This window comes from Cibotium barometz, chromosome 18 (genome assembly GCF_041138505.1).
Source record: "Cibotium barometz isolate CiBa-2024 chromosome 18, ASM4113850v1, whole genome shotgun sequence".
NCBI classification, from domain to species: domain Eukaryota; kingdom Viridiplantae; phylum Streptophyta; class Polypodiopsida; order Cyatheales; family Cibotiaceae; genus Cibotium; species Cibotium barometz.
Genome location: NC_141063.1, coordinates 20,794,184 through 20,938,362, shown reverse-complemented (window position 1 = coordinate 20,938,362; position 144,179 = coordinate 20,794,184). Strand labels below are relative to the sequence as shown.

General features: G+C 42.8%; 2 protein-coding genes across 3 annotated transcripts; one reads left to right on the top strand and one right to left on the bottom strand.

Annotated features, from left to right (window-relative positions):
* Positions 1-12,388: 12,388 nt before the first annotated feature.
* LOC147629059 (uncharacterized) lies at positions 12,389-15,657 on the bottom strand. Its single transcript, XM_086812292.1, has 8 exons — positions 15,010-15,657; positions 14,706-14,910; positions 14,453-14,543; positions 14,216-14,361; positions 13,866-14,109; positions 13,670-13,774; positions 13,188-13,572; positions 12,389-13,063 (listed from the first exon to the last, which is right to left on the bottom strand). Exons 1-8 carry the CDS (start codon positions 15,272-15,274, stop codon positions 12,576-12,578), a joined length of 1,929 nt encoding a protein of 642 aa, XP_086668418.1. The 5' UTR covers positions 15,275-15,657; the 3' UTR covers positions 12,389-12,575.
* Positions 15,658-55,501: 39,844 nt separating this feature from the next.
* Positions 55,502-130,363, top strand: LOC147629058 (Calcineurin-like metallo-phosphoesterase superfamily protein). Of its 2 annotated transcripts, XM_086812290.1 has the most exons (14): positions 55,502-55,678; positions 55,914-56,143; positions 75,994-76,112; positions 76,258-76,319; positions 80,079-80,197; positions 105,732-105,849; positions 106,063-106,211; positions 119,568-119,641; positions 121,063-121,220; positions 121,311-121,421; positions 121,524-121,688; positions 129,350-129,473; positions 129,671-129,750; positions 129,903-130,363. In XM_086812290.1, exons 1-14 carry the CDS (start codon positions 55,649-55,651, stop codon positions 130,035-130,037), a joined length of 1,674 nt encoding a protein of 557 aa, XP_086668416.1. In that variant the 5' UTR covers positions 55,502-55,648; the 3' UTR covers positions 130,038-130,363. The 2 variants fall into 2 exon arrangements, with proteins under 2 accessions (XP_086668416.1, XP_086668417.1); XM_086812291.1 differs by lacking the exon at positions 55,914-56,143 and having other exon boundaries at positions 55,548-55,678.
* Positions 130,364-144,179: the final 13,816 nt, after the last annotated feature.

Below are 144,179 nucleotides of genomic sequence, written 5' to 3'. Positions count from 1 at the left end.
CTCTCTCTCTCTCTCTCTCTCTCTCTCTCTCTCTCTCTCTCTCTCTCTCCCTTTTTTCCAAGCTCTCTTCTCGTATTGTGAATACAATAGGTCTATCTCCTTCTCTCTCTCTCTCTCTTTCTCTATCTCTCTCCCTCTTCACAATAGAATAGCCCTGTTGTGAATACAATAGGACAGCCTCCTTGAGTCACTTCAGAATAGTCTCTTCCGTTTTTTGAATGGCAAAAATTTTAAATTCAACAAGAGTGTGGAAGGTAGACTTGCATATTCACATATTGAATGAATATGCACCAATCAAGAAAGAACGTCTGAATGCACATGAGAAGCATGCAAGAAGACAACTGCATTGCCTAGATAGTCCAATTGTTAAACCAAATCAAATGGGCATCCCAATCGCGTTTCACTATTTTATATCGATGAGGAGCCCCGAACAAAAGAACCATATAACCTTCTTTGATGGATATTTCCTAATGATCCTTCTTCGCATTGTCCTCCACCCTTCACTGATACTTCCTTCATTTATTCAGTTTGTTGGAGAGAGTGAGAATGGGCTGCTTGGGTATTGTAGAAGGCTAAGCATGAGCGATGCATGGAGGGTCCAATTCCTCCACTCACAAACACAAAGCTTACAAAGAACTTTGAGTAGTGTTCAATATGCACTACAAGATGCATAAAATAATATTGTAGAGCTAGAGAAAAGAGACAGAGAAAGAGGCTCACATTATGAAGCTACAAGACACAATCTCTCGCAGAAGAGCACCCCCATGGGAGTAAGAGAGCGAAAGAGGACAATCAATAACATTCAAAAACCCATAGTTGGTGGTGGTGCTTGTTGCAAGTGAAGAATCCATGCAGCAAGGTTTATTTTTTGTTCTTTGGCTATTATTGTTGCAAGTCATTTTGATTAAGGTATTTTTGGTTGTTGTGGTTGTTATAAGCAATAGATTAAGGTGTTTTTGGTAATCTTTATTGGTTTGTGACATGAAATTTTTGAAAGAAGCATGTGGTGATAATGGTCCTCAAGATTTTGGAGAAATATTACGTAGTTGTGTGAGGAGGCGTGATATTCTTTCCATCATTCGAGACCCATGCCACAAGAAGATACATCAAGTACTCGCAAATGAGATAATGGATGACATTACCAATCTTCCAAGCATTGAGGAGGTTTAAAATGCATGCGATGAGGTGGGCATTAGCACAAAAGGATATCAAGCCCTCCATCAATTGCTAAAAGATACACTTCGCAAATAAGGCATCACAAGGAATATTTTTTCTATCCCTAGAAATATAAGATTAGCAAAGATGACATGCAATGATAATGTGCAAAGCAAAATTGGAGAATACTATTGCATCAATGATACATTAACCATTGGAGCTTGGGGAAAAAAGCAAGGCACAAATGGTAAGATTATGTATCCCTACAATGAGTTCAACAATATATTTGTTGATCTACGTCTTCAAAGAGCTATGATCTTATTCTATGGACTTCCTAAACAATGTAAGTAATTTTTTACATTCTTTGCGAGCTAATAGAAAAATCTTTGAAGTACTAAAACTTATCTACTTTTATTTGTCATGCAAGGTGACAAGGTATGTTTTGTGTTGAAAGTGGATGTGTCAGATTGTGAAAGGCAAGAGGTTAGAACGAATGAGTAGAAAATGACATATGCAAAGAGTGAGATCAACACGACTGAGGAGATCAACACGACTGAGGAGACTGAGTTACCTTTGGAAGGTTCTGATGAAAACCCAGACAATCAGACGAGCAATAGGGAGAGGGTTTGCAAGTCAAGTTTTCCCTCTTTTAGTGTCTAATCTGAGAGAGAGATATGGTGGCTTGGGGAATTTAAGGTACCCAAGGAGACACATGAAGTGCTGGCTTAGATGTTTGATAGGATACCATGGATTATCAATGCCATTAAAGCACAGATTCAGGGAGAAAAATTAGAAGTGGAGGGTAAGGGCACTTATACAATAGATTGGCATTTAGGAGATGACTTGAAAACAATAAAATGCGTTCTTGGGTGTCCACAAGGTGCTAACACCCCAAATCCTTGTCCATGGTGCATGAGAATGGTGACAGAAAAGAAACATAAGAAGGCAGGAAGGAAGAGGAAGCTAGAGAATCAAGATGATGAGAATGACGCAGTGGATGATAATGCTGGCAATTGGGTTGGTGGTGTCTTGTCTGCTAACATGCTAGCTAAGCCAAATAGGAATTTGAGAGACCCCTAATGGAATCCTGTTATTCCATTCAAACTCAAGAATGTCTACTTTTGTACTTTGCATGCATTCATGCCTGTGTTTGATTGTTTGCTCAAGTGTCATGTTGATTATGCATTTACTATGCAAGGCAAGGAAAGACAACATGAAGCTCTTCAAAAAGTAGGGAAGCTACTCAACTCAATTGGATGCCATGACGGCAATGTGCAGATTACTGTTAACAAGAAGACCTCCGGCATAAATTTATGAAGTGGCCCAGTAGGTATCAATGAGTGGATATAAGGCAAGACATTTTCTAGAGAGGCCAGAAAAAGTAAAGAACTCAAAGTCCTGGGACTTGTGGAAGGATTTGTGTAAATGTACAACATTTGTCTGCACCAATCCAAGCCTTGTAGTTCTACGTGAGAAGGTTTGGTCAGATTTCAATAAGATGGTTAAATTAATGACCAAAAGCAGGATGACTATAGAGGAGCGCCAAAAAATTCAAGAAGAGCTTCAAATTTTTACAAAAGCCATGGTCGATACATGGGGTGATACCAACATTACGCATTACATGGTAAACATGAGTTTCTTTCTACTCATCAATTTGAAATGATTATGAAGTATAGCTTCTGAATTGTTCATGTTTTCTTCTGCAGCACATTTTGTATGCACATGATGGTTCATACTTCATGAATGAATATGGTTCTCTTGACATGAGGAGCACCCAAGGAATGGAAAAATCTCACTACCGAGCTAGAGGAGTATATTTCAAAAACACCCGACATGGAGGAGGAAAGACTTGTACAAATTACCTCAAAGAAATGTTCAATTGGTTCTACAGTATACTTTTGGGCGAAAACTATCAATGGAAAAGGCCCATACGAGTGATTTAGCAAAGGCATTACAAAATCAAGCCAAAATGAGGAGATCACTGAAGTGGAAAGCTGGCACAGGACCAACACGTCATGCGGCATGGAGATCATCAATAAGACGAGAAGGAAGAATTTGGATTTAGTGTAACGAAATTTTGTATGCAAAATTTATAACATTTTGAAGTGTTGTAAACATTTTTGCTTAATACAGACTTGTAATTAAAACTTAATCGCATCATTTCATTACATAAAAGATATAACAAAATATTTACAATGACAAGATAATTAATTGCTCTTGAGTCTCTTCTCTCTACTTGCTCTTCCTCTTCACTAGGCATTTTTCCTCTATAACGCAAAAACTTCGACTATAACCCCTTGAGTGCATTTAAATCTTCTAGTCCGACACCTAGAGCATAGCTATCATAACAGAGGAAGTATCCGATTTTGGAAGGCCAAAATCCTGTATCGTATCCAAAGAAACGAATAGCAGCACACTTCTCTATCAGCATGACCTTATGTGTATTGTAAGGGATAAAAGAATAGCCCGTGTATCTAGATAGTGCCTTGAGTGTGAGAAGTGGAATTTCAGCATCACTAGAATATTTGCTGTGGTAGACAATAAATATTTCTTTGTCATAGGATGTAGTGTACAAGAGCAGCATCGTGGCCAACTCTTGCACGGGCAGCACCACCACGTCCAAGGAAACCATCGGCATCATCAAGCTCAATCTGCATTAAACAAAGAATTTAGCTTTCATATAAATTCAATCAATACCATAAATCACATAAATTCACTCACTCAAGAACAAATAAATTACCTTTTGGTTCTCATCCTCTTCCAACTTGGATGCATCCCAAAGGTTGATGGAGCCTTCTTCATTTCCTTGATCAAGGGTGGGCAAGGGCTCTCTTCCCATTTCAGTAATTCCTAACTCCTCTTAAAGACTTTGAAATTCTAGCTTTGTGGGAAGAGAAGATTTAATCTCCTTGGCTTTGTCAAAGCACAATGACATGGCTCTAGGGACTTTAATGAAGTTCTCTATCACCTCAGTGTCCAACTTCAAAAACTCCTCTTTATGTTCATTTTCCACATCAAGTATACCCCTGGCAGCTTCACAACCATCTGTTATAATTGCGAGGCAATAATCCTCCCCTAAATTATAAAGCTTTTGTATGTGGGAGAGAAGAATAAAATTCTTGAAAGGAGGGCAGCCCAAGGATGACGAAGTTTGATTTTAAGTGTTCTCCATGCACAGATGATGCCTCATCAATAACAGTGGATGCCTTAAACTCTGCCACATCAAACCCTGTGCTTAGAAGGCACTCCTCACCAGAAACTAGGTCCATAACCTCATCATCAGATTCAATCTCTGTGACAAATGAAGCTTGTGAAACCTTTTTGACCCTTCTAAACTTCCAATTCATCCTTTGTGTAGTCCTCTTTGTCTGCATGAACAAATAGATAAGCAACAAATCCAAAGTAGTACTCAAGAACTTTGCACTTTTTCTTGTGCTGTAGAGGGCAGTTGTCAAGACAAGTCTTTATCCTCTTATCTTCTGAATAGGCACCCCACCTTCCTGACATGCTCTTTTTTTCAGATGAGGATAGGGAAAAGCTAGACATGTGAACATATTGTGATGATCCCTCATTTATAATTTCTGTACTAACCAATTTACTATATGCCTCCCACTCTTCCCCTAGCATAGAGCTTGCCATGTCCTTAACAATATGTTCTAAATTAAAGGGCACATTGAATATAGGCTCAACATCTGGAAGACATTCATTGTGCCCATCTCTCCTTAACAAATCAAATAGGTTTTCATTGGCACTAGGTTCATCTGTTACCCTTCAAGTGTCTCTACATCGTCCAAAGGGTCATAGTAGAGAACCACCTGCTCCATGCTCAAATTGCTGGCCACGGCGCTAGAACAAACAATTGACAAGAAGCAAAATTGCCAATCGCACGGTGAACTAAAGGTGTGAGTGAAGGGGGATGGGAGCCAAGTCACGTTCGCGAGGATGAAGAATTGACTAGAAGCAAATTTGCTTATCGCAACAACAGTGAACTGAAGGCACGAGTGAAGGAGGACCGAAACCAATCTACGGCGCGAGGAAGGGGGACCAAAATAAAAAAATTAAAATTTAAACAAGGCACGACTATATATAGATATTATTAGGGTTGACGTCATACATGTACGACAAAAGTGAAGGATTGACGTAATCGAAGTGTGCCGTTGTGCCACATGTAGGGCTGACATCATCATCGGAGAGCCATGTTTAGGGCTTACGTCATCCACGTAATGATGATATCGCATTCTATAAAAAGGAGAAAATATTCCAAAAAAAATATCGGGTACTATTCACGGTGCAATAACTTTTCACATCATTATTTCTGAACTTTTCCTTTCGCAGCATCGGCCCTCCCTCTACAACGCGATTCTGAGTTTTGTCAATAGTAGATTATCTTTATCGCTTCGTGGGTGGAATGCGACGTTTTCTTCACACCACCCAATTCCGTCAACAGCGTAAGTGCACACTTCCGTCAGGCCACTTCCGTCAGGCTTGGATCTGGCTTATTGCTCCATGGATAGCGTAGGCTTGTCACCTGATTCCTTCCATGGCACGATTGTAGTCTTCCTGTCATGCTTAAATTTGCCTTATTGCTCCATGGACAACACTCTGGATCCTCCCCTGCCTTGTCGCCCGATTCCTTCCACGACGCAAATCCAGCTCTTCTCGAAGGGTTGGATTTGCTTCATCGTTCCTTGGATTGATTCTTGGAAGCATGGCTCGTACAAAGCAAACTGTGAGGATGGTTTACCTAGATTCCTCCCTTCCTAAACAATAAGATTCAGAGCCAGAGCCTGAAACTGAAGCTGAGGCAACAACTTCTAAGCAACCATTAGAAGAAGAAACCACTAAAGGGTACAACCAATATATTTAAGGCAAGAACTTTCCTTCAGAGATAAAAGAAATTGTTTGTTGAGATAAGGCAAGCACAAGAGTCCACATCTTCTCATCCCTAGGGGACCATTCCTGAGAATTGTAAGAATAGTAAGTGATAGTATCAAAGGGCAAGGACATTATAGATGGCAGAGCAGTTTTGCCTTTTCACCAAAAGTACGCTCTAGTAATTCCCAAGCTTCCATAGCCGACTCAACATTATCAATATAATGAATAAAATCATCTTCTAAAGCAGTAATGATAATACCAAGTGCTTGCTCATCTTTTGCTTGAAGTGCAGCCGTTGTAGCTCTTGTAACTGCAGCAAAAATACCTGCTTCATCTTGAGGAAGTGGCTTGACCGTACTCCACAGATTTTTCTTCATGAGGTAACCCTTCACCTTGATTTGCCAGGTGAAACCCAGTTCCATTGAATTTGTCGGGGAATTTGAAGCTCATGATGATGCAATATGATGCTTGATGTTGATAACTTTCTCATATAGATGATTTAAGCCCAAATAATAATAATATCACCAATATAGATCAAAATAATAAGCACCATGTGGTTGGAGCAAGAGAGGCAGAAAACAAGTGATTGAAAAAATGCTCCGTACAGCAGCTCCTGTGGACCAATTACTACAAGATTTGGTATGCTGAATTCTTACATTATAGACTTGAAGCACCTAAGAGGAATTAGACAAATTCATAGAGACGGCGCCGAATGAACACGATTAGCAGAACGCTGCCTGTTTTGATGGCGACGACGATTTCGTGAAGAAGCAACCAAATCCACCTTCGAGCTTCGTTTTAGGGCTTGCGTGGGAGAAAAGCAAGAGGCCTATATCAAAATATTGAAGTATAATCTCCTCAGATACAAGCATGGAAGCAATCTATAGCATGTTGTCCAAACAGGGAAAAACAGGTTATGGTGATTAAGAGAGAGATTAGGGTTTTTGCTAATAAAATAAACCTAATTAGATCATGCTCTGATACCAAATGTTGGATATGATAATTCAACTATGAATATTGATCAAAACATACTCAAGGTGGATCAAAGCTTGTACAAAACATCATGAACATGAGGAACAAAAACTAGTATATGCAGAAATTGCTTTGAGATTAACACAAAAAGACTCTAATTATGATTAGGCATGAACCAAACTTACATAATCACTTGATCACGACTTGTACCTTATTTAGAGACCCCTCTACCCTATTTTTAGTTACATGAGTTGCATGAACCATATGCACCAACCGTTTGTAGGCTTTACACCAACCACCACCACCACTGACCACCACTAGCCTAGCCACCACACATTAAATTGGACTAAGGAGTTGGGATTACATTTATCCAACAATTCTAACATGTTTGGCGAGTTTAGGACTGAACATGGTGGTTCAAAAGTAAACTCAAGGTTTCAAGCTAATCCATAGAGATTAGAGACAAACCACACTAGATTTGTCATTAATCTAGAGTGATTACACAAATCTTGATCTTGATGCTAGTACGGAAGGCCTAGCAATTAGCTTGATCATTTTTTATACTTTGGCATGGTATTGTTGTATGCGTGCGCACTTTCCAACAATCATCGCTTTCCTCGCTAGAAAGGTGTGCTAATCCAGAGTGATTAGTTGAGGTTTCTATGATGAGAAGAAGAGTGAGCGTTGATCCAGAGCGATCAGACAAATCTCTTAGGTTATGTACTGAGACGGAGCGCTCAAGGGTGGACCCTTCATGTCCACTTCACCTGGTGTCAAACGAGGGTGATAAATTTATCGAAAGAAAGTGATAGATTCATTTAACCGATATCGGTGTTGACTTCTAACGAGCTCTAAAGTCACAAATTTTAAGTGCTTGTTATTCTAGATAAAGCCCTAACCTTGTCAATTTGGTGTTAAACCAAATTGATAAGAATGTTCAGTGTGTAGTTGAGTATGTGTGAAATTGTTTTCGTGCTATACTCAGGCATGGTAGATGGCTATGAGGTGGCACCACAAAGTTTTGAGCAACTTCTTTAGGGACTTTAATGTTTATATTCACACTGAAAGTTGACGTCTAAGGTTGCTATCACAGCCTAGTAGGACTCATGGTTAGTAGAGCTTACAGATTGACATAGTTGTTGAGTGAATGTCTCTGAATCAACAACAATTGGGTGCTAGAATGCCCCATACTTTGTGCCGTAGTGTCAAAGGTTTTGAGTTAATCTAGATAAGCACTTCACAGTAAGTGGCTCGAGCATCTTGTTAAAGATGGCTCTGTGGGATATTCTAACTCGGGAAGGGTGCATCCACTAGTACGGAGCTGCTTGTAAAGAGTATGGAGTTACGTAGCCAAATTGAGAAAGAATTTGATATTTAAGATAGACAGGATAAGTGGCGAAGTCCAACTTTACCAAAAGACATAAGAGGATTCACTTGTACAAATTTGTGTTTTGTAAGAGCGGTTATTTTTGTTGTCATCGGTTACAATTTTGTAGTATATTGCAACTTACGGGTAGGCAATGCATTGCCACTGTCATGGGGAGGCAACAAAGCTTTGTTATACACCAAACTTCATATTGCCATTGAACACAAATTGGATGTTGTGTTATTCATGTCAAAGCAGTCTCAAAGTACAAAGATTGATTTTGTTTTTCTATCAGTGTAAGGTGTATTGAAGGCATACCTAATTCACATATCGTAGCATATGTACATACATACTAAATAAGTGATAAAGAATTTCTCATTTATTGCTTTATAGTAAATCATTTATTGCTTTTCTATCAGTGTAAGGTGTATTGAAGGCATACCTAATTCACATATCGTAGCATATGTACATACATACTAAATAAGTGATAAAGAATTTCTCATTTATTGCTTTATAGTAAATCATTCCCATAATTGAAATGATATATGACATAGTAGAGGTGTCCAGTGAGACCACACTTGTAGAGGTGTGTCTAGATGGTGCTATTAACTTTTGGATGTGACCATAGATAGCCCATAAACAGTCTTTAGAGACATAGATATGTATTGCCAAGAAACCAAAGTGATTGCAGAAGTAGACATGTGGTTAGGCATGTATCTACTCGTGGGCTGGGAGTGGTACTCTTATTGGTTCACATTACTTTTGATTTTCTAGTAGTGTGTAGACACTATACATCACATACACTCTGTCTATGTGGAAATCATCTTCGTTTTGCAAGATGTTCTTGGAATAATGCAAGAACTTTTGGAGAGAGAAAAGTGTAGCTTTCCTTAAACTATGTGTAAGGTCAATTGAACTTTACCACATTATAGAACATTTTGCTAAAGACTTGTAATAGTTACGCAAACTTGTTAAATTAAAGTCCATGTGGTTTCTAACCACAAGAGGAAAACATATTTGATGTTGTAGAACATGCAAAGGAATTCCTTGAATGTTAGAGCACATTCATTATGAGGTTCTAGAGGATTTGAGAACTTCTAGCGTATACTAAAGGCATGATGTTATTCAATGCCTTAGTAGAAATTTGTGTGTTTTATCGACATCTTTCATAGTTGAAAGTAGCAACTATGGTTTGGTGTTCCAATGAAACACGAGTGTTGCATGTTTCCTTGGTCATAGTACTTAAGGAAAATATGTCTTGCTTTCCTTGTTACAGACGTAGATAACCATATGGTCTATACACAGACACTTGTTTACAACTTTCTGAACCATTTTCATGGACAAAAACTCTTCTTAAAGGGAAAAGTAAAACGGTCAATATTTGACCAACTAATAAGATGTGAAAACATCTAAGTTTGGAAGGCTCTTTATCAAACATCTCTACAAACTATATGGCTTGCCCGCAAATATAGTGCAGGGTAGAGATAGAAAGTTTGATAGTCATCTTTGAAGGAAAATCTTCAAAGGTAAAATATCACTCTAAGTAAGAGTGAAATCAACCATCCATAGATTGATGGTGGTTAAACTAAAACCGAGGTTCAAGAGCATATGCTTGTGGATAGATGAATAATCTAGTGGAGAGGAGTACCTCCCACCTTTGGAAGCTTTTTTTGTTGTTCATGACTAGATTTGCTCCATTTACATTGTTTTATGAACTCTAGTCTAGATCTCCTATGGTCGTAGAGCTATGCAAGGAGAAGAGTCAACAAGTTGGTAGCATAGCATGGTAGCGTAGTCTACAAATATTTAGTAGCATAGTCTACAAATGGTTGGTAGTGTAGTCTACAAACTTGAGTTCCTGGAGAGCTCTCAAGTACACCTAGTTTTCATGTCAGTGGCATGTCAAAACAATGTATCACCAAGACAACATAGTTTGTCTTAAAGTTGTCCTTGGAGTTACCAAACTTCCACATGAACCAGGGAGAATTCTTAAGTTTAAAGACCGGAACACAAAGTGTACTGTGTACCGATGAGAAATTGTTAAGTGAAAGGATAGGTCAGAAAACGTCTCAAGTGAGAACAACTATATATGCTTACCAATAACTTTTCCTAGTTTATTTTCGCAGACGAAAACTCTTTAGAAAGGAGGGGTTATATCACGTAGATTGTAACGACATGCGTGAGTCGCCCGTAGCGATGGCAAAGCTCGACTAGACATGGAGTCCACACGCTGGAGCGCACGTGGCAAGTGTGTCCGAGGTTTAGGGGTCAGGCGCCTAGGTCGGAGGACCGTGGGCGGTTGTGTGGGCAGGCAAGCAAGCCACTATATAAGCCTGGCAATATGAAAACTTATCCACATTCCCTCTATGGTTGGGTGGTGACTAGAGCTCAGAGCCCTCTTTGGCTATGGCGCGACTACCACGATGTAACAACAGGATATTTGGAACTCTACAAGACATATAATGCCATGAGAAAGAGTTTCCATTGGAAAGGGCTATGGAAGGATGTGCATGCATATGTGTCCAAGTGTTTACCATGACAAATGAACAAAGACCCTACCCATAAAGGGGTGTATCGCTTGGAGAACCCTTGATCTTGTATGTACCTCCAACAAGATTCCATGCATATATTCTCCACTTCAGGTGGTGGAGAGATTCGAGATTCATGTGAAACTAGAGTTGCATGAGTATCTGCAAAGAAACTCTAGTTGCATGAGTATCTATCTACAAAGGGTTGTACAACCCTTCTATGCATAAGAGATCTTGGTGATAATAGAGCTTCAAGGTTACTTTCTGGAATACTTGTGCCAAGCCTCATTTATGCTATTGTCATCATTGGGTGGGTGTTAATTTGCTATTGTCATCTTTGGGTGGGTGGCTTAACATAAAGGAGATGTCCTACCTAGCAATACATTCATCAATATAAATAGAATTGCTATTGTCATATTTGAGTGGGTGGCTTAACATGAAGGAGATGTCCTACCTAGCAATACATTCATCAACTTTATCTGAAGTGAAACAAGCATAAATGATTCTTGGCACAAGTATTCCACAAAGTAAGCTTAAAGCTCTATTATCACCAAGATCTCTTATACATAGAAGGGTTTTAAGCTCTATTATCACCAAGATCTCTTATACATAGAAGGGTTGTATAACCCCTTTTGAGACATGGAACACCCTAATAAGATACGGAACACTTGATCCCATTCTGACCTCCCTAATAAGATATGGATTACTTAATCCCATTTTGACCTCGATATGTGAAAAGCATTTCTTAACATATGTACCTGAACCTCATAACGTTTTCCTTCTTTACCTCATTGCCAATGTTGGAACTTTTCAGAGCCATCGCGTGCAATAAAAATATTTTTCAACCAATCAAAAATAAGGACAACCAATCTATCCGGTTTTTGTTTCCAAAATCTCTACAACATGCCATGTGTATATGAAAAGTATTCTTTCAAATAAGGCTACTTAAATTATCACCACAACATGCAGTTTTTATAACTAATGTATATGAAAAGTATTCTTTCACAATATGCAGTTTTTATAACTAATGTCAGCCAGTTTTTTCTTAATTCTGGCGGCAAAAATACACTAGGAATACTGTTTTGAGAAAAACTAGTTGTAAAGATCTTCAAATTATTACAGATCTTGTGCCAAATAGACATCCATAGCTTCGCCAATCATCCCAACCGATTATTCAAAAATTAAGCCGTGCAAATGCACTTTTTTTAAATAAAAAAAATCTTTTTCAACACCCTTTTTTTTTGCCACAGTAGAAAGTTACTTTAGAACTTTGTAGTGTAATTTTCTCAGCTGAAAATCAGAAATCCACTTTGCCTTTAATTTTAAGGGATAAAATTTGTACATTTTCGTTATAAATCCCGGCATTTGTATAATTTCTAGTGATTTTTATTACCTTTGATTTTAAGGGTTGAAAAAAACATTATTTTTTTTTGAGCACTGGCAAGACCACACTAGAAAGTTACAGGCTCATGACCATCCACAATCAAACAAATTTCTCATATAATAAGTAGCTGCTAAGTGAATTTCCTTAAACAAATAGGGGACTACAATACATGCAGAAGGAAGGCTCAAAATTTTTGCTCAAGAAGATGGGAGTTTTTTTTTACAAAAAATCAATTCAAGGGCAACCAAGCATTCAATATGAATATGCTGGGGGCTCATTATGATGATGGGAAAATTTAGCCTGTTTTCCCAGTTCCAGTGGTCAATCCAAAGCCATAGGAGAAGAGGGGGTCATAGTTTTCGTCACCCACATTCATAGGCAGCTGATCCACACTCTTGAACCATGTCCTTGGGGACTTCCCTTGAAAATCATAGTCCCCAAACAACACATCAGCCACCCCTTGCCCCTCTGACCCAGGCAGCCATGCTGCCACCAGGGCATTCATTACTGGTAAATACGGCTCCACCACCAACGGCCTCCCCGAAATCAACACCACTACACACTCCACTGAGCTGCACACATTCTGTATTGTGTTGATGCCCTCTAGTGGAATGGTCAAGTTGTTGCTGTCCCCAAACATCTCTGTGTATGTTGGCTCCCCCACCACCACCACGGCATACGAAAACCCGTTGCTTGCGATGAAACCCGCGTCTGGAGATTCTTGATACACCACTTGAGTAGCTGGGCTCACTGTGCTCTTAATGGCATCCAGTATAGTAGTCCCTGATGCACAAGGAAGCATAGTGAGTCAACATCAGCTGCTTCATTACATGTCCACAGTTTCTATTCGTTATAATAGAATAAGATAAATTACGATCCAAATAGGGAATGGTCTATGGGAGCTTACCAACTGTAGTATCTCCACTGCTTCCTTGCCAGCCTATGGTCCACCCTCCACATTGCAAGCCTATGTCATCTGCATGACTGCCGGCAACGAGTATCTTGGGAGCCGTCTTGCTTAGAGGCAACACTGGGCTGTTTGCATCTTTGCCATTCTTCAAAAGCACCAGAGACTTCCTGACTGCTTCCCTGGCCAAATTCCTGTGATCTTGACTGCCCACCATGCCTAGCAAGCTCCTGTCTGCCATGGGCTTCTCAAAAAGACCGGCTGCAAACTTCACTCGGAGTATTCTGCGAACCGCATCATTGATTCTGTCTTGGCTTATGAGTCCAGAGTTCACTTGGGCAGTTACAAGACTGATGAATTCTTGATAATTGAATGGAACCATCACCTACGAAACCAAAGGTAACAGGGGATACATGCAAAATAAGAAAGTATCACATGAACTGCTTGCTAGAAGACCTCGCATCACAAACAGCAATGCTTACCATGTCCAAGCCAGCATTCAGAGCCACATTGACACTATAGCTGTAGTTTGCACCTGCCGGACTTGTTATGCGTTCTAGAGCTTCCCAATCAGATATGGTGAACCCCTACATGTGATCAGCAACAATGCAGTTGGACCCCTAACTCAAAAGCCCATCAAAAAACACTCATAACACATCTTGGTACACTTACAGTTACCTGAAAACCCATCCTCTGCTTTAGCATGGTGGTTATCAAGTACTCATTTGCACTCATCTTCACACCATTCCAGCTTGAATAAGAGATCATCACCGTGGCCACACCGTTTGCAATGGCATTGTAATAGGGGAGCATGTGGATGCTGCGAAGTTCATTGTAAGACGCCACTGTGTTGCTCTCATCGATGCCATTGGTTGTACCCCCATCACCAACATAGTGCTTGGCACAAGCAACAACATTCGATCTGAAAACACATGCCCAAATATGCATCGTATGTAATCATCATGTAATCACCAATATGCAAATTGACAATTTATCACATTAATGTTAAAATGTTAAGGATTTCTTACCCTCCTCCAATATAGGGCACCCCTTTAGGATACCCTTGAGGGGGTACTCCTTGAAGCCCAAAGATGATTTGGGTCATTTGTTGCACAAGTTCGGGGTCCTCACTGTAGCTCTCATAGCAGCGGCCCCACCGCGGGTCCCGGGAGACCTGACAAATAACAATATTAGTTTAATCACTAGTGAAAATCACAAATTCATGAAATGCTTCAGACAGAAATATAGTCAGTAGGAGTACTCACTGCTATACAGGGGGCAAAAGCATAAGGTATACCCGTGCCCCGGACCTCCAGGGCGGTGGCAGCACCAATCCTTTGGACCAAGTCTGGGTCTCTGATCAGAGCAAAAGGGTTTAAAACCAAAAACAGGCAGCAATTTGAGCCTAGATTAGAAGCAGATCAAACAGTGATACAGAGCCATTGTGTAGATTAAATACTGTGTTTGTTGCTAACTGTACTGATTAACATTGTGGAATTGAAAAGCAATAAGCCATACCTGGTGGCTCCTAAACCAATGTTGTGGGGGAAGATGGTGGCCCCGTAGACATTGTTGTGGCCGTGCACAGCATCAATGCCATAGATGATGGGGATGCCCAGGCGGGTGCCCAAGGCTGCAGTCTGAAACCCATCCACCATGTCCGCCCACGCGTTGGCAGGGGCGTTGGGCGCAGGCGAACTGCCTCCACCGCTCAGCAAACTCCCTGGTAGAGCAGATCAAAACATAATTTGATCTATGTTTTAAAAAAACAGGTTTAATCCATCAAACCTAGTCTAATATTATATCGGATTTAGTTATTTACCTATGAAGTAATTTTGGATGACAGAAGGGTCTGCCACAGTGCGCTCTATCTGAGTCATCTGTCCAATTTTCTCAGCCAGAGTCATGCGAGAAATCAAATCTTCCACCCTTGCATCCACCGATTGCGTAGAGTCCTTGTAGAGGGGAACATCATCTGCGCAAGCATTAGGCAGCGGAGAGTCCAAAAGCAGAAAAGCGATCCATAGATACCCACACATTGCTTGACTGTCTGAAGAGAAGCATGGCCATCTTCTGCTGCCTGCCATGGTATGAGGGTGAAGACCAGAGCTTCCTCGAAGAGGCACTATGTTGCGCAATCTGCTGATGGTATTGAAGCTTCTTGAGAGAATGACACTACAGTGGAAGTTCTTGACTGCATGAAAGACTGTGATTTGTGCTTTAGTGTGTGTGCGTGTGTGAGGGAGGAGAGAGAGAGTGTGTGTAGCACACAGTGAACACTATGTTGCGCAATCTGCTGATGGTATTGAAGCGGGAAGGAATGGAACTGCAGTGGAAGTCCTTGTCTGCATGAAAGGCTGTGATTTGCGCTTTTTTGTGTGTGTATGCGTGTGTGTGTGTGTGTGTGTGAGAGAGAGAGAGAGTGAGAGAGAGAGAGAGGGGGAGGGAGGGAGAGTGTGTGTGTGTGTGTGAGAGACTGAGGCGCAATGCTGTCGGTATTTAATGCCTGCGTGGTCGATGAACCTTTTTTTTCCTTTTAAAAAAAAAACTTTTCTTTGGCACCAGTTTCGATATGAAAAATTGCCCAAAAATTGAGAAAATTACCACATAGCCTGACGAGAATCTTCGTGAAAATCACCGGCCACGTGCGCAGGATATTCACGTTGTTTGTAGAAAAACGAGCGCCAGCCCAGCAAAATCAGCGGGAAGCACCGCAAATCTCCACCTGTGCAGACTCATGTTGCATACGTGTACATGACGTGGCACACCGTGCCGACGTGGTAGACACGTGGTCCGCTGACTACAAATTTGTCACGTCCGGAACTTTGCTGGTGCAACAGTACCGAGTTCGGAGTACCGACCAGGTGCCACGTCATAACTGCGGACAATCTACGTCACCCCGTTCTTCTACGGCGATGTGAACCCCCGCCTCTCTTGCCCGCAACGGGTCTGCTCTCCTCTCCGTGGATCTTCTAATCTTCAATCGTGACCATCCATCTTTGGGCCCCGCTTTCGCAACGGATATCTGCGTTTTTACTTTTCTCTTGTCCTTTGCTCTCAGATTTCACACATGGCCAGCCTCCTCCGTCGGGGCCCACTCGCATTCAGAGCGCGCCTTCCCACAGTATGCGTACTTAGGTGAACTAATGAAAATATTATATAGCGCTTAGCCTTGGTCCCCTTACCGAGCAATGTACGTAATGTTTTCACTAGTGGCATGACCCGTCTCTTCGACGCTAAAGAGTATTCTTGCATGCATGAAAACAGAGACTTGTGGATGCATGAAAACACAGACTTGTCTCTTCAAGGGAGAGTAGAGATAGGCCTTATATTTGAAGCCCGTTCTAGGTCTCATGGTCCTCAACTTGGCAACTTATATATGAACACACTATACTTGCCATATATATCTATGTAAGAGCTCCTAAAGCATTTACTTTTGGTTGAATAAAGCACCAAACTTGGCATAAATATACATCTAGCATTCCGACCCAATGTAGTGGTAACAATCTTAAATCGCGTGAATATAGCATTAAAACAATCTTCGAGCAACTGGATTATCTCTCCTTGGAATCCTATACTCCTCGCCTCCATCTGTCCAAAAAATATATATAAGATAATAACATTAGTTATTGCAAGATATAATTTTTAAAGAAAAAAAAGCTGAAAGATAAAACCTTACAAAACTCATTCGATGGATCAATATTTGAGATGAATGGCGTTTGAACAGGCTTGTAGACAACAAATCAAAATATTCGGTAATGTCCAGTGCCTATGCGCCGAAAATCTAACTTATTAGACTTTTCATAGTCTATAAACACTACATGTACATGAAGCTGGTCCACAATCTTTAGCAATCTTAAATTGTAAATTCTAAGGAGTCGAAAGCTCTTGCTCTGTAAGTGTACTTTCCAATTTTCATACTACCAGTAACATTTGCAAACATACAGGAGCAAAGACAGCAAATGCTTACATGGATGGACACCAGATGGACACCGCTGGAATTTCAGGAAGCCAAAAGGTGCGACTCACATGCTTGCTACAACTTCCCAATTTTCATACTAGTAACATTTGCAAACATACACGAGCAAAGACAGCAAATGCTTACATGGATACGGGCATGGCGCAAAATTCCAGACCCAGCAATTGTGGCTAGCGTCAGATTTTTAAAATTGGTGGTGGTGCTGATAGACCAACCCAAGGAGCCCTACGATGGGTATGAAGCAAAACACCTGAAGTTCAACATAAACCAAGGGCCATCCGATAAGGGCATCATACTTTACTACCACCACTGACTGCGATGTCTTCCAGGCTACATTCATATAACATTCGAAGACATGGTGGATATAGGATTTTGGAGATTCCACTTAGCATTCTGACGCACACTCAAAAAGATCCAATCCAGAAGAAATTTCTACCAACATGAGTTCGGTGACCAGGTCTTTAGACCTCGATAACAGGTTCTGCGGGCGGACAGAACCTACATTAGGAAGGGGGGGATGTTAATCCCATTTTGGATTAACAAACATGATCCTCCAATTGAGGACATTAATAAGTGTCATGAAACGGCACTATAAAAGTTGTACATTATGAAATATTGGCCACCCAAGGCCTAGTAAGTAAGTTTTGGACGCCCAAGTGTGAATAAGGGCCAAATGTATATAAGGCATTTTCTCATAATGAAAAGGCACAATCCCCTTTGTGCTATAGAGACTTTGTGCTATAGAGAGCTCTTCCTTGTGTCTTGAGAGAGAGAGAGAGAGAGAGAGAGAGAGAGAGAGAGAGAGCATTCTAGCATTGTTCCTCTTCTATGCTTATGTGATTCATGCTTGTGTGGAAGAAAGAGAGAGAGAGTGATTGCCTTATGCGACGGTGTGAGCGACTTCGGTAACAACATGGAGGTGGAGCTTAACAAGCGAGCTTGGAGGCCTCTAGGGACTCAAGTTCGAAGCATTGGTAAGTGCCCTATGACAGTTGTAATCTATTGCTCATCCTTTAAGTGAATGCATTGAGTTCCCTCTTGGAGGTGTGGTAGCCCATAACATTGGCTGTGTAGACTTTGTTTGTACCTTCAATGCTACTTTCATGGTCCACAATATGCTTTACACACACTTTCATTGTATCTGATGATCTAACACACACACTTTCATGATCCATAGTATTCTTTACACACACTTTCACTACATATGATGATCTAACACGTGACATAGCAACATACAACTATCCATGTGTGAATACTTGTGTGGCCAAATAAAGTCTCAACATACTCAATGTTTGTCCTTAGGACTTATTTATTGACATACCAAAAGCTAGCCTCACAGGAAATTGTCTCCTTCTCATGTCAAAAGGCAATTGAAGCATAGATGGTATGAATGTTATCCTAGGAATAAAGACACTATCTCCAATGTTTGTACTTGTAATAATTTTTTGCTTCTATCACCTTTGAGTGAAATTGCTTGCATATCAGTTTGGTACCATTACAAAGTCCCTGCCCCGAGGGTCCAAATTGCTTGCATATCAGTTTGGTACCATTACAAAGTCCCTGCCCCGACGAGGGTCCAAATTGCGAAGCAGCATGATATGAGCATTCATCTTTAGAAGCAAGCGGTGAGGATGGTAACCATCACCTAAGTTCAAACTATTCAAATACTCAATTGTATATAATATTTTGTCATTCTCAAAAGAAACAAACGAATCTACATTGAGGTATTCTCTTTCAAGACTAGGTAATGCACTCAAGGCTAGCTCATTGGACCTCTTAATTTCATGGTGCAAGAATAGTGTGGTCTTTGAAGAAGCATGCATAATCCTCCACTCTTTGAAGATCTTTGTACACCCATTCTACCAAACTCATAAGGGAGTTCCCATGGATCAACATTCGTGGTGGAATCACCACTTTACCTTGATTGTTTGGATGGTCTATAGAGTCATCTCCAATTTGTAAAGTCTATTTGACAAATTCTAGTTCTGGTACAATCATAAGCACTCTAAATGACCCGCATGTTTTGGGTGAGCTTTAAAACATTCACATATCTCCAAATGTATGACCGGCACAACATTGTATCAACAATATCCTCATGTGATCCCTTTGCGATAACAAGTAAGATCTACCTAAAGTCACCACCAAAGAGCATAATTTTCCCACCAAAAACTACATCACTTTGCATAATGTCTTTTAATGTCCTGTCCAATGCTTCATATGCATACCGATACATCATTGGAGCCTCGTTCCAAATGATCAACCTTGCAAGCTTCAACACCTCGACCAACGGGCTATTATCTTTGATACCACATGTGCTAGAAGCATTGAGAACCAATAGGTTTTTTAAACGTGAGTATGTAGTACGTCCATTTAAAAGTAACAATGCAGCTATTCCAAACGATACACATGCCAAAGTAACTTGATTCTCTCCACGTAATTGAAATAGCAAGGCATTATAAAGATATGTTTTGCTTGTTCCATTTGGTCCATCAAGGAAAAAAACACCAACATTGTTCAAAGAAATGGCCTCAAGGATGGTATCAAAGGCTCTTGATTGACAACTATTTAGACTCCTGTTGAACATAATCAAACATCATCTCTTCCATCAGCAAACCATTGTTGATAGTAGCAACGCTTTATCTATCAAGAAGAGGTAACCCTTTAAAATCACGTAGCCTTTTTCCATATTGTTGTAAGAGAACGTGCATGTTTAACAGAGCTTGATTCTTCGCTATAGAATGACAAACACCAACATCAACACACCTTCTCTACAAGCCATGAAAAAAATCATCTGAAAGTTCGGTAAAGAATTTGTTCCAAAGCTATCTGGGAGATATAAGCTCACAAAAAATCAAAATAATGACAAAAAGTTCACGCAATTGAAAACCTATTTTCTGAAATGCAGCTTCTTAAAAACACATATACCGCTCCTTATCACTCTCCACCATTCCTCTGGCTTCACATACAGCCTTAAAATAGGGATACAAATGTCCATTCACTGTTCGTACATACTCAAAATATTTAGAGCCTTTACACACTGTGAGTAACATGAATAGATAGTATTGTTCACCTACACTCGGGCAAACATTATACATACATCCAATCATATTTCTCCTTTTTCCTTTAGTCCATGATCAAAGAGATGTATTCCACACCCACTTGTGCAAAGGAAATCAACATATAGCAAGCTATTTGCATTTGCATGCAATTGATTAGCTCTGAAGCATTCGATCAAAGTAGCTCTTTGGTTTCTATCATGAATAATTACATCATGCAAATCATTATGGTCATTGAATATAGTATTATTTTGCATCAAAAGATGAACATGCAACCTTTGTATATTAGACTTTTCATCATGCAAATCGTATTAGTATAAGTGCTAACTTACCTCTAACACAAATACATACCGTGCATCCAGATATTAACTAACCTCATCAATAACCCCATGTGTATCTTGCAACTCTATAATAACTCTATAATGTCCTTTGTATACATACTTCTACAAATATTTCACTGTTGTAATGGTAGAGTATACTTTTATGTTAATATGGGCTTTGTTTCTCATAGAGAGAAAAGGGTTACCCATTGACTATCCACCCTATGATCCTTTACTTGGATGAAACTACAATCGTCTCGCAGCATGTAAGTTGGATACCCATTGTTATCAATGATAGTAGTCTTAAAAACTTTCGTGGATAACAATGTTTGTAACTCCCATTAACCATGCAAGGAGAGCGCATATTTAGTTTCCCACATAGTCCATGGAAATTACAATGACTGATTATGTTATATGCAACTAAGGAAACATCGCCTTGTCTAGAAGTTCAGTACATACCAACTTATCGTAGTGAGCAATCTCAGTAGGTTTAGGAGAAGGATTTTCCAAAGACAGTAAAGAGATGTTCCCACTTGCACAACAATGTTTGTCCACATATTATCGAAGTTTTCTTGACGCCTCACATTTCTAAATTAGTGCACCACAAAAATGGCACTTATAAGCAAGGGTTCCTACTACAGAGTGAAGAGTACAATCTCTGGAACATAACACCATGGTTGCTGGGTGGTTAATATTCTAAGGAAATGAAAACACATGCCTTATGGAATGACATTTAGATTTAATACCTTCACATCACCAACAACATAGGAAATAGGTTGAAAATTATCAATACGACCAATCTCATCTATAGGTAGCTCGTTTAAATAAAAAAAAGCAGGGCCTCCTACCATATTTCTATGTGCTTAAACATTCTAATGTTCATTGATAGATTCTTGAAGGACTATAGTAGTAGGAGTTGCTCTGTTACCCGAATCTAACTAGATTCTAGCATGGATTCTCTATGCTCCTCATCTTCAACCCTTACAAATGTTTTGATTTCATTAAATTACTCCTTTAAATTAGCATTAATTTGTTTTGGAATGCAAGCCCTTGTTCGTGAACAATTAAGGCGAGATATGCATGTTGCATCCAAAATTTGAAGCCAACAAACTAGGTTCAATCTTAGATATATACAGCTCCTAACCTTCTTCAACCTCTTTTGAAAAACAAAAAATCAAATACTAATTTTCTTTTTACAAACATTCTTAATTTCAAACGAACAACAAAATATTATCTTATTATATTTATTCTACTTCGAGTGCCATTATCCTCACGTATGATCTTGGACGCGTATATCACACATGTGACCCTACTCTCAAGGATAGACTGCACACTAGCAACCATGATCTAATTATTAGATAAATTTATAATAGAAAAGTGTGTCTAACAAATAAAATCTGTTTACATCTCTAATTTCCATGTATGACACTAATAACTGATAACCTCTCTCCGTCTCTCACCTTTCTGTGCTAACAAAGGCTTTACTCCACAGGGGGAGAGAGAGAGAGAGAGAGAGAGAGAGAGAGAGAGAGAGAGAGAGAGAGAATAAAACATGTTGAGATATAGAAAAAGAAAGAGTAAGAGAATAAAATAAAAGAGAGATATAAAGACTGAGAAAATAGAGAATTCATAAATATCACCACGGAGAGCCAAAGCTGGAAAGTTGCAATATAAATTTTCCCTTGAATAAAATCTCCAGACAACTACCATGGCACGACCCATCTCCAACATTCGGCTCATCTTTTTCATAATAGAATATCGAGTCAACATATATCTTTAGACTTAATATCTCCAAGCCTAATGTACGTACGTACTATTTTAAAGAATCGGCTTGTTCTTTACATTCCCTAGTACATCAGCTTAGACGTTCCCCAAGTTCAATATCCAAATTTTTCATAAAGGAAATCATATCTAGTTGGTTGGCCTCCATGCGACCACTACTATCAAGAATGCAATGAAGGTGATGTGTTAACTCATCTCTTAGCATATCTCCCCTTTGGGTGCCACTTCCATGGATCTCCTCCCAAAGGATATTTAAGTACTCCTTACAAGGAACCTGATTTTTCTCAATGTGCTTGCATACGTCCGTAATAGTCTGTAGTAGACATTTAGAGCTTGGCTATCCAAATGGATACCTTGACTGAGCAAGGTGTTTCGTAGCTCGAACATTCATCAACTCAGGTGGGGTAGACAAAGCTACATCAGAATTGGAAGCTCCATATGTAGCCACTACAACATTTGAGCTGTTGTTATCATTCTAGATCTCCATTTGCTGAAATCCAAAATGAACATTTTAAGGCTCTCTAAATATCTTAGTCAACATATAACATAACCCTAATAACCTAACTATATACCAACACTATATACATGTAGATACCTCGTGTTGTAAAGAGGAAACAATGTATACTCTTAGCGAGCCATATAATTATCTCTCTAAAAGTCTAGTATTAGCAACCATAAAGAAAGTTCTTTAACTTTTAAGCACATTTCTCTACTCTTAGCGAGCCATATAATTATCGCTCTAAAAGTCTAGTATTAGCAACCATAAAGAAAGTTCTTTAACTTTTAAGCACATTTCTCTACTGGTTTAAGGCTAATATAGTCTAAGTATTGAAATAATTTAACTTATGTATATTCTCTTAGGCCCATATATTCTCTCTCTAGAACTCTCTGTACGATCAAACGCAATGGTCTAATAAATGAAAAGTTTTTAGCTTAGACAGCCTTACATTCCGCTATAATAAACTCTATTTACGTGCACACACTAAAGCAAATTATTAGTATATTCATATTTACCATACCAATTATCAATTATAAAACATCAATGAGACAAAAAGAGATATAGAAAGTATTTTAATGTGCGGTCTCTTCTCTTTCTTCTCTCTCTCTCTCTCTCTCTCTCTCTCTCTCTCTCTCTCTCAACTAACCAAGCATATCAACATAAATAAATCTCTTTATCTATGCATCACATATAAACACACAAACAGATAGAGAGAGAAAGGACAACAATGAAACTAACCTCAAGTTGAAGAGAGAATAATATTCGAAACCACCAACTTTATTGGCTATCGACCTTGTGTGCCTTGTCTCTACACAATCACACACACAAACCAAAACAACAAAAAACTTATGGTCTCTCTCTTTCTCTCCCTCTCTCTATTTCTCTCTCACATTGTCCCAGCTATGTTTCACACTAAACACACATAAAAGGCAAGAGTAACTATTTGTGTGTTACATGTGTGTGTGTGTGTGTGTGTGTGTGTGTGAGAGAGAGAGAGAGAGAGAGAGAGAGAAAGACATCCATTAATAATCTCAAAGATTACAAACTATTCAAATACTTAAAGAAACCTTCTAGCACCAATGGTCACAAAAGAAAGATACGCCCATATTTAATTTCTTGTGAATTTATATTTCGAAATACATTTAATAACTAATACCCATCATACTTGATCTTTGTCACTAAAGATCCTATAGCTATTTCAAAAAAAACTATCAAGCCTATGTTTTCTTTAATATACATGAGGACTATATTTACATCTAATTTTTCTGGATGTAAACGTATAATAATTCCATAAGTATCATCCCATCTAGTAGCTTCAACTTGCCATGGCTCAACCCATCCCCTATAAAAAAACGTGATGCTCGAACTTCGTAGCCAAATTCACCCTTTCCTCAAAGGAAAGAGTGCTCCTCATGTGCTAAAAAAAATGTAAGTCACCTCTTCCATCTGTGTTAATCATACATACATACATATATAGTAAGATGTTAACATAGGTAAGTAGATGTATGACATATATGTAGATGTGATGTAAATAAACACATGTAATTACAAAAAAAAACATGAAAATTTAAAAGCAATATATACATAAAAAGCATGTATATTTAAAAGAAGGGTCCTTCTCTAACAATGAAGGGTGTAACTTGAAAAAGTTAAATTTTTTATTTGTCTATAGTAAAATTTTAAATATTTTCTTGCCAATTAACCTCTCTCTCTCTCTCTCTCTCTCTCTCTCTCTCTCTCTCTCACTTTGCTCTGTAATTGTAGTTGCTACATAGTATGTTCTTATTTATCTTGCATTATAACAACTATAAATAAGTTGTATGCCTCCAAAAAAAGTGTTGCCTTCATAATTTAGTGAAATGATAGGGAGGGTCTTGTGTTATACATGTAGAGGGATTTGCTAAAGAAGTGTGTATATGAAAAATAAGTGCAATATCACTCTAACTTAAGGATCCACATGTGTTGCTCAATCACTTGATGTGCAACTTTATTAACCACATTTACTCCAAAACATACATCAAGGATGAAAGTTCCATATCTCTAATAAGTACGTATCACATTTTCTCCCCAAAGCATCCATCAAGGACAAAGATTCATCATTTCAAAGCTTGTGCAAAGATTCTCAAGAGATGGGGACCCGATCCAACACATAGAGAGGTCTTCGAGTCAATGTGGAGGTGGAGATTGGAGGAGTGGAGCTTCCAAAAGCAAGCTTGGGGAGCTTCAAGGGACGTGAGCTCAGAGCATTGGTAAGTACCCAACAATGGTTGTCGATTGTGAATGGGTAGAGTTCTCTCTTGGGAGGTGTGATATCCCATAACATTTTTCACGCCATTGTTTCTTCTATCCTCTTAGAGCTCCAACTCCCATTATGCAAGATTCACTATTGCCTTTGCATTTGGAAGGTGAATTATGAAGAAATTGTGTAGGTAAGGTTTGAGTGGTAGAGAAAGAATTACATTAGTTCTTTAAAATTGTGTGTTGAAAGAGTGGGTGAGTACCTGGGAGAACCTAGAAGAAAGCTACACTTAGTTATTGCCTACACTTATTACATTAGTAAAGAGGGAAAGGCTAACTGATGATCAGTTATTACCTTGCTTCCGGAGAGGAGTCCGAGATCATAAGATGCATAATTATCTAGTTATTGCCCGACCAGCTACTCTAGATACTTGTTTGTAAGCTGGAAATTGAATATGAGGACAATATGCTTGAGTTGCTGCAACCAAAAGATGCCAAGGTAGCTTCAGTAGTGACAACATCGTGAGTCTCCAATCATCAAGACATTGGTACCAAGAGAAAGTAAGTTGGCAATATGACAGTGGAAGAACTCAGTAATGCCATCTTGGAGAAATTAAAAGTCAGGGATGGTAGAGAAGCATCAAGAAATGCTCATCTCTACCCCCAGAGAGAACTGATTTGGTGCTCAATTTGTAGATAGAATCACATGTAACATGCCCATCTTTAATAATACTACATGCCCATGAATTTATGGTCTTTTGTGATGTAAAAATAAAAAAATTTAATAAAAAATTTTCCACTTTTTTCTTAGAATTCTAAGTCCAAATTCAGAATTTGCGTGTAATTTTACCCTAATATAGGATTTTACAGCATCCAAGAAACGGACACCGGATCGAGCCTATACGTAAATTTTTAGTTATTTTTCAGTTAAAATACGACAAACTTAAACCTTAATAAATGCACAACCGGGTGTTTGATTGACAAATGGTCAGCATCCCTATGACCAGGAAGACACCCCGAACATTTTTGCCAAAAAAAAAATCGCATCGCCAGGTACTCCAGCACGCATATCGAGGTCGACGTCCCAAATTAGGGATCCCTGTCTCCTAAAAAGATATCGTACACACTCGAGCACCCGTGCAAGGACCAAAGGCTGACCGCCCTAGTGTACACTCCACATAGACCTCCACGTGGACGCCCATAATGCTGCCTCTGACCCGGAAGGTACATGCGCATCATAGCTTTTGTCCACGCACAGGCACCACTCTTTTCCCCAGGCTCATGCAAGCCACAGGCTAGTGTACTTTCACCGTACACTGTCCTTTGCACCCACGCTTTGCTCTCCCTTTCCCTGCACCCGTACCCATACCTGCACCTATATAAACCCCCCATTACGTCTTGGTCGAGACACCCCTAGTACCTTGCTCTACCCGTACTTGTCATTCTGCCAGCATCTTCACTCGGAACTTTGTGTAGTACTGTACCGTACTGTATCCGACAGCCTTCCAGCAAGCCATTTTTGCCCATCTCCAAGTAAGCCCTCTGTAGAATATTTCTTGCCTCCTCTCACCCTTGAGGGTAGAGTGTCCTTAGCTGCTCTCCCCCCCCCCCTCGTGTGTGAATAGGCTTAAGGGGAGGACTCTCCCTCCTCTCCCTTGAGTTATAGCCTTCTCCCTGTAAATCCAGTTTAAGGACACCTTCCCTCCCCCATTAGCGGTGACTTTAGTAAGGGATTTTAGTCTCTTAGAGGTGATTCACACCTAGGGGTTTTTTGCTCAGAACTTGAGCAAACAAGCTCCAAATTGTGATCCGACTAAAGCGTTGGATTCGTGGTGGCATCGTGGTCTATGAGAAGTCCGGTAGCATGACTCCTTCATGAAAGCACCAAAATATCACCCCAAGAGACACACACATCAACGAGTCTCGAGAAGTTGCTCCAGATGCTGCCCCATCTCTCCCCTTGGGAGCCCCACAAAGAAATAATGACCAGGTTAGCTTGGTCATCATTTAAAAGAAGATTTTTTATTTATTATTAATCTTCAATGTTAACTTTAAAGACATTAAGAAAGAGATGCTATTCTTCTTTATACCAAAATTATGGTGAAATTGTTATTTTTTCAAGAAAATCTGTCATGTTCTAGAATTCAGTTTGTAAAGTGTTATCTTGATTAAGTTAAGAAGTACAAGTATATCTTCTTCCACCTCGACACTAATCCTATTTTCGTGCTTATGTAGACATGTGGTGGTGACGTTAGCGAGGCCCGGAGTCGACCCAAGGTATCCCTCATACCATTGGGAGAATAAGATTTCACCAATGGAGGCGAATATTGTGATGCTGCCTAGTTTTGCGGGCCCAGGCTAGTGCAGTGAATAAGCCCTCCCTAGCGCATAGATATCCCTTTGAGGAGTGGGAGGATCAAGCGATGGAGCTTGAGAGGGTAATAGGCCGGTTCGAGTCCTCGCCCAGCTTTGCCAATAATGAGGTGTATGGTCCCGTAGGGATTGCCCAATCTGTAGAGGCTGGAAGGCTGAATTCTAGATCATCGACAGAATAAAGTAAAGAGCCTGGATTTGGCTATGAATAATTTTGAACATTGTATCTATTTTTTAATACTTTGTTTGTAAACATTGTGTATTATTGATAAAGATTGTTTAAACGAACCATGTATAAGGCTTTTAATTAAGAAACTTGTTTATTTATGTCAAATAGTGTGGTAGGATTAATTAGAAAATAATTTGACGCGTGAGTCGGTGGAAAGTGGGAGGGTGGGATGCCCTGACAATCCTACAGACGAGTGGACCCAATTAGTCGGGTAACTTTCCAATAAATTAATTAAAGCGCTACGTTAGATAAATAAATCCCTCGGTAACCCTATTCTAGAGGACTAGGTCAGCGGATGTGCCTTGCCTATATAGATAAGGAAAAAAGTGTTGTTTCTAGAATTCTAGAATAGAGGTTACCCAAATTAAAGTCGATCACTCTATAAGTGGTTTGATTTTAGAAATCCTTTAAAAAGACCAGGCTCCCCCTGCGAGATAGAACTAGGTCATACCTACTAATCGTATCCTTGTATCTTACATGGTCAACGTGTCGATGAGTAGGAAACTACCCTAAGTTAGAACTATCTTAAAGGTTTCCCCTATTTAGGAAGCGGGGGACCTTACAAGTAGTATCAGAGCCGATGTTAGTTCCTAGGACTTATTAATAGAGATTGTTTTGGAACATATGTTTTACCTAATGCTGATTTATAAATTAACTTACTAGAATAATTTAAATTGGTGATTGAATAATTGTAGGAAGAGGGTGACGCCTACTCAAGATTCTTAGTCTTCGAGTGCATATTCCAGATGGCATGTCTCTCTCCAGATGGCATGTCTCTCTCCAAATTTTGAATTCTATGATACTATGGTGCAGATACTTGAGAGATTGTCCCTCCCTCATACCTCTTGTATCCAAAGAGAGTGGGGTAGAGATCACCTTTGGAATCGCGGGCCGAGGTATTTTTTCATCAGGGCAGACCGAACTGGGAACATCACCACCGATTTCAAGCGGATTTGTTGGATCGAAAAGTTAAAGATGGTCCGTTTATTTTGGTTCGTAGGGTACTCCCAAGCCTAACATTTCTATGATCATAGATGGGAATTGCATACCACAGGACCACTGGGTATATGACCAAGTAATGCCGACAGGGTATCCATTTTGGGACACAGCCCAATCTAGAGTCTACCACCCTTACCGTAAGTCTTCCGTGTCTTAGAGACTACGGCGGAACCCCCATATTTCACCTATGTGGACCGCTCTAGTCTCATGTCTAGTTGAGCCTAGGATTTTTCTTTTATGATAAATAAGACTAATTATATTAGTCTCAAACCTTGTAATAATAAAACTTGTCCTTGTAAATATTTGAGAAATAAAATGATTTTCGAAGTTTTACTTTTAAAAGCATGAATGTAATGTAAAGTATGAGTCTTGTAATCCTAAAATTTAATCGATGAATGACCAGGAGGATCGACCTCCACTCCCCAATGCATTATATACCGACGTCCAGGAGAAGAAGCTCCTACTCAAGCAAATGTTCAAAGATTGAGAAGGATGCTAAAGTTTGGATCGAAGCAATGGATGATTATTTCTCAGTTGTCGGTACTAGAGTAGCAAACCAATCCATGCTTGCACGAGTTTGACTCACCGGGGATGCTAAGCTCTGGTGGAAACAATGGTGCCGATAAAGGAGTCACTGAACACTCCAAAACCTAGGAGAATATCAAGCAAGCTGTGAAAGAATCATATCTTCCACCTTCTCATGAATCCATCAAGATGAATGAATTTTTTAGTCTCAAGCAGTTCAGCTTAACTTTGGAAGAGTACTATTCTAAATTCATCATTCGAAAGTATGCCCCGGCCATGATGACTTCTCAGCAAGTGGCTCGTTTCTGCCAAGTCTTGAATGAACCCTTGGATTCCCGCCTCCTCGAAGCAATGAGGCCAAGTACAAGCAAAGCCTAATGTCAAAGAACTAAAGTCTAGTATAGCCAAGCCTCAGAAGAGATCTTACCCCGAAGCAAACGCTGAAAATCAACCTTACAAGAAGCCCCAACAGAATGCTCCCTACTACAATTGAGGGCGGCAAGCCAATTCTTTTATTCTCCGCTCATATGCTACTTCTTCTAGAGAGGCCCTTCTCTATTTCGAATGCAATGAGCCGGGACACTTCAGGGTCAACTGTCCCAAGCTAGTATCGTCTCTACCTCAAAGCAGTAGATCAAATCAAGGCCATGGAGCCCCCATCCATCAAGGTGCAAGGGGTGGTGGACATCACAGAGGCTGTGCGGAACAGTTGCTCGCACTACCTGTGCTATAAGCGAAGAACCAACTCTCGAGATAGCTGAAGAAGAACGTGCCACAGTCTATGTGGCAGTAGAAAACCAAGGTCCAAATCAATAATTTGGTGTTATTCAAACCCCAGCCACTCATCACGGTAAGCCATTCCAGCTCTTGATTAATTGTGGCAGTACCCATTCATTTCTTTCTCCAAGATGTTTACAAAAATTAAACTTGAGTCAAAAACTAGCTCTGGAATAATGGTTGTAGAACTAGCTAGTGGGAAGGAAGTAGTATCTCAACATTCTGTAGGAAACCTTGAATTTGAATTGGGTAGTAAGCAAACTCTTAGTCATTTTAGAGTCCTACTATTAGGAATTAATGATGGGATCCTTGGAATGGACTGATTAAGTGCAAACAATGCTATTATTCATTGTAGTCAAGGGAGTATCACTTTAGAAATGAGCATAGCCAAGTAGTATCGGTTCAAGGAAAGATAGGTAAACCTAAGTCTAGAGTAGTTAAGGCAAAGCATCTTCTCAAAGGACCACATAAGGGACAACAAGTTTTCCTAGTTAAACTTAACAAAGCTATTGAACCTAGTAAAGAAATAGATCCCTCTTGACTCCAAGAATTCTCTGACATCTTTCCTGATGAGCTCACATGGTTACCACCTCCTCGAGAAGTCGATCATGAAATTGAGGTGATCCATGGTGCTCAACCTGTCTCAAAAACACCCTATAAAATGTCTCTTCCTAAAGCCATTGAACTTAAAGAGAAACTTTCCCAACTCATTGAGCAAGGATTTGTATGTCCTAGCAGCTCTCCTTGGGGAGCACACGTTATTTTCCAAAAAAAGAAGGATAATACTCTTCAACTCTGCATAGATTATCGGGGGTTAAATCAAGTCACCGTCAAGAATATGTATCTTATCCCTCGCATCGACAAGCTTCTTGATAGACTTCATGGGGCCAAAGTTTTCTCAAAAATAGACTTAAAGTCTGGTTATTACCGTATTAGAGTCAAGGAAGCAGATATATCCAGAACAGCTTTCAATACCCGTTTTATCGCCACCCATCTTTTCCAAAAAAAGAAGGACAATACTATTTGACTTTGCATAGATTATCGGGGGTTAAATCAAGTCACCGTCAAGACTATGTATCCTATCCCTCGGATCGACAAGCTTCTTGATAGACTTCATGGGGCCAAAGTTTTCTCAAAAATAGACTTAAGGTTTGTTATTACCAGATTAGAGTCAGGGAAGCAGATATACCCAAAACAGCTTTCAATACCCGTTATGGCCATTATGAGTTTACTGTAATGTCATTCGGGTTGACCAATGCTCCTGCAAACTTCAGCTGCCTAATGCAAGATATATTCAGCTGCCTAATGCAAGATATATTCCATCCTTACTTGGATGAACTTCAGCTGCCTAATGCAAGATATATTCCATCCTTACTTGGATGAACTTGTACTTATTTTCTTTGATGACATCTTAGTATACTCCAAGTCAGTGGAAGAGCATGAGGAGCATGTGTGTAGAGTTCTGCAATTACTGCGTAGATATAAAGTCTATGCCAAGAAGAGCAAATGTACCTTCTTTACCCACCAGCAGATTGAGTATCTTGGATTCATTGTTTCCCAAGATGATATCTTAGTAGATCCCACCAAGGTCAAGGATATATTGGGATGGCCACCCCCTAAATAAGTCCGTGAAGTTCGTGGATTTTTGGGAATCACACAATGGTATAGGATTTTTATCAAAGATTATGCATTGGTAGCTTCACCCTTGACGGATCTTCTTAAGAAGGATTGCAAAATAGTGTGGTTGCCAATTCATCAAGTCAGCTTTGAGACAAGCTCAAAGCCATTATTACCTCAATGCCAGTCTTGAAACTTCCTGATTTCTCCAAGGAATTTGAGGTGGTTATTACTAATGCCAGTAGTCTAGCACTTGTTGGTGGTGTCTTAGGACAAGAAGGGAGACCATTGGCTTATACTTCTCGAAAGTTAAAGAAATATAAAGCAAATTATCCCACCCATGATTTAGAGCTCTAAGACTCGTTGTTCATTGCCTCAAATTATGGAGACATTATCTTCTAGGGGAGCAAATTCCAGGTCGTAAACTGACCACAAGAGTCTGAAGTGGATCTTCACCCAGCCTAACCTCAACATGAGGCAAAGAAGCTGGATTGAAATCCTATAAGAATTTGACTTCAACATCAAATTTTGCCTTGGGAAAGATAATTTGGGTAGCGGATGCACTCAGCGCAAATCCTTCTTGAGTGCAATTTCGATGCCAAATGATCCCATACTGGACAAGGTCAAAGAAGTCTCATCTCGTGATCCTGATAACTAGATGATGGTGAAGTTAGTAGAAGACGGAGGAACTTCAGAGAAAGAGAAAAATCTAATTAAAGGGTAATTTATCCATGATAGGAGTCTTTACTTCAATCAAAGGCTATGTATTCCTAAGGATCTAGCTCTAAAGAGGCTAATCTGCTATGAAGCTCATGATAGCCCTATTGCAGGGCATCCAGGCTATGCAAAAACATGGAATGCTATAAGCAGGAGCTATCATTGGGCATGCTTGAAAAATGATGTCCTTCAGTACTTGAAGAAATGTCTTTCATGTCAAAGGATCAAAGCTGAAAGAGTCAAGATGCCTAGGAAGCTTCAACCCTTGGATATCTCCCAAATGAAATGGGAATACATAAGCATGGATTTTGTCACAAGTCTCCCCACTGTACAAGGAGGATATGATTCCATATTAGTGGTGGTGGACTTGCTTACCAAAGTAGCTCATCTTATACCAGCAAAGAAAACCTTCAAAGCCCGGTTATTCGTCAAAGAGGTGTTCAAGCTTCATGGTCTTCTGAAGAGGATAGTCAGTGATTGGGATTCTGATTTCACTTCAAAGTTTTGGCAGTCCTTATTTCAAGCCTTGGAAACTCAGTTTTGCTTTAGCACAGCTTATCATCTAGAGACCGATGGCCAGATTGAGAGAGTCAACCAAGTAATTGAAGACATTCTTAGGGAATATTGTGGACGGGAACCAAGAAGATGGATTCAATACCTTCCTCTTGTAGAATTCGCTTATAATACATCTTATCATCATAGCATAGGAATGTCACTATTCAAAGCACTATATGGGCAAGAATGTTTATCTCATTTCTCTGATCCAACCATAAGAGTTGAAGCATCCAGAAAAATGCTCGAAGAAATGGAGGAACAGACCAAGGTGATCCAAAAAGATATTAAAGCTGCTCAAGATCAGCAAAAGCATTATGCTGACACAAGGAGATCTGAAAGGATCTTCAAGGAAGGAGACAAAGTTCTTCTACGAGTGCAACCCAAGCATAGTTCTCTGTCACTTGGGAGATATAAGAAACTTAGCCCAAGGTTATTATGGACCCTATACAGTTATCAAGTGTTTGGGTAAAAGTGTCTAGCTTCAACTCCCAGCCCATATCAAGGTCCACAATGTATTTCATGTAAGCTGCCTTATGTACCTAGTTTAGATCATATTCTTGATGATGAACAAGTTATAATCACAACTCAGGGAGTCCTTGAGTTACAGCCTAGTAGGATCATAGATACTAGAGAAAGGCAACTCCGTAATAGAACTCTTGTAGAACATCTAGTACAGTGGAAAGATTACCTTGAAAAAGATGCAACTTGGGAAGATGAAGCAACACTCTTAAAGGATTACCTTGAATTCATGAGACGAGATGAGGACATCTCAATTTATTTAAGGGGGGAAGGATATAACATGCCAATCTTCAATAATACTACATGCCCATGAATTTATGGTCTTTTGTGATGTACAAATCAACAATTTTTATAAATGAGCTATTTTCACTTAGAATCTTGGAATTTTGAGTCCAAATTCAGAATCTACGTGTGATTTTACCCCAATATAGGATTTTACAGCATCCAAAACGGACATCGGATCGAGCCTATATGTAAATTTTTAAATATTTTCATTTAAAATACGGCAAACTTAAACCTTAATAAATGCACGACCGGGTGTCCGATTGACAAACGGTTAACACCCCTATCATCTCGAACATTTTCGCGCTGAAATTTTTTTTTCACACCGCCAGGCGCTCTGGCATGCATATCACGGCAGGCATCCCAAATTAGGGATCCCCATCCCAAAAAGATATCGTACACACACTCTAGCGCTTCGACATGCATATCGAGGTGGGCCGGTGTCCCAAATTAGGGGTCCGTGCTCCAAAAGGATATCGTACACACACTCGAGCGCCCGCGCAAGGACCAAAGGCTAACCGCCCTAGTGTACGACCCAGATAGACCACCAGGTGAACGCCCATGCTGTCTCTAACAGGGAAGGTCATGCGCACCATAGCTTTTGTCCACGTAGGCACCACTCCTTTCCCCAGGCTCATGCAGGTCATAGGCCGTACTTTCACCGTACACCGTCCTTTGCACCCACTCTTTGCTCTCCCTTTCCTTACACCCATACCCGTATCTGCACTTGTATAAACTCCCCAATACCTCGTGGTCGAGACACCCCAGCACACTGCTCTACCCGTACTTGTCATTCTACCAACATCTTCACCCAGCAGATTAAGTATCTTGGATTCATTATTTCCCAAGATGGTATCTCGGTAGACCCCACCAAGGTCAAGGATATATTGGGATGGCCACCCCCTAAATCAATTCGTGAAGTTCGTGGATTTTTGGGAATCACACGATGGTATAGGATTTTTATCAAAGATTATGCATTGGTAGCTTCACCCTTGACGGATCTTCTTAAGAAGGATTGCAAAATAGTGTGGTTGCCAATTCATCAAGTCAGCTTTGAGACAAGCTCAAAGCCATTATTACCTCAATGCCAGTCTTGAAACTTTTTGATTTCTCCAAGGAATTTGATGTGGTTACTGATGCTAGCAGTAGTCTAGCACTTGGTGGTGTCTTAAGACAAGAAGTGAGACAAGTGGCTTATACTTCTCGAAAGTTAAAGAAATATGAAGCAAATTATCCCACCCATGATTTAGAGCTCTTAGAGTCATTGTTCATTGCGTCAAATTATGGAGACGTTATCTTCTAGGGGGGAGCAAATTCCAGCTCGTAACAAAACTGACCACACACGAGTCTGAAGTGGATCTTCACCCAACCTAACCTTAACACGAGGTAGAGAAGTTGGATTGAAATCCTATAAGAATGTGACTTCAACATCAAATTTCACCCTGGGAAAGATAATATGGTAGTGGATGCACTCAGCGCAAATCCTTCTTTAGTGCAATTTCGATGCCAAATGATCCCATGCTGGACAAGGTCAAAGAAGTCTCATGTCCTGATCCTGATAAACCAGATGATGGTGAAGTTAGTAGAAGAAGGAGGAACTTCAGAGAAAGAGAAAAATCTAATTAAAGGGTAATTTATCCATGATAGGAGTCTTTACTTCAATCAAAGGCTATGTATTCCTAAGGATCTAGCTCTAAAGAGGCTAATCTGCTACTATGAAGCTCATGATAGCCTGCTACTGCAGGGCATCCAGGGTATGCAAAAACATTGAATGCTGTAAGGAGGAGCTATCATTGGGCAAGCTTGAAAAATGATGTCCTTCGGTACTTGAAGCAATGTCTTTCATGTCAAAGGATCAAAGCTGAAAGAGTCAAGATGCCTGGGAAGCTTCAACCCTTGGATACAAATGAAATGGGAATGCATAAGCATGGATTTTGTCACAAGTCTCCCCACTGTACAAGGAGGATATGATTCCATATTAGTGGTGGTGGACTTGCTTACCAAAGTAGCTCATCTTATACCAGCAAAGAAAACCTTCAAAGCTTCTGATGTTTCCCGGTTATTCGTCAAAGAGGTCTTCAAGCTTCATGGTCTTCCGAAGAGGATAGTCAGTGTTTGGGATTCTAATTTCACTTCAAAGTTTTGGCAGTCCTTATTTCAGGCCTTAGAAACACAGCTTTTCTTTAGCACAGCTTATCATCCAGAGACCGATGGACAGATTGAGAGAGTCAACCAAGTAATTGAAGACATTCTTAGGGAATATTGTGGACGGGAACCAAGAAGATGGATTCAATACCTTCCTCTTGTAGAATTTACTTATAATACATCTTATCATTAGAGCATAGGAATGTCACCATTCAAAGCACTCTATGGGCAAGAATGTTTATCTCATTTCTCTGATCCAACCATAAGAGTTGAGGCATCTAGAAAAATGCTCGAAGAGATGGAGGAACAGACCAAGGCGATCCAAAAAGATATTAAAGCTGCTCAAGATCAGCAAAAGCATTATGTTAACACAAGGAGATCTGAAAGGATCTTCAAGGAAGGAGACAAAGTTCTTCTACGAGTGTGACCCAAGCGTAGTTCTCTGTCACTTGGGAAATATAAGAAACTTAGCCTAAGGTATTGTGGACTCTATACAATTATCAACTGTTTGGGTAAAAGTGCCTATAAGCTTCAACTCCCAGCCCATATCAAGGTCCACAATGTATTTCATATAAGTTTATTAAAGCCTTATGTACCTAGTCTATATCATATTCTTAATGATGAACAAGTTGTAATTCCAACTCAGGGAGTCCTTGAGTTATAGCCTAGTAGGATCATAGATACTAGAGAAAGGCAACTCCGTAATAGAAATCTTGTAGGACTAGTATAGTGGAAAGATTACCTTGAAACAGACGCAACTTGGGGGAAGATGAAGTGACACTCTTAAAGGATTACCCCAAATTCATGTGACGAGATGAGGACATCTCGATTTATTTAAGGGGGGAAGGATGTAACATGCCCATCTTTAATAATACTACATGCCGCCATGAATTTATAGTCTTTTGTGATATAAAAATCAACGCTTTTTATAAATGAGCTATTTCCACTTAGAATCTTAGAATTCTGAGTCCAAATTCGGAATCTGCGCATGATTTTATAGCATCCTCAAATGGACACTGGATCGAGCCTATATGTAAATTTTTAAATATTTTCATTTAAAATATGGTAAACTTAAACCTTAATAAATGCACGATCGTGTGTCCGATTGACAAATGGTCAACACCCCTATCACCTCCTCAAACATTTTTGCTGAAAACTTTTTTTCGCACCGCCGGGCACTCCGGCATGCATATCAAGACAGACGTCCCAAATCAGGGATCGCCATCCCAAAAAGATATCGTACACACACTCAGGCGCTTCGACACGCATATCGAGGCGGGTCGGCATCCCAAATTAGGGGTCCCCACTCCAAAAAGATATCGTACACACACTCGAGCGCCCGTGTAAGGACCAAATACCGACCACCCTAGTGTACAGTCCAGATAGACCGCCACGTGGATGCCCATGTTATCTCTGACCCGGAAGGTACATGTGCACCATAGCTTTGTCCACGTAGGCACCACTCCTTTCCCCAAGCTCATGCAAGTCACAGGCCGGTGTACTTTCACCGTACACCGTCCTTTGCACCCACGCTTTGCTCTCCCTTTCCCTACACACATACCTATATCTACACCTATATAAACCTCCCAATACCTCGTGGTCGAGACACCCCAGCACTCTTCTCTACCCATACTTGTCATTCTGCCAACATCTTCACCCAGCAGATTGAGTATCTTGGATTCATTGTTTCCCAAGATGGTATCTCAGTACATCCCACCAAGGTTAAGGATATATTGGGATGGCCACCCCCTAAATCAGTCCGTGTAAAGTTCATGGATTTTTGGGAATCACAGGATGGTATAGGATTTTCATCAAAGATTATGCATTGGTAGATGCACCCTTAATGGATCTTCTTAAGAAGGATTGCAAAATAGTGTGGTTGCCAATCCATCAAGTCAGCTTTGACAAGCTCAAAGCCATTATTACCTCAACGCCAGTCATGAAACTTCCTGATTTCTCCAAGGAATTTGAGGTGGTTACTAATGCCAGCAATTTTCTAGCACATGGTGGTGTCTTAGGACAAGAAGGGAGACCAGTGGCTTATACTTCTCGAAAGTTAAAGAAATATGAAGCAAATTATCCCACCCATGATTTAGAGCTCTTAGACTCGTTGTACATTGCCTCAAATTATGGAGACATTATCTTCTGGGGGAGCAAATTCCAGCTCGTAAAACTGACCACAAGAGTCTAAAGTGGATCTTCACCCAGCCTCTAACCTCAACATGTGGTAGAGAAGCTAGATTAAAATCATATAAGAATTTGACTTCAATATCAAATTTTTCCCGGGGAAAGATAATGTGGTAGCGGATGCACTCAGTGCAAATCCTTCTTTAGTGCAATTTCGATGCCAAATGATCCCATGCTGGACAAGGTCAAAGAAGTCTTATCTCGTGATCCTAATAAACCAGATGATGGTGAAGTTAGTAGAAGAAGGAGGAACTTCAAAGAAAGAGAAAAATCTAATTAAAGGGCAATTTATCCATGATAGGAGTCTTTACTTCAATCAAAGGCTATGTATTCCTAAGGATCTAGCTCTAAAGAGGCTAATCTGCTATGAAGCTCATGATAGCCTTGTTTGCAGGCATCCACGCTATGCAAAAACATTGAATGCTGTAAGGAGGAGCTATCATTGGGCATGCTTGAAAAATGATGTCCTTTGGTACTTGAAGCAATGTCTTTCATGTCAAAGGATCAAAGCTGAAAGAGTCAAGATGCCTGGGAAGCTTCAACCCTTGGATATCTCCCAAAATGAAATAGGAATGCATAAGCATGGATTTTGTCACAAGTCTCCCCACTGTACAAGGAGGATATGATTCCATATTAGTGGTGGTGGACTTGCTTACCAAAGTAGCTCATCTTATACCAGCAAAGAAAACCTTCAAAGCTTCTGATGTTTCCCGGTTATTCGTCAAAGAGGTCTTCAAGCTTCATGGTCTTCCGAAGAGGATAGTCAGTGATTGGAATTCTGATTTCACTTCAAAGTTTTGGCAGTCCTTATTTCAGGCCTTGGAAACTTAGCTTTGCTTTAGCACAGCTTATCATCCAGAGACCGATGGCCAAATTGAGAGAGTCAACCAAGTAATTAAAGATATTCTGTGGTTTCACAATGGCAAAGAAGTTTCTTTTTGTGCTATCACGAGGATGCTTCGCAATTGATTGTGGGAAGAATGATGAGCATAGGAATGTCACCATTCAAAGCACTCTATGGGCAAGAATGTTTATCTCATTTCTCTAATCCAACCATAAGAGTTGAGGCATCCAGAAAAATACTCAAAGAGATGGAGGAACAGACCAAGGCGATCCAAAAAGATATTAAAGCTACTCAAGATCAGCAAAAGCATTATGCTAACACAAGGAGGTCTGAAAGGATCTTTAAGGAAGGAGATCTAAAAGGATCTGAAAGGAAGGAGACAAAGTTCTTCTACAAGTGCAACCCAAGCGTAGTTCTCTGTCACTTGGGAAATATAAGAAACTTAGCCCAAGGTATTGTGGACCCTATACAGTTATCAAAGTGTTTGGGTAAAAGTGTCTATAAGCTTCAAATCCCAGCCCATATCAAGGTCCACAATGTATTTCATGTAAGCTGCCTTATGTACCTAGTCTAGATCATATTCTTGATGATGAACAAGTTGTAATCCCAACTCAGGGAGTCCTTGAGTTACAGCTTAGCAGGATCATAGATACTAGAGAAAGGCAACTCCGTAATAGAACTCTTGTCGAACATCTAGTACAATGGAAAGATTACCCTGAAAAAGGGGCAACTTGGGAAGATGAAGCGACACTCTTAAAGGATTACCCCGAATTCATGTGACGAGATGAGGACATCTCGATTTATTTAAGGGGGGAAGGATGTAACATGCCCATGAATTCATGTAATGAGATGAGGACATCTCGATTTATTTAAGGGGGGAAGGATGTAACATGCCCATCTTCAATAATACTACATGCCCATGAATTTATAGTTTTTTGTGATATAAAAATCAACAATTTTAATAAGTGAGCTATTTTCACTTAGAATCTTAGAATTCTGAGTCCAAATTCAAAATCTACGTGTGATTTTACCCTAGTATAGGATTTTACAGCATCCAAAACGAACACCAGATCGTGCATATATGTAAATTTTTAGTTATTTTCAGTTAAAATATGGCAAACTTAAACCTTAATAAATGCACGACTGGGTGTCCGATTGACAAACGGTCAACACCCCTATGACCAGGGAGACACCTCAAACATTTTCGCTAAAAAAAATTTTTCACACCATCAGGCGCTCCGGCACGCATATCAAGGCCGGCGTCCCAAATTAGGGATCCCCATCCCAAAAAGATATCGTACACACTCGAGCGCGTCGACACGCATATCGAGGCCGACATCCCAAATTAGGAGTCCCTGCTCCAAAAAGATATCGTACACACACTCGAGCGCCCACGCAAGGACTAAAGGCGGGGACCGCCCTAGTGTACGGTCCACATAGACCGCCACATGGATGCCCATGCTGCCTCTGATCCGGAAGGTACATGCGTACCATAGCTTTTGTCCATGCACAGGCACCACTCCTTTCCCCAGGCTCATGCATGCCACAGGTCGGTGTACTTTCAACGGTACACCGTCCTTTGCACCCATGCTTTACTCTTCCTTTCCCTACACCCGTACCCGTATCTGCACCTATATAAACCCCCCAATACCTCGTGGTCGAGACACCCCAGCACCCTGCTCTACCCGTACTTGTCATTCTGCCAACATCTTCACCCGGCCTCTGTGCGGTACTATACCGTACTATACCCGTCAGCCTTCCACCAGCAAGCCATTTTTGCCTATCTCCAAGTAAGCCCTCTGCAGAATATTTCTTGCCTCCCCTCACTCTAAGGGTAGAGTGTCCTTAGCTGCTCTCCCTCCCCCTTCCCCCCCCCCTCCCCCATCCCCCCCGGCGTGTGAATAGGCTTAAGGGGATGACTCCCCCTCCTCTCCCTCTAGTTGCAGCCTTCTCCCTACAAATCCAATTTAAGGACACCTTTCCATCCCCCCTCCTCCCCCCCCCATTAGCGACGACGACGACTTAAGGGATTTTAGTCTCTTAGAGGTGATTCACACCTAGGGGTTTTTTGCTCATAACTTGAGCAAACGAGCTCCAAATTGTGATCCGACTAAAGCGTTGGATTCGTGGCATTATGGTCTACGAGCAGGCAAGCATAATGGTCTACGAGCAGGCAAGCATAATGGCTCCTTCACAAAAGTGCCAGAATATCGCCTTGAGAGGCACTTTAGATGTCGCTCCATCTCTCCCCTTGGAACCCCACAAAGAAATAATGACTAGGTTAGCTTGGTCATCGTTTAAAATAAGATTTTTATGTATTATTAATCTTTAATGTTAACTTTAAAGACATTAAGAAAGAGATGTTATTCTTCTTTATACCAAAATTCGTGTGGTGAAATTGTTGTTTTCTCAAGTGATGAAATCTGTCATGTTCTAGAATTCAGTTTGTAAAGTGTTATCTTGATTGAGTTAAGAAGTACAGGTATATCTTCTCCCGCCTCGACACTAACCCCATTTTCGTGCTTGTGTAGCCAAGCGACGACGTTAGCAAGGCTCAGAGTCAATCCAAGGTATCCCTCATACTATTGGGAGAAGAAGATTTCACCAATGGAGGCAAATATTGTGATGCTGCCTAGTTCTGCGGGCCCAGGCTAGTGCGGTGAATAAGCCCTCCCTACCGTGTAGACATCCCTTTGAGGAGCAGGAGGATCAAGCAATAGAGCCTGAGAGGGTGACAGGTCGGCTCGAGTCCTCGCCAGCTGCTGCTCGACGATGAGGTCTATGGTCCCGTTGGGATTGCCCAGTCCGTAGAGGCTGGAAGGCTGAATTCTAGATCATCAGCAGAATAAAGTAAAGAGCCTGGATTTGGCTATGAATAATTTTGAACATTGTATCTATTTTTTTTCAATACTTTGTTTTAAACATTGTATATTGTTGATAAAGATTGTTTAAACGAACCATGTGTAAGGCTTTTAATTAAGGAACTTGTTTATTTATGTCAAATAGTGTGGTAGGATTAATTAGAAAATAAGTTGACATGTGAGTTGGGTGGAAAGTGGGAGGATGGGATGCCCTGACGGTAACATCCTACGGACGGGTGGACCCTATTAGTCAGGTAACTTTTCAATAAATTAATTAAAGCACTATGTTAAATAAATAAATCCATGGGCAACCCTACTCTAGAGAACTAGGTCAGCGGCTGTGCCTTGCATAGATCAGGAAAAAAGCTTTGTTTCTAGAAGTCAAGAATAAAGGTTGTCCGAATTAAAGTCAATCACTCTATGAGTGGTTTGATTTTAGAAATCCTTTAAAAAGACCGTGCTATCCTTGCAAGATAGAACTAGGTCATACCTATTAATTGTACCCTTGTATCTTACATGGTTAAGGTGTTAATGAGTAGGAAACTACCCTAAGTTAGACTTAGTAGACTAAAGACCGTGCTATCCTTGCAAGATAGAACTAGGTCATACCTATTAATTGTACCCTTGTATCTTACATGGTTAAGGTGTTAATGAGTAGGAAACTACCCTAAGTTAGACTTAGTAGACTATCTTAAAGGTTTCCCCTATTTAGGAAGCGAGGGACCTTACATCACACAAGCACCAAATGCCCTCACTTAAGACCAAGGCAAAGATGTGTGAGGTAGAAGTCAGCAATTACTACTACAAGGAGCCCACGAAGATCACACCAGAGTATTATGTCTTATAGAACAGCATGCCAGTACCAGTGTTTCAAACCAAGATACAGTGGAAAGGAATAGAGAAGCTTAAGAGCACACAAACTCACTAGAATAGAATGAACAAATGTGTTCCAGATACAAAAGATAAGTACACACCCCAAAATGAGTAGATAAGAGGGTGTACATACACACGACAGAAAAAACCTCCTAGTGAGGAAAAAAATACCTCGGCGGTCCTAAGTGTGTTCACACACATCACTACCATATAATGCTACAAAGACATTTTGATCCTAGATTTTGAAGTGGTGGAGAATGATCCGCATGCTCTGTCTAGTTGACTTACTTCAATTCAAGATGTAGGAAAGTGGAAGTAGAAAAAGTTCCAATTCAACATAATTAACTCCTATGATCCACATGGTTGATGAAGAAGCTTTTGTCTATGTAGATATCACCCATAGGAAGTTGGAAGCTAGTGGGTCTACTAGCAACAAGCGTAGCTAGCTCATGGAAAATTTGTCAATGTACATAGCAAAAATAGAAGTCAATTACACATAAGACTGTACTTCAATGTCTAGGATGAGGCGATGCTGGAAAGTAAAATATATTCATGATCAAGTGGAGAATCTTCTGAAGAAGTTGAAGAATGTAAAATTCTAGTCTAATCAATTTCCATATCACTTTGCTTCTTTCTACAGTCTTTAGTTATGTGTCCAAGTTTTTTGCGCTATACCTTGTGCTTGGAATATTACTAATCTGCAATGGTTGGTTACCATCTCTTCTTATTGCCACCTCTTCCTGTTTGTTGAGAGTCTCTACCACCATGGTTTGAGTTGGAGCTTTGACCTAGAGTATACTCGATGTTTTGAAATTCTCCTTTGTCTCTTCTTTTTTCTTTGCTTTGAGATGAAGTCATAGCTTACCCATTGAGGTACCCCTTCCTTGCTTAGACAACTTGTTTCCTATGTTATCAGCTTGTAACATCACTTGCAATTTCATAAGACTTGGTGGATCTCTTTGAAGAGAAATAGATTGGACCATGCGGTCATGATCTTCTCTAAGACCATTTAACACAATTTGGATTGACTCTCCATCCTTCATTGCATCACCAACAATGGTTGAAAGTTGATTGTGTAAATCCTCCTTACTACATAGATGTCATTGGGATTATGCCATGTTCCTAGTAATTTCACTAAGATTATTAAGTAAAGCATCACGCACATTTTCTTTGAGAATATGCAAGAATTTCCTAGCCTTTGAACCCCTTGTAGCTTGTTATTTGGACCCATGTGGCTTTGTGTCTCTGCCTTCAATCCTACAAAATAAATATATGCTCCACTCTTTACCTCCAAAGTTCATAATTAGAGTCATCAAAGTTTTGACATGATTCTAAACTAACTTTGGAAAGATTAATCATGTTGGTAATGACTATAAATCACAAATTCAACAAAGAAACAATTCCAATTGTTTTGAGGATTGAATAGATTACTAATGCAGCCTCAAAGTTCACAAGGAAATTTTCCTACTCTTCCAATGATAATGATCCTCCAAAATGTGCTTCAAATCAAGAAATGCTTGAGAAATTTAGAGTTTGAGAGCTGATTCAAAACTTGATCATAAATGATAATTGTTAACAATCCTAAAATGGGATTGATCATGGTGATAAACAATGATTAAGCATAAGATTAAGGTGGATTAAACCACACTAAGAACTCCATAAGAGAGAGAGAGATTGCACACTCAACAATAGCTCTATTCCATTGCATATCTCAAATGAACCATACAATGATATAGGCTCTCTAGCCTTATCCCACTTTACACATCATCATCCATGTGGCACTCCCTTTTCCACTTCTTTTCGTCAACACTCACACACCATACAATATTACATGTGGCATTCTTATCTTGCCACAATATCTTGTACCTCTAGGGTGCTTTCCCACATACACACAACACCACGATTACATCTCTCAACACCCCCTCTTAATCGAGGTGTTCCACAACTCACCTATCACCCATATCAATGTAGCATTGCACAACCGCAATCGCTACCTCTCAACACTCCCCCTCAATAATACATTGGAGTGTTCAACCAAACATGTGTGCGCGTGTCTACCATCTTAGACACCTAGTCCATTTTGAGCCGACTCACTCACATCGGAACCACTGATGAGTCTGATTTGAACATGGAAGTTCGGGTGGGAACCAACCCATGTGCATGCACCTCACACGTGCATCGCTCATGCACACATCACACGACAACCATTTTAAGCTTCTAGGTGAGCTCGGGCAGGGCAACCCTCATACCATGGTGGGTGATTACAAAATTTTTCGTTTTGAGCACGTAGGCTCGGGGACGGTTTTCCCATCATCAATTATGGGTAAAAATTACAAAGCCTTTTGGCTAAAGCCGCGGGCAACGGACCCTCGATGTGTGTGTGAACATCTTCTTAAAAACTTTGAAAATTGGTGTGTTCTCATATAATGCCTTTTAAAGGCATTAAGAACAAGGCATATACCTTGGTGGTGTGAATGGGGGCTTACAATGAGGTTGGGTTAATCTTCCCTTAAAACCATAGTTATTATTTTTTGAATAATTAAATTTTCTGGAGTATGACACTGCCTGCACATGGCTGTGACTACGTTGAATGCGCTCTCCTGGGACCCGTTTGCCAGTACCTTTTAGCTCTTCCTCGCTACATTGAATGCGCTTTGGAGATAGCTGGTCATGCCTATCTTCTCTTGTTTGCCACTACTTTTTTATTTATTTAAAAAGTCACCATGGCTTCTTGCTTTCTCTATAGCTTCCACAGTCCTCGCTCGCTTCTTCAGCTTCCTCTTGGCTGCTGTAGGTCTCATGGCAACATTTAATGTGTGGAAGAGATGCACAGGCACATGCATTGCTTGCACTTTCTATGAAGCGAAGCATTATTCCTCATATTCGGTCGTGTAAGACTTCAAAATAGGCATGGAATGTACTTGCTGCATTATACCAGGTGCACAATGAAGCACGTGTTACATATCTACGCGAACAGATGGAGTTTGAGCACATGAATGAGGGAGACTCAATGGATAGCTTCTTGACAAAGATTAAAGAGTTTAAGGAGCAACTTGCTAGTGTGGATGAGATATATCCTGATAGTACATTGGTGCCCACAGTTCTCAATGCATTGTCAAATTCTTATCAGAGTTTTACCTCTACCCTTAGACTCATGATGAAGGGAAACCCAAATGCCCTTACGTTTGATGAGCTGGTTTCAGTACTCTTACAAGAAGAACAGTCTAGGCAAAACAGATCTAATATGCGAGTTGGTGATCAAGCTTTTGTTGCCAATCAGAAAGGAAAAGGTAAAGCTTCTTCGCATGGTGGCTATAAGCCAAAATCAGAATCCTCAGGTAAGAATGCAGAGAAAGAAGGTGATAAGCCTAAAAAGAAGGGTAAGTGTCACTATTGCAGGAAACCAGGGCACTACATACATGAGTGCAAGAAAAGGCTAGAGAAGGAGAAAAAGAAAGAATCGGGCATGGTTGTGGCTGATGTATCTGCACCAAGTGCAGAGAAGAAGGAATCTGCAAGTTTTGTTCAAGATGATTGGGCATGGACTGTACATTGCAGTTATGACCCTTCTGTTCATGATGTATGCATGCCAGTGGTAGAATTGGATGCTTGGTACTTTGACAGTGGTGCTAGTAAGCACATTACTTCACAAAAAGGTTTGTTCTCATCTCTGAAATCTATCCCAAGTGCAGGAACCATCACATGTGCAAATGGTTCCTCATATCCTGTCAAAGGAGCTGGTAGAGTTATGCTCAGTGCTGCAAATGGGGACGCATTTACTCTTTCAAAAGTTTTATATGTGCCAGACATTAAGAAGTTGTTGCTGTCAGTTTCAACCTTAGCCATAACAGGCTTGACGGTGAAATTTATGGATGACAGATGTACAGTTCAGGATAGAAATGATGGTTATTCTATCATTGCCTCAGGTACCTTATTTTATGGCCTATATAAGATGGATGTATTTGAGAAGTTGCAGCATGATGCTTGCTCAGTCCCTATGACTAGTGCTATGAGTGATACAGAATTATCGATTTGGCCATTTGAATTATGGCAGTTTGTTATGCCTTTAAAGGCATGATATGGTGCCTGAGTTGCCAACTCTTGAGACCCCTACTACACATGTATGTGAGGAGTGTATTCTTGGTAAAATGCATCGGGCATCATTTCCAAAGGATGGATCTGTTTGAGCTGTTAAGAAATTACAGCTTATACATAGTGATGTATGTGGTCCTATGAGGACACCATCTATTGGGAGATATCTCTACTTCGTCACTTTTATTGATGATTACTCCAGATATAGCTGGGTGTATCCATTAAAGCAGAAGTCAGAGGTTTTTACGTGCTTTAAGCACTTCGTATCCATGGCTGAAAATGCATGTGAATGTAAAGTTGGCACCCTTCATTCAAATCGAGGGGGGGAGTATATGTCCAAGGAATTTCATGCATATATGGCTGAAAAAGGCATAAGGCATAAGGCATCAATATACAGTGCCATACACACCTTAGCAAAATGGTGTGGCTAAGAGGAAGAACAGGTCTCTCATGGAGATGACACGATGTATGGTGAAAGCCCAAGATTTATCTCATGGTTTTTGGTTAGAGGCAACTATGTGCACAAACTATGTGTTGAACAAATGCCCTACCAAGGCCTTGCAGTCTAAAACTCCTTATGAAGCTTGGCATGGCAGGAAGCCTTCTATGGCTCATTTGCATGTTTTTGGTTGTCTTGCTTATGCTCTTGTGCCTGAGCAACAACGCAGTAAGCTTGCTGATAAGGCAGTCAAATGCATATTTAAGGGATACAATTCAGAAAGCAAGGGATATAGACTATACCATCCGGCCTCAAAGCGGATTTTAGTAAGTAGAGATGTTGTTTTTGTTGAAAACTCAGTTCAACCCATGCTTTCATGCAAAAAAAATAGCAGAATGTATGCTCGCAGGACATGTTTGATTCGCTCCTACCTTTGTTTAATGGAGGGCAGCCATATGTAGAGCAGCTGAATGCTCAACCAAGTGCTGAAATTCAGCCTTTACAGGTGCAAAATCAACCTACAAATCAGCCTTTTGATGAGGCAATTATTGAGGATGTAGTGGATGAGGAGAGAGCAGCCATAGAAGAATTTAGGCGTATGCCAAAATGGCTTGTGTAGACATTGAGGGATAGCAAGTTGGCAGCTCCTTTACCTAGCAAAACTCGTGAATGACACCTAGTATTTGATAGATCTACCTCAGGGCAAGAAGGCCATTGGTACTAAGTGGGTTTACAAGTTAAAACGCAAAGCAAATGGTAGCATTGATCGCTACAAGGCTATACTTGTTGCAAAGGGGTATGCCTAGCAAAAGGGCATTGATTACGATGAGACCTTTACACCCACATCTCATATGACTACCATTAGGTGTCTCATTGCTTTGGCAGCACATCATGGGTGGAATGTACATCAGTTGGACATTAAGACTGCATTCTTGAATGGTGATTTACATGAGGAGGTGTATGTATCACAGCCTCCTAGTTTTGATGTGAAAGGGGACTTTATGGCCTTAAGCAGGCTCCTAGAGCATGGTATGATAAGATTCATGCATACTTGGCCGCAAATGGATTTTGCAACAGTCCAACAGAGAGTACCCTCTATGTGAAGAGAAGCAAGGACACATTTTTTATCATCGTTCTATACGTTGATGGCATGCTGCTCATCATAGGACCCAATATAGATCAGATTTTAGACTTTAAGGCTGATTTGCAGTCATCGTTTGAGATGTGAGATTTGGGGCCCTTGCATTGAGATTCAGCTTATGTAGTAGCACAATGAAGGCATTGTTATGTTACAGTCTAAATATATACAGAAGCTATTGAAGAGGTTTAATCTTAAAGACTGTAAACCTGTGGCTACACCTATGGTGGAGACAGGTACTCGACTTAGTCTTCAAGATGCAGGCGACGCTTTTGATGCTAATTTGTATCAGCAGGCTATTGGATCCCTTCTTTATGTATGTAACACGAGGCTAGATATACAGTATGCGATCTCACAATTGAGCAGATTTATGCATAGCCCAGGTACGAAGCATTGGCAGGCTGTCAAGCGGGTTTTTCACTATTTGCAGGGCACTCAGTATTTTGGATTGTTTTATCCAAAGGGGGGTGAGTCACAACTGCATGCTTTTAGTGATTTAGATTGGGCTGGATGTTATGACACACGAGTGTCCACTAGTGGGTTTTGCTTTCACCTTGGTGATTCATGTATATCATGGCTCAACAAGAAGCAGTCTACAGTGGCCACTTCCAGCTGTGAAGCTGAGTACAGGGCAGCTTTTACAGCTACATTTGAGTGTGTGTGGCTCAGAGTCTTATGGCTGATTTGGGTGTTTGGACAGTCATCTAGCACTACCATTTTCACTGATAGCTAGAGCACATTAGAAGTTGCGAGGAACCCATTGTTTCATGCTCACACTAAGCACATTGAGGTGCATTACCACTATGTCAGAGCGCATTAGAAGTTGCGAGGAACCCATTGTTTTATGCTCACACTAAGCACATTGAGGTGCATTACCACTATGTCAGGGAAAGGCTCTCTGCAGTAGAGATCAGCTTGGTCTATATGCCTGCTCATAACAACATGGCAGATTTATTCACGAAGGCTCTTCCTATGAAAAGTTTGAAGCTTTTCGTAAAGCTTTGGGCTTACTGTATTTTCAGGATTGATCGGCCATACCCTATACATGTTCACATCATCACTCTAGGGGGGATTCGTAGCATTATATGGTAGTGATGTGTGTGAACACACTTAGGACCGCCAGGGCATTTTTTCCCTCACTAGGAGGTTTTTTCCCCCGTGCGTATGTACACCCTCGTATCTACTCATTTTGGGGTGTGTACTTATCTTTTGTATCTGGCATACATTTGTTCATTCTATTCTAGTGAGTTTGTGTGCTCTCAAGCTTCTCTATCTTGTGTGTGTGCATTGTTGAAACCCTAACCCTAATTCCAACAGTCTTTAACACCACTAAAGACTATGTTCAACATCATAAATATTCTTGATAAAAAACATAAACCTTTGAGCAAGATCCCTAGAGATGGAAAGATAAGGTCCTTTAGATATATTACTTAACCATGCATCCTTCCATCTCCACTCTCTGCTCCAATCAGTTTAATTACCTGAATTGTGCTTTCTCTACTCGTAAACCAATTGTTCATCCTTCCTAGAATGAAGTGTTTATCACAATTTTTCAATTGGATTTGATCCTTATAAAACCCCAAGATTTCCATTTGCAAGCTTCAAAATCCCATAGATCTCCCCGAACCCGAACCCCCTTTTTTTTGACTTGGGTTACAAGCCGATAGCCAAAACTTGCACTACCACCAAACCTATCTTTTCGGTTGATTATAGTCCTTTAGTATCGATTTCTTGTAGCATTGTAAACATTGCAATTTATTACATGTCTATTGAGCTTTCTCTACCTGTAACCTAGTTGTTCATCCTTACTAGAATGAAGTGTCTATTGAGCTTTCTCTACCTGTAACCCAGTTGTTCATCCTTACTAGAATGAAGTGTTTGTCACAATTTTACAATTGGAATTGATTCTTATAAAACCCCATGGTTTCCATTTGTAAGATTTAAAATCCCATAGTCTCCCCAATTTTTTGTCAAGACCATATGCCCTCTATATATCAATGCCTTGACTTGGGTTACAAGCTGACACCCAAATCTTGCACAATCACACTAAACCTATCTTTTCTCCCTTTCCATGATGATTAGGTCCTTTAGTCTTTATATTGAGCTATTCTTCTGTAACATTTCATATTTTATCGGTTTCTTGTAGCATTGTAAACATTACAGTTCATTACATGTCTATTGATCTTCTTAGCTTTACTATTTATTCAATCTTAAAATATATTTGGGTTTTTTGACTTGTTTAAGATTTTATCCTTACTCCATGGACTTGAACACTCTTTGTATCATCATAGATATGGGTGAGTTTCATGGCTTCTTCCAAATATTTGGGAGAGCCTTTTCTTAACCTCTTGTAGTTCATTACATATCTAATGAGCTCATAGCATTATTGTTGCTTCAATTTTTAAATGTATTTGTGTTTTTTGACTTGTTTTGGAGTTCAACCTTACTCCCTCGACCTGAACACTCTTTGTATCATCATAGATATTGGTGAGTATCATGGCTTCTTCTAAAGATTTGGGAGAGCCTCTAATTATTAACCAGAGTCGAGACCCTATTTGAATCCCCTTACCATTTGAAAGTCATCAATGCCTTTCAATTTCAAGATCACGTCTCTAGATGTGGGAATGAATTAATTCAAGTGTTTACCCCTCATTTCACATTCATCCCAAGCTATCCATGCCCTATCTTGGTCATTCTCTGGCAAGAATTCCTTATGTTTCAAATAGCTTACAAGCCTCTCTTAGAATCATCCAATACCACTTACATTACTAACCTATGGAGATCAGGAGGTCATGCCACTTTTATGGGAAGGTATTAATGGAATATTTGTTTTGATCTTTTTCTTCACCACCCATTAAAGTTCGAAGGTCTCATATCCCTATAAACACCACTACACATTGTGGATCCCTTTCACTAGCTCTCTAAATTGAGGCTAAAGGCTTAGGAGTTTAAAACTCTCAGATCTTTATAAACACCACTAGACATCACTACACATTGTGGATCCCTTTCACTAACTCTCTAAACTAAGGTTCAAGGTTTATGAGTTTGGGAATGTGGGTTTGAGCAGCTATACTATGAGCTCCCATGAGTTTGCTTACTACTTCAATCAATGACTTAAAAGAAGCATTGACTTCTTGTAACTTCATTTCCATTGCAATTGTGTGAGGTGGTAGCTTACGATGCTCTCTGCATAGGAGACCACATAATTATCATCATTTTTCTCTTATAGCTCTACATGAATCAGTTCTTAAGAAACATCCATTCCTTGATCTCCTTTTTCCCATTTCCCTTAGTTCAAATTCTTATTTATTTCTTTACCCTTCCTACAACTAGACTTTGAGATATTTTCGGTTTCCATTTCAATTTGCAAGCAACTAATAAAAGATGGTAAAATTACTTCCTTGACTTTAGCTTGTAAGCATGGAAGTTTGGGTTGAAATCTTGAATAATTTTTTGGGTGGCCTCTTGGTAGCTTTTTCCTTAAGGCTTTTCCACTTTTCAAATTATGCTCCTCAAGGTTTGCTCAAAGAATAGTTTCCCTCCTCAAAGATGTTCTTGGGTCTAAGCTTTAGGTGTTGCTTTCCCTCCAATGATGAAGACAAGCATGAGTGTAAGCCTTGTGGAGTTTAATAAGCTTTGAATAGCTTATTGGAAGGGTTTATAAACTTAGTAGTAAGAACACAAAGGCTTTAAATGTATAAAAATAAAGCTTAGATCGATGGAGTAGCAACTTACTAGAAGGGTTTATAAATTTATTAGTAAGAACACACAGGCTTTAAGATGTATAAATAAAGCTTAGATTGATGTAGTAGCAGCTATTGTATGGAAGAGAGAATTGATGAAAAAGTGTAGTAGGAGAACGCAAGAACGTTATGCCAAGTAAAGCTCGGTGGATACCCAAGCTTAGAGAACAAAGCAAGATAGGTGTAAGGCGATTTAGAGAATGGTTTGCAGGAAGAGAAGGTTGCACTTAGTTCGAGGAGAGGGCTTTGCTTCCAATTATCCACCCAACTGCACATCAGGAACGATTCATTATCTTGTATCTTTCTTCACTTTCCACACTCCACCACCACCTTCTTGAGAGGATGCTAGTTGGACATATACACATGGCATTACTCTAAGACTCTCTTATGTCTGCCCAAGATGGGTCCTTTCACATTAGGACCATAATCCTCCTCGAGTTTCCCTAGCTAGATATATTCATCCTTAGAGGTCCTTTATTACGGGTAATGTAACACACTTGACTCGAGGAGATATTATCGCATTGGTCTCTTTGGTTCGAGTGCCCACGAAAAGCTTTTTTTCTTGGCCATTGAGAAAAAGAACAAGGTTGGAGTGTCGTCGGGCTTCCTTGATCAAATAACTAAAAAATGGTAAATTTTAGTTGGTTTTCTTCAAGATGGATCCCCATTGCACAGATCTATAACCTTGAGTAGGAGGAGGGAAAAACAATGTGGGCTTACATTGCTTGCTTGATTAGCTTAGCACTGACATGTCTCCTTCTTTACTATTGCATATCAAGGCCAGTGAGGGCTCCTTGGCTTTCTTCTAGATGGTGGTCTTGGGGGCTTTATGGCCTAGGATTGATTTGTCCCTATTATTCACTCACTAGATATATTCATTAATTAGTGCCTTGCAAGCGGGCACCAATCAATGAGTACTTAACGGTTTGGACCTTAGGTTTCTTTTTCAAAAAAAATTAAAAAGGGAGAAAGAAAAGACGAATATCATAAAGTAACTAGAAACTTTATCATTTTTAGAACATTTTTCTCACATAAAAAATAGAGCAGCTTCACACAAAAAAATACACAAGCTTTACATAGTTACATCGCTGGATCGTAGGTATAGGACTAGAATGTACATACATCATACACAAACTAATTTAACAAAGTCACATCACTGCATCACACCCAAGATCTAGACAAGGTGCAACACGGATTTATTGATCCTGTTCGATTATGGCACAAAGAAACTATTGAATCTTCTCTTCCTGATCTTCAATGTGAGTTGGATCCAAAGCACAATGTGTTTCTTTGGCTTTCACATTGCTATTCTGGGATGTATGAAGTAACATGCATGTTCTCCTTCGATGTAGTTGTCTTGATAGAAAACCTTCCGTATGTCAAACAAATCAGCACTAGCAGGGTCCTTCATGCACTTCCACATGGCTCTCACCTTCGTTGAGCTCATGTCGTCTCCCATATGGGGAACAACCTAAGATTTGCAAGGGAAGAACTTGCCAGACCATATCACGTTTAGAAGAGTCACCCCAAGGGTTGTTGCCGACAATCTATTCGGGATGAAGTTCTCGATGAACACAAACACCCTCTCAAAGATATTCAGAGGGGTCAAGTAAACTCGATTTTTAAGATCACCATGACTGTATTGTGCATACACAGTTCTGCCTCGATTTATTTCATTGGCATAAACAATGTGGACAAAAACTTTGAAATGTAATTTATGCATGTCCTTCATGTAATAGCCAAGCATCTCCTCAAAAGTATGTATCTTAAGTTGACACATAGCATGACACATAACGATGCCACCATCAAGCTTGCATGTGTCCCAATGAATGTAGGACTTCAATGTTTTGCCTACAACAATGAGAGAAGATGCTCGGGTCTTAACCACCATTTGACAATGTAGGTGATTCATCGTCCCAACCTTCTCTAGTGTAGCTAACCCCTTGCTACACTCATTTTTGATAAAACCACATATGAGTGCCCACACAAAAAGATCAAGATTAACGCTTCCGACACCAACTGTAACCGAAAGTTCCAAATCCTTAAGCTTCTCTGTTTTTAGAACTTTGGAGATCTATCTCCTCTTCAAAGATGCATCCATGGACTCAGATACACTTGCAAACAAACATGTAAGGAACATGAAAAGGAAGAAATCAAAAACATGCAGAAGCCCCAAAAACAACATACAGCGAATGTATTTCCACGAACTCATATTTCTGGCTTTCCTTTTCATTGCCCTAAGAGAAGAATCGATACCGAGTTGTGGATCTATGTTTTCTTTACCTACAGATGAGGGATTTTTAGCAGGGAGACGTAGCGAGTCATTCACAAGTTGTAATGCATCATGACTGAGAGGGACTGTACTTGTAGTACAGTCCCTTGTCCAGGGTCTCACTACACAGAGTCCCTATCCGATGGTATGTCTCCCATCATGGAGATCGAAAAAGAAAAGCATGCACATATATAGGCCAAGCAGATCTGCAATAAGCAACTGACCTACATGACCAAACCAACAAGTTTCGAGACATCATTGGAAAAACATGCCAAACCAATGAAAACAAACCATAGAGACATCATTCTTTACTTGTGCTTGCTGCCACAAGGCTAAGAGCAACCAATCGAAATAGATAGGCACAAGAAAGTGCGCAAATGGAAGAGCCATGCAGAAACCATTCAAACAACGCGCCAAATGAACTAAAGAGACATCGTTCTTTACTCGTGCTTGGTGTCAAGAAGGCTAAGTGCAACCAATCGAATAGGCAGGCACAGGAAAGCGAGTAAACTGAACAAGCAGGTGAAATGCCCACAGCATGAACCACATGATAAGGACAAAAGGCAAAAATATCAACGAAACGAAACAAAACCCTTAAGTCCACGTGTCACCTATGCAATGTTTTCAAGTTATTCGCTAAGGTTATTCACTACAAGGTGCAAAAACAACTATTTACTGTTAAAAAAATTTGGCACCCATATTAATGTTACTCTAATCTAGATATTATTTATTAACTACTTTATCTTAAATAGAAAAACTTTTTCTTTAATGGGGTTTATAGACCTACACGATTTCCTAAAATTATGGGAGATCTTAGCAAACTAGACTCAAGATTTCCTAAAATTATGGGAGACTCATGGACATGTCATCTCCCCATGCTCATGAACAGTTTTAGGGGCTTTACACACATGTATATTATCTTAAAGAAGAGTTTCACAAAGCTTCCATGTGGTAGTAATTCGGAGGTTTGGGAGGAAGGGGAAGAGGAGGTTTGGGCAGAATTTGAATCTGGAGTCTTAAAAAATGTGCGGAGCACGGGTTGCCCATTGGTGAGCAAAAAAAGTCCTAAAATTAAGGGTGGATGGATGGACGGGGGAGACGTGTCCATCTTGATTTTTGACCACGGTTGCCCTCCTTCAAAATGACGGGTTTGGTAAAATATAGCAAGTTTTTTTTGCATGATAGTGTGGTATTTGACGGGCATTTTAAAATTTTGCAAGTGTATTTTAAGGCCAAAATGCTAAATAATGTGTAAACTCCCTTGGAAAACGTACTTACGGGCATCTCCTTTTTTTTTTTTTTTGGTTGGGAAATCCCCCTCCAACCCACGTGCGTAAAGCCCCACGTATGGGAAATCAGAGCTAGTTAGTGTTTCTCGGATCTGCGAAAGTAGATCGAAGATGGCACGCAGAAAGAGGCAGAGATGGAAGGTAACTCTCATACATATACACTTGATGCACAAGCCTTCCAGAAGTGAATGCAAGTGTCTTCATAAAACATGCATTCTGTGCTTGTGATGGTCAAGAAAGTCATCAATTCATGTGTAGTTATATCACAACATGCCATTATCAATGCAGGGATTCAAGTTTTATTTTCTCAGAGTTTTTGTCTATTCTATGCTTGTGGGTTTCAAGAATTTGTATCTTCTGCATGTGGGTGGAACAGATAACAGAGAAACAGACTTGTCTAAGAGTGGTGGGAGTAATGGGACTGCTGTCTGTAATTGCGTCCCTTGTGAGCATAGCTGTGTTGGAGAGGGCGAGGGGTGGCGACACAGACGACAAGATCAAAAGGACCACTAGAGTTGCCTTTGGATCAGGCTCATCCTTGGACTATCGCCCTCAGCCAGTTTGGGTTCAAGGCGTTATCCCGAGCAATCCGGATGCATGGATCTGGTAAGGCTTCCATTCTGACACAGGCCTTCCATTCTGACACAGGCAATAGTTCTATTGTGAGGGGCATTTACCTTGGGCTTTTGGGCTCCCCGAGTGTTGCTTTCTTTGGCCTGCTGGGCCCATTCTGGGATTGGGAGGGAGGAGGGCATTCCCTCCCATCATGGCCGCCTTGAAACCTGGGCACAGTTTTCCAAGCTATCATTGGAGGAGCCGTTGCAGTCTCAACTGATTGGTGGAGCGCCGGAGCCTCGAAAATCCTGCTGGAGAATGGCTGTCTGGATCTGCATTTGCATTGGTTGAGAAGCAGAATATCTCTGCCCGAGGACATGACATCCACTGTATTAGAGTCTCATGCTTCGTATATTGCCTAAGCCAATGTTTATCCATATTCAATCTTAGTAGTTTTCAAACTTATTTTTGCGCTGTGTATTGCTTTGCTTCATTCAGAATTTGCCTCATTGCTTGCAGATGAGTTATATACTAGGATGATGAAGAAGTAGGGGGCACAAGTTATAGCCTCCTCCCTCAATTTCTTGCATGAGTCCAAAGTTGCATTTGAGTATAATTTATGACAGCATGCATGCACAAACTAAGTGAATATATGCTACTACCAATCTATTGAACTGAGCCACACCTTCTAGGTCCCACACTTCCATGGCCCCTAAACTTCAGCAAATTTTTCAAGTGCAATGTCTTCATTGATGGAGACTCTTATGTTAAGCAGATCTAGTGTGCTTGATTTTGTCAACACAGAAGTGCCATTTATCTTTCATCAGAGCCTATCAGTCAGCATTTAGCAGGTCTTTAGCTACAACCTGGTGTTGGGGAATTGTCCCATGTTCTTGTACTTCAGTGTTCAACAGGGAAAGATCTAAAGAAGGAGACAGAAGTGAGCAGGACTGTAAATTAAAGGCCAACATCAATCTGGTAATAGAAGAAAAAACATTGCATAAACATGGTGTCTTATTTTTGAAGATGCAAATACATCTCAAGACTCACACAAACTTGCACCCACTGTTGGGATGGTGATGTGAATATTTTCCAAGAATGCGCACCTATTTTAAGTATCAATTACATGATCACACGTGGGTAAGATAGGTATTTTTCCACACAGAACTATTTTCCTACTCTTGGGTGCTAATGGCATGGGTAGGAATGCCATACAGCATTCTTTATACCAAGTCTGTAATGTTAACAGTCTGAAGCTTTGTGAGTAGACTTTCTTTAAGTAAATATTTCCTTTCTTCCATGCACGCACATGCGAAGAAGAATATCAATAAACTGAGAATATGAATGACTCAAAGCCTATCAGTTCTTACATGTTCCAGAAAAGGAAACAAGACTTGTAAATAACTATTACAATAGGACGTGCTCTGCTTTGCAAATTTAAATAGATTCACTTTTCCTGTTACATATCATATAGTGACAGGATCCCCGAGGCATTTATGAAGCCAGGTGACCTAGAGGGCTCGCCAATGTGTGTGCAAGTGGTCAGTGTATTGGTGTTAGGCCCAATTATACGAGGAATTGCCTAGGGCTTAGACCCAAGGCTACGATTAAGGTATTAAACAAGAAATACACCCAAGGGTGTGAAGTCTAAGGTTATATACTGCTACTTCTCACACTTTGGGCTAGGGGGAGAACGGACAAGCGTGGGCTCCATATATCCCTTGGGGAATTGTGAGGAAAAACATGGTTAGTGGAGGTGGTCATGAATGAGGCAATCTATTTGTGGTTGTGTGGCGAATTGAAGGAGAGCTCTGGCTCCTCCCTGTTTTGGTTCTGCAGATTACCACACTGGTGAACCTTTCCTCCACACATATTTCTGCCATCTATTAAATCCTCTCTTTTTCTTCCCCTCGTGGCATTGCTATAGTCCTTATCTTAAGGATTTATAAATTATATCTTATAAAGCTTTCTCACAAATACCAGCCACGCCACCCATCAATTCTACGCTTTTTCAAATGGTGAACTCGCCTATATGCTCCATTTCACACCTGCCCACTCTGTCAAAATGGGCAGCGGAAATGAGACAAAGTACTCTGAGCAGAAAGTACAGAAATGCAAGAGAGGAGAAGGCTGTATAAACTCTGCTATATACACCTGATACAAGACTAGTGTGGGGGGAAAGTGTGGTATATATACCACCTGGGCTGCTGGTCGGCCACTGCAAAACAGGCGGACAGCAGCAAGAGAAGCACACGACTGGAAAATAACCAGTCGGCCAGTAGAGAACACCAGTCGGCCAAGAGAATACAAGTCGGCCAGTAGATACACCAGTCGGCCAGCTCATACAGCCTCCTCATGACTAGGAAAACTGGGAAAAAATATGGACAATGGGGAAAAATGGAGAAAGCTCACACGCAGGCGGGCACACCCACAACAATGGTCCTCGCTCCCTACTGAGTAATATGTACAAACAGGAGATGACTACTAACACCCCTCTCAACTCCTGGATCTGGAACCAACCCCAGTGAGCTGGAGTGTTGCAGAGCATCTGCTGAGGTAGAGGCTTCGTGAAGAGGTCTGTCGCATTGTCCTCTGGCTAACAAAAGATAAGCAAGATGTCACCAGCCAAAATCTTCTCACGAACAAAGTGATATTGTATCTCTATGTGCTTGGTCCGGGCATGGAAGACTGGGTTCCAAGCAATAGCTATACAACTTTGGTTGTTGCACTGGATGACCGTGGGTTCCTTCTATGGAAACCCAATCTCGCCAAGTAACCTCTACAACCACACCACCTTGCAAGCAGCCCCGCAAGCAGTCTGGTACTCTGTCTTAGTAGAAAATAAGGCAATAGTTGGCTGCCTCTTACCGCACCAAGAAATAGCTCCTGAGCCAAGGGTAAAACTGATCCTGAAGTAGATTTCCTCGTGTCTAGATCTCCTCCCCAATCAGCGTCACTCCAACCTCGGAGACTGACTCGGTCCTTCGTTCCCTCCCCAATGTTATAAAAGAGTCCAAGATCCTTCGTATGTTGCAGATATTGCAAGATCCGCAATCCTGCGTCCCAACGAGTCTTCAAAGGTGGCTGCATAAATGAGCTCAACAGCCCCACTGGAAAACTCAAGTCCAATCTGGTGTTCAGCACCAAATCAATAAACCAACAAGCTTCCGATACAAGGAGGCATCAACCTGCCCACAAGGATCATGTGTTGTAAGTTTGGTATTCAGGTCCATCGGAGATGAAATAGGCTTACAGTTCTCCATCCCAAAGGCCTCTAGCGACTCATGAACATACCGTTGCTAAGAAACAAAGAACCCCCTCTAGGTCTGCCAAATCTCCAATCCCAAAAAGAAATGGAGTAATCCTAAATCTGTCATCTCAAACTCCTCTGACAAGGCAGTCTTCGTCATAGCTATGTGATCCAGATGACCGCCAGTGAGAATAAGATCATCCACATAGAGGATAATCAAGGTGACCATACCACGTTCCCGAAAGAGATACAAGTACGAATCTGCAACCGATCTTTGGAAACCCTTTCTAAGAAAGAAAGAATCAATCTTTTGGTTCCAAGCCTTGGGAGCTTGTTTAAGACCGTACAAGGCCTTCCGTAACTTGTAAACCGTACCTTTTGATCTCGGAACCTCAAAGCTTGGAGGTTGCTCAACATACACTTCCTCATGTAAGTCACCATTCAGGAACGCAAATTTCATATCCATCTGAATGTTTGATACACCGGCCATTGCTGAGAAGAGGCAAGGGCAAGAACTGTCTGAATCGTGGTCATCCTAGTTGTCGGTGCAAAAGTGTCCTCATAGTCAATGCCAGGCTGCATAGCCCTTAGCCACAAGTCTGGCCTTGTGCTTGTCCACGGACCCATCGGACGTATACTTGGTCTTGTAGACCCACTTGACACAAATGACTGACCGTTTTGACGGCCTCGAAACCAACTCCCAAGTTTTATTCTTTTCTATGGCTTCAAGTTCCACTTGCATGGCTTTCCTCCAAGTCTCTTGGGAAAGAGCTTCCTTAACTGAAGTAGGCTATTTGTGTCGAATGATACAAGACATCAATGCATGGTTTACCTGTAAAAGCTCCTCTAACTAACTTTTATCACAAAATCTGTGTGATCTTCGAGGTCCATCCTTTGTGGTCCACTCGGAGGGATACTCCGTAACACCTGACTCCCGAATAGTATCCAATAACCATTTTGGTACGCAAACAGAAGGCGGAGCCTCTTGCTGGGCTATTGTGGCACATCTCCAACCTTGGGCTCAATCTCTACAACTAGAACTAGTCGACGAGCTCCTTCCATGCACCAGAAAGTAGGCGCCTCCCCAAAAGTTCTCCCCCCGTAATAGAGTTCCATCGGTGAAAATAGCCCAAGTGTGTGCTTTTTTGGTGTAAAAGGGGGCGCCTACAAGAGATTGGTCCAAATCTTGTCCAGTGCCTATCTATTGGTTGCCACGTGTATTAAATTGGTCCTGCCCAGTGTGAATAACTTATAATTTGTGTGCTTTTCTACAAGAGATTGGTCCAAATCTTGTCCAGTGCCCATCTATTGGCTGCCACGTGTATTAAATTGGTCCTGCCCAGTGTGAATAACTTATAATTTGTTTGGTCACTTATAAGTGAGTGTGGAGTTGCACCCATAATTATTAGTATGTGAAATCATAAAGCTGTAAATTGGGTTTTTGGGGACAGTTACCACTTGCAAAACACATGTAGACCACCTGTTAGCCCCAAACAGGTGTGCACATACATGCCCACAGGGTGCCGAGGTGTCCTTGACCCATGGACAACACAGGTAGTAATCTTAAGCATTGTCCAGGCAAACAAAACGAGTCATCCAAGTATAAAATCAAAGTCATGCACACATATGAGTGCAGCTAGACTGAAGAAATACCCATCTGCTCAGTTGTATCAGTTAAAATGTCCAGGGTTCATGATCCTTCCGGAACCTTCCCAGAACATAAATACAGAAGATCTCCAAGATAGCTAGTCCTAGGGAATCACATCATGTCAGGCTCCATGAGCCATACATGTACACATGTTAGGCCGCACAAGCCACACATGTACTATCATGTCAGGCTCCATGAGCCATACATGTATTGTCATGTCAGGCTCCATATGCCATACAAACACACCATGTCAGGCACCACCAACCATACATGTATGTCATGTCAGGATCCATATGCCACACATGAACAGTAGAAAATAGAAGCTGTGACGAAGTTTGTGACCCTCCCCCCGTCCTTGTGCAAGGAGTAGTATTTGCTTGTATTACTCTGGAGAACTATATACAATGATGTGAATGATGACTGTGAACTGCCAAATGCAAGGATGAGGAAGAACGAACGCAGGTTGAACCATATGCTGAACCAATAGCCCTGTAGAAGACTCTATGAAGCCACTTACGCAAATCCAAAACTGCTAAGGATATGCATGTATGCTGGCTGAAGACGAGAGGATCTTCTATGCTACCTTTGACTGTAGCATAGAGTGCTTGAGGTTGATTTGTATGCTCCAAGAACCCGAGGGAACTTAAGCACACATGTTCTCTTGATTGTGTCCTATAAACTTGATGAATGATGTAATTTATGCAATGATCTATGGGCTGCTTATATAGGTGATATATGCTGTTGGTATGTTGGCATTACATGCTGGCCCAACATTTGATGTTGGATGACTGTTATATATGATGGAAATTTACTCCTGATTGAGATATGAGGTGTCCATGATGCTCAGCATCAAATGTTAGGCATGTAGAATGCCTTGTGGCTTGTCCATGCACATGTAACTCCTATATGCTTCTATATGCTTGTGTTCTGCAACTAATGGACTGACTCTCTCTTCTCCCCACTAGCTATGTGTTTGCACTCTAGGCATCTTGCCAACATTTGGTATTAGAGCTTTTGCTGCCTTTGCCTTGTTGCAGCCAGTGGAGATCCATGCACAGAACAAGGCACCGTCTCCAACTGCCGTTGATCTAGAGCCAGACAGGTGGTGCTGTGCCCGCCGCCGCCAGCCAACCAGATGGGTGGCGCCATGCCGTTGCCCCTAGCCAAATGGGCGGAGTTACTACGACGACCGCCAATGCCGCCGTTGGCAAGCCACCTGTCTGCCCCACCTTGTATGGTGCCTGTGTCCACTGCAACCCGTGCAACTCTGCTCTGCCTTTGTGCGCTGCTCAGCTGGTGGCTTTGCTGCCTCAATCGGCTCTGGATCAGCGGCGCTCAGCTGGTGGCTGTGTTGCCTCAATCGGCTCTGAGACTAGCTTAGCTCATTGTTCGCCCACTGTTTGAAATCATTGCCTCGCCCACATCTTTAGCTCCAGCTGAGCCCTATACTCAGCTCCAGCTCAGCCTTGTTGTGCCTTGTGTGTTTGAGGGAAAGAGGGAAGAAGAGGATCAACTCACACCAGCATCTTGTTCACAGAGGTACACGCATTTTGGGGCTTTCTTTCTCGTACACTTTTTTTGTGAAATTCAAAGTCTTTGTGTTGCATATTTGGAGATTCTTGTTCGTGAGGGTAAGTTTTGTGAAGTGGAAGCATCCATAAGCACTCTTGTACCTGTGTATATCATCTAGGCACTCCCTATGTGCAATACTCCTGGAGTCTTGTGTTAACTCATTCAAGTATACACCTTGTGTTTGGTATACTTCGACGATCGCACCTTCAATCCTGTCATATCCCAGTGCCTTGTGTGCACACTCCTATAACTCTCTCTTTCTCTTACTTTCCCAAGAGCTCACATCAAGGGCGGCTTTCCTTTTCCTAGTTCTCTCTCTAGCTTTGGGAAATTCCGTACTACTGTGAGGATGCCGCAAAGAGCTGCTTCCTTTGAACTTTCTGTGTTTGGTGCATTCATGACAACTGAAGATCCGCTTGATGGTCCTAACTACTCGTTATGGAGCTTCATGGTGAAGAGTCTGCTAACTGCCAAGGGGCTATGGGAGATTGGTAATTCCATCGCACATCATCTTATCAAGCTAACAGACATAAAAGAACAACTGTTGAATATAGATGAGGTAGTTGATAGCAGAAAGTTGGTCACCACCATTCTTAACTCCATACCTGAGTCCTATCGGAGTTTCCATACTTCTTTGAATCTCTCTATGAGAGGAGGAGGCAATCCTACATCCTTTGAGGAGCTGGTTGGATTACTTCTCCATGAGGAGTAGACAAGGAAGAACAGATCCAGGGGTGATGCAAGCATAGGAGACCAAGCCCTCTTCTGTAGGGACAAAGGCAAAGTGGACTCGTTACAGGTGACACCAAGAAGAAGAAAGGATAGTGTCATTACTGCCACAAGCTAGGGCACTACTTCGAAGAGTGCCGAAAGAGGCTTGCAAAGCTAAAAGCTGATGAAGACTTTGTAAACTCCGCTTCTTCTACCTCCGATGACAAGAAGCAGCAGCCAGAAGAAAAAGTAAACCTAGTCCAAGATGATTGGGCTTTCTAGCCACATTATAACTATGGGAGGGAATATTAAGTGCTTTGCCCTTAACTGACACTTTATGCCAATGCGTCTTCATGCCCTTGAGCATTTAAGAGAGAAGATGAGAGTTGACACCAGATTGGGTCCCAATTACCTATTGAAGCCCCCCCAACACGGCCCCCCCCCCCCCCCCCCCCCCCCCCCCGCGTCCCGCCCTCGAAAGTTGGAGTATTTACTTGTATTACTTTGTACAATGATGTGAATGACGACTGTGGATTGCCAAACGCAAGGACGAGGAAGACCGAATGCAGGCTGAACCATATGTTGAACCAATGCACTCTAGAAGACTCTATGAAGCCACTTATGTGAATCCATAACTGTTGAGGATATACACATATGCTGGCTAAAGATGAGAGGATCTTTTATGCTGCCTTGGATTGAAGCAGAGTGCTTGAGGCTGATTTGTATGCTCCAAGAACCCAAGGGATTTAAGCACACATTTTCTCTTGACTTTGCTGAAAACTTGATGAAGGATGTGATTTATATGATGATCTATGGGTTGCGTATATAGGTGATATATGCTATTGGTCGGTGATGATAAAGAACTATCGACCAGCTATAGCACTCTGAGAATCCAAGAAGATGGTAATTGGGGAAGTGTCGGCACAACACAAATGCTCCAGAATCTCATGAATCCAAAGTGCCTCAGTGGAGGAGAGAAGGTAGAATTTGTACTCGGCCTTAGTGGAGGAAGCAGAAACAGTCCTTTGCTTCTGAGACTTCCAAGAAACCAATCCTGTACCAAGCATGAAGCAATATCCAGATGTAGACCTCTGAGTAACAATGGAGCCTGCCCAATCAGAATCTGTAAAACCAACCAAATCAGCACCACTGGAATAGGTGATGCCGTAATCTGAAGTACCTTGAAGATAACAAAGAACCCTCAAGGCTGCTTGTCAATGAGACCTTCAAGCGGCTGATGAGAACTGGCTGAGAACACTCATATCATAGGAGATATTTGGACGGGTGTTGGCAAGGTAATGTAATGAGCCAACAATCTGCCGATATTATGTGGAATCCACCAAGGGTGTATCATCCTCCTTGGATAACTTGGCATTGGGATCCATGGGAGAAGAGAGAGGTGTACAGTATGACAATCCATAAAGTGAGAGCAGCTTGTTCACATACTTATGCTGAGAAATGAAGATACAGCTTTCTGCCAAATGTCCAGCCCAAGAAAATAATGAAGGCGGCCAAGATCAGTCATTTCAAATGTCGCTGAAAGCTTGGACTGAACCTGTGTGACCAACTCAGTATTTGAGCCAGAAAGGATGAGGTTATCAACATACAAAATAATGACACAAATATCCCCATCAGAATGAAGCACATAGAGATTGCTGTCTGCATATGTCCTCTCAAAGCCAAGAGATAACAAGAAGGCATCAATCTTTTGATACCAGGCACGGGGTGCGTGTTTGAGACCATAAAGTGCCTTCTTTAGAAGATACACATGGGTGTCCTATCCCTGAATCACAAAACCAGGAGGCTACTCAACATAAACTTCCTCCTCTAAATCTCCATTCAGAAAAGCGGATTTGACACCATCTGGAACATGGGCCATTTGAAGTGTGCAGCCAGAGCCAAAACAATCCTGATGGTGGTATACCTGGCTGTAGGAGAAAATGTCTCATCAAAGTCTTCACCTGCCTTCTGAGCATATCTTGGAGCAACAAGGCAGGCTTTGTACTTGTCCAAAGTACCATCTACATGAAACTTGACTTTGAAAAGCCATTCCACACCAATCACACGACGATGTAAAGGCCGTGGCACCAAAGACCAAGTGTGATTCCTCTCAATAGAGGACATCTCTGCTTCCATGGCTTGCCACCACTGTCGTTGTGAAAGAGCCTCCTCTGGACTCTTAGGCTCATCGATCTCCTGGAGAGAACTCATGAGAGCATAATTCACACTGTGTTGAGATGTGGAAGCCCGAGATGAAGGATGAGGTCCAGGGGTGGTGGTGGAGATCTGGTTGTGGAGCTGTGCATCAGTGAGACCAGAACCTCTAAAGAGTTGCTGAACCCATCGAGGTAGATCAACTTTCCTCTCAAAACATAAAGAAGAAGATCCAGCTGTAGCAGTAGAGGACTCATCCGATGTTGCTAGGAGAGGTGATGAAGTAAGCGCTGGTGGGGGTAATCCCGGAGTCAAAGTAGGACTCGTAGAGGGACTAGGAGATGTAGAAGCTGGTGCAACAGGAATGGGTGGCTGTAAAGTAGCAGTCGGCACCGGCGTTGCAGCAGTAGTAGTAGGAGGAGCTGGATGTGGAAGAGGTATAAGATCACTAACATCGGCCGGGTATGGATCATCCATAAAGTCGGAAGATGCATCGGGTGGACAGGAGTCGATGCCGAACAAGCTCTCATCGAACCGAGCATCACGAGAAATGATGCTGTCATCAACCTCCAAGTGGTACCCTTTGGATCTTAGATTGTAGCTTGTGAAGATCATCCTCTTCGACTTTGGTGCGAGTGTGGTCCTCTTTTGATTTGGGACATGCACATAAGCAACACAACCGAAGACACGTAAGTGAGATACAAAAGGCTTGTGGCCTATAAAAGGAAAACATACCTAGACTTTGCGAGTGAAATCATCCACAAGAAGAAGAAAATATTGAGCCCCTCCAAGAGACTCAACCTCCATTGGTAGATTTGCATGTATAAGTTCCAGTCTTCGGGTTGCTTGATGAGTGGCCTCCTCTAGATGCATCTCGATGATGTTTGCCCATCATGCAGGATGAGCAGATGTGTGAGAGACCTGAGTATCTGCCTTAGAAAGCAAAGCCATCAATGTGGAGAAAAGCTGATGAATATGTGAGTCAGTGTGAGGGAACTGGGAAGAAAAATTGCTTGTAGAGACCCCCCATCATGGACTCCATTGGCAACAACCAAGAGAGTCTTCCTTTCGATCACTTCAATGACCTCATCATCAAAGTACACACCAAGTCTCTTCTGAGAAGCATTGTACACTGAAAACAGATTTTTGGAAATCTGTGGTACATGTAAAACATCATTTAAGGTGGCAGAGGAACCCAAAGAAACATTACCAACACCGGTGACTGGAAGCGAGGAGTCATTGCCAATATGAACTGAAGAAGAGAGAGGTTGGTAGTCCTCCAAGATATGGGCTTGATTGGTCGTGTGGGCAGAAGCACCACTATCACCAACCCATTCCACCCCTTAAGGCGTGTCACTGACCTCTCTGGAGAAGTCACGAGGAGTGAATCTTGTGTGAAGAAGTGGTTGAATCTGTGACCTGCCATGTATGCAAATTTGGCAGATCCCTCCTCTGAATCTTTGTCCTTGCCCTTGTCTTTGGTGTTGTCCTTGTTAGATGCTTTGAAAGCATCCTGGGCTTTATACTTGGCTTTGGCTGCTTGAGAGGTATCACGACGAGCAAAGCAATGAGCCTCAGTATGACCTGTCCTGCCACAATAATCACATTCATTGCTTTTATCCTTGGACTCCTTTGAATCCTGTTTATGGGCCGTTGCCTTTGTTTTTGCTGCTGCTGTTGTTGGAGTTCCCTTTTCCGCCTTTGCCTTTGCCCTTGTCAGAGGCAACAAACGTAGACTCCGACTTGCCTTTTCTGCAAAGCATGCACTTGTCATGGAGATAACTCACGGCTTTCTCAAAAGGGGGGAGAGGATCATGGAAATAAATATTATCCCTAAAAGAATCAAAGGAAGCATGCAATTTACCAAGAAGTTTATGGATGCGGTTGTTGATGGTGCTCCCGTACTCCTCAAGCAGCAGCTTGATACATGTGAACTCTCCAATCTTCTCAATCAAGTTATTTGACTCATTGATTGTAAGCTTCTCCAGATCTGACTCCAGTTTGGCAATCTTCACTGTTGAACTCTCCCATACCTCCTCTGGATCTCCGTCCACATCTGATGAGCATTACTCCGGGTAGAGACAAATTGTGCCTGTATAGATGGAGTCATGTAACGGATGATGATAAGATGAACCCGAGCATCCAATATGCTTCTCAAAGCAGGGTCCACCAAGTGAGGTGTGGAGATAGCCATCCACACACCGGCTCCTTCCAGCAATATCTGAGTGTAGAAAGATCAAGTATGATAGTTGGTTGCTGAAAGTTTCATGGAGTCACTGACTTGGGGAGGATTGTAGGATGGTATATGGGTAGGGGTGGGAGGAAGACCTGGATGAGAGAAACTTAGAGAAGAAAGATTGGGAAGAGGAACCACTTGGGGAGCGGGAGCAGGGGATCCGGGCAGTGAAGGAGCTGGAGTATCAACTGGAGAAGGAGCAGTAGTAGAGAAATCTCCTGAAGCCATGTCCTCGGACAAGAAACCTTCTCTGAATCAAGAGAGCCTCCTCTCAAGCTGTGCATAGCAAGAGGAGAGAAAGAAGAAAGGGAGGGAGCGTGGGAAAAGAGAAATAGAGAAAGCAAATCTCTCAGGAACCCTGTCCTCAGCACCTAGAAGAGAGCTTCAGCCTCCAACAACAAAAACACAATAGTCCAACAATACAGATGCAGGAAACGCAGCAAATTGATGAAGCCTCTGCTCCAATCAGAAAAACGCAGCAGTTTCTTGCATGTAGATGAATGTTTGGCTTTGATACTATGAAAGAAAGAGCAAACACAGGTTGTAGGCCCAAACCACAAACTGTAGAAGGCTGTGAACAGTTGATTATTGCTGAAAATGAGCACGAGGGAAGCCCGTAGGTGCTTACAAGCATACGAGACTGCTGCTACAGCTAGTGACCTTCAGCAGATATGCAAGAATGCGATGGAATATGAGTGGAAGGGTGTGCACCCTTATATATGAGCTGGTCGGCCAGTTGTAGCAGGCCGACAGCTATCATGTAGCATAAAAATGCTATAAAAAGCCTAAAAAATGTTAGAAAAACCCTAAATAATATCTGCCAAATATGCCAATCCAAGGCGTCATAAAAATGACCAGTACAAGCATGAAAAGGTACATGTAGACTCTTTGGAGATGATATATTCCAACATGTTTTCTTCATGAGAAATCTATGAACATGGCTAGCTGCTGCAACTTTTGAAAATTGTTCTCTTTGAAGTTTTTCCCAGTTTGTATGCTGTAGAATTATTGCATTCTTTACTCTATTTGTCTATCTTGTTCGCAAAATAATTAATGTCTCATTCCTATCTAAACTCTCTCTCATGATGACGTGTTGTTCCTGTTCCCGTTCCGAGTCCAAACATCCTGGTCCCCGTTCTGAAATCGGGCCTCGTTCCCGCTCCCGTTCCACGTTCCATGTGACTATGGTAGAGGGTCACCAACCATGGCCAAAGGAGTCACCAAGTACTGTCCAATGAAACCAACCCTCGGTCACCAACCTGGGCCAAAGTAGGCACCAAAATGAAACCAAGCCCTTGGTCACCAACCTGGGCTTAACAGTCACCAACTGTTCCTTAGTTTCACGGCTTTCCACATGATTGTGAAATTCAGCAGCTCCAAACAGGCCAAAACAGTACTTAGACCAATCGGTTTGCATCCCATGAAGTTGTGTTGAAGTCTGGCACGTCCTGTGTCTGTTCCATCTCAAGGAAACCCATGATGTATGGCTGAGATTTGCTGTAATTCAGTTCAGCCAGCCAAAAGAGAAGCAGTAGAGGAAGTCGACCAGCTTTAGGGAGCAATTATGCAACTCCATTGGCCCTTGTAGCGTGTATACATCCCAACCAGCACTAGAGGAAAGAGGAAACATTGTCGGCCAGCCCTTTAGCTGATGTTTCAAGAGTCGACCAGCCACATATTCACTGTTCCATGAGTCGGCCAGCTGTCTAGCAGGCTGCAGTAGTAGATGGAGTTGGCCAGCCACACGTCTCTTCCTTGTTGTTCAACAGCCCTATGTTCCCTAGAGAAGCAGTAGACCAGCTCTCTTGGCCGCCCCTCCTTGTATCCCATGAAGCTGTGTTGATGCCTGGCACATCTTGTGTCTGTTCCATCTCAAGGACACCCATGAACTATGGCTGAGATTTGCCGTAATTCAGTTCAGCCAGCCAAAGCAATAGAGAAAGTCTTTAGGGAGCAATTATGCAACTCGACTGGCCCCTGTAGCTTGTATACACCCCGGCCAGCACTAGAGAAAAGAGGAAACGACGTCGGCCAGCCCTGTAGCTGATGTTTCAACAGTCGACTAGCCACATATTCATTGTTCCATGAGTTAGCCAGCTGTCTGGCAGTAGTAAATGGAGTTAGCCAGCCACACAGGTCACTTTCTTGTTGTTCAACAGCCCTATGTTCCCTAGAGATGCAGTAGACGAGCTCTCTTGGCTGCCCCTCCTTGCTCCACACACCAAGCACCTAGAAAAGCAACTCGCGTCTGGTAAAAATACCCCCCAGGGTCACTTTTAGCGACTTGTGGGTTTTCGGTCCATGCTCGGGTGCCCAAACCTAAAATTGGCCCCGGTTCATTAAAATAGTCTAGTCTGATGTGAACTATCTTATAAATTATAAGTTTGTCTGCCCAAACTTTAATGAATGTGAACCTGTAACCATAGACTTTAGTAAACAAAGAAATAATAATTAAATAAGGTTTAGTGTGCACACTTACCACCTACAAAACACATAAAATTCACCGCCTTAGTCCCAAACAGGTGTGCACACACACGTCCACGGGGTGTCCAGGCGTCCTCGATTCCAGTGGACATTCATAGGCAAAATACCATGCAATGTCCAGGCAAACAAAACAAGTCACACATGCAAGTGCACTTCACAGGCAAATGCTTGTGCATGATGATTTGGATTAAATCTCCCGACTTGCCATCTTGTACACAAAAACTATCGCGACCATGGGCACCACCCATGGTGGATCCAAATGCTGTACTCACTAGAGCCATTGTCCTTGCATGAGTCCAGCTAACTCACCAGGATCACCAACCCTTCCATGAGTTAACATACTCATTGAACAGAGTCACCAACTCTTTCATGAGTTTATGCAGACACTAGGGTCACCAACCCTTGCATGAATGCATAACTACAGTAGTCAGAGTCAATAACTCTTCTTGTTGACTTAGAGTCAGCAACTCTAATCGCTCAGTAAAGTCACCAACTCTTACATGAGTGAATCCATCATCGGGTAGTCCTTAAAGTATTCTTCATCAACCCACTTTGCATCAAGTGCTGGGTAGTTTTTGAATTTAACCAGATATCTACGAACAAGCTTGCCACGAGGCGCTTTGTGTTCCTTGTGAAAGACAATCTGCTCAGGTTGCAAGATTTCTTCCAATTCCTCAATCTCAGGTTGGTCCTTTACTACCGGTTCCAAAGGATCTGGACCAACATATGGTTTCAGGAGATCGACATGAAAGGCATTATGTATCCGCTAATGATCTGGTAACACCAATTGAAAAGCTATCTCATTGATCTTCTGCAAGATCTGAAATGGTCCATAATGTCATGTGCACAGTGTGTATCTACCGTGTGCTACACGCACACAAGACTAGCTTCGAGGTTTGGGGAAGCTTGGAGCTAGGCAGGCTGATTGGCGAGCTGAGTTAGGGATAGACTAACACGGGCAGGCACCCAAGTGTGGACGCCCGATGACCGGCCAAGAGCCTATAAAAGGGTGGCCAAGGTTAGTCATTAGTCATATAGAGTCTCACGTGTCTTTGTGAGAGCTCTATGGTTAGGAGCCTGGATCTAGTGCAGACGTGCACCTGCTTCATGCAGCCGAGGCCGGCAGTAGTCTCGAGGCCTGCGAGGGTAGCTTCGTGGCGGTATGGGACGTCATGAGGTAGAGATTGGTCGGTACGTCCAAGTAGTTAGCTCAGCTCGTGGCTTGGTGGGGACAGCCAAGACTTGTGGGCTTGCCCACGGCTGTCAAGGTTGGGAGGTGAGTCAGGCCTGCACCCCCTTCACGTTTGTTTGGTTTGTTTGCAGGTTTCGAGTCTTGTACCAGGAGCATTCTATCTTCCACTGGAGTCCTCGGGTACATCCCTTTGTCCTCTTAGATAAGACTTGGCCAATTCACGAGGATCTTTATATCCTATCTCTGTTGCCATGGCCTCAAAGGTTGCATCATCTGGAGAAATTTTCCTTTTGTACTCGAGACTTTTTGCACATTTGGATAAGAAATTTTCCTTTTGTACTCGAGACTTTTAGTGCCCACACCATTTGCATAAGAAATGGATTATGAAAAGGAAGACCCACAATTGTTAATACCACAAAAGAATAAACCATTTCTGCCAAACCCTCTTTTTATAGGAGCAAGGGCGGGCTGATCAGCATGGTCAGATTGCTGTAGACCTGTGCTCAGGCTGCCAACTTGCTTGACAACTGCCCAACTGCTATGTGCACCTGCCCAGCCTTACTCCTGCCTGCCCAGGCCCTGTAAACTGCTGTCCACTGCTGTCCACTGCTGTCCATCCTTTCACTGCCCACAACGGGTGCCTAGTACTCCTATCCAGCTAGCCTGCAGGTACATCGCACAGCCCCGAACCCTCCTATCATTCCCATTCCACCTTCCCTTCTGCCTAAGATGTAGATAATCTTTGTATATATTCATGTTTTTGCACTATACAACAGCTTAGGTCTCTCCCTTTCTCTATTGTGTCTTGCAAGATAGATTAGCGTTAATATGTCATGAGCTTAGTGTTAGTCCACAATAGCTTGTGCATGCAGTTAATCTCTGAAAGTTAAATCCTTCAGTGCCTGCTAAACCTTTAGCAACAAATTTTTTTTTGTACTTCTCCAAAGTACCATTGAATCTGTATTGGGTCTTATAAATCCACTTGGGACCATCCACAAGGTTTCACATGTGGTTTTTGAGGATGGAGTCATACTGCCTGCATGGTTGCCATTCAATTTAGGTTCCACAAGGCTTCCATAAGGGTGGCTGTATCATAACTCCTGAGAACTCTGCCATGAGAGAGTAATTCGTAATATTCTTTCTAGCCTTGTTCTGCTTCTCTATCCTCAATGGATGGAGGTTGTGCTCCATATCGAAATTGCTTGTTCTACTTATCTTCATTTTATCATCTCATTTTTATGGAGCTTTCCATCTGAAGCACGAGCGTGGTGATATTGGAAAGCTGGAATGTAATCGGCAGCTAGCATTTTTGCTAAAAGACACGGGTTTACAGAGATGAGATCTAGGGAGATCACCTTCTGGGTATCTTGTGTATTGTCAGAACATTATTGTACTTCCATTCCTTCTGCATAATACAAAGATTAGGATTAGCTCTACTTGTGTGTGCTTGTGTCTTAATGTGTTCCACTGTTACAGACAAATGTCACATCACAATTGGGCACATTTGAGATGATGTGGCATTTAATTGCATCATGCCACTGGCTCGAACAGAGGAAGTTTCTAGCCTGGTCTCTAAGGGAGAGTCTTTGTAGTTGCTACTAGTGGAGAATCTTTTACCCTCAGTGGTGGTTGCTGTATAGGAGGACTTTTCTCACTTGCCAATTGCATTGGGTGGAGTATCTTCAATGTTTGATGTCATAGAGGCACCATAGGAGGGCATATCTCCAGATTTTTCTTCACCTAGGAGGATATACGAGTGCATGTGTCTTCACAGTGCACAGATTTCTTGGAGACTGTATTGACAATAGTCGGAGTTTTTGCTTCAGTGTATCAGCGGATGTATTACTTGGAGTTTTTTCCTTAGAGAGATCTTGGTCTAGACATACAAGCCAAGCAGTAATGATGGGTGCAGCTCGGTGCAAGCAAGTATCGTGATTTATTTGAGTTGATGCAATAGTGGGTGCAGTATGGATAGCGAAGTTTTGCTAGGCCATTCTTTGGAGTGTTCTTTCCATGGGCTATTGGAGGATGCTCAACGGCTTGTAGTGTTTTTTCATGAGCGCTTGTAGTTAGAGAAGTTGGTCATGTGTAGGTCTCTGGGTTGGCACGGGGACGACAAAGTGTGAGCCTTCACACTAGATGCAAAGTGGTCTCACAGTGTTTTGGATCTTGGGTATGTTGGATGGGCTTTGCTTGGATCTTTTCCTTTTATGAAAGGGCTTATTATATGGACACTGTGGAGTTGAGGACAATTGCAATGTAAATATCTCCACATCTGGATGCTTGTAGGCTACACATGGCTCTTGGATTTCTCCAGAGCGTCTCTCTATAGAGTGAATCCATTCAAAGGTGTTTTCAGCAGAGCAGTGGGCTGAGCAGTGACATCTTCTTCTCAGATCCCTCCTGTTGTACTTGATTTCAGTTGTAACACTATTTCCTTACCATAATATAGGTCGTAGTTTTTAGGAATCTTGTGTGTGCCGTATGTGATTATGTGCAGTGTGGACTTTTCTCTCTCTTCTGCACATAGGCACAAATGTTCTACAAGCAAGTTCATGCTACCTAATGCAGAAAATGTTTAAATCTAGCTTTCGAGTAGCCGCAAGTTAAATTTGAAATTGGGCGATTACCAGGATTAAATATATTCGGAAACATTACGGAAATTTTTTAGGCTTAGTCATCTTATGGTTGCCACTAAGAAGGGTCTAGCCCTCACTATGAAGGTTTAGGCTTTTCTTGGGTGCTTATTGGAGCTGAGCCACTTTGCAAAAGTTAGGGTTCTAGACTTTAGTTCTAGTTGAGCCATTTATGGTCACATGTTTGCGAGTAGGGTGACAATTTTGCAATGGCTGCTTGTTGGCAACTTGGCTTAGATAGAAAGAAACTATTTGATGCATAGTTATGCTACTAGAGGTTCATTCCCTTTGCAAGTAGATGCATTTTTTTTTTTGGCAAAGTATTTGGGTAGTATTCAAGATGTTGAAATATTGTGTTAGCAGGAGTTGTTTCCATTTAATGGGTGGATTAATTTCAAATCCATCATCATGGCAAGGAAAAACTTGTTGATAAACATGCATACGTATATGTGTATGTGTGTGTGTATATATATATAAATGTATATGTACATGTACATATATGTGTATGTGTATGTGTATGTATATGTATATGCACATATATGTGTATGTGTATGTACATGTATATGTATATGTATACATATACATATACATATACATATATACTTATACTTATACATGTACATTGTTCTTGGACTTTTTGATGGTAGAATACGTGGCTGTCTGTATACCACCAGGCTTAATAGATCCTCTCACACTTGCATTGGTCTGGTAGGAATGCCAAGACTGGAAACTCTTTGGCTTTGGAAAGTATACACTAGAGCAGAGTCTTTGAGAAACCACTAGCATTATTGGAACCTCAAAAGGCTTATTTTCTATCCACGAAAGGTATTCGATATGTACAGGATGTTATAGATGCGAATGGACAGGTTCTCAACTTTCCTCTAGCAAATCGTCAATATGATTTGGGCATGCATCATAGATCAATATGCAAGAGATTATGCAGATAATGCAGTCTATACAACGTGTTCCGCCGCTTATGCACAAAACACGCTGATGGATTGGAAATTAGATAGACAGATGCTTGGTTATAAGTCTCTCTCATTTGATCAGTTGAGTCTAGCCAGAGCATATAAGCTGATTATACCTCCCCCATGGATTGCTGAGCATGCTAATCAGCTTTGGCGGATATCTAAGCCATTGTGTTGGTGGAAAACACGCCTTAATAGAATTTGGAAAAATAAACTGCCTTTGAAAAATAAACATAGTGTCTTCCTATGGAGATACCTGGTTGGAGTACTTCCTATGAGTAATACTCTTGGCCAAGAGACACATTCCCTCACCATAGTGTTACAGGTGCCATCATGCACGAGAAACCTCATTTGCTTTGGCACTGTCCGTCTTCTCGTGCTCTGCTTGATAGGCTTTCTGGATATTTGAAGGCTCGTTTTCCTCGGCATCTTTTTTCCAAGCGATTCTGGCTTTTTGGCAGACATTCCAATGAATTATCAGACTACTCACAGTTTCTTGCATGGACAAGATTCTGGGCATTATGGACTCTCTGGCATGATATTGATTGATCAATTGATACCTATACTTATTTTAGATGCTCTTTGCGTGAAACTCTCCAGGACTCTTATGCCTTGGGTGAGATCACTACTAGGCAATTAGATGTGTTTTTCCACTGTTTCTAGCTTGTCCTTCCTCATGGACAGCTATGCGTGTACCATACCTTGAGTAATTAATTAGACAGTGGTTTCACAAAAAAAAGAGAGTATATGTATATGTATATGTACATATACACACATATATACATATGTGTGTGTAATGGCACTTCCGTGTTCATGCACAATTAGTATGCTTATAAACTGTAATTAGCAAAGATGATGGCTAGGTGTGGAGAGGTGTCATTTGAATATCAGACGTGGGTATGCAAGCATATTGATCATATCATCTTACAACATTTCAAGCATTTATGCATGCATGGGAACTTGCATATGGACAAGGCATATGCATGTGCTAACACAAGGTTATGAAAACATTCAACTTCTTACTTACACATTCTTTTTGTTTTTGAGCAGGCTAGGTGACATGGCTTATATGGATAAACCAAGGATCAATTGTGATGCCTTGCCATCGCACCAACAATGTAATTGTAGCAATACGTGGCTTCACCAATCAAACCACTCATGCATGGCTGGTAATTTTTCTCTTCCTATTTTTTTTGTTAGGCGTGTCAATGGCTTCTTTAGTTCATTTTTTGGGCTTATTTCTCACGCATGTGCTTCTTTTATAGATGTTTACACTAGCAAGATATGATTTATTGAGTGTCACACTTTATGCAGGGAATATAGAATTTGCCTCCAGTCGTATTGAGGTGCAGCTTTCAAATCCAGACTATGCTCAGGTGAGTGAGCCACTGCTGTACCATTGTTTTCTTTTGATATGGTCAAAGTTTGACAAATGGGTGTACATGCTGCTTATTTTGTTTCCAAATTTTTATGAAGTTAATGTCATTTTTGAGCATCTAGAGACTGGAAATTGGTTGATGAATGCTGCTGCATCTGCAATATATTTGACTCCTATTTTTTAGGAAGTACCAAGTTTGCTGCAGTCACACAGCTAACTGCACTCTAGAGGCTTGCTTTTTAATCATAGTTTTCCAGCAAGACTCGCTAAAGGGCAAGGGGTAAATTGCCTTTTTTTTGTTTTGCCATGACCTAGTCATTTCATGGATTTATTGTAACACTCATAGACCCTTTGGGTCATTTGCAGACATCAATATTCTTCTCATTTTTTTTTCTTTCTAAAGGTTGCTGTTTAGTTACTCCTTTTTCCCAGCCTTTGCTTAAACACGGGATCTTTAAATAGTAAGGAAGTCTATGATGTTTTCCCTTCTATCAGGAGTTATGGTGCAGTTCGGTTCAACCAGCTACTCTGTTGTCCTGATCTCAGCTTTAACCCGGTAATTATGGACAGTAAGGAACTCTGATCATCTCTTCCTGTCGATCGGGATTTATGGTGAACGTGGGATCCATAGTGGCACCCGGTTTGTGCACTGCCCAGGAGGTACAGTTCGGTACGGTTGATACGTACGGTTCGGTATGGTACGGTGGAGGTACGGTCAACTAGGATTCGACTGTTTTTTTTCCCTTATTTTTCCTCACCGTTTTTTGGGGCTGTTTTTTGATCTTTTTTTCACTCACAAGTGCTCATTGCTCAAGTCTATCCTCTCCCTTGAGCTCTCCTTCAAGGCTCAAGCCTCTCCCTTTGTTGAGGGGGAGGATGTTGAAATAATACACCAAAATCTCCATATTAATGACATTGGGGCATAAGGACATTATGTTTCTAAGTTCTTAGGCCAATTCAATACCATATAATATGGTCCATTTAGCTTCACAAATCCATAAGAACAACACTCACGGCACATCCTCAAAGAATTCCCTTTACGCAAGACTTGAACATGTCATGTTTGGGGTACTTTGAATATACAATATATATTGAAACTAACTCCCTTACTTGCAAGTTGTTTGTGGTTCAGTATGTGGTGGAAGAAGATTTGATCTTGGAGCACAAATGGACTATTGTTGTCTAAGCACCACTGTGCTTTGCTAGCAATAGAGTCATCATGATGGTCAACGACAAAAAGTTGACAATACCATACTGCAAGGAAGAGGATCCAACTTTAATGGATTTCTATGATGTTGAACACATAGTTACAAGCCTCTTCCATAGAAGCCCCTCTATACAATGACCTACCATTTACGTCTATAATCAACTTTGTTAGAGCATGTACTCCTTCAATCCCATCCTCACCTACGAAGTTCGATGCCAAAACCTTGCAATCAAAAACTACTCCTAAAGAAGTTCCCCTAGACTCTCTCAATCATCTCCCTCTTTCTCCATCGTATTTTTTTATTTTTAAGTATTTTTTAAATGGACTGTACCTCCACCGTATTTTTATTTTCAAAATTTAACGGTGCGTTCCGAGACCGTATTTGAATGTATCGTACCGAATCGAACTTTTCGTACCTGACAACTATGGGGGGATCAATCATTGTTGGCAACTTCAGCCTCTGAAGCAACTTGTCCTGGACAATCTCTTTGATGACACCCCTACAGAACAAGAAGGAGATGGGATGCCCATGCAGTATGCGTCTACATGAAAAGGTATCATGTCGGTGACCTCTCCTAGGTATTTTGTTACCAAAGGAATTTCGATTTGTACAAGCTATTTACGTGTCTGGCGAAAGCCCCAACCAGGACACCAAGATTTCCAAGACCAACTATGCAATAAAGAGAATATGTAAACAAGATTTGCCAATGCCGATGTTGGTTCTTCCAATGGATCTCCTTGCTGCTGCCCGGTTTTCCACAACTCTATCTCAGAATTGCCCAATGGGCAACATGGTACTCCACAAAGTTGGTTGCATGCTTGCCCACTTGGCTTGGCAACCTGGTTCTCCACAGCTCTATCAAGGACCTTCCTTGTCATTGAAGTCTTTAAAACGAGTCCTTCAATCAGCTTGGTCATCAGCACCCACCAGTTATCCAAAGCATGGGCATGCTTTTCTATCACCCCGGGTAGCTGCAAATGAATAAAAGAGGTGACGGAACAGATTTAGCACAGGCCATACAACTGCAGATGGCCCAATGACCAGCTTGGGGGTGTCCGTACATAGAGCTAGCAGCATAAGAGGGAGCCCATACAGCAGCTAGCCAACAGAGAGATGGCCGCACAGCAGCATGGCACAGCATTCTCAGACAGGTGGGCAGACCAAGAGAGTCAAATCGGATATTGAGGGTATGCTTTGTGTGTATCTGAATAAGAGGGAAAATAATTGGGAAGAGTATTAACCAGTATTATAGTTTGCTTATAACAGTGCCAGACATTCAACTAAAGCTTTAGTCCTTTCATGACGATGTATGGATTTTAGCCCAGAGCTCTAGTTGCGATAGGGCTAGAGAAGGAAAAGGTACACCCAGCTACAAGCTTTCAATATGGATCAATTGCTTGTGTTGGATTAAGAGGGCTTAAGATAGAGCAGTTATGTCGGCTCTCATCGAATAAGAGTGGAGTTTATTGAAGGTGAGAAAATTTATTTAAAAGTACGTGATTTTTTAAAGATCCGAACGATGGGAAGATGTGCTAAGCTATTTCCAAGGTATTGTGGTCCATTTGCAGTACTCAAAATAATAGGTCAGATCGTTTAAAGTGACTAGGACGGAGAGTGCAAGTAGTATTTCATGCTTCTTGCTTAAGAAAAAGTGTGTGACGAGGATAATTTGGTAGATCAGGAAGCCTTTGTTGAACTTATAGAAGCACCTAGCTTTCCACATGAACATGAAATAGTTCTAGATATGGGGAAGAGATGTACTTGACATACTGATTATTTAGAGTATCTAGTAAAGTGGAAAAATAGGCCTAAAGAAATTCTTTGTAAAGGGAGATGTGAAGGCATTTTGACTTGGCACACATTGGCCAGGGGGAGAAATAGTCATAGCTTGGATAAAGGATTTTCTAGAAGAGAGCCCAAAAAGGGGTGAGGGAAAAGACGTGAAGATACCCATGAGGACTATTCCTGGCTAGGTGGTAATTTGAAGGCAATTCTGTGTTGCGAATCGTGTTGAATCTCTCTCTCTGTTAATGCTGAGTTAACTTCAACAATTTATGGGTGAATTATATAGTAATTAGGCTAAGATTAAAGTTTAATTAAGTTTGTTTATTTCACGTGGTGTAATAGGGGGGTTGGGGGATGGGGACTTTTAAGAGCTATGCAGCCCTCTACAGGTGTAGGTCAGCAGGGTTGGCCACCAATGATTGCTATGGGCTTATTGGGAGCTGAAAATCGTCCTGCCATGGTTGGTCTGAACCTGGCCCTATGATGCGTGTTTGGCTGCCCATTCTGCTCCTTCCCTGGACAATGCTTCTTGCATGTCCAATCTTGTTGGCTTCACCACTGTAAATGTGAATGCGGATTTCATCCACCACTTGCTGTATTGTTGTCCACATTCCGGGGATTGCTTGGTGTGAATGGTGGAGCATTTTTTATGGAGAGGTGTTTCACAACTTTCTCTTTCTTTTCTTTATGTTGCAGTCAACATTTTCTTGCTTTTCAACATGAAGTGTTTTTTTATGGTGCTTTGCGTGCTTGCATATCTGCAGTTTCTGGCTTTCATGTGCCCTGGACATCGTGTTAAGGGTCTACACCCACCCACAGGTTCGGATCCTTCTGTTTGCTCAAGACAAATTCTTGGCACATATGATGATCATGATTATGGCTGGTATTGACATGACATAACCTACTATTTTTCTAGTTTTATTAATTATCCTGTTACTTGCGGATACGACGCTTTGCTAAAGGAACATGAATTTCAAAATTAAACAACAAAGTTTAGATAAATTGAAGTAAATGAATTGCCATGGATGCTCATAAATGTACCAAACTATATTTTGGAAAGCCTGTTGAGCGATTAAATCTTCTGTCAGTTTGATTTCTGAGTTGCTTTAGTATGGTAAGTACCTATATGCTTACTTGTGGAAAAAGGCAAGAGACCCCTAATGCATAAGCAGTATGATTCTATTCCCTTAGGTGCACGAGACCCCTGTCTGTCGCTTCTGCCGCCCGCTGCATCCAGTTCGCCTGGACCATCTGCTTCGGCTTCTGCATCTGGTCCTGTGTGTCACCTCCGCTGTTGCTATACTATGTGTCCCAACCCCGGACCAATGGTTGAACCATCAACCAGAAGCCATTCCCACCCTTTCTCTTCATTACGCATCGGGCCAGCTCCTTTCTTCACCCGTGTCCTTGAGCCTAACTTGAGAAAGGCAAGAATTAGCCCAAGCCAAACATGACTAGATCGAGCAGGTGGGATAGATTGCAAGTGGAATTGAAAAAAGTGCTCAACAAGATTGATGCCCCGGTCAATGCAAGTATTGAACCAAATGGATGTGGTGTGCTTACCAGAGATTGCCTACGGCTGCTGAAAGAAATTTTACCATCCAGGAAAATCACCTCGAACGGGAGATGGCAGAAATACGAGAGGAGAAAAGGAAAGAACAACATGCTAGAAGGCAAGATGGAATGGAGAAAGAGATTGCCAGGCTGAATGGAGAAATACAGGACTGCAAGAAGGAAGGCGAAGAAATCAGTTCCTCCATCCTCTGTGAAGTTGCAGACCTCAAGGTGAAGCTTCAGCAGGAGGACATTGTGGAGACCAAAGGGAGATTGAACGAGGGTGGGCTGCAGTAGTGAAGAAAGAAGTTGAAGAGTGGACAGAGGTCACCAAGAGACATAGGACACCACACCCACCCACTATTATTCATGACACTATTGAGGAGAATTAAAGAAGGGAGATTTGGGCATTACATGTGCGTGTGGTTGGGGTTGCATGAAGGGGATTCTACCATACTATGTCAGAAAATGGGCATAGAAGGCACACCATGCATGGAGAGCAGGTAAGGACACATGTGCCTGCCCACTACTCCTCAAATTCAATGAGCCTTCAAGCTTTCTTGGATCATAGAGCAGCCCTCAAAGGTGATAAAACTTATCTTGGTGATGACCTCACTCCCACACAGGTGGAGCATAGGAAAATGAGCATGCCGTACGGGGTCTATGGGACCACACATCTCAGGATGGAAGTCTGGAACTGCAACGTAACTTTGTGGTCAGACATTAGGGGATTCAGGGAGACTCTCATAGGATGGGACATCATCTTCTACACAGAGACACACCAGAGCCAGGAGAGGGAACTGCCACATGTATTGGGATACCAGTGGGAGTCAGCTTACCGGTGGGAGGGACCCGAACAACAGGAGGGGTGAGGGGATCAGGAGTAGTAGCGATTTTATTCAGAACACAATTACAGCCCATGGTTAGCATAGTGAGGAGGGATGAAGACACCCGCTACATTTGGGTTCGGTTATAGATTACAACCTCGAGATGCATCTATGTGGAAATATGCTATTTTGTCCTGGATTCTTCATGATATGCCCCACAAGAGCAGAGGGAGTCTCCATACACAGCTCACTAGCTTGTTGGGACTACACTAGCTTCTTGGGACTAGGTGAGGTCCTCTTACTTGGGGACTTCAATGCTAGGACCAAGAGTGAGCAGATACAGATGTATGATTTTGAGGACCCTATGAGGTTGCAGGCGATAGACCAGGATGGCACAGGGCTACAACGGATCTCACAGGACGATGGAGCTATCACTTTCTATGGGAGATGCCTCCTACGGCTTGGCTCACGCCACAACCTTGCTATCTATAATGGGATGGCACGGTGGCTTGCATGAGGAGGGCTTACTAGTTTTCTGTACAAAGGGGGCACCAACATACCTGATTTTACCATCCCACCATGCCTGCTTGGTGCTGGCAACAGCTACCTCGCCTTCATCGGACATCCTCATCTGCACACCACCTACCCCACCACAAGCACCGCCCATCTCACACCACCGATGATTGTGATCTTATCTATGCAGATTAGCTCTACCATCGTCTCTTGGATGTAGACCCATCTGCACCCCTCACCACCCTCACCTCACATCTCACAACAATCATCCACACATCCGCCATCGATAGTTTTCCACACACCCTGTTGGTCCTCCACGAAAGCCCGCACAGGTACCATGCCTTAGAATTGTTGGTACGATGACAAATGTCGTATCACATGTGCACGTATTTTGCGTGAGTTAGCTACCGGCCAAATCCAAAAGCGTGAAGTGGAACAGATTAACATAGCTACTGGCCAAATCCAGAAGCATTAAGCTGAACGGGTTAACTGGTACCTTACTCGCTGCAAGAAACGAGCACATTGTTGTAAATAGCATGAGGACTGATACCAACTCTTCCTGAGCAGGAATTCTGATGAGGCTTGGCGTAGGATCCGGGAATGACACTTACCCACCCCATCGCATACCCACATCCGGCACTCTTATGCACACGCATTATACCACATACCCCACCAACGTACGTCCCACCACATTCACCTTCTTCATAGGAGACATGGTGGTGTAGGCTAGATGTAGGCTGCAGAACGGCTGATCACAAGATCATGAGGGGCTTATGGCTGAGCACCTCTCTTATGCAGGCGACACCCTGGCACCCCTCCTAGCCCATATGTTTAATAGGGCCCTCTCAAAGGAATTTCCCTCCACTTGGTCATCACACATTATTGTGCCTATCCATAAGGCAGGAGACCCCATGGATCCTAATAACTACAGAACCATCATGATCGGCCATATCTTGGCAAAGCTCTATGGATCTTTACTTGAGTCTGAGCTCAACACATTGGCACAGAGAGAGGGATACAGGGCAGGCAGGATTCAGGAGGATCTTCTCCACGCTAGATCACATACTCACGCTTTGGGCTATCATTGAGCAGGCCAAGGTAGATGGTGTCAACTATATTGCTGCTTTGTGGACTTCCGCAAAGCTTTTGATACAATGCCTTAGGCCCATCTCCTAGAACGCTTATAGCATTTTGGGGTTCCATCTGACATGATCTGGGCTATCATTGCGTCAGTTATTGGCAGGGTGAGATGCATTTTGGGTTTCATCTAATATGATCTGGGCTATCATTGCCTTATATGAGTCAGTTATTAGTAGGGTGAGATGCCCGGGAGGACTACCTGAGGAGGCCTCTAGCACCATCAGAGTGAAACAAGGATGCCCACTATCTCTGACTCTCTTTGGACTTCACATAGATGAGATCTTAGACTTCATTGACAGAACTGGAGGCGGAGGAGGAGGTATTCCTGTTTCCATCCTTTTATATGCTGGTGATATTGTACTCATTGCAGATTCTGAGGAGGGGCTATAGAAGCACATGGATATTTTATTGGATTTTTGCACAGAGGGGGCTCTCAGTCAACCTTGGGAAAATCAAGGTTATGGTATGTCACACCTCCTATCCAGTTGCAGGCCGTACGGAGAGCACTTACATGGGTAGCAGGGTTGAGGTGGTGCACTCAGGACATGCAATAGAGGATAGACTCACGAGAGGATATGCAGCTCTCGCTTATTGGAGAGGCAGTGTTTCCAAGCACATTTTCAGGAGCCGAGGACAAAGGGTTGGCTTTTTGACACCCTAGTCACCCTGGCACTTATGTATGCAGCCCCCTTCTGGGCACCATATTTATCCCCCGCAGATTGGCAGCTTATAGAGCATCCTCAGATCATGATGCTATCACGGATGATACGCAGCAAGCCACTTGTTCCCCACCAGATCATCCAGGCCTATGTTGATTTAGGCCTGTTCTAGACAATGACTTATATACACAAGGTGAGGGAGATGGATCCACGTCAACTCCCTTGGCTTGCACTACAATCATCACAGCTCCCTCCATTTCAGCATGATCTAGATTCCCCTACATTAGGCTTACACATGAGGTTAGGAACCGGGTGATCTGATATGATCTATTGGGGCTATACACACGTAACACATGGATCACTCCGGTAGGCCCATTGCCCACCTAGATGTAGTACTATAGAGATCATTTCCTGAGATTCACAGCAGATGGTTTCATACTGAGACCAAGTTATCTCAATGCCTTCATGTCCCATGTTATGAGGATAGCAATTGGTTAGCTTAGGGTATTGTCAGCAGATTAGGGTTAGGGCTAGGGTTAGGTTTCTTGCACAGCTAAGGGGGGTGAAAGACGTCCATGATGTGATGTAGATAGAGAGATCGCTAGAGAGAGAAAGACTACTCAAGAGAGAGTATTTGCACATACAATGATTAGCTTTGATTGATGTAATAACTTGCACCATGTACAGTGTACATGCTTTTGTAGGCAAGCAGCCTTATCTACAAACCATAAGCAAGTGACACATGTCATCTATGTGATGACATCACTGCTTAGGTCATACACACTTATCCACTCGTAAGAGTAGGTTCACACACACATAAGCACACTTAAATAGATAAGGGGTGCTCACACCTAGATAGGTCTTCACACCTATACACTTACGCATTGGACATAGGAGATGGACACACACATATACAACTCCGAATCCCAACAGGTATTATCCCATAGACTGAGGATAGAGATTGGCAGAGCTGAGCAGTTACCCAAAGAGGATAGGACATGTAGAATTTGTCAAACGGGGGTTGAGTCGGAGGAACACTATGTTTCCCAATGCCCAATCTACTATGAGATTAGAGGGAGATTTCACTATCTATTTAGAGAGGGCTTTGGACCCTTATCCCGGATCATGGAGTACCCAGATCAGAGGTGCCTTGGACTCTTCCTACTGGAGCTCAGCTGACTCAGTGAGTCACTACTCAGAGATCCTTGCCCCCAATAGCCCTCCTCTTAGCTTACCATCATGAGTTTTTCCAACCGAGAGAGGATAGGGAGGCACTAGAGCCCATCAAAGTGGATACGGGAGCCTATACCATAGTGTCCCCTCGCAACGGGCCCATGGGAGTCACATCAGATCAGGCACGCACACTCCAGAGAGTTAGATGCCCTTGTCCCGTCGGACCCCGACAACCCGCACCTTATCAGCCCCGGGTTTAGGAGATCCTGGCCCACCATTGAGCAACCTCATCCTCACAGTAGACTATCAACATCTCTAGCCTCCTTGTATCACCCATGATGGACATCATGGATGGGCCCTTGCCCAGCATACAGGGTTGATTGATTGTTTTTATTCAGCTCTCCTATATGCCATCACTTACGGCATAGTAGGATCTAGAATTTTTCATCTTGTATAATCTTAAGAGTCTGAGATCTTAGCTTTCAGTTTTCGTTTCAGTTTACTGTTGCGTTTTCTTATTTCTTCCATGATGAGATTTCATGGACACTATGTGCACATCATTTTGGTCTCATAGACCCTTAGGGTCTTTTGAAGACGTTAATAACACACACACACACTCTCTCTCTCTCTCCGCAACACCATTGTGCCACATGTGCAACAGGGCCTTATGCAAGGGCCTCCCCGCCAATTGGTCCTCCAACACCACTGTGCCCATTCTAAAGGCAGGTGATCCCATGGACCCCATCAATTACAGGACTATCATGATTGGTCATACTTAGGCCAAGATCAATGGGTCAATTTTGGAGCATGAGTTGAGCAGGTGGGCCGAGGAGCAGAGACTCAAGGCACCAGGGCATGCAGGTTTCAGGATAGAGCACTCCACATTGGACCACATCTTCACACTACGGGCCATCATTGAGGAGGGCAGAGCGCAGAGGCATCACATACACTGCTGCTTTGTGGATTTTCGCAAGGCTTTTGATACCGTTCCATGAGTCGGATTGATGAGGAGGCTGCAGGATATGGGGGTATCAACAGAGATGGTTTGGGGGATTCTCACACTCTCTGAGTCCATCACACGGGAAGAGTATAGGCCCCAGGGGGAGACTCAGCGGTCATACATAGCACTATCGAGGTGAAGTAGGGCTGCCCCCTGTCTCCCACTCTATTCGGGCTATACATTGATTAGATTTCTGACTACATAGATAGATATGGAGGACCAGGAGCACGACTGGCAGGAAGCTTGAACGATATGCAGATGACATCGTCCTTATATCTGACTCGCTGAAGGGGTTGCAGATGCACCTAGATGCATTACAGGCCATTACATTGTACAAGCCTTCTGTGAGGACCGGGACCTCACTGTGAACCTTGGGAAGACCAAGGTTATGATCTTTAACACTACCCCACAGTGGATAGGTAGATATGGATAGCAGTTTACTTACAATGGGGAACCCGTGGAGCATGTCACATCATATGTATACCTTGGGATCACTTTTTCTGGACCCGCGTTCTGTATGGGAAAGGCAGTTGAAGCCAGATTGACACGTGGCTATGCAGATCTGGGCTTACTAGAGAGGCAGTGCTCAGAGATACAGTTCCAAGAACCGAGGATGAAACTATGGCTATTTACACGGTAGTCACACCTACATTATTGTATGGAGCTCCCATTTGGGGGCCCAGCTTATACCATAGGAGGAGATGTAGGGGGGAACCAGCTGAGACAAATATGGAGGATGCATATGATGGATGGAAGCCGATGGAGAGGCCCTTCATGAGGATGATCTCGCGCATGATTAGGAGTAAGCCATCAGTGCCACGCGATATTGTGCGGGCCTGCATTGATAGTGACAGAGGCTCTACTCCAGATAGTGACATACTGGCATAGGTTTTGGGAGAGTGGATACTCGAGGACTTGGCGCTCACCCACTCAGCCCTTGGGGACAAAGATGGCCTTCTATATAGAGATCACCTTCTTCACTTGACGGAGGTTATCTTTATCACATGCCCATGCAACATGGACACACATTTGTCATTTGGAGTGAGATGTGCGATTGGCTAGATCCGCACCTCATCCCACCAATTGAGAGCAGAGACAGCCAGATATGGGCCAGGGACGGTTGCACCACAGGATAGGATGTGTCAGCTTTTCCATTTAGAGGCCAAGATGGAGGAGCACTACATATGTTGATGTCTGGTATACTATTGATATCAGGGGGAGGTTCCAGTGTCTTTTCCGAGACAGGTTTGGACCACTCTCCAGGATCATGGACTTCCTTGGATCAGAGATTCCTAGGGCTCTTTCTCCTGGAGCTTCGCAGACACAAGGAGTCACAATTGCGGCCCAAACCAGCAGCACCTACCCAAGGACTAGTGCTGAGAGCTCTCATTGATTTCTTCTAGATACAAGCTCCAAGGGGCAGACCCACCCACCCTACCTGGACGCTAGGCTGATGTAGGAGCCCAACCTAGAGGAGTGACACTGGACAGAGCCACCGAGCTATGCAGAGGTCGGCGACCTCGACCCAGAGGCCCCCGCCCACACCAACGCCACCGTAGGAGGATGAGGGCCATCATCTTACACTTTCACACGACTTCCTCACGCCGGCTCAGCTTTACCACTTTGAGTGTCATGTTGCGGCGCCCCATGCGGGATATCTTAAGATGATATGTGAGCCTTATGCTCTTTGTACATGGATCAGCCCTAGTATCTCAGCTTTAGCATTTTAGCTTTGTCATTTTCTTTCATTTTAGTACACATGATGATGTATTCCATGGACATGATGTAATCCCTTTGGTCTCATAGGTCATTTTGGCCTTTTGTAGACGTTAATGTAACTCTCTCTTTCTCTCTCTCACACCGGAGGATTCAGAGCATCATTGCGAGGCATCGGGCTCGTCCGACCAGGCATCTCACTATGGTAGATATCTAGGCCATCCAGCAAAGACCCATGCTAGAGCTCCTAGGATAATTACCACTCCAGCCATATACTGTTGTACTCACTGTCACTTTTGTACTCCCCCATATTCATGTATTCATGTATTCATGTATCCATGTACTCATGTACCCCATTTTGACTAGTAGCATTAGCTTCCCATTCTCCCTGCTTCCGGATGCTCCCTACTGATGTTTTGTAGGGCTAGATACTTACCTTCAGTTCTTTCTTTTCTTTTCCAGACAGTGTATTAGATGTCACATGGTTGTAACTTTGGTCTCATAGGTCACTTTGGCCTTTTGAAGACGTTAATATAACATTTCATTTCATTTCATTTCTCAAGCACATTTCCAAGAACCTCGCATTAATTGCTGGCTCTTTGATACTCTAGTACGACCAGCGGCTATGTATGGTGCAACCTTTTGGGGGCCAGGCCTAAGGAAGGATCACTAGAGGAGCATAGAGAGGCTATAGGTGATGATGTTGTAACGCATGATCAGGAGTAAGCCATATGTACCACATGACATTCTACATGCATGGCCCCACTGGTTACAGATGCCCTTTTTCAAACTGTCACTTATATTCAGCATGTATACACGCTTGACAGAGATTGCCTCCCACGACTAGCACTAGAGTCCTCTATACAAATATATTGCAAGAGGGAGAGGGAGCGATTGAGACGAGCTGGACTGCCCTCCTCCTCAGCGACACGGTCACCACCATTACCGACACATGCATGGTACTCTGAGGTAGTCAAGTGGTTTCATGCACATGGCATAGAGATGGACCGTCCCCCCTGTTTCAGTATAGCGTGGATTCCCCCTACCTTGATCTCTCATGACAAGAGATCAACTGGATCATCCGGTTAGATCTACTCGGGCTACACATACACCAGACATGGGTGTCTCCGTTAGAGATTGGTGAGAAGTGTGAGTTGTGCAGAGATCACTTCTTGAGACTCTCCGAGGATGGATTCTTTGAGATCCCGGGATACATACAGACACACACTTCACATGCTATGCACATCATGATCGACCAGCTCAGGGTATCCTCCCACCGCCTCAGAGTAGAGACTGGCAGAGCTGAGGATATCCTACATGAGGAGAGGACATGCATAGTATGCATCACAGGAGCAGTAGAGGATGAGGCCCATTATATGTTCACTTGCCCGGCTTACTATGAGATACGGGGGAGATCTTCCGAGAGGGGATTCGGACCACTCACAGGGGTGATACAGTTTGAGGATCAGAGGTGCTTGGGCATGTACTTGATGGAGCTCAGACGACACAAGGATGTAGTGTTGAGGCAGCATGCCGAGAGACAACCCCGGCTCCGAGAGGACACCTCACAAAGAGCCATCACATATTTCTTTGTGGTACACACATCCACATCCGAATCCACTGCCCACAATAGTTCCTCTACTACGACATCAGAGCCCACCACCTCGCCCCAGAGGAGTTCTTAGCAAGAGAGCTTGATCCATTCTGCGAGCTAGATGTCCACGCCCAGAGCATCAGGACCCTCCACCACACAGAGACATTCATGAGGTTCTTTGCCGACATGACACGCTCCCATCACAGAGGCCTGACATTCACTCCACCATCAGATCGGTTCTGGCCGAGGCGGGTATCGTCATTAGCTGATCACAACATATCTCACTCTACATAGGATCATCTGTTGATCACATGTTCTGTCAGATGTTGTCATTTTACTTTTTCTTTCAGTTTTCCATGGCTGAGCATATCCATGGTACCATTGTATTACTTTTGGTCTCATAGGCTATTGGGGTCTTCCGTAGACGTTAATAGAACTCTCTCTCTCTCTCTCTCGGAGCTTATCACACAGTTGGCAACCACCCTTCATACATCTGCCACAGTTGTCTCCCGCACACCAGAGCCACTCCCAGACCACGAGGTGGGACTATTCCACAGAACAGCTGGTATGATGAGGAGCCACAACCCGTGCCTGCCCACTGCAACGTGAGGTTTCTCTAGGCTTCAGTAGGCGCGAGCAGCGCGAGCGATCTTCCGACGTCTTACGTGGAGGAAGAAGCGAGCCTCTCCAGCCAATCTCGAGTAGGACAGTTGAATGGTGATCTTGCCTCCCTTCTATTTGGTTTGTACTAATCTTGTTTGGCCTGTGTATCAGGATTGGTCTATGGGAGGATCTCACACAAGGCAAGGTCTTGCATGTTGGGGTTTCGGAGCTCTCATGTGTGTATTCACCGTGTGTGTACTCGTGTGTGAAACAGCCTCTATAAAGGCTGAGCATACTAGAGTGTGTGTGTGAATCCACTCTTAGAGTGGTTCACTAAATATCTATATATCTTATACCTACATTGACATAAGCAATGATGTCATGTAGATGCATATAAAAGCATTGTACTTGGTGAACTATCATATTAATCAATCTTTTCTTGAGGTGTGCAAATCATCTCTTACTAATAGCTTTTGTTTCTCTCTCTCTAGCTCTCTCTCATCAGAGCCCAGAGAGAGGGCTACCTCGAGTAGAGGGATTCCAGTGGGAGTCAGCATACAGGAAGACCACACGCCAGGGTACCTTGAGAGGGTCGGGGGGAGTAGCAGTTCTATTCAGACGGGAGCTACAGGGGAGACTGAGAGTGGTAGCACAGGATCCAGAGGCCAGATACATGTGGATCAGCTTACAGCTCTCATAGGACAGGGTTATATACATAGCCTTATGTTACTTTCCTCCATCAGGATCCTCCTATGTCATTACAGAGGACATGCCACAGGAGGCCATACACTTGTCTGTCAGAGGAGATTATGCATTATTCTACACTAGGGGAAGTATTTCTTACGGGTGACTTCAATGCCCACACACAGAGCAGACAGTGTGAGGTGTATGACTATGATGACATGGAGATCCTCCATCGTGTGGATCCAGAGGAGATAGGGGCTAGTCGGGCATCAGAGGACATTAGGGGGACCACTTACTAGAGTTGGGAGCCAGGCATCGTCTCGTTATTTATAACGGGATGCTACAGTGGCCGGGATCAGGAGGGCTGACATGCTTCCCACATGGGGGTCATACACGGACCGGAGGCACGGTGGTAGACTACATTATGGGGTCTTTGGAGGCATCACAGCTTGTCACCTCATCCTCCATCCCACCTCGTCCTATTGGGGGAGATCATACATACTTGGCATTTTCACTAGCCGGATCACCAGTATCACCAGCCCCCCACATACCGACGCCACACACTACCATCTACTTCACACATGACATGGCAGACATATACATTGGCAGAGTAGAGGATGGGCTCCTACTCATGGATCCCCTGGCACCTATGGATACCATTACAGCCCAGCTGGCATCACTCCTACACACGGCTGCATTACAGAGCTTCCCACATCGTGTCCACTCAGGAGAGCCTGCGAGATCTGGGACTATGTCCCAGAACAGATGGTATGATGACGAGTGCAGAGCCCTATACTCACGGCTCCGCATACAGAGAGCCTTGGGAGCCATCACAGAGCAGGAGTCGAGGAGAGGGATGAGGAGACTTACTCGCCGCAAAAGGCGGGCCTTCGCAGAGATACAGGAGCTAGAGATCTTCCATTTCTTCATGAGTAGAGATAGCCCTATCTCATGGCGGCACTTCAGAGAGCCCTGGACACCGACACCCATTGCAGACCCACAGACATGGCACACATATGCAGAGGGCCTATACCACGCCCCACAGTAGCCACCTATACCTCAGCCACAAGAGCCTCGACCTACCACAACTAGCTTCTTTACCCACTCGATGGTAAAGGAAGCTATCCGCCGCCTACAGCATGGACGGGCCGCCGACCATATGTGCCTACAGGGTGAGCATCTCATATATGCAGTAGATTCTTTGGCTTCGTTTCTTGCACACCTGTTTAACAGGGCACTAGCAGAGGGTTTGCCTGCGGAGTGGACGATGCACACCATTGTGCCGATCCGCAAAACAGGGGATATGCTCGATCCGAGCAACTACAGGACAGTTATGGTTGGCCACGTGCTGGCCAAACTCTATGGTGCAGTGTTGGAGCAAGAGCTTAGCTTATATGCTGAGTGAGCAGGTTTACGCTTATCAGGGCAGGCAGGCTTCAGGAGAGCTTTCTCTACCACTGACCATGTATTCACTTTGAGATGTATGATCGATCAGGCCAGAGTGAGGACGAGAAAGCTCTATTGCTGCTTTGTGGATTTCCGCAAGGCATTTGACACAGTACCACGAGAGAGGCTCTTTCAGCGCCTGCAGTCTCTTGGCATACCAGCAGATATGACATGGGACATCTATGCATTATATGAGCAGGTTTTTGGGCGAGTCAGATGCCCAGGAGGTATGTGCGAGACTATTGCTAGCACCATTGGTGTGAAGCAAGGATGCCCACTTTCCCCCACGCTATTTGGGTTATACATTGATGAGGTGGCTGACTTCATTACACGGGGAGGCGGAGATGGAGTTGATCTAGCAGGTACCTCAGTACATATTATGCTTTATGCTGATGATATTGTATTAGTGTCTGAGTCTCCAGGAGGTCTATAGCAACATCTACATGCACTCGATGATTTCTGCACACAGAGGGGTCTTACTGTGAACCTTGGGAAAACCAAGGCTATGGTCTTTCATACATCGAGACAGGGCAGGAGTCAGCTGACATTCACTCTCGCAGGACGCTAGGTGGAGGCGGTGACATCATACGTGTACCTAGGGGTTACCTTCTCTGCAGCAGCCACGTGCTTCACCATAGGTTCAGCAGCCAGAGCTAGATTGACACGGGGATATGCAGCATTGGCTATGCTAGAGAGACAGTGCCACCAGGTGCATTTTCAGGAGCCTCGGACGAAGGGGTGGCTAATTGACACATTAGTCACACGGGCACTGATGTATGGAGCAGCGGTATGGGCGCCAGGCCTTGCTACCCATTGGTGGACACAAATAGAGAGGCCACAGGCCCTCATGATGGCACGCATGATACGCAGCAAACCGTCAGTACCTCATGACATTATCCGAGTAGAGTTTGCTGCGCCTCCTATGATGGTAGAGGCCATATTCCAGACTATATGCTTGCTAGACAGATTCAAAGAGATGCCACAGGACAGATTGTCATACAGAGCTTTTGAGGCATCTAGACAGAGGATCATGGTATGCATAGGTCACACATTGGTTCTCACAGCATGGCCTAGACATGGATCATCTACCACCATTCCAGTATGACAGGGATGCACTACATATCCATCTCTCTCATAGTGAGAGGAACAGAGTATTGAGACAGGACCTATGGCAGCTCTATACACGAGAGACATGGATATCGCCTACACAGCCTCTTCCACCGAAGATGCTATACTACAGAGATCACTTCATGAGTATCACTGATGATGGATTTATAGAGAGGTCTAGATACATGGAGGGCTTTTTACCACACGGCTCCCGAGTAGCTATTGGTCAGCTTAGAGTCTCATCACATCGATTGGAGATCGAGACTGGCAGAGCAGCACGGATCCCCCGAGAGGAGAGGGTATGCAGATTGTGGGAGAGGAGGTGGAGAGTGAGGAGCATTATGTATGTAGATGCAGAGCATATACAGCCATCAGAGAGAGATATCCCATTTTATTCAGAGAGCCACATTTCCTACGCCAAATCTTTGAGGCAGCAGACCAGCGCATACTGGGGAGATTCATTTTAGACATACAGCGTCACAGAGAGACATCGTTACAGGCTCAGATAGCTCCAGAGGGGGGACGACAGACACAGATCACTACATTTTTTCAGAGATCCATCCCACTCCCAGCTCCTACACAGCAGGGAATTACTATCCAGAGAGCAGAGACATTCAAAGCCCGCAGGAGACAGAGGACACCTGGCTTTCGGACACCACGCCTATACCAGAGAGAGATGACAGAGTTCAGAGCTCAGTTTCACAAAGAGGGTGCGGAGCGACTGGCTCGCTTCAGAGCAGACCCAGGCATGTTTCTTTCTTTCTTTCTTTCTTACTCCTTTGCAACAATGGACGCTTTTGATCCCCCTTAGCCTTGCTTGAGCTATAGCTAACCCTAGACTAACATATGGTATCAGACCCTTGCCAAGTGATTCATGAGTTCATCACAGTTCGCATGCGCTATGAATCTGATGTGTTTGAGGTGTTCCCGCGACCTTACTCTCTTCATTGTTGTTGTTGTTGCTTCTTCGCGACACCCATACAGCCACTCGTCGCATCAAATATCTTTCGCCAAGTTGTGGCCACCAACATTCCCGCCTTCAGGCTTTCGTCGCCTGCCTTCGCGCCCACTTACTGTGAGCCTTCTCACACCGATTCGCCGCGTCTTACCAGTTAGGTGTTTTGGGTCCTAAGTGACGCCGTTTTGCTGATTCATTGTCATTGTCCATCTTATGCCCAAATTTTTCTGCTTGGCCACTTGCTCTTTGCTCCTGGAGTATCTTCTTCGCCCGCATGGCCGTCCGTGGTCCGCGATAACCTATGGTCTCCACTAGGGTTGACTGCCTCCATTTCCGCGATAACCTATGGTCTCCACTAGGGTTGACTGCCTCCATTTCCGCTACCCACACTCCCCTTGCCACCTGTATGCTACTCTCGGTCGCCATGTGCTTCTGTGGTGGCTACTATTTCCTGCTTCACTGATTCCTCTTCTTTATTTTCTTCAGCTTACTATGTGTGCATGATGCTTCTCCTGTTCTTGTTCAAGCTTCCTTGTGCCCAAGTCTTCAGCAATAATGACACCTAATCTTGTTGCCCTTTTTGTCCTTTCATTTACTTAGCATGGCTTTGTCGAGATCAATGTTGTTGTCACTCTACTCCTTGAGTCTTCTGTCTTCTCAATGAGCATTGCTGCTATGTCTCTTCATAAGATGTGTCTTTGGCTAATCGGAGATCAGTTAGGATTTTGGGAGAATCGTGATACCTTTTGTATGCTTTTGAGGAGTACAAAAACTTTGTCGGCATCTTCAACTACTCCAAGACTGGAGAGTTGTTGAGTGATAGACCCAATACTGCCTAAGTGTTCACTAAGGTCATCAGTTTCATTCATATTTAAATCAAATAATTTTTGCTTCAAGAATACTTTGGAACTTACAATCTAATGTCCAAATAAGCTTTCCATTTTTTTCCATACCTCCTTTGCAGACTTTTTGAGATCAAGATGATGTATGAGGCTGTTAGCAAGATTGAGCCGATCAAAGCGGTCATTTCGGTCTTCCCAAAGATGAACCTTCTTTGCACCTTCGTCGGCTCCGGGCTTCTTGTTAGCTCCTTTGATGATGTTCCATAGCCCCTCCCTCATAATTAGCAGTTGGATTTTCGTTTGCCATGTCGGGAAACCGGTTCGGTTGAATTTGGTCATGTTATAGGTGGTCCTGCTTTGAAACCGGCCTTCAGAAATCTAACGGGCAGTGGAATAAACACTCGCACACAAAACACTTCATCACCCATGGGAACCTGAAAAAGGAAAACAACAGGGGAGCTAGAATGCTCCTGCAAATAGTACAAGGACACCGATTGGCCCCAAAACGCAGTGGCGCCCCTTGCGGTATTTCTTTACTTGATCAAATAAGAGTACAAAGTACAACTTGTCAAATCCTTTAACAATAGGATCCCTTTTAGCTTTTCACCCAAGACTTTCCAAATAAGAACTCTTGTTACTATAGCAAGGCATTCCATAGAGAAGGCACACCTGTACAACCCCTCCCTGCTTGAAAAGGTCTTCTCCATCTCAACCATGGATTCCCACGAACCCTTTCCCAAATAGCAGTAGGGCTGTCCCAATCCATATGTCCTTCCTATAGTCACAGCCTGCATGTAACCTCGAGAAAACTATAGCCTGTTCACATGAATCCAAAGACATGCTTTCCACACGAAACCAGAGACCTGTATCTGATAAACCATAGACCTGTATCCATAAACCATAGGCCTGTATCCCCGATACTAAAGTCATGTTTCTTCTCGAAAGACCAATGTCTTGTTTCCATGACAGATAAATCCACATATATGCACCATCCAATCACGATGCCAAAAACCTATAGACCTGCTTCTATCATGTTGGTCTAAACCTGTCCAGTCTGGCTGTGGAGATGCCTCAGCGATGCGGTTTGCGCCATGATGCAAGAAAACCCGCCTTGCTGTCACATACAAGTAACTTGCTCCACGGCCACCAGTACCTGGCCAAATTCACTACTGTGTGCCCATCGTCTGCACCGCTTTCCCACACCTGGCATCCACCTGACTGTCCAACTGACTGGCTGACTGGCTGACGTTTGCCTGGCTGCCCACCTGTCTGGTTGATGGTTGCCGGCAGCCTGTTTGGTGTCTTGTTGTTGGCAGCAACCCATCTGGCACCTATAGCTACTCACAGCTTGCTTGACAACGCCCAGCAGCAATCAACGGCAGTAGCAGCAACATCACCCTGTGGCGGTAGCAGCGGCCAACTGCGGCGGGAGCGGCGGCGGCATCAGGCGGCAGCAGCATCAGCAACAGATAGTAGCAGCAGATGGCGGCAGCAGCATACGTGGCGGCAGTAGCACATCAGGCGGCAGCAGCAGCTAAGGTGGCGGCAGCAACAGCACCACGTAACCCACCCGGCCACCCCTGAAGTTCCATACGGCGCCACCCATACGGCCACCTCATGCTCGCCACCCATCGATTTAAATAGAAGTGATGAGCTTTTGATTAAAAACGCCAAAAGCAAAGGTTTAGAATAAACGCATGGTTTTCAAAATATAGTAATAATATTTTTAGCAATCAAAGGTTTAAAAACCTTATAACTTTAAAAATCCTTTTTGTCCCCTTTCACACTTGGGCTGTCCACAATTATAGGTTTTCCTTTTCATACACAAACTTGATGCCTGTCCACACTGTGTGTTCCGTGCCCGTGCCCGTGCCCACCTGCTTGTTGTCCAGAGGGAAAAACACAGGGTCGTAACATACCCCCCTCTTGAAAAATAGCAAGCGTCCTCGATTGCACTCAATAACACAGTAAGCAAAGGATTCCCCATATGACCAAAGCAATGCCCCTCCAGTGCATCTGGGTGATGAAACAATCATCCTGAACAATAAGGCCAAACCGTCACACTGTCACGTCAAAGTGACAAACAACTCTGGCTTGTTCCTTCAAAACCTGTAGCAAAAGTCTAAAATCAAGTGGAAACACGTAACCTGTGTTAGCCAAAAATAAAATTACAGTCTCAGGATTGCTCGCAAGCCTTACACCCATGTATATCCCGTAGGACCCAGGACTGATGGTACAACATGAGCATATGAAAGCACTCAATGCATCTAAACTATACATCCACTAAGTACTTCCCACATGTCCCTCTTGATGCTTTACACACTCTACTTATGGCCATCCCTCAGGAGCGACACTCAGTGATACACCATGAACATGGTAAAGTACTTGATGTATCATTCCAACATACATGCATCTCACCCTGACACATCCAGAGTATTACCCAATGTATTCTCAAGGGTACCAGGATCCAATGGCACCAAAATACCATACTATCTCGGAAAGTGTATAAATACATGCACAAATAGAGTTCAATCCATATATGAACCAAACCAACTCTAGGACTGCTCGCAAGACTTATGCCCTTCATAGAGTCTCGAAGTTCAGGTTGCCGCAGTCTTTGAGCTCAACCAAACCATGCCATTCCAAAGGAGACCAACTCCACAAATAGCATCATCTCAATATCCAATCGACCGATCCTGTTGGTCAAGAATAGCCAGAACCATATGACAAAGATCAATCTTCCAATCTTCATCAGTCATACTTTAGTTCCAAAGGCAAAAACCATCCATAGTTGCAGTTATAGTTCAAGGTGCGGCCGACTGTGAACCATACCCAACTTTACCATCTCATGTGACTAGTACACAATATCATAGAAGTCCCATAAGCAGATGTACTGTGAGCCTTAGTACCTCGGGTGAATACAAAAATGTCACCAAGCGACTACTAGATGAAAAACTGAGCCTGTCTATAACAAGGGAGCGGAGGTGCTACCCCCCTCTTGAGCATCAGGCAATGCTCCAGACCCATGCTCTGCTGAACCTGAATGAGCCGTCGCAAGAGTCGGCTCCAACTCAAAGGCGTCAAGATAAAGCTGCAATACCTGAGGTGAATATGCTAAGTCACCCTCCTCCATCCACTTTGCATCCATTGGTGAATAGTTCTTGAACTTCACAAGATACCGACTGGAAAGCTGCAATACCTGAGGTGAATATGCTAAGTCACCCTCCTCCATCCACTTTGCATCCATTGGTGAATAGTTCTTGAACTTCACAAGATACCGACTGGAAACTTTACCTTGTACCTTTCTTTCCTTGTGTGCTAGTATCTACTCGGGAATAAGAACCTCATCAAGTTCCTCCTCTTTCATCTGAGCCTCATCTGATACATCCACAAGCACCCAAAACCTGCTCGTACTCCACCCAAGCACAAGTCCCCAATGAAGCATAGTAGATCACCACTGCTAAACATAGAAAGAAGCTGCCTTCCGAATCCATGAAGCCTCCGTGAAGATACCACTGGTGACAAAATAGCGAAAGTCATAGCCTTCAACCTATCTTTTGCACCATAACACCTCATCTGCTTTCTTGTTACTGGCTGACTACTTCCTGTCCTTGGTGTCTTTTCTCCTGAGCTTCATCTTTAGCTTTTGCTCTTCACCTCATATAGGCAAAGACTCATAATCCTGCACTCTCTCCTGTACTTCCTTTTCAGTTTCCACATGTCGAAGCTTTTGATGTGACAACCACGGGCTCGCCTCCTTGAGAAAGTCGACGATATCCCGGCAATGGAACCATGAAACCGGCCTTCAGAAATCTAACGGGTGGAATAAACACTCGCACACAAAACACTTCATCACCCATGGGAACCTGAAAAAGGAAAACAAACAGGGGAAATAGAATGCTCCTGCAAATAGTACAAGGACACCGATTGGCCCCAAAACGTAGTGGCGCCCCTTGCGGTATTTCTTTACTTGATCAAATAAGAGTATAAAGTACAACTTGTCGAATCCTTTAACAATAGGATCCCTTTTAGCTTTTCACCCAGGACTTTCCAAATAAGAACTCTTGTTACTACAGCAAAGCATTCCATAGAGAAGGCACACCTGTACAACACCTCCCTGCTTGAAAAGGTCTTCTCCATCTCAACCATGGATTCCCATGAACCCTTTCCCAAATAGCAGTAGGACTGTCCCAATCCATATGTCCTTCCTATAGTCACAGCCTGCATGTAATTTCGAGAAAACTATAGCCTGTTCACATGAGTCCAAAGACATGCTTTCCACACGAAGCCAGAGACCTGTATCTGATAAACCATAGACCTGTATCCAGGCTTAGTTCCGTACGTCGTACGACTGAAATCGTACGTACTTGCTGTACGGTACGGTACCGTACGGATTCGTACGATACCGTACGAATTTTTTTTAATTTTTTTTTTTTTTTTTGTCGTCGTCGTTGTTGTTGTTGTTGTTGTTGTTGCGTGGAGCAATTTCAGTCTTCTAGAGAGCCATTCATCGCCATTTGCAGCCTATAGGGAGCTGTTTGTCAGCGTGTGCACTTGCCATTGCCATATTAGGCAAGCGATCATATTGCCTGATGAGGAGGACGAGGCAATCTTCATGGAGCTCTATAGTGAGCTTGTGGCAGCAGATACTCGCAGCACCAGGAGTCAGCATGGACGGGGGCCCGAGCAGTTGGAGTTCATAGGCCTCCGCCTTCGGCATCGGCAAAGGGTGGCCTTCGCACGTATGTGAGGCGGGGATCCTCGAGCTCCAATCCCCGCCTTCATGATGATATTCCATTGCCCCCTCATGATGATACCCCACTGCCTAGAGAGCCCTTGTTTGATGATGATGGCAACCTACTTAGCGAGAATGATCCTCAGAGTGTCTCGTCCACCTTCGAAGAGTCCTCTTCAGAGAACTCTCTTGATGGACACTCTAGTAGTGATCATGTTGATGATCATGCAGATGTTGGTGATGATGTAGACTTTTGATATGTTATAGCTCTCTAGGCATTGGGCATCTATCTCCTTCTAGCCCATCGATGATGTATTGTAGTATGTAGTATCATGTATGTACGCATGTTGGAACTTGGCGGTCGCCCATGCCATGAGTTTTTGGCCTATCCTTTTGTAGCAATTTTGTACTCTAATGGCATGATGACATTATGTTCATGGTTCTACTATTTTGTAACTTCTTGTCTACAATTTTTAAGTTTAGGAAGTATTAAAAAAAAAAACGTACTAATATCGTACCGTACCTCAAAAAATTTTAAGGTACCAATTAGTACCGTATTTTATCGTACCGTACCGTACCGTACCTTTCGTACTAACTAACCATGCCTGTATCCATAAACCATAGGCCTGTATCCCCGATACTAAAGTCATGTTTCTTCTCGAAAGACCAATGTCTTGTTTCCATGACAGATAAATCCACATATATGCACCATCCAATCACGATGCCAAAAACCCATAGACCTGCTTCTATCATGCTGGTCTAAACCTGTCCAATCTGGCTGTGGAGATGCCTCAGCGATGCGGTCTGCGCCATGATGCAAGAAAACCCGCCTGGCTGTCACATACAAGTAACCTGCTCCACGGCCACCAGTACCTGGCCAAATTCACTACTGTGTGCCCATCCTCTGCACCGCTTTCCCACACCTGGCGTCCACCTGACTGTCCAACTGACTGTCCGACGTTTGCATGGCTGCCCACCTATCTGGTTGATGGTTGCTGGCAGCAACCCATCTGGCACCTATAGCTACTCACAGCCTGCCTGACAATGCCCAGCAGCAACCAACGGCAGTAGCAGCAGCATCACCCTGTGGCGGCAGCAGCGGCCAACTGCAGCAGCAGCGGCACCAGCGGCAGCATCGGCAGCGGCAGCAGCAGCATACCTAGCGGCAGCAGCACATCAGGCGGCAGCAGCAGCTAAGGTGGTTGCAACAACAGCACCACGTAACCCACCCGGCCACCCCTGAAGTTCCATACGGTGACCACCCATACGGCCACCTCATGCTCGCCACCCATTGATTTAAATAGAAGCGATGCGCTTTTGATTAAAAACGCCAAAAGCAAAGGTTTAGAATAAACACATGGTTTTCAAAATATAATAATAATATTTTTAGTAATCAAAGGTTTAAAAACCTTATAACTTTAAAAATCCTTTTTGTCCCCTTTCACACTTGGGCTGGCCACAATTATAGGTTTTCCTTTTCATACACAAACTTGATGCCTGTCCACACTGTGTCCCCCGTGCCCGTGCCCACCTGCTTGTTGTCCAGAGGGAAAAACACAGGGTCGTAACACTGCTTGTTGCCATGAATGATGAAATAGGCACGTCCATCAATTATGCAGAAGTTCTGTTGAGGTGGCAAATCTACAGGCTCAGGGAGAGACACTAAGCAGTGGTGCTGACTGTGTAGCGCATAGAGACGAACAGAGTGAAGGACATGGCAGGTGCAGCAGCAAACAGACAGTCGGTAGTTGATCAGCTCTTAATGAGAAAGACTTCTTGAGTCGTGCAAATCATCTCTCACTAAGAGCTTTTGTTTCTCTCTTACTCCTTTGCAGCAACGGACACCTTCGATCCTCCTTAGTCTCGCCTGAGCTGCAGCTAACCCTAGACTAACATTGCAAATACAATCACAGACAAGTAGACTTAACCTAATCCTTGTATTATATACAGTGAAAGAGTGTGCAAGTAATTATTCTGAAGTACAAATGTAATCAATCTTGCTAATGTTAGCCCAAGCTGCAGATGGACATGGCTGTTCAGAGGCAAATGCTGGCTCCCATATCTTTCTTCTCCCTCATCTTGTGGACTTTTGTGTTCAAGAGCCTTGAGTGCAGAATACTGGATAATTGAAGTGGGGACTAGAGGCACCTATTTGTAGGGCCTTGAGGGGGCTGGTCAGCTTTTTGTAGGGGTCCAGCCTACCTGACAAATGTACCCACACATGGGCTACCCGGGTGGAGATTCCCCATTGTACTGGCTGCCCATGGGACTGCTCAGCCAATCAATCCACTGGAGGTGGGTCACATTCTCACCACTAGAACTGCAGTTTTTTGCATTGTAGCATGCAACTTGAAAGTCAAGTAATGATCCATCATTATGGCTAGTTTGAGAGTTGTAGCCACTCTCCATGGGACTAAGGACCACCTGTACAAGCTCTCATGCTGAATGTCAAGGGCTGGCTGTTCAACAAAATCATCTTCATATGTTCATGCATCAACATTCTCAGAGTAAAACACTTTTCTTCTTTTATTTTTCGAGGTGTCTTCTCCATTATGTCAAGGGCCGGCTGTATCAACATTCTCAGAGTGAAACACTTGTCTTTTTTTATTTTATGAGCTGTCTTCTCCATTATGCCACAAATAAAGAAGTATTCATCTATCATATGGGCACTCTCACTGCATTAAGACATCTCTAAAGCATTTGTGTCAAGGCCACACTGTCTTGGCTGCATAACAGTCATCTTTTGCCTACATTCTCTATGACCCAACTTACTACAGGAATTGCACTTCCCTTTCTGTAACCACCTTGTTGGTTTATGTGAGCATTCAATGAAGAACTTGATGAAGAAGAGAGACTGACTCCACTGCTTCCTTACCATAATTCCCCCTCTGCTAGTGTACTGGTAGGGTAAGCTGTGTTTGAGAAATTGGGACTTTACAATGAGTCCTATGGATCTTGGCTATTTTTCTCTGGTTTGTGGCGTAGCAGCAATGTGATTATCCTGCATCTGGGACTGCATTCTCACCATCCCCTCACTCTTCCCTAGTGAGTGGTTGACTCCGATTGATCCCCCTGTGTGAATGGTGATTTTCTACTCCCTCGACATACCTTTGTGGGTCCTTGGCTTGTGGGAAGGCCCTCCTCTTGTGGTCTTTTGATAAATTATAAGGCCCAGTTTCTCCTCTCCCAGGATACATGAGAGACATACATCAGTGCCTTCTAGAGTGTATTTCACTGATTAGCTTTTTTGGCTGCACTTGGCATACCGATCCTCCGCCTTTGGTGGTAGCCACAGATGGACCCAAAGTGTAACTGGAGAGACACTTCATCACACCCACCTTATCCTGGATGTCCTTCTTCTCTATCTACGTGGCTGCAACTTGGGCAACGAATGTAGCTTCATCAATGGGGCCACATTCCCAACACCAGGGAGCATTGCTCAGATCTTTATAGGGCAACGGGCATGATGGGCCCCACACTTAGCTTTGAGGAGGAGGGCAGAGGCCTAGTACTCTGGCTTGTCATTGAAGACACGTGCAAAAGGTTACTTGGGGCTTCATTATGCCTTGGAATTCCTTCCTAGGAGTTGATGAGGAGCCTCATAGCTTGGCAGATTTGGTGGGCAAAATGCCATGAGACCATCAGTTGGACAGGCACTTCGCTCGCATAGGGTGTGAGTGCCATCTAAACAGACATTATTCTCACTCTCTGTGGCTGATGGTGACGCCCTTTAGGTTGCTCCAGAGCCATGCATGAGTGGAGGGCAGCTTTCTTGCTCATTTGGAACCTGGGACATTTCTTGTTTGTTGGTGTGGATGGGTTAACATGGCTCCCCCCTTCACACCCTCAAATACAACCTTCCTCCATGGCTACAGAATGACCAGCCATGGGAAAATTCCTTCGTCCCCCTCTTAGACTCGTACCTGTTTGTTCAGAAGGTCAAAATTCCCATGTGAGGAGGTGATGGTCAAGAGGGCTGCAAAGCTATGCAGATGTATTGATGCACCTTGGACAATTATGTATGGCAAAATAGAATAGTCTCTCCGGCAGTCCATGTGAGCGGACGAGTCAGGGATACCTTCCAGTGAGACGAGAGGTGTGCTGGTACCTTGGTGTTTAGTGGCAGAGCTTGGTGATCTCGTAGCATTGCCCAGCCGGGGGTTAGTGAAGAGGTAGCTCTGTGGCTTGCAGAATTTCAGAAAGGAAAGTTTGGGGGGGGGGGGAGTGTGCATGTGTGTCTTGCCACGTGTCGCCAGGTGAGGTGTATTAGTATGTGTCTTGCAGGAAAGGCCTGGGGAGGGAGGGGTGTTTGTGTGTCGGGTCTTGTAATGAGTCATAATAGTCATGGAGGTCAAATCTTATATGGGGGCCATGGCATGGAGTCTCCGTCCTGTGTTGGCACCGACATCGAGCGGCTAGCTGATTGCCAGCTTTATTCTAGTGGGGTCTCTGGTGCTTGGCCATGTAGCTGGGATCTACGTCCTTTAACACATTGTGGCTGAGGGAGTGGGCAGGGTGGCAAGGGGGCAAGCAAAGAAGATCCTAGCTTGTCCTCTGGAGAGGGTGCAGGGGAGAGCTCCAGCTGTATGGGCATTGCTTCGCATAGTGCCCCATCTGTTGGCAGGCAAAGCAATGACGCAGACGACTTAAAAGCTCAATCCGCTAGGCCTTTTGCTGTGGGAACTTCTAGGAGATGAGGACGACAAAGCTAAGAAATGGGATTCCAGCTGTAGCTGAGCAATGCAGATGGTTTTTGCGAAAATCACTATGCATGTGTATATATGATATACGTATGCTGGTCATCCACCTTATAATTTTTGTTGGCCTGTTATTATGACCATTGACCAGCCTGTCCAATGATTGTTTGCCATGTGGCACAGGCGCTAGTCCCGAGGCTGCCCATAGGCCTGCGCACACCAGACCACCTTTGCTATACTGCCTGCATACACCTTGCCTGTCTCTGTCAGAGACCTGCACATGCTGCCATGTAAGCCCTAAGGTAAGAGGTAAGGGGTGTCAGGCTCAGGAAACAAACTATTGGGAGGAATGCAATCTTGACAAGGTCTGCTTCCAACAGTCCTGCCAACTAAAGTGATGGATTCTAGTGTAGCTACAGAGGGAAAAACGAAAAGAGATTTGTTTCTGGAGTTCGTATTTGAGGATATCCTTCCTCGGGAGTGCCCGAACAGCCACCGGCAGTGGAGTCCTCTTGGGGTGTGGGAACCAGAGGCAATCGAATGCAGATAATGGAATGGGCTGAGGGGTAGTCACAGGAAGAAAGGAAGGATAAGGCTTTGCTGGAAAGGTGATGAGACGAAAATGAGAAAGGGGGGAAGGGTGGACTGGCTGGGCAAAAGGGCTTACAGTACGTTTGGGGGAGATGGGTGGCAGAAATGTGGCAACTGCATGGCAGAGGGGAGGTGTAGAGGGCAGCAGATGTGGTGCAACAAGCGCTGAAGGAGTGTTGAGGCACCTGGAAGATGGAGAGGAGGGTGGAATAATGGGGCTCAGGGAGACACACGAAGGAGTGGCTGAAAGGGCATGAGGGAAAGGGGGAAGAGGACTAGCTGGTGTGCCTGAGGTATGGGACTTAGGCTCCTGAAACAAGTGTCATGGTTGCCAGACATGAACATAAAATTTCACCCAGGATTATGAGCAGACATCAACTTCATTGCCATTCTTATTGTAGTAAACTTGAAGAAAATCCAGATAGATTTGGGTTTTTAATTACAGATGCCCAAGAAAGAGAGTAGATGGTTTATCACTTCTGTAAACTTTGTAAAATTTGTGCTGAAAATCTTTCTGTATGAGAGCAGGGCTTAATGCTAACCATAAGTTGCTGACATATTCCATCACCTTCTTGTAGGGAGCATGGAAATAAACGTTTACCTCAAAAAGACAAAATGAAGCAATTCTTTCTAGATGCAATGGGTGAGCCCAGTGGAAGTCCGCGCAGAGATCCTGGCCGTGGCATTGAATGGATGGTATGGAAAAATCCTTGATAACATAAAGACAGTTTGAACACACTTGTAAGAGCATGCTGCCCATCCTCTAGTCTCCATCTAGAACGATATTCAGGAAACCTCTATAGCTGTACGATCTAGACAGTCATTTTTATTTAGGAGTTTAAGGTCAATAAGGTACATTGTGTGGTTGGGTATTACTGAATGAGGCTTGTGCTTGGGTGTTGATTGTAGCACACACTGAATGGTGGAAAACAGGGTCAAGTAATCGACATTTATTTGCTGGATGAGCGGTACTATCGTGACACCCTTCCTTGCCATACAAGGAAGGCGTTTTGTGAAAAGGTGGCTTTGGCAGACGTAAATCACCCAAAGCATGCATGGTAATCCTAAAGAACTTTAAAGTCATTTATACTTTTCTGTAAGAATAAAAGGGTTTCATAGGCACTTCAGATCAATTTGAGGTTGTTTTATTTGCAAGTGACTTGTTTGTCTCTTCCCTTCTGCATTACAATCTCAACGTTTCTTCAATTCCCAGACCTGTTAGAACAGCCTTTCTTGAACCAATTGAGGAGTGAGACTGATGGGAAAAAGACGTTTTAAGTAAGACAAGGAGATTGATGGCAGAACATGTGGAGTCATATATGTGTGTTGCTTTGTGATCATAAGCAGCACTAAGATAAATGCATTGCAATCTGACAGGAGAAATTGTCACTGGAAATGGCTGGTTCCTAGAATATAAATGGGTGTTGGATATCAATTCTCCACCCTCATCATGTAATGCCCAGGCTCTGGCTAGCTCTTGTATGTGACGCCCCCATTATGAGTAGCCTATTGAGACAGTTTATATAGCTTAGGTAGGTTTGGCACAGTGACACTGGGGGGGCGGGGGGGGGGGGTGTTTGTTTTGGTGTTATGAGATGTTAGGGCTTTGCTAAGGGCAAGTGTCATTATTGCAAAAAGCCAAGCAACTACATTAGTGGGTGCAGGAAGCGAGAGGCTAAGAAGAAGAAGAAAGAATTTGGTTTGGCAGTGGACTCTTCTAATGCTCTTGCAGGCAAAAATGATGGTTGGGCTATCTTTGTGCAGGATGATTGGGCTTTTTTGGTTTGCAGTTATGATGCATCACAAGAGCACTTTTTCTCAATGTTAATGAGAAACAAGTCATATGGTATTTTGACAATGGAGCTACCAGACATGATTTGTTTAATCCATTGAGGGCTACCCCAGAAGGCAAGGAAGTCACATGTGCAAATAACTCTTCTTCTCTTGTCAAAGGCATTGGTGAGATCATACTCACAACTATAGATGGTTCAGACCTATGCATTTCAGATGCACTTTATGTGCTAGGGATGCTATCCGTCTCCTCTTTTGCCAAAAGGGGTTATGTGGTTAACTTTGAGAATGACAGATGCATAGTGAGAGAGAGAGAGAGAGAGAGAGACTATGTGATAGTCACTTCTGGTACTTTGTACTAGGGGGCTGAATCACTTGGATTCATTTGAGAAGAGAGCACATGATGCATGTTTTGCCATTACTTCTACTTCTACCATGCAAAAGGCAGACTTATGGCATGCCAGCTTTGGGCATGTGAATTATGGCAGTTTGTTGCTGCCACAATGACATCAAATGGTGCAGGATATGCCTCATGTGGAGCTACCACCTAGACATGTGTGTGAAGGGTGCATTTTAGGCAAAAAGAGCAGGAATGCCTTCCCAAAGTATGGATCTGTAAGGGCTATTACAGCTCATACACAATCATGTTTGTGGTCCCAAGAGGACACCATCACTTGGGAAGCATCTTTATTTTTTGCGACCTTCATGGATGATTACTCTAGATTTTCTTGGTTGTACCCTTTAAAAGAAAAATCTGTGTTTATGTGTTTTCATAATTATGTAGCATGAGCTAAAAATGAAACAAGTTGCATAGTGCAAGCCCTCTGTTCAGATCGAGAGGAGGAGACGTGTGAGATGCATTCAAAGCATATTTGGCAGAGAAAGGCATTAAACATCAATGCACAATGCCATACATACCACAACAGAATGGTGTGGCATAAAGAAAGAAGAGGTCATTATTAAAGATGGCTAGATGAATGGTCAAAGGTAAGGGCTTGCCTCACAAGTTGTGGATGGAGGCTAAAATGTGTGCAACACATGTTTTGAATAGGTGCCCTACCAAAGCTTTAAAGACCTTTACTCCATTTGAGGCCTAGTATGACAGAAGACCTAAGGTTGACTACCTCAGGACTTTTGGTTGCCTTGCATATGCTCATGTACCTTTACAGCTAAGAGGCAAGTTGGATGACAAGGCAAATAAATATTTGTGGGCTACAACAGTGGTAGCAAGGGATACCGTCTCTACTATCCATGCAATCAAAAGATCTTTGAAAGTAGAGATGTTATATTTGCGCTGAAAATTCAGCACAACCATTAGCTAAATTCAGTAGACATTTCCAATTTGGCTCATAGGATATGTTTGAAGGACTATTCCATTGGGCATATATGTCAGAGTAGACTAGCCACTAGAAATGCCTAATGGACACCATGTAGGTGCTGAAAATCAGCCCATTGTAGATCATGAGGTAGAGGAAGCAATTCATGAAGAGCAGACAGCTTTGGAAGAGGCTCGAACCGTGCCTCATTGGCTAGTCCATACTTTGCAGGAGAGTAAACTCTCAAGTCCTCACAGCAGGACACGAGCTGGTTCCATAAATGCTAGAGAACATGCAGATGTGGCCTGCATGTGTAGTCTTTATGACACAAATTAGCCACACTCTTATGAGGAGGCTCAATAGGATGAGCACTGGCAAGAAGCCATGCAACATGAATTCAATGCTATTCGGAAAAATAGCACATGGGAGCTAGTGGACTTGCCTCATGGCAAGTACAAAGTGGGTTTATAAAGTCAAGAAAAAGTTTGATGGTACCATTGACAGGTACAAGGCTAGTTTTGTTGCCAAAGGCTATGCCTAGCAAAAAGTCATAGATTATGATGAGACTTTTACATCTACTTCACGGTTGTCCACTATTAGATGTGTTGTTGCTTTGGCTGCCCATCATGGGTGGAAGATGCATCATTTAGACTAGACATTAAGACAACCATTTCACAATGGGGACTTGCAGGAGGAAGTTTATGTGAGTCAATCGATTGGTTTTGTGGTTCATGGCCATGAAGGCAAAGTGTGTAAACTCCGGAAGGTTCTTTATGGTCTTAAACAAGCTCCCAGAGCTTGGTATGAGAAGATACACTCTTATTTGGTCAGCCCGGGATTCAGAACAGTCCAACTGAGAGCACCCTTTATGTTAAAGATAATCATGGGGTTTTACTTGTGCTCATACTTTAAGTGGATGACATGTTGTTGGCTGAGAATAATGAGGATGCAATTTTAGCTTTCAGAGCTGAATTAAAGACTTTATTTGAGATTGTAGATTTGTGTCTTTTGCACTACTGTTTGGGCATATAGTTTGTGCAGACAAATGACGGCATTATGATACTTCAATCCGTACATATAGAAGCTCCTGCATAAGTTTGGCTTTTAGGATTGTGAGCCGCCTTCATGACAACCAAAGATCGACTTGATGGTCCCAACTACTTGTTATGGAGTTTCATGCTCAAGAATCTCTTAATTGCCAAGGGGCTATGGGAGATTTTCACGGGGCAAGAGCCTTGTCCTGCTGTACCAACTCTTGGCGCCTCAACATCAAGGGTGACTCAAACTGTGGCACAAGTTGTGTCAGGCATTACAGCACTGCCTCGTGGACCCAATGAAGACCAAAGACGGTGGGATGCTCGTGAGGCTCAAGCAATGGCCATGATTGCTCTCTTAGTCAAGCGCTCAATTGTACCTCACATCCGATCCTACGGCGTTGCAAGGGCTGCTTGGGTGGTCCTCGAGACCATGTTCCAATCCCATAATGAAGCACGAGTTATATGCCTGATGCGGGAGCTGGATGACTTGACCATGAACGAAGATGATTCCATTTCAGATCATCTTACCAAGGTAACAGACCTTAAAGAACAGCTGCTAAATATAGTTGATAACAAAAAATTAATCACCACTGTTCTTAACTTCTTACCTAAGTCCTATTAGAATTTCCTTACTGCTCTGAATCTCTCTATGAGAGGAGGAGGCAATCCTATATCCTTCGAGGAGTTGGTTGGATTACTTCTCTAAGAGGAGTAAACAAGGAAGAACAGATCTAGGAGTGATGCAAGCAAAGGAGACGGAGCCTACTTCTCCAGGGACAAAGGCAAAGTGGACTCGTCAAAGGGTGACACCAAGAAGAAGAAAGGAAAGTGTCACTACTGCCACAAGCCAGGACACTACATTGAAGAGTGTCGAAAGAGGCTTGCAAAGCTGAAGGTTGATGAAGGCTTTGCAAATTCCGCTTCTTCTACCTCTGACGACAAGAAGTAGCAGCTAGAAGATAAAGTAAACCTAGTCCAAGATGGCTGGGCTTTCTAGCCACATTATCACTATGGGGGGGAATGCTAAATATTAATAGTGATTAATGTGGGAATAAACAAGTGCTAGGTGATTGTGTAAACTAGCACTGAATGTAAGCCTTAAATAAAGCGGTTCCAATGTGTGTGAACAACCGCTAGTATGTATAAGTCTCTTAAAAGGCATATGTGGTGGCATCATATTTGGCATATGTGTTGGCATTATACTTAGAATATTTGGTGGAATCTTATTTAGCATATGTGCTGGCATCAAATCAAGCATATGCATGTAATGAGGTCTCTCCTATAAAAAGGACCTACTTGTATAATGAATTTATGCTTTCCACTACATCTTTTTTTTTCCGAGAAAAGATCCTTTCATTAGTTATATAAAAAAACGCCCGTAGGGCTACACAAGATCCTCTCTGCTCATAAGAAAACAGAACAGAGAACAAAGCAAGGCAGCCAGGGAGACTCTCCCTAGGTGCTGAAAAATACAAGAATCAGTACAAAGAAGTGAGAGGCTATATCATACAATAGGAGGGGGGAAAAGCCAAACAGGTGGCCTGTAGTGCCAACGGGGGGACCCCACGTGTAGGGTATAGAAGGGGCCGTTGCGCCAAGTGGTGTGAAAGGCCTGGCGCCGCAAGATCGCCTCAACCGAGTCGCCCCGGATGCGGTCGTACTGTCCTCGCAGGGTGTGGATGAGCTCCTGCCAGATCCCCTGAACAGTCTCGGCTGGTGGCTCCAGTCTCCCCTCAAAGACCCTGAAACATCAGGCCCTCCAGGTGAACCATATGGTGAGGCTGCTGAGGAGCTCCCATCGTAGATCCCTCTCCTGTGTCCAGCTGGTGGACGAGAAGTCCGGTGAAGGAACAAGGCGAGGCTGGCCCCTAATGAATCTAATGGCCTGGCTGTCCTGCTCCATCTCATAGCCCATAGTAGGCCCTGACGAAGTCGACCAAGCAGCGGCACCCCACGTATACATCCCTCTGGAGAGAGGGGGGCCAGAATGCGCAGCATCTGCAGCCAAATCTGCTGCGCCTGAGGGCAGTCCCATAGGCAATGTCTCTGTGTCTCCATAGGGTGGCCGCATCGGACGCAGGCCGCCGGAAGACCTTTGTAGACAAGCCAGGTGCCAACTGCAGAACCCTTGTGGGCGACCAGCTAGTGGAAAGTCGAGATCCTGCGTGCCTGTTGACTAGCCCAGAGCTTGGTCCAAAAGTCCTCCAGGAACTCCGGTGAGAGTCCCTGAAGCCGCCAGTGCCCTAATGCAGCCGGAGAGACCATCCTCCTTGCCGTCAAAATATGTCGCCCCAACCGAACAGTATACTGGAAAAAGGTGATCTCTGTGGCCTCAAGGGATGCATAAGGATCATGCCACTCGTACTCGCCAGGGTCCCACTGGAGCCGGGCCAAGGGGCGCGCTGCATATGCCCATATACGCCAATCAGAGTCCACATCTGCAGGGTCTGGGTCAATATGCCACTTCCGAGAAGCGGCGGCCACCGCCCGTATCCTCTGAAAGATGCGCTCTGCAACCAAAGGCGACTCCACCTCCACTCTCTGAAGTCTGTCCTCATCCTGGATCTCATAGTAGAGGCATCTGCCATCCTCAGTGCAAGCTCTGACAGCAATCAGGATCTCCAACTGAGTAAAGGCTCCCATCCATCGTGGGGCCACGGGCTCGAGAGGCGTGAACCACTCCTCTGTGAGTGCCTCCTGAATGTCATCCCTCATAATCAACCCTCCTCTGAAGTGACCCAGCCTCTCCACCTGGATCTCTTTTGGGAGACTGCAGAAGGCCTGCCAGTCTCCAAAACTGCGTGCTGGGCCTGCTGCCAATGGTCCCCAGGCTAGACGAGGCCAAGAACCCAGCATATGACCCTGCTCTGTGCGAACCGCTGGGCTCCAGATGAGCGGCTGTCTGGCGCGCTGCAAAAGAAGCTCTTTCCAAGGCTCTGCGCTTGGAAGCAGCCCCCGAACAATAAGCTTCCCCAAAAAGGCTCTACTCTGATCAACTGGATCTATAATGCCCAAGCCTCCCTGGGCCAACGGAAGTGTAATAACTGCCCAAGCAACCTTTGCCCTGGCTGGTTGACCATCCCACCCAGACCAAAGAAAGTTCCTGATCAGCCTCTGTACCTGGCTGATACAAGAGCTCGAGAAGATCCAGCAAGACGTAATCTACCACATGGTCACTAAAAGCACTTGATTTGCCACCACCACCCTCCCAGCCAAGGATAGCCGAGCTGTACTCCAATACAAAAGCTTCTTTCGAATGCTCAGAAGAAGCGGAGCAATCTGCTGCTCAGGTGACAAATCTAGTCCAATCTGGCATCCCAAATATCGCACTGCTGTGCCAGGAGGAATCCATCTAAAACCCGGGTCTGGGCTCCATGCCGGAGTGGGAGCGCTACTGATCCAAAAGGCCACTGTCTTGCGCCAATTGATCAATGCTCCCGAAGCTGCACTAAAAACCTGGAGCGACTGCTCTGCCCGCTGAAGATTGGCCTCCTGGCCATGCAAAAATAAACCCGTGTCATCAGCAAACTCAGCATCATCGAGCAGGTCCTCCCACCTGACTGGGAGCTGGAGTCCTCTCAAACCAACCTCCTTTGCCGTTAGATACATGCTCATAGCCTCCACAAAGAAGAGAAAAAGAAACGGGGCGAGAGGACACCCCTGACGGACTGATCTGGTCAACTCAAAACTCGGCCCCCTTCCTCCTACAATCAGCACCTGGCTACGAGCTGTGGAATATAGAGCCGCCACCCCTCGAATCCAACCTGGCTCAAAGCCCAGGCGAAGCATAGTGCCCTCTAAGAAACCCCAATCGACTCTATCGTATGCCTTCTCAAAATCGAGAAGCATCACGACCAAGTCCTCACCAAGAAATCTAGCTCGGGCCGTCGCCTCCCAGAAGGTGAAAATGTTGTCAAGGATACTACGCTCCTTGACGAATCCTGTCTGGGTAGCATGAATCAACTCCCCCAAGAAGGGCTGGATCCTGAAACTCAAGGCCTTTGCCAAGACCTTGTAGACAGTATTGAGGATTGTAATAGGTCTCCAATGCCGAATATCATCTGATACTCCCTCCCCCTTGGGGATAAGAAAGATCAAGCCCTCTGTAAAGCTCTGTGGCATCACCCCAATGTCCAAAACATACTGAAAGCCCCTACGGAGGCCTGGCCCCAAAAGGTCCCAATAGCGCATAAAAAAGGCAGGCGTCAATCCGTCCTCCCCTGGGCAACTATGGCGCGGAAGGACCCTCAAGGCCTCAACAAGCTCAACCTCTGAGAGAGGCTCACCCAGAACTGTACGCATACGATCTGTGACCCTCCTCTGCACATGGGCCCACACAGTCTGTCTGCAAGCATCCCGAGCCTCAGTGGGGGCTGGCTCCGCTGAAAGCAGGTCTCTATAGAACCCAATGGCTATGGCTCTGATCTCCTCGGGCTCAGTAGCTACCGATCCGTTCAGCCTCCCAAGCTGGCGGACTCCTGCTCGAGCATGGCGGGGCCCAGTAATCTCAAAAAACTCCCCAGTCACTCTATCACCAAGCTGCGTCCCACTGAGAGGCCTGGCGACGATAGTAAAACTCATGTCTCTGCTCCTCTGCCTCTCTAACCTCCTGGCATGCCTAGCTCAGCTGGGACGCCACCCACTCACATGTAGGCTGCTGCTCCTGAAGGCGTTGAAGCGAAGCAAGGCTACGTCTCAGCCGACGCTCCCTCTCGCGGGCCTCTCCCAGTCGTGTCAAGGCTGCAGCGTGCAAAAAGGAGCTGAGCTCGATGAGTCCCTGGGCACACTGGCCTGCTGCATCCTGGTCAGAGCTCTGACTATCATGCCATATCCTCTCAATGTCCTCAGCGAGACTAGGATCTGTAAGTACCCTCTCTGGGATCCTCAACTGCAAGCTGGTCTCCCGTGTCCTCTCCTCTAGAGTCAAAATAATTGGGGCATGGTCTGAAAAAGAGGTGCCAGCGAGAATGCCAACGGAGCCCCCTCGCTCCCCTAACCTGTCGCCCACATAAAAGCGATCAATCCGTGATAGATTAGTCCCTCCCTGCCGGCGATCCGACCGAGAGAAACTAAGACTGTCCTGAGAGCGGGAGAAGGCCTCATGCTGCCATGCATGAGTGATCCTCAGTGTCATGCAAAATCGCTCCCAAGCTGCAAGCTCCGTACCATGCACTGTAACATGACTGCCTCCCACCCTATCGGCCGGGTCCTCAAGCATGTTGAAGTCTCCCCCGACACACCAATGTGCGGCCTCTGGCAATGCATCCGTAACCTGGGTCCAGAACTCTGCTCTGGCACTAGCATGGTTGGGCGCATAGACATTGAGCACGCCAAAGAGCTCATCATGCGTCCTCAGAATGACATACTGAGCTCTACCAGGCACAATGATCCCGCGATCCACAATGGCCTGCCGCCATACATCCGCAATGACCATACATACTCCTCCCTGCCCACCCAAAGGGCCAAATCCTGCAGACCAAAAGGCGTCCCATCTACCAGGCATCACCGAACCATATCTCTGGATCCTGCTCTCACCCAAATGGTGCTCCTGCATCAACAGAATATCAATACTGCCCCCAACCAGGCATCTCTGAAGCTCCTGCCTCAAGCAACCACGATAACGTATATAATGTGCGCCGCCAAGGCCCTGTACATTCCATGAGATGATCCTCATGGATGACCTGCTGAGGTGGATGCTGTCTCAGCCGTACGGCAGGCCTTCGCAAGCGGCTTGGATGGAGAATAGTCCCCATCCGAGCGGCTACGAATCTGCCCACCTGGTGTACTGCAAGAATCTCGGATCAGGCGCCTGTGTCCCATGGCGACTGCCTCCCGCTCAGATAGAGCACCCTCGTGTATGCATACATATCCAGGGTCGCGTGCTAAGTCTGCCACAATGTGAACGACCAAATGTCGAATCCCTGAGGCATCCACTTTCCCGGAATCAATGAAAAAATGAGCCAACTCCCATAGTCGGCCTATCACATCTGTCACCTCCAGATCGTTCACATGGTGAGAAAACTCAACTGCCTGAGTCTTCACAGTGCTAAGAGCGAGCTCCAGGGTCCACTCCCGGTCGCAAGGGCCACAGAGAGGGAATGAGAAGGCCACCGCTGAATCGAGTGCCTCCTCCCCGCGGGCCGGAGGTATCACTACATGAACTCGGATGGGTGCTGGCTCATGGGGGCCCTCTGCTCCAAAAAGCCGTGTGAAGGAGTAATCAAAAGCCTCCGAGCGCTGTCTAGTGTCAAGACGACTCAGCCGACTGCGGATAGAGGATATCTGTGAAGCCCGAATCGGCATGGTAAGTCTCCTCTGCGGTGCTCGAGCAAGGTCGGTGCTCAGAGCCCTCTGAACTGCTGGTGAACGCCAGGGGACTGCCAGGGCCTCCCGAGGAGCTGAGGCGAGCGGAGGGGGAGGAGGGGGGGGAGAAGGGGATGGGGAAGGAGCCGCTGCCGAAACCGGAACGGGGACGGGAGGAGGCGAAGGAGAAAGCGAGGCGGGAGGAGGGGACGGGGGAGGGGGGGGTGGGGGCGAAGGAGGGGGTGCTGGCATCTCCTGGTCCTCAGTCGGCGCTGAGGTCTCCTCCTGGAGGGGAGCAAAGCTGTTCCTCACGGGAACCCAGTGATGCTGAGTCTGTGGCTGCTGCTGCATCGGTCTCTGGGCGTGCTGCTGGGGCTGTCTCCCTCGACGGCGCCCCTGTCCAAGCTGGCACTCCGAGGTCTCTGTGGGCTGAGCAGGTGTCCCGGAGGCTGCCTGCCGAGCCGCATCTGTGGGCGGGCCATCAGGGGCCTGTTGCTGCAGTGCAGGTCGGGGTCTCCTGCGAGGGCAGGCCTTGGCCAGGTGGCCGACCTGTCTGCAAATAAAGCACTGGTTCGGGAGCCCCGAAAACTCCACTTTCTGATCAATCCATCCCCCCCCCTATCCTAGGTAGCTGAATGACCTTCGGAAGGGAGGAGATGTCAGGAACCAAGACTCTGACCGAAGGTAGCCCAGTTGCTCTAGCCACCACTGAGGCTGCAGTGGGGCCAGTCTTGAGCACCGAGCCCACCAGTGCTCCTAGCCTCGAAAGGAGCGGAAGGTACTCGCGGCGGAGTCCAGGGAAGCAAACAGTAACATGGAAAAGGCGCTCTCCCTGCTCGGCCGCTGCGGGGTCAAAGCCATGCTGCCAAGGTCTGAAGAATGCCGGAGCGCCCCTGATGTCAAGGGGACTCGTGGCAAGGACCTGGGCCACGCTCTGGGTAGTCTCGAACTCGATCTAGTAGTGTCCACGACCCAGAAGCTGAACGTCCAGGATCTTGCCCACGTCTACAAGAAGGCGGGCCTGAAGAAGATCCCGAATCTCCCCTCTGCTGGGGCGAGTGCCGACTATACGGCAGATGGTGGAATGTGCCTGGAGGTGTTCCACCTCCACGGCGAGGCTCGCTTCCTCTTCTGGCGAAAGAGAAAGCCTGATGGGGGTCAGGGGCGGTCGAGGGGGCTGCAGAAGAGTCCCTCTGAGGTGGGGCGGGAGGAGCCTCCATTAGAGTTTGAAGCTGTGGCGAAGGCGGAGCGAATGTGATACCTGCAAGAACCGAGCTGCACACGAAGGGTGGAGAGGGAAGGCGGAAGGATAAAAAAAAGGAAGAACCCCCAGGGGGCGGAAAAACCAGCAAGAAGGGGAGGGGGGGTGAAGGCGGCGAAGGAAAAAAAAAACCCCGGGGGGGGGGGGTGGAGAGTAGCACGAAAGGAGAGGCGAGGGCAGAGAGAGGGCTGGCGGAGGGGAGGGGGACGGGGCACTGAAGATTGAGGGGGGCCGCAATGGCGAGCTGAAGGGGGGCGGGCGCTTCAGCGCGAGAGAGGGCGAGATGAAGGGGGGGGGGGAAGGGCGCGAGGGAGGGAAGGCGAGGGGCGAGCAGGCAGCGCGAGCAGGGGCGAAGGCGGGAGCTTCAGCGAGCGGGATGACACGAGATAACTCAATAATCTGCTTTCCACTACATCTTGTACAACCCACAAATCTCCATAATCTTGTGCTGATTCTCTTGTTCATTATCATCTCTCCCTCTTCTCCTCACTATTGTGTGGCAGCACTCTAGGCATTAGCTATCAACAAAGATCCCATCCTTTGTATGAGGGATGGGTGGCAATACCACTTGCCATACATGATCTCAAATGGGGCCTTTCCTATAGAAGCATGCACTATATTGTTATATGCAAATTCCAGAGGTGGCAAATACTTCTCCCAATAACTTTTCTAATTGGCCACATAGCATTTAAGCAAATCTAATACGGTTGAATTTGCAGCTTTAGTTTGTCCATTTGTTTGAGGATCATATGCTGATGAAAAATTCAGCTTAGTGTGCATATTGTCAAATAGAGCTCTCTAAAAGAGACTCGTCTATGATTTCCTGTTATTTGTGAGCATCGGGATCTTTGTCCCAAAGTCCACTATATTGTCTAAAGTTTGCTAAGTCAACTGTAGCTCTAGGTGTAGGTATAGCCATTGAAAATAGAAGATTTAGACCAAAGTCTTCTTTTTCAAAGAAATTCAGCGCTTTCTCTTTAGGTAAACGAACTAATGTTGTAAACCCAAAATCCTCGTAAGTTTCTGGAGTGCTATTTCTCTCTTGACTACGTGGAGATAGTGTGTGTTCTTGAACACTACCTTCCTCACCTTCACTTTCCTCTTTAATAATTTCTATTTCCTCTTTAATGAGACTTATGTTGGGTTGATAGCCCTCGTCATCACTTGAAACTAACCTGTCCCAATAGTAGACTCGTTTTCACTTTTGCTAGAAAGAGTACTTCCTGTAATGCTTCCTGCATTTAAATTTATGTTGGCTATTGTCGTTCCTCTAAGTCCTTCCCCTAGTAGTTGCGTTCAACACTTTCAACCGCTGAGCGAGTTTTTTGTTGCATCTTTCTCAACGTTCTTCTTTTTCTGTATTCCTTACTTCTCTACTGCTTTCACCACTTATCCATCCTACTCTTACTATTCTCTCCCTAACTACTCCACTCTATCTTCTCTTCTATGTTACTAATCACCTCATAGATTGTTGGTAAAGATTCACAAGATTCTCCCACTAACAATGCTTGTAAAGGTTGAACTACATTAGCGAAATTACTTATGAACCGTCTATAGTATGCCAATCTCCCTAAAGTTCTTCTAAGTTCTGGAGAGAGGTCGGGCAGGTTAGGTAGCCCGCGGAAGGGGAGAAAGTTCTATAAGTAGGACCTTTCTTTTCCCATTTCAGGTACCTGGTCTTTGTTCACTGGTTAGGTCAAGCAAAGCATCACAAGAGGCATCGAAGATGTGAAATCCAAGACAAAGCAGAACTATCCTTCAGCAGAGGAGCAAATGCAAGTGTTTTGCTACATACCGTTTTCAAACACAGTAGTTGCAAAAAGTTTCTTAGTGGGCAGGTTGTTCTTGCAAAAAAAATGTTTGCAGTAGCAAGGCTGGGTAACAAGGCCAGAGTTCATCTAAGCAAGGAAGGAGAAATCCTAGGGTCAAGGATTTAGATCTGGAATGTACTGATTTCAACTTCATAATAAATCAAATACATGAAAGGTTAAGGGCCCTGTAGTGGATTGTCGGACCCAACTGTTCGGTCTCTCTCTCTCTCTCTCTCTCTCTGACAGTTGTACATTGATTTGTCTCATAGGTCGAGTTCGGCCTCTAGTAGACGTTAATACAGCTTTCTTTCTTTCTTTCTTTCTCTCGCTGTTTGCACCACAGTAATTGCATAGTTTATTCAGTTATGTATGTTAAAGGCTTTTGCAGGTGTGACATGAGACCATTGGTGTGCCCTTTTTAATGACAGATGTGACATTGTCAAGGAGACATAAGACCTCCATCAGGGACGAAAAAAGAAATTGGTTTTTAAAAGGAAGAAAAAAAGAAAAAATGATTTAAGGCTTTTATAAGTAATAGCATGGGGAATAAAAGAATATTAATATCATTATTTAGGGTTTTGGCCAGAAAAACAGCAGGGGAGAGTAGAATTAGGGCTTTGGCAGAATAAGTGCCACGGGCAGGGGGAATTCAGGGTTACGGGCAGAAAATCATGGGCATGGGGTATTGGGTTTACAAGCAGAAGAAGATCAGGGAGGGAGCAGCAGGAGAAAAGGCTACGGAAGGGAAAAGAGGGTGCAGAGGTATGTATGGTGGTGCAAGCATGCATCACTGAAATTGACCCTGCCTACAGAGAGGGTCTATGGAAGTCTTTTGCTTAAGTTTCACCGTTTTGGTGTTTTGATGGAGTGCAACATTCAACTTGGCTAAATGCAGGTGCTTAGACTTTCTGCAAGGAGAGGAGTTACACAATGGCTCTTGCTGCAGAAAAGATGATGAAATATTTTACGGTGAGTCTCTCCACTCTCCTTAGATAGATGGCAATAATGGGGAAATTCTGTAAGTTGTAAGTTGCCATTACCAATGATGTAATATAGGAAAGAAACTGCTCTAGAAGTTTATACTCTTTTTGTTGGGGTAACCATGGATTGTGATAGCAGGTTTGGTAAGTTGTAACTTGCCATACTTGTGATGTAATTTAGAAAAGCAACTGCTCTAAAAGGTTATGTTCTTTTTGTTGGGGTAACCATAGATTGTGCTAGCAGGTTCTTGCTTGAGTGGTAAAAGCCTGATCTTGACAACGTCAGGTCAAACAGCACTATAGAGACATTTTGAGTTGGGGCTGTTCTAGGGCTCTTAGAGAGTATCATAGGTCAGGTGTTTCTCTAGGTTGATGGGCTATGCCAGTGGTTATTGGGTAGTAGAAGCCAGCCCCCCCCAAGCCAAAAAAAATCTCATTTCACTCCAAACCTTGGTTCCATCATTCGCGTATTATTGACCAGCCATACGCTTGTAAACGTTTGATTCAAACATGAATGATATGTGCATGTCACGTGGCACATTCTGTAGCCTCAAGCCTGTACGGGCTGTACAGTGCAATGCACATTACTTCAATGTACAATGACCATTGTACATTGTACATTGTAAGTGCACAACTAGTAATCAGTTGAAAATTTTATCATTTATGTCATGGCAAATTTCCAAATATTTTATTATTTGGAAATTGGGCCTTTTTCTTCATATGGGAAGACCAAAAGCCTTGGAATGGGAGCATATGAATATTTTGAAACCCACAGGCAAGGGTATGTTCACATGCAAGTGCAAGTATTGCGGCCACGAGTGGAATGAAGAGCCATTGCACATCAGGACCCATATTCTTTGTACTACTGGCCATGGTGTTGGCAAAAGCACTTGTGCTCCCCAAAATGTGAAAGATGTATGCAGGAGCTTGTTAGAAAGGCATGCATGTTGTCCAGTCCCTTTACAAATTGTGTACAAATTGGGTCATAACTTTCGCATACAGAAGATTTCTGTGCACATACCTGTATGCCAGTAGCGGTATGTAAGAGACTTTTTTGACTCTGTCACCATCTTTATACTCCAACACTGCCTCCGAAGACCCTCAACTCCATAGATTAGATGAGTGGTTATCCACCAGAGTGTTGATGAACAAGAAAATCTGAAGTGGGAAACCTCGAGAGACTAGGTCCTCATCTCCGTATGACAAGCAGCATGGTGTGCCTGTTTTTCTTAGCTGTTATCTAGGGTCCCAACTCGTGGTTGGAGATCACTTCAAGTATTTGAAGGGTTTCTACCACCTCTATCCTGTCTGTTTTGTGTAAGCACGTGGGTACAAGCACTAGTGTTGATGTGGCTGCATTAGTTACTGCTGTTTTCTGTGGGTAATGATGACGAGCTTGATTATGATCAGGTTGGTGCTTGCAATCCAGTAACAAGGCCCATGCTTTGTGGCACAGTTTGTGCAATCCTGAGTCCCCAAATTTCGGCCACTATGGCTCATCACACGATCAGCATATGGTTACAGATGTCAACCAGGCAGAGGAACCCGGTGGCTCATCTGTTTGTGAGGTCTGTACATGAGCTATGGACCTCGCTTCTTTTTTCAGATAGATTTTATGTACGATTTTACTGAATAGCATCCTGTGCACATAATTACAGATACTAGGAGAGAAACAAAGAAAATGGTTTGAAGACGCTATTCTGCACTCAAAGGCTCCTCTTAAACTTGTAGTTTCCAGCTCGGTAGTTCTTGGAAATCCGACAAAAAAGGTCAATATTTTATATCCAAAGCTGCTAGTATGATATGCATGCATACAATTTTCCCATAGAGAAAAACTTGAAGTTGTTTTGTGTGATTGTTGAGCCTTGCAGACATGTGAAGACTTAGGCACTGCCATGAGTGAAGTCGAATGCCCTTGTTCTGGTGATGATTGGGAATGCTACAAGCCTGCTCAGCTACAATTCTTAAATGTGCTTTCACGCTCGTCCGGCTGTGTTCTCCTTTTGACAGGCGGTTTGGAATATTCAGATATCAAAGTAAGATGAATTTGAATAAGTTTGGGTTTTATTAGCTGAATATATATATATATATATATACATATATGTATATATATACATATATGTATATATATACATATATGTATATATACATATATATATATATATATCTATATATATGTATGTATGTATAAATATGTACACACACACACACTTTTTTTTTTGGTGAAAACCATTGTTTCATTAAAAGTGTAATGTACATTCATAGCTGCCCCAACATGGGACAGCTACTACAGAAAAACTAGAAACAGTGAGAAAACACTTCCAGTTGGGCTGTGGAAAGGTCCCCAAGATAATGTGCATCTTGGAGGGACCGCATGAAAGAGAGCGGAAAAAGGAGAAGGGATCTATCCAAGTCTGGCCAAACAACATAGTGTTGCGGGCATGGTATAATGTCCACAAAGCCCAATAACGGCACCATGAAAAAAAGAGATCATAATCAAGTGTGGGGGCATATCTAGCAAAGAGCCAAAAATACCTGCCAAAGGAAATACTAGGAAACTGGGCATGCAACCGGGGCTAGAAAATCACGAGCAGTAGGGCAAGCCCATAGAAAATGTAGGGCCGTCTCTCTCGGATGCAAGCAGGTAGGGCAAGTCGATGATGCAATGCATCTGGCAGCCAGAAGGACACCAAATGGAGGACTCCGACTGGACATCACTAGAGAAAGACTTGTTGCTTGAGAGGAAGCTTGCTTTTCCAAATTCGTTGAAGACAGGTTTTCCACCAAGATAGTGGCTTATCCAAACGCCAAAAGTGATTACCATGCTCCTGAATCCATGGCTGTGGAAGAAGAAGACGGTAAGCTTTTTTGGCCGACAAGTCTGCAAAGGAAAAAGAGGAATAACCTGGAAGCCCCCGATCAAATCTCCAATCAAGCAGCGGAAGAGGTTCATACAAGCGAGGTACTGGTTGGAAAGGCTGCAGTAGATCAGCAATAGCATGCCATATAGGCCGGTGATGCATCCCCAAATGAAACCGTGTCCTAGCCTGTGGAAAAGAAAGGGTACAGCCACTATTATCCACAACATCAGCCACCAAACGAATGCCCATCCGATGTAGAAAATAAGCCTTACGAGGCTGAGTATGGGCCAAAGGAGAGGCAAACACTCGACGGGTGGAAAATGGACAACTTGGAATAATGCCATGAAAACTCCCAAATATGACCTCCGGAATATCGGGTATCTAGTAGCCAAAAGCATCCGTTCTAAGAGAAGCAACCAAGTGAGAAAGCATAATAGCCCGAGGTTGACGTTGCTCTAAGAAAGTAGGCAAAAGCATAGCCTTGTGAGCAAGTAGATGAACATGAATGTTAAGGATGTTCAAACCACCATGCATCTTTGGTGCACAAATATAACTGCATTTGAGAAGACGAACCGCCTTACGGTCAATTTTTGTACGCCAAAGATATTCCATTGCCCTAGACATGAACTTATCAATGTCTAAAGAAGACCAAGGGATCAACGGCAAATGAAATTTTACATAGGCCATGATGGACTACACAATCTGCAAGTGAACATGAAGTGGCCACGTGGAAAGCTTCCAATAGTCCAGCTTATGGAAAAGCTTGTGTATTACCCATTGCCTTTCTTGTGCCAATGAAATATTCCATCCAATGGGGTACCCCAAATGCTGCACGATATGATCAGGAGGGAGGAATAGTCCGGGCCACAACAAATGATGCCAATCCCGCTCATTCAAAGACGAGTTTTGATTTGGCAAAATTAGCTTTCAACCCTGCCGCCAAACCATACAAATCAAGGGCTTGCATAATGTTTCGAAGATCTGACTGAGAGTTACGCAAGAAGAAAAAAGAGTCATCAGCATAAGCTTGGCTAAGGAAAGTCTACCCCCGGGGAATATCAATACCATGCAAATGCTGCTCAGAAACCAAAACATCCATGTATAACAACAGAGGATGAGTTGCAATGGCATATAGCAAAGCACTGAGAGGACATCCTTGCCGAACCAAGCGACCCAATGTCCATGAAGAAGACAGAGCATTTGCTAAAAGGCAACGAGCAGAACCATCCGCATAGAGCCAATGCACCACATTTTGCATTTTAGAACCAAGCCATAACTACCACAATGAAATATCAATGAACAGTATCAAAAGCTTTCTCAATGTCCACTTGCATGATTAGAACATCCTGGCTAGTGTATTTGGCATACTCTATGCCAATATAAGCATTAGCAATATTATCAAGAATATGTCTACGTGGCACAAAACCATACTGAGATGGGTGTAACCCCGTAAACAGAAAATGTGATAGCCGTAGAACCAGCATCTTAGAAACTAGCTTATAAACCACTGGCATGAGAGTAATAGGATGCTAGTCCGACAAACGGTCACAGAGCTGTTTTTTAGGAATCAATCGCAGCAAACCCTTTTTCCATGATTGAGGAATCTGACCAGAAAGCCAAGCATCATTTATCATGCGGAGCAATACAAGACTCAGATCATCCCAGAACTCAGCAAAAAACTGAAGAGTAAGACCATTCCATCCAAGGGATTTTGAGCGACCCAAAGCCAAAGCAGCCTTCAACTACTCCTCGGTCAACGGCACCTCCAATGCAAGAGTCTCATCTTCAGAAAGAATAGGATGCAAACATCGTAAGAACACATCCCTAGCTGTAATTTCAGCAAAAGAAGAAGGTCCAGGGGCAGCAAACAAATCAGCAAAGTGATGTGTCACGACATCATCAAGCTGTGACTTATTTTCAGGCCAAGTGCCATCCGGCCGTTGCACCCTATGAAGTGAATGCATACGTCTTGAAGTGTGAAGGCTTTTGAAAAAAGCCTTGGAGGAGCAGCCCTTGTCCTGCATAGCTTTATGTCGAGAACGAACCTGCCATTTCTGAAGCTTACGTTTATCATTGTCAGCCAAGCAATGGTGTGCACATTGGAAGCTGGATAGCTCCTCCTCAGTAAGAGAATATTGCTGGCCAATATTAGTAAGTTGCTGCATTTGAGATTTAGCATTTGTTACTGGAGTTCTTAAGTCCCCCATATACCACTTACCATAAGTCTCTGATGACGTCCTGCATGCCCATAGAAAAACGATCCCATGCCCAATCGGCATCCACAGAAGCATGCAAAACAAGGTGGTCAATGAGTTGTTGTACCATGGACTTAAAACATTGATGTTTGAGATAGGTATTATTAACCAGCAAGAACCTTTTGCAAGGAAGCGGTACATCATGTACAGGGAGACCAAAATACATCATAGATACTGGAAAATGATCAGATAAGTGCATCAAAAATTCTAGGCTCATGTCACAATTGAAATCATCAAACTGCACTACATGTAACATGTACCATCTGTCCAATCTAGCCCAATAGCTAGTGAAAGCATTATGATGGAAAGTATAGCCAGGGCAACCCGGCATAAGATGTTGCCATAAATCACATGCGTGCAAGGAGTCAGTCATACTACACCAAGCCTGGTGTTCTCTGAAAAGCTTATGAGACCGATGCGAACTGTTGTTCCCTGAATCAAGCGCATTATTGAAATCTCCACAAAGAAAAGCATGTCCCAGCCAAGAATAAGCAGCCAAGCGACGCCACATTTCAGCTCGCGTAGCAGATGTTTGCGAGGCATAAATTGAAGCAAACTCATTAATTTCCCTATTAATAGTGCATTGAATAATCAGTAAACGGCCATGTGGATCATTATACACAACATGTGGCTGTAATTCATGATGCACCAGCATGGCAACGTTCTTGCAAACACACTATATGCGATTTATTGCTATTTACATAGTCCCAAACCAGCCTCCATTTATTTATGTGACAGAGGCACTAGACATTGTAAGTAATGCATTTGATTGGACTATACATATATGCAATCAATATAGTTGCCCTGCACATCAAACATCCACTTGCATGGCTACGTTGGGCATAGGCATTGGTGCTTGACTCCCTGCATCCCCTTGGATAGGCGAAAGCAAGTCAGTTGCCATGGCAACATGTCCCATCTCATACATAGGTTCATCATAAATAGTGCCAGACTTTACTACTGTTGCCCATAATTTTCCAACTCCACGGACTTCAGCTGAAGTAGTGGATTGACCAAGAGAAGAAGTAGAGGCAGTCCAGTTTTGTGAGTAGGTAGCATGCGAGGTTTGGCAGGGATTGTCTTTTTAGGCATTTGCCAGGCAGAAGCATCAGAGTAGTAGAGACAGGAGATTGTGTACTGAGCTTGCCCTTTCCCTTATCAAGGGGCTGATCCATTAATGAGGGGGATTTGCCCTTTTGAGGAGCAGAACAGGGCTGTTTTCAGCCGCTTTCGCAGGGTGCATAGCAGCAATAGGCGGCTGCAAAAGTGCCTCAGGGCATTCAGATGCCATATGACCAAATTTCTTGCATTTGAAGCACGCACCAGCAAACATAGCCTATTTTATTTAAAAAAAGCAGGACCCATCAAGATCTATCAATATGCAACATAATGGAGGGAGGTGTAGCAACATCCGTATCCCAGAGAATGCAAAATCTGATACCATTCCCATTTATTTGTGGAGGGCATATGACTTTACCAAGACTGCTTGCAATCATGGGCAATGCATCTGCCAAACACTTTGGGAAATCAACTACCTCCATCCAAACCGGACATTAATGACGAATGAGGCTCTGATAATCCTTCGTTGGCGACCAAGGCAAAACATGTATCAATTGCAGGCCAAAATACATGGGTGACTTTTCCAGTAACATTTGTTTGAAGCGTGGCTCAGAACACAATACTTCATAAAATCCCCTTGCAGCAAAAAACACACCATCTATTGCACATGCTTTAAGCTCAGAGTTTAACCATGTCCCACATCATCAGCATTTGGCATCCGGCCCGGAAAAAACAAAATCACTGCATTTTCAGCAAAATACTTGATTGGAGAAACTATTGCAGGCAATGCAATCAATACTGTGTGCTCCGGAAGCGGCTTATTCCAAGCCTTATGAATGCCAACAAACTCCTCATGCATGGCATCAAAAACAACCTGTGCATCCACAGAATCGGGCGGCAATCGTGCATCATAGTTTGCTGGCGTTTAGCTTCAACACTGGAAGAACAAAGATGCCTTTCCTTGTCACGGAGATACACTGCAGAATTCTGAGCTTCGAGGGAAGCCATGAAAAACACACACACTGCTGGCTGAGCGGCTGTATAGGAACACACACACACACACACACTTTTTTTTTTTGTAAAACTTCATGTCATTAATTACAAGTGGGAAACCTCAAAACGAGGAAAACCCACCAAAAAGACCATATACAAGGGAGACTACTAGAGTGTTCACTATGTTCAGTGTGAACATAGTTAAACATCTAAAAATAATCTGTAAAAAGAGCATATAGAGATGAGTCAATCTCATGAAGAGAGAGACAGTCATATAAAGATTGCTGAAGAGAGGAACGGAAGAATGAGTAAGCATCCAAATGAGGCCCAGCAAAAACTATCCCGTTGCGAGACTGCCAGGTAGTCCATAAAGCCCAGTAGCGAACCCAATCAAAGAAGACTTTATAGGATCTAAGGGGTGAAGGGAGAAGACCGAAGATCCAAAAGTAGTTCCCAAAGGGTGCCTGTCGGAAGCGGGCTCTCAAACGTGCAGCAATCCGATCCAATAAAGTCCTGGTCAGAGGACAACTTCACAAAAGATGAAAGACTGTCTCTTGAGAAGCACCACAACTATGACAAGTTGAAGGTGCCAAAAGTCGCCTAGCCAAGAAAAGGCCGACTGGCAAGACTTCAATCAAGCATCTCCATAAAAAAAGTCAAAGGAAGACTGCATTTCCAAAGAGAATGAAGCCGCTGTTTCCACCAAGCCTGACTTTTATGAAGATGCCAAATCTGATTCGCATGTTCTTGAACCCAAGAGGCAGGCAACAAGAGATGATATATCGAATGAACCGAAAGTTTAGCCATTGATAAAGGGCCTCGTACAGGTTGTTCTCTTCTAAGGCTCCAATCAACCAAACGATCAGAACGATCCAAATCTGCAATTGGTTCAAAAGGAGCAAGAAGCTCTCGAATAAGCTGCTAGATTGATCTATAATGCATCCCCAGACCAAATTTTCTGGCGGCAACCACAAAAGAAAGCACATGGCCACCAGCATCCAAAACATCATCAATAAGATAAACTCCTTTCTTTGAAAGGAAATATGCCTTCCTAGGCTCACGTAGAGCCAAGGGTACATCAAAAGCCTTTGACCAATGAATACTCTCAAGGCGAAGCGAAGAAGATTGCGCATTAAGCCTGGGATTCCAAAAAAGATATTGCGTAACCTGTTTCCAGGCAAAAATCAACTTAGATGAAAGAGGGCAGCCGACAATTTTTCCATCGAAATGGCTGAAAATTGCATCCCAATATGTAACAGTCCACTTTCCAAAAGCAAGTGAAGACATAGACATACACATATGACCCAACATAATAGCCCATGGCTGGCGCTGTTGTACAAATTCCAACAGCAAAGTGGATTTACGAGCAAGCACATGAAAATGAATATTCAATATGTTCAAGCCACCATGTATCTTTGGAGAACACATCTTTGGCATTGACAAAAGGCGAAGACCCTTTTTACGATGTTGAGTTTTCCACACAATTGCCATTGCCAGAGACAAAAACCGATCTATATCAGCTTTCCTCCACATAATCAATGGAAGAAAGAACTGTATGTAAGCCATTACAATAGCCTGCACTATCCTGAGATGTACATGAAGAGGCCAAGTGGAAAGCTGCCAATAATCAATTTTGCGATTCAATTTTAGCATAACCCATTGAATCATTTGTGAAGATGACAGCTGCCAACCCAAAGGGTAACCCAAATGACGAACGATATGTCCACCAGGAGGTATTCCACCGGGCCACAATACATGATGCCATTGCTGTACATTAAGCGCAAGCAAGGTAGACTTACGGAAATTCACTTTCAAACCAGCAGCCAGACCAAAAAGTTCCAAAGCCTCCATTAATCTCTGAAGATCTTGTTGCGTATTCTTGGGCATAAAAAAAGAATCATTAGCATAAGCCTGAGCCAGGAAAGTATGCCCAGCAGGAAGCTGTAAGCCATGCAATTCATCAGTAGCTTGCAAAAAATCCAAGTAGGAAAGAAAAGGATGTGTGGCAATAGCAAACAACAAGGAACTAAGCGGACAACCCTGGCGAATACACACACACACACACACACACACACACACACACACACACACACACACTCACGCGCTCAGAAGGGGAAGAACAGATAAGAGAAAGTAAGGGGAAAAATTAACGGGATGCAAGAAGAAGACATGCAGAACAGAAGTCGCAGGTTTGAAGAAGAAAACGTGCAGGTCGCAAGAAACAAGACATGCAGGTCTCAGGTGCAGCGAGCAGTCGAGCAGATTGCAGGAGAGCAGAGATGAGCATGTCACATGCAAGCAGTATCGAGTAGGTCGCAGGCAAGCAGTCGAGCAGGATGTAGGTCGCAGGCAAGCAGTCGAGCAGGATGTAGGTCGCAGATTGCTGGTCGCTCTCCCTCCCACACGTGCACACACACACCACACACACACACACACATATATGTATATGACACACACACACACATACATATATAAATCAATTCTGTGGTTTATCATAACTTTTGTTTTTGTTTTTTTTTCAATTTTCAGGTTTTAAAAGAAGGTGAACGTCACAGTATAAAGTACTATGGAGGTATTGAGTTCTCATATCCTCTTTATCAGGTTATGGCAAGTGGGCTGACAACAAGTACAGAAAGAAATTTCAGTTGTGATGGTGAGTTTTGATAAACAAGAGCTGTGTTCACCCATTAGGTTAGCTTTCTATTATATAGCATGGAGTATTTACAATCGATTCTCGATCCCTTCAACACCTCTGAAATGACTGACACAGATATTGAAGCATGCATATGTCTCTGCCACCCCTAGTGACTGCTCATTCAGAATGCCTTCTCCTTTCCTGCCATTTTGCAGTCCTCAGGCAGGACCCTTTGCAACTGCGTGACCATGCAGAATGTAATTTTGTGCGAGCACCTTCATTCGGGATGATAGAGGTTCTTCTAAACAGTCTTACCTGTAAAGAAATAATAATACTGAATTGGATTTCATGCCTATGAACATCTAGCACAAAAAAAAGACATGGAGAGTGGGGGCTAGAGTGTGATGGAAGTAGTATTCTCGGCTAAGGAATGCAATGATGATGCAGGTGGAGTGGGAGCAGGATCCAATTGTCAAAATTCAAATTCGAGACGGCATGACAGGAAGTGTGAAGCTTGAATCTAGTCTGAGGATAGGTAGCTGTGTACAGAGAGAGATGGCTCGTAAACTGAAGGGTAGGTAATGATAAATTCCAACTGTGTAGGAAGAGCCTGTGTAGTAGTAGTGTCTTTGATTTTTTGCTTGTGACTGTTGGAGTCTTTACCCTCTCAGATTGCCAATAATCTGCTTGAGAGTAGCAGTACACTAGCAAAAAGGACAATAATTTGGGCAAGTCCCTTTTGTATTGTATGGCATGCATGCCTCTTATATGATAGGTTACTGTCTTATGAGACAAGCCCCAGGCATTTCTGGCACGTATGATTTTTATAGGATTGACTTGTTTTGCTTTCTAAACAAATTTACCATTTTTCAACAAAAAAAAAAAAGCAGCAAAAAAGCTTGTTTATACATACAGGTCAAACATACCTTGCATGGTGGTACTTCCCCTTACGTGTCAACTACAGCAACAGCACATAATTTTCCATTTCTATACCAAAGTACATGCATGCCCTATCAAAGTGTTTTTAGGGGAAAAAGGCAATGCTATTGGCCATGCTAGATGTGAAGGATCCACATCCCTATATATCTAGTGATTCACTACTTATTAACTTCTGGATGATTTCTCTGACCGATATTGATTCACATTTTGGAGAAGTTGATGTGGCTGCAAAACTAATACTTGCCTGTCATTTTTTAGAAATGTGGAAATGATGTCTGACCCTCCAATTTTTTTGGTTGTCGCATAGTTGTTTTCTGAGGGGCGTCACGCCCATTTTTTAACATTTTGGCCGAAAAATATTTGCAAATTTTTACAATGCCTGTCAAAAACATAACCATTGTCTTTGAGGCAAAAGCATAGTAAGATGTAATCAAGGCCTATTTCTAGAAATTTGTTACAAATGTTCTGTGCACACTTTCAAATTCCAAGATAATGTTCTACACCTTTCCAAATGCTAAGCAAAGCTGATCAAGATTTCACATCAATTTTTGCTATCCTAAAGTTGTAAAAGTAGGTGGCATTTCCCTTAAATGGTTTTCATTACCACCTAACTAGTACCATGTATGACATTGTGTAGTAATCTTACGACTTTTTAGCCTTGAGTTCCTTGAGATTTCCCTGTAACGCTTTTCTTGCCTATGACAGCACACATGGCATCTCCATTAGCTCCTTCCCAAGTTGAAGCAATTGCATCCCTTGATATAAACTTCTTGTATATTTTGAGTCTCGAGGCATTACTTTGTGTCCTTTGCTCAAGTAAGTAATTGAAGAACCTTTCATGAGCATGATGTACAAACTATATCATACTTTATTGATTTTCCCTACATTGTTGTATTCTCTCGTGTGATGAGAATGAATGAAATTGATGCTATTTAAGTTTTTGAAATTGTATCCATGCGGGTTTTTATGCTATGTGTCACCCCTTGGGGTTCGTTAACGGGATTTTGGGACCTAATTGGAGGCAATCCATGCATGCCAAGTAGTCGTGGACAAGTGGTTTGGGAAATTGTGTAATAACTTTGAAGTTGGGTATCATAATAGTTTCTCTTTGAAAATATATATATTTTGGACCACATGACTCATCCTTTGGTTGTCCAAGGAGTGGTGCATGTATTGTTGACATAATTTTTTATTACTGGCATAAAGAAATATAAACAATATGTAATGAGAAGTCTAAGAATGGCATAAGAGAACTACTTAAAAAGAATACTTGTAAACTATTTTTGAAGTAACAAGTCAATTTTGAGTTGACCTTATCTCAAATACAAGAGCTAGTGTTTGTTTGAACATCTCAAGGTCCCATTTAATGATATCATCAATACATTCATTTATGTAATCCTCAAGCTTAAAATTCTCTCTAGACTTTCATCTTTTGTATATTTTCTTATGTATCAATTTGCAAAGGTGTAGCCCATACTAGAAGCTTATTTGAAAGTTTTAAGCATTTAAAGGTTCTTGAGAGAAAATTGAAACATGTAGTTTTACATGAAACATCCTAACCTTATAGATGTATGTGAGAGGTAAGCTCATGGCTACATAAAAAAACAAGAAAACAATCACTTTGTACTTTTATAATTCTTAAACTTAATCTACCATGGAAAAGTTAGTGTCTTTTAAATGCCTTTCAAAAGTTTCAAAAAGACGCTATTTTGGCATGTCTTTTTTTTTATCATAAATTAAATTCATGAGAAAGATAACCTCTTGTGGTTGGGATACACATTAAAAAATATGCACATTTGCCTTTTGTGTCACCTCAAATTGACATTATTCAAAAGTTAGTTAATTTTAAAGGTCCTTGAGATGCTCTAAAAAGAGGCCATGTTAACATGGCCCATTTTGAAGTCTCATGGTTTATAGTTCCTCAATCCAATGTTCTGTTCATAAGTTACTAGCTTTTGAAGATTCTTAGGAGACTTTCAAAAGAGAGGCTATGAACACATGTCCCGATATGAAGCTTAGATCAAGGTAATTACATAGCTTTCCTCTTTGATTTCTTATTTAAGTTCTCTCCTTTTATCCACAACAATTATTGGGCCGTAAGTGCACGGTTGTTATGGAGACAACATTTGTTCACAGAAGCTTTTCATTCTTTCTTCATTGTTTAAACTATTTTTAGTAGTAGGCAATTTTCGTTTGTTTTTAATCTTGGCTTATAAACTAGGGAATTTTACATAATATGTGCTCAAATGTGTTGGAAGAAGACTTGTAAAGTTTTCTATTATTTCAACAATAAGTTCTCAAGTGACAACACTCTTGAGATGTGAAGAGATTTTTTGCTTCAAAGATTTTAGTTGTTAGAAATCAACACAGAGTGTCCATTAACCGTTTTGTGCTCTATTACTTTTGTTCGAAAAGGTTTGAAGAACTTTTGTTGAGATTAGAAGTTGAGTTAATGGACACGTGGCTAATTTTTTTTTCTCAAAATTTTAATTCTTTGGTTGAAGAAAGACTCGACCAAGTTTTAATCTATGCACTTTTTGTATGATGAATGGATAGGGATAAAATCTTAGAAACTAGCTCTTGCAATGCAACCTTGCCTATGGAGTACATGAGATTTCCAATGATTTTACCTATTTTGAATAGTGAATCACAGGTTAATAATATCACTAAGGTTTAGTAATTGTTGGATAGTGGAGCGCAGGTCAATGTTATCACTATTTGTATCAAAGAGGATGGAGATACTCATTGTTGGTATGCTCAGATGAGATCATGGTTTGACCTACATGGTTTGCGGATAGAGACACTCCCACCCTTTCAATACAGCTTGGATTGTCCATTTTTGGATCTCACCCGCTCAGAGCAGAACCGCGTGATTAGGATGGATACTGTCAAAGTGGACACAGAGAGGACATGGACTAGTCCCCTTGAGCCCTTAGGCACGAAACTAGCTCATTACAAGATCCATTTTTTGTACCTCTCACCAGATGGTTTTATCACCGGCCCGGCGTACATGGATGTACACCTATCACATGGGATATGTTGTGCCATTGGACGAATCCGGACCTCATCACACCAACTGTGGATCGAGACAGGGCGATATGTGCATTAGATCTTGAATGACCGCATTTGTCAGCTATGCTACTAGGAGACAGAGTCAGAGGAGCACTACATTTGCCAATGTACAGCCTATTATGAGATCTGAGGGAGATATCACTACCTCTTCCTACCTCTTCCGAGAGGGTTTTGGGCCATTACGCAGGGTCATGGAGTTTGAGGATCAGAGAAGCCTAGGATTGTTCCTACTTGAGATCCTCTTGGCAAACAAGAGCCCGAGCCATGATGTACCTGGACAGAGGATCCTAATAGATTTCTTCAGCACCAAGATCCCGACCACGACATCCTCACCATCGCCATATCAGAGCCATTATTTATCGGCATCGGAGGCACCTACCTCACTTTTGTGACCTCTCCATTCTAGACAGCCCCATGGGGCGGAGATAATTGATCTCAGGAGAGGGCATCACTTCAACTGATCAGCCTACATGTATCTACTTGATATAAATTTTCCATTATTTTCTACTCAGTATCATCTAGGAGTCTTACTTACAGTTCTTATAACTGTAAGATAGTCAGTTTATTGTGCTTTTCAGTTTCATTTGGTTGTTCTCTTTGATGAGACACCAACTTCAGATGTACTCTCAGTATTGGTCTCATAGGCCATCATGGCCTTTTAGAGACGTTAATATATCATTTCATTTCTTTTTATTTCTCTCTCTCTCTCTCTCTCTCTCTCTCTCTCTCTCTCTCTCTCTCTCTCTCTCTCTCTCTCTCTCTCTCTCTCTCTCTCTCTCTCTTGCTTCACCATTGTCATGGCTTGAACCTCATCTCTCTCCTTGAATCCTCATCTCTTCTTTTCCACACATCATGGATACGTTCCATCGTCCATAGCTTACTCTCTGATTCTGTGAATACCAACGTGGTATTAAAGCATGTTTATATAATTCATATTGTTTTTTTATCTCTATGTTTTAGGGTATCTTGTTGATCAATCATCTTCTATCCATTTGTATGCTGCTGCCTGCTTGAGATGAGATGTCATCTTCACAACTACAATGTGTGTGTTGATATCCATGGCTTTGTTTTTATCATGTTGTCACCTTTTTTATCCTATTGTCACCATTATTACATCATCATGATTGTATTTTTTTATCTTGCTTTCGTCATCATCATCATCATGGTTGCGTTTTTATGCTGCTTACTGCCATCATCACCAACACCTGTGTTTTTCCTCATCATCATTATTGCTATGTTTTTCTCTTGCATTAATATTGGGGGTTTTCTGTTGCTACTCCCAATTTGTGTATATACAGGTTCCCTGCCTTGGCACCTGAGCCTAAAAAGAGAGCCCAAGTGTCTGTCATTTGGCAACGCTAATAGAAAAGGACATATCTTCATCCACATCACCAAAAGTTTCTATACTTTCAAAAATTTATCTATTTCTAGTTATTAGTCATGGATTCTTTGCCTTGGAAGTCCCCCAAAATTTGAATATTTTAGTCATGGGTTCTCTACTTGGGAAGAACCCAATATTTTGCTTCCTTTTTGCAATGCTTTATCATTATGAACATGATCTGTAAGTCTTTCACAAAGACCATGCTTGTGTTAAGCTTCTAAGCCATGCTTCTTGAGCCTCTGAGCCATGCTCTCTCTGGCCTATGAGTTTGAATCGAGGAACATGTCTTGTTTCTTTGCTAGTGTTGAAGTATAGAGACTATTGAAGGTTTGTCAGGCATTACCTCCATCACCTTTTTGGGGGATTTTTTGCGAATCCATTGGTGTGAACACCTCCTTAGGATGTAAACAGCCCTTATTAAGGTCTTGGTCAAAAGATAACGTTGATGCTTGTAAAAGCATGTACTTGAGTGGTTCCATTACAACAACGAGTATCATTTGAGTTGTGCTACATATCTCTCTTTTAGTCTATCACATCTCTCTCTCTCTCTCTCTCATGGCTTGAACTTCATCACGTTCATTGAATACTCATCTCTCTTTTCCCCACTCGCATCATGGAGACCTTCCACCCTCCATAGCTTACTCTCTGATTCTATGCATACCAACATCAAACTTCAATAGTGCCACATGTTGAGAGGGTTTCTAAAAATACCCCAAGTTTGATTTTCATTAGAGAACTTTTATCTCATAGCAAAGAGAAATGGTAAAGCCTAGACCATAGCAAAGTCTCCTTGGAAAGAGCTTAATGAGGATACATAAGATTATGAACAAGAGGAAGAAGAGGACCAATACACAGTGGATACATAGTAGTAGAGATTAATGTAGAAGATCAGTAAGCGCCACAATAAGAGTTTCATGACTACCTAGTAGAACTAGCCCAATAGATGAACTAGTTTCAAGATTATCTAGTAGAACTAGCCTAATAGATGAACTAGTTTCAAGACTCTCTAGTAGAACTAGCTGAATAGAGAACTAGTTTTAAGACTATCTAGTAGAACTAGTTTCAAGACTATCTAGTAGATGACTTACCTAAATAGTAGAACTAGTTTCAAGACTATCTAGTAGAACTAACATATGACTTGCCCCCAATAGTAGAATTAAGTTGTAAGACTACCTAGTAAACCTAGCCCATTAGATTACTAAAATATAAAGAAGTGATGGTGCAAAAGAAAGAGCCAAAGGCTTTGCCTCTATACAGGACAAGCTATACAAAAAGGGTAGATATCAAACTTCAAAGCTAAGAAGAATCAATTAACATAAAAACCACCTTTACCTAGAAAATAAAAGTACATGTAACTATAGAAATAATTACCATATTTGTAGATTTTGTATGATCTACTACACAATCAAAAGAAAAAGTGGAAACAAGTGAGATTGATTTTGTATAATCTATTACATAATCAAAAGAAAAGTAGAAACAAGCGACAAATTGATTTCTTCCAAGAGAGAGAAATGGAGCACTTGGAGCAAGTAGGAAATCTTTGATTAGAAGGATATGACTACAAGAGTAAGTGCCACTCATAAGAAAAGATCCTCAAAGCCAAGACATTAGAGAATAAAGAAAAAGTGAAAACGTGGGAAAACAAGTATGCATAAGGCAGCTTAGAGTCTATCTCCTATTGCAATACACACATAGTTATGCATAAGGCAGCTTAGAGTCTATTGCAATACACACATAGTTATGAAATGAAAAAATGAATCTGGATAAATAAAATTTGTTAGCTAAGAAAGAGTAAATACTCACAGTTATGAAAAGAAAAAATGAATATAGATAAATAAATTTTGCTAGTTAAGAAAAGAGCAATACAAAGATAAATGCAATGGAAACCAAACCCAACAACTTGGCCACATAACACAATCAAGGAGATAGAGCCACATAATATAATCAAGGAGAGAGAGTCAAGACTATTGTTTTACGAATAAACAAAAACTAGTTGAGGCACCAATTCCTCTATAGATGTTAGCTTGGTCAACGCTTTGACCAAGTCAATTTCCACAACCTTGTGGAGGACTAATTGCTCAAAAACTAGCAAACAAGCAGCACACTTTTGCACAAAAAAAATAATCTTGGATCAACTTTCCATTAGAAGATGGATCGCCTTTTTGTTGGAAGAACGATGGATCATCTTTTCATTGGAAGAAGGAAGGACCAGATTCTGAGATTTTGCGTAGGAGCATGGTATGTAAATATTAGTAGAGTAAAGCTTGGGATGGCACAAGGTATGCCCAAGAATTTTATTAGGGTAATATTTTATTCTTTTAAATTTTTATTTTAGGTTTGTGAGCTCTCTTGCCTCCTTCCCTCTTGTGTGTGCATTTAGCTACTCTTCTTCTTCTTGTAGTTTGCTCTCTCGATGTTTTTATTTTTTGTGGTACTTGTAGCTATCATATGAGCTCTTATCTTGTTGGTTTTACTTGAGCTCATGGTGTGTTTATTTGCGGTTTGAGGCTTTTGTGATTGTGGGAAGCTTAAAGACCTTGGATAAAATATGATTGTATCTCGTGAAGTCAACTTACACATCGTAAGCACGAGTCGGTTTATAAAGTAACTCAATGAGGCACAGATGCTACATCTATAAAGATTCAAGGGATGCTAATCTTCCAAAGCAATGTCAATCTCGGCCAACAAGTACGTTGTTGACCTTGATTTGTCCTTCTCATAAAAGATCTCTTTATCAAGACTTATATCAATCTCAGCAACATGTATGCTACTGAATTTGACTTGCATACTGGCTTTATAGAGGCAAAGAGACCTTTTACGAGAAGGATAGATAGTGCATCTATAATCTCATCATCCACCCCTGTTGTTGGTCTCCTATGGAGATCCTTGATAGATGCTTTGCCATATAGTTCCTCTACTCCAAAGGCAATAGAATCCATTTGGAAATCCTTCCACTTAGGCATGGCTTATTAACCAAACATGATAAAGCCTGAAGATCCACATAGAAGTTGAAATGGTTGGCAATAAGATCATGTTGAAAGTTCTTCATTATACCTACAGCATATCCAATCCCTCTCTCTCAATGCGGTGGTGGAATAGCCTTGCTTAGCACTATTCATCAGCCTTGCAGAAGTAGAAGAAGTACATGGGGTAATCCAAATTATTCTCTCCAAGGTGTGTAAGAATACGCCCAATGATAAACTTTAAAGCATTAATGTGTAAATGAAACTCCACTTCCTAGCTCTATGTTAGTTGAGTGTGGTAGGAGAACGTGTGCATTGTCCAAGGTTTGCCTAAGCTGATCACACTCCTCGATCCACACAAAATCTACCAACAATTTCAATAGTGGTCTTAAAAACAATATAACATTAAATTGAAATGCAAGTCATATCCTACATGTCCCATGAAGATTTGAAGTAGGAAATCTATGATGACAACTATAATCCTAGCTTCACCCATGGTGTTAACCACTCCAGTAAATGTTACATTATGTCCACCCTTTAGCTGAATAGGGATGCTCGCACACTAGTGTGCCATCCTAGTGAATCGGTATCATGGGTGGCCCCGCATTAAATACTAGTTACCTAGTGTTATTGGTATAGCTTGAGACCATGCTTGACATGTATATATTGTTGAGGTGTAACAAGTAGTGCCATGCTTGACAACTATATTGTGGTTAAAGTGAAACAAGTGGACTACGCTAGAAAACTACACACAATTAAAGAGTGGTTTATGCAATTGATGTTCCATGCTAGTTGAAGTGTAACAAGTGAAAATACACACCATGCTAGATTATGTGTATAATGATGCTCTCATTATAGTGTAGCAAGTGGTTAGTGTATGTTGTGTTTGTGCCTATCAACGTTTTACATTGGGATTAATTGTAGAGAAGGCAATTAATTGGAACAACTAATGATGTTTGTGAGATAAGTGATGATCAATGTGCATGTTGCACATGGAGGATCTTGTCTATCTTGGATTATTCTTATTCATATTATTTTGTTGGCCATGTGCCAAATGATTGTACCAAATTTTTATGCATGCTTGTGTGTGGTGTTGCTATATTACTAGCACATATGTTAGTGGTTATTTAACACTTAGTTTGTGAACAAGCTCTAGTGCTTGAGCTATTTTTGTAAAAGTGGAAAAGCAAGCCCAATTTTGTACACACAACTATTATTAGCTCCTCGCGCTAAATCTCAAGATACTCATTTCGTGGAAGTGGGAGCTACACACACGAGGGGGGAGATTGCACCCAATAATGCGTTGATGGTGATGTTGCTCTATTTTTTTTGTTCTACGCTATGCTCTATCTTATCAATTTGATTCAAGTCTATGGTTTAATCCTTGATGTATATGTGAGTTTGATTAATTCTTCAAGAAGTACATGACGTCCCGTGTGACAGTGGTATCAGAGCTATGGATACTTGGACTTGAAGAATAGGGAGAAGCTTACAAAAATCCAAAGGATAAAGAAGATAAAAGCTCAAGAATCCTTGGATAAAGCTTGAATGGTTCATGGAAATTTTGTGGACCCTTCAATGGAGATTTGAATCAAGGGCATAGAGAGATTGTCACCTTTTCCTCAAAAACCACTTCTATGAAGCCCAAAACCACCCTTCTTCTTCCCAAAACCACTTGTATGAATCTTAATCCTCATCATAATCCAACCATATGGATGCAATTAGCATATTGAAGAGATCAGGGGCCTATTCTCACAATTGCTAAGCACTATGTATGCTCAAAACCCATAATAATTGAAGAAAAGCACTTATTGGCTTATTACAGTAGAAAAATCTTTGGATTAAAGCTTAATCAAAGGGGAGAATTAGGTAATTGAATTTTTTTCTTCTCCTTCCTCTCCACCCGATGGCGCAATGATGATTAAGCGAATTTTAGCATAGCTTTTTGCTTCTCCTAGTTGTGCTCCGCACCAGTTCCCAGTAGTGGAGAAGTGATTTTTTTAAAAAGCTTAAACATTAAGCTTTGTAAGCATAAAAGCTTTTTTTCAAAGCCTATACTATCTCTCTGTGCTGGTTGATTATATGGTTAAGCCATAAATCCTTATTTTATTTAGGCTTAAACACACTATAAGCTTATAATACTAACTCTTATCCCCCAAAGCTTTTACAATCCCTCAAGCCTTATAATTTCCCTCCCTCTCTTACAACATATATTAAAAAAGGATTTCCAAGCTCTTCTCCTCAAAGGTTTGCAGCACTATTCTTTCACTAAAGGGGTTTGCAAATCGTCTCATCAAAGTTTTCCATATTGACGAACCAATTGAAGGGGCTTCTTTAACAACTTTTTCGAGATTCCTCCAAGCTTGAAAATTCACGAATTTATTTTACAGTTCAAGGTGATGTTTGAGTGGTGGACTACGTGTAAGTCATGGATTCAAGCACGAGTTGAACAAGCTTCCGACTTATTACAAATTGTGGGTGAAAGCTAAGTATTATTATTTTAGTAAATTTTTATTTCTACATTTAAAATTTGCAACCTTTATCTTTCCACATCTCTCTTTCATCATGAATGCTCTACCCCCAAAACCATTCAAGAGCAAATTCAATCACTCCAAAATCAGATTCTTGTTGAGAAAAAGTTGAGAATGGATCTAGAAGATAAGTTATCCCGCAACAAGAAGAGGAATAGACATGTCACTGATGCATCTTCACACTTCAATGGGGGGACCAAATTCAGAGAACCATGCAAGATACTCTTAAAGCTCATGATTATTTTTCGGGGGAGAAATTCTCTGAGAAGGACAAAATCAAGGCTACCAATCATTTGGTGGACAATGCAGCTTTGGGGTGGAACGTGATTAGAACCAACAAGCACAAACCAAAATCTTTGAAGAGATTTCAGAAACTCATTAAGAAAAATTTCTTACCTTCATTATACAAAGCTAGGGCTAGACAATGATGGTCTATCTTCAGACAGCTTGAGAAAGAGAATATATCCACTTATGTGGATAGATTTTAGCAAACCTTGTTACAAATACAGGTAATTGAGAAATTTCACACCAAGGATCGAAGAAGGATGCTTATAGTATGTTTGAAATCAATAATTTGATCAAAAGTGAACATGTTTCGACCGCATGCTCTTAGCTCAGCTATTTTCTTAGCCTTGATTTGTGAAAAGAAAAATGGATTTTCTAAGGAAGCCATGACACCTCAAACCTCTACATCAAAGTTCTGAAGCCTAAAATAACACAGGTATTGATACCACAGTTGATGTTTCACAACAAGCTAATAAAGATGATTCAAAGAAGTGTTATAGGTGCAACGAGATTGGACATACCGCATCAAATTGTCCATGAAAGTCAAAGTTTATTTCACTTGGATTAAACGTGATCAATGATGATGAAGAAAAATACCCTTATTAATGACGACTAAGGTAACATATTCATTTCATTTGATTATTTTTACAATAATTTTATTTAAGACTTTTTGTAAATTTCAAGGAGGGTTTTTATGCATCAAAAGTATAACTTATGGGAGGAACTAGCCCTTCCATCTTGAACTATGCTTTTTGAATTTTTCACTATGTATTAGTCTTATGGTATGCGACACAAGATTAATCATGTGTGAAGGATTACGATACATACTTATCTCTAGATTTATGTGGGATAATTTCTGTTGGTATGGGACACTAAAATTTATTATGTAGAAGTCCTTGATACAATGTCTCTTTGTCATAATTAGAGAAGATATTTGAATGTATATATTAGAAGATAATGATCTCCTTTACTCGTAATAAGCAAACATGCAACTGAGGTTAGTTTCTTATCCAAGCACGAGGGATGAATGTCCACCCTTTAGCTAAATGGGGACGCTACACGCGAGTGTGCCATCTTAGTGAATTGGTATCGTGGGTAACCCTCATTAAATACTAGCTACCTAGTGTTATTGGTATAGCTTGAGACCAGGCCTAATGGGTGTATGTTATTGGGGTGTAACAAGTAGTGCCATGCTTGATGACTGTATTGTGGTCAAAGTGAAACAAGTGGGCTAACTAGATAATTGCACATGGTTGAAGTATAATAAGTGGCTTATGCAATTGTTGTGCCATGCTAATTGAAGTGTATGTTGTATTTGTGCCTATCAACATTTCATATTGGGATTAATTATAGAGAAGGTAATTAATTAGAATAACTAATGTGTTTTATTATGAGATAGGTGATGAGCAGTGCACGTATCGCATTATTTCATATTATTTTGTTGGCCATATGCCAAATGATTGTACCAATTGTTTATGCATCCTTGTGCATGGCGTTGCTATATTACTAGCACATATGTTAGAAGAGTTTTGGTTATTTAACACTTAGTGTGTAAACAAGCTCTAGTGCTTAAGCTAGTTTTGTAAAAGTGGAAAAGTAAGCTCAATTTTGTGCGCACAACTATTATTAGCTACTTGGACTATATTTGAATACAAATCTCAAAATACTCATGTCGTGGAAGTGGGCGCTACACGCATGAGGGGGGAGATTGCACCCAATAGTGTGTTGATGGTGATCCCTTATATAGATATGGGCCTACTTAAACATGGCACTAGAAAGTGGCCTTACTATAGGCTTACTTTGCTAACACAACGTTGGAACACATATAGTGGCCCTACACAATGGGCTTCTTGCATCATCCTAACTTTTATAAAGCGTTCTTCCATCCCTTTTGTATATATGGGCCTACTTAAACATGGCACTAGAAAGTGGCCTTACTATAGGCTTACTTTGCAAACACAATGTTGGAACACATATAGTGGCCCTACACAATGGGCTTACTTTGTAAACATAGCACTGGAACATATAAAGTGGCCTTACAATGGGCTTACTTTGTAAACATAGCGTTGGAACATATAAAGTGGCCTTACTGCTGTGAGCTTAATATGGTGGGGAGGTCCAATACTTCATTTATATGCTTATTCTAGGCTAGATTAGTGAGCCATAGACTATTTTTAGTCATGACCAACCTATTGTGAACACTAACCTATTGTATATTGGTAACTTTGACATTAAGTAGTGGAACAAGTCATTCCCCTTGTATAATACAATTTGTGTGAGCTCTCTTCCTTACTCTCTTGCGTGCATTTAGTTGGTCCATGCTCTATTGATAGAATCTTGCATGGTTCTATGTGCCGTAGGCTCTCTGCTTGCTTGAGTTTCCTCTCTTTTGTGCCTCTTGCTTGAGGCTAAGTGTAGGAATCTTCCTTGTCTCCATAAGGCAGCTTACTTGTCCTCCACACTACTCATTATCACTTGGAGCTCTCTGATGTGACAACGGAGTGGTGATTTGGATGATGCACTAGCAAACCCGTAATTGGAAAGCTGATTTGGTAGCTCTTTGGTGAAGTCCCCACAACACATGATTTGACAAGGTAAGCAACCAGTGTAAACATATATGGCATTGTTGTCGAGGACTACTCTTAGGGTAGCTTAACTCTAAATCTATTACTGTTCTAAGCTATTGGGAGAACCCAATATTCTTTCATGTTGACTAGGAGGCCACACTCCAAAAACAACTAGTTTTTTAGTCTTAGATGAGTGTGTTGTTGGTATTTCCAATCGTGTTTGCACCATAATAGTACATTTCATATTTTGAGTCTCAAATAAGTGTGTTGTTTATGTTTTCAATCTTGTTTGCACTACATTAGTTCATTTCAGTTTGCAAGTTTGGAAGGGTGAAAACCATAGTTTTCTTAGTTTCATTGCATAACTTCCTTACTTGTTAGCTTGGATTCCTTGCATTGGGTTGAGGGATAGATAAATCCATGTGATTAGCACTGAGAGGCACTCTAGAAACACGTGTTAATAGCTCCAAATCATGTGTGGAAGTTTAATTTTTGTGCTTTTTAATTTAATGCATTGCACTGCATTAAGAAGAGAAAACCCACAAAAAAAAAATCATTTAAAAAAACTAGTATATGCATCCATTTTTTCCACCCACCACTTCATTAGGATTAGGAATCTTAGACATCCCCTAAACAATCTAAAAGACCAACTACAAACCCATGCATAGAACTTAGAAACTACCCTTTGCTTAGGTAATGAGTAAAGCTATCAAAACCACTAAGTTCACCATCACTTACCCTGAGAAAACTTGCTAATCTTGTCCTAGGGCCGTCCAAACCGTGTACATTTTTCACCAAGCCATATGTTGGAAAATCTTTTCACACTAATTTTCTATCATTGTCATAATTCCTCATGGCAAATCTTGTCCTTGCCCAAAAAAGAAGAAGCAATAAAGCACAATAATTTTCCAATCAACTTGCATGAAAGACACCATGAAGCCATGGGACAACCATGCCTCCTTGGACCACTGAACCTGTGTCTTTAA

Bases quoted from the DNA above. Each gene is read 5' to 3' on its own strand.
- LOC147629059 (XM_086812292.1), bottom strand. From the start codon at position 15,274: ATGGCAGGCAGCAGAAGATGGCCATGCTTCTCTTCAGACAGTCAAGCA. The intron at 14,544-14,705 runs GTATGGCTTATT...TGCTCTGATCAG, and splicing joins ATTGGTTTAGGAGCCACCAG to AGACCCAGACTTGGTCCAAA. The intron at 14,362-14,452 runs GTGAGTACTCCT...GTTATTTGTCAG, and splicing joins CTTTTGCCCCCTGTATAGCA to GTCTCCCGGGACCCGCGGTG.
- LOC147629058 (XM_086812290.1), top strand. From the start codon at position 55,649: ATGGCACGCAGAAAGAGGCAGAGATGGAAG. The intron at 76,320-80,078 runs GTGAGTGAGCCA...GCATATCTGCAG, and splicing joins CAAATCCAGACTATGCTCAG to TTTCTGGCTTTCATGTGCCC. The intron at 80,198-105,731 runs GTATTGACATGA...ACCTTCTTGTAG, and splicing joins GATGATCATGATTATGGCTG to GGAGCATGGAAATAAACGTT.